Source organism: Candoia aspera, chromosome 8 (assembly GCF_035149785.1).
Source record: "Candoia aspera isolate rCanAsp1 chromosome 8, rCanAsp1.hap2, whole genome shotgun sequence".
In the NCBI taxonomy this organism is placed as follows: Eukaryota; Metazoa; Chordata; class Lepidosauria; order Squamata; family Boidae; genus Candoia; species Candoia aspera.
In genome coordinates, this window is record NC_086160.1 from 34,773,354 (window position 1) to 34,917,532 (window position 144,179).

Here is a 144,179-nt window from a genome sequence, read left to right on the forward strand (position 1 = left end):
AAATATCCCAAATCAATAAGTGCTGCAGAAAACATGTAATGAATTCACTTCAGTGATGCATCTTTGTCCCAGTTTAAATTGACTGGCAGCCCTGCCCCTTTTTGTTTTTTACAGAAATACCTAGTGGCCTTTTGAAAGACCACTATGTACTGTATATAGTCTAATAGTCTTCCAGAATATCAGTATACCAGTTTATATAAGGATTCCATATAATGCTTGAAGGTCACTTTGCAAAGTGTGAGTAAGGTATTACATGCACAGATACCTGTGTGGAAACCAGGCACCTGGTTTCTCCTGCAGCCCCAGCCAAAATGTCTATGGAGAGCAGTGCCTAGTGATCTGAGTTCAAGGGGTGTGAAAGCAGCCTTAACCCATTAATAGGAACTTGACAGATGCCAGCCCCTGACAGTGCCACCATGAAAATCATAAATGAAGTGTCATAGATCATTTGTATGCCAAGACCAGTGTCAGGAAACACTACTTTACAACTGAAGACAAAGGCTACATGTTGAGGACATATCCTCTAAAAATGGTTAGCAATACAGCATTGAATCACAGTTAGTGGGCCATGTGGAACAGCACTAAAATACAAATCTATCAACAAGTAATCTTTAAATGTTATTCTTAAAAGGGCATTTAGTGCAATCCTTCACATGATTGTAGAATCTCTTCCTAGGCAAGTGGGGACTACAGTCCAAATAATTAACGCAGGATGAAATGAGCTTGGTAAATTTCCTATACAAGAGTCAGTTTATTAATGGAGGATTATCAACATATGCTAGGGAAATAGACCTTTGGTCAAAGAGCAGAATATTCTTTGTACAGTAGTTGAATAGAGTTATATTTGGTTGATATTACAGACAGTTCTTGGAGTATTCAGAGCAAAAGACAATAGTTTATAATTTAAAAATTCAGGATCACTTTGTCTCTCTTTTGATAGAGGCACTGTATGAAAATCAATTCAGTTTTCCTAATACAGGCTGAAAGCTGAATTCCAAGCTGCTAAAATGAGTACTTGGCTCTCTTCTTTTAAGAATATTGTACTGTCAATTAACTCAGGACATGCTATCCCAGAATGAAAAATATAATAGACCAGGCAAGTTCAGGCTTGTCCTAGTGGCAATACAAATTTATTGCATGGAATTGTCAGTAAACATCTGGACATGCTTTGATACCGTCTGGAATTACAAAAAACAAAGTCTTGAAGTAAGCAGCCTGAACTATTAGAAACTGAGGCAACTTGGTAAGTGAAGATACAGATTTAAAGACAGTTATAAATAATTTAGTAAAGCATATTATTAATTGTATATTGCAGAAGTTCTTGTACATTAGTAATAGCCAATCTCTTTGGTAGAAGGATTATTTTTAACTTTGTTTTTTTAAAAATATGCAAAACATGCCTAAGAATTCTACCTGAAATGTATATTAAAAGAAAAACCTAGGTAATATTGCTTACTTTTAGAATTTTCTGCCCCATGTCAAAAGAACAGGGCTTATTTGCCAGCAGGCTTATACATTTTATGGTTGGTTTTCTTTCAAATATGAAACCAGAGTTAGTTCAAAGTTTTACATAAGTTATACACATGTATATCAATGTAAGAGACTTCATACCTATGCATAGATTGTAGAAGCTAATCCAGATGGTTCAAATTACCAAACAATGTAAATTGTTGCAGCCCTTAGTGGAACTGTTCTACTCATATGCACACATATAAAAGTAGAACTACATATCTGTATTTCTATTCTACATGTATGGATTATTAATAATATATTAATAGATTATTACAGAGAAACCATACCAAACCTAAACTGTTTCAATGTATTTTAGTATTTTATTAACTTATAACTGTTACTTTAAAGAAACAGGAATAATACATTCCTTTTAAAAAAGTTTTGACAGCTTAGTACTGTTACAGTAACTAGGAGCTGGAGATGTTATATGAATTATTCATTATTAGATTGGAATAAATTGTGGCTGGAATGCACAATGCAAGTATGTATACTTAAATATGATTGCCTTTACTAAAATGCAAATACTGTATATTCTGTAAACAGCTCCAGACTTTTTGGAACACATTCAATTTATTTGTTATAGGTTGCTAGGAACTGGCAGGTGCTTCAGAGTAAGCAGGGGCAAGCATGCCACATTTGTCGATGCCTCCTTAAAGAAACTGTGTCTTTTCTTTGACTCCCACTGTAAAAAAAAAATGTTCCCAGGAAAATACGTGTTAGGGAGACACAGACAGGGTGTGCCAAGGTTCTTGGGAGTGAGTATGCGGTTGATGCCTCATTAACTAAAAAAATCATGTTTTCCTTGAATAGTGCAGTTATTGTACAGGCCCAGGAAAAGATTCAGCTCCTTTAAGGAGGCATCCACAGGTGTGCCCAGGGCCACCTCTATGTGGTAACATAAAACTGAAGCTTTGCACATCCTATAGGTGTCCTTTTTAAAATGTAGGACATATTCCTGAAAACACTGAAAGGTAAATACCGTTTTTACAGTTTCTTTCATGATTAATCCTTAACTGCTCTTAAGATTTCTGGACATCCATATGTTTTCCTTGATACCTACTTTTACTAACTGAAGCCTCTTGGGCATAGAAGCAGCTTCGTCATAGGCTGCCTGCAGTGCCTATCCTTCCAGTTGTTCTTTAGAAATTCTTTTTTGCTCTCCAGAAAAAAATCCAAGTTACCTCAGTCCAAGGTGGTACAGTCAAATTAAAATACCGGATGATGCTGTTACTTTCTTCCATTACTGACAAATAGTATTGTCTTGATTGGTGACTATTCTGTGACAGTCAGCAGGTCACCAGGTAGCAGGAAAAATATCATCAGGTCTGGCAGGAGGGGCATGCTGAGGGTCTTTTCTGGATCACCCTCCCTCCCGAGGTGAGGTTAGCCCCAACCCTTATAGCCTTCCAGAAAGCCTGAAAAAACATAGTTTATTCAACAGGTCTGGGGATCCCCTGGTGGTAGAGAGTCTGCGTGTTGGCTGTATGATGTGTGATACTCTCCTGCTTGTGGTTTTGTTTTCATCTATGTTCACTGTTTTAATTGTTTTTAACTGGTTTTGTAGTAGGTTTTAATGGTAGGTTTTACTGTATGCCACCCAGGGTCACTTTATGTGAGATGGGTGGCCATATTAATCCGACAAATAAATAAAATAAACAAATATTAACCGACCAAGGTGTTGTTGCAGAAATGAGAATCTGACTTCAGAATTCTGACTCCTCTGTCTGGTTTGTCTACTTCTCTTTCCATACCCCATCTGGGCAGCTCTCAAGTTTAAAATAATGTGAATCACTGAAGACATCAGGGCCAAAATAACCCAGAGGGAAGGGAGGCAGGCTTGTCTTGCAGTTTGGGAGAACTGAGAACTTCTGGCTTCTGGAAAAGCACTCTCTTCAAGAGAAAGTGAGGAAGTGATTGAAACTGATAAAAACTGTGTAAATATACCTATACATACACACCTGCTACTTAATCAAACAAAATAGTAGAAGTATTTCCTTTCCTCTATCATATTGGAGGAGACCCAGTTTTGTGTAGTGGTTAAGACATCAGGCTAGAAAGCGGGAGACTGTGAGTTCTAGTCCTGCCATAGGCACAAAGCCAGATCAGTGACCTTGGGCCAGTCATTCTCTCTCAGCCCTAGGAAGGAGGCAATGGCAACCCACTTCTGTAATCTGGCCAAAAAATTGCAGGGACTAATCCAGGTAGTCGCCAGGAGTCAACAATGACTTGAAGGCGCGCTTGTACATGCACACACACAAACTCATGTTGGAATGCATAAAATAAAATTCTAATGGAAACAAATGGCTGTGATGGAAGCTGCCTAGTGCCTCAAAAGAAGGGGGCATGCCTCCCACAATTCTGGAAACACACCTCTGATCCCAGCCACAAGAATGCAAAGGAATACTTCCAATGTAATGGGTGACAAATTCTAACAGATTTTACACATCTTAAGGCTGCTTTTGGATGATGCCAGAACAAGGTACATCCAGTATGCTGGAACATCTAATGATGACCAACATGTTTTATTCAAGGGCCAGGATGAGATAACCACTGTCACAGGAATATCAAGGCTTCACTGTGTTCTGATTAGGTGCAAGGGGGGGGGGGTAGGGCTTCAGCTATAATCCAATTTCTTGGTTTTGGCTTAGAACATTATGTGATCTGTGGTTTCTTTCATCACAGTTAAGCAAATTCCATGAGTACCATGATGTCTGAACTAAGCCGCAGTCTGCTTGTGCTCTGACTTAATGCACTTCAGCATAGCCACATTCTGAAAACGCCATGCAAGTTATGCTTGGGCGAAAGACTTTTTATTTTACAGCGCCACTTTATAATGGGGCCGGTTGGCAGGCAAGTACTCGAGGGGAAAAAAAAGTGCGAACAGGCGTCCAGTAGCTCGCTTGAACTTTGAACGACTTCTCTCTGTCGCCGGTGGTGCCGCCACCGCCTCCTAGGAGGAGCAAACGACACCCAGCGCTGCAACCAGGCGCCCCGGACTGGCCATTACAGGGCTTGCTGGCACGGTCGGACTTAGGCGTCGGCAACCGCCGGTTGTCGCCTGGAAAAAAAAAGGGGGGAGGGGGGGAGATTCCTTCTTTCCCATCCGACCTAGAGACGCAGGGCACGGGAAAAGGAGGAGAGTTTTGTCGGGCCGTCGACTCTAAACGGAGAATATTGGCGGGGGGTGGGAGGTTTGAAAGCGAGACAAGCTTAGGGCTGTGATAAGACCGTAAATGGCTGCGTAAGGAGGAGAGCTGAAGGGAGGCGAATTTGGGGTGGAGCAGAAAACACGGCTGGGGGGGGGGGGCGGGAAAGGCGGTAGGAAAAGGCACCGAGGTACAGGAGTGGCTCGTGAGGGACTCCCGTGCGTTCCGTTGTTTTTCCTCTCCTGTCCTCTCCACGAGCAAAACTTCTGCGGCGTAAAACTGAAACCAGGTGCTCTTGTGCGGTGGTGCAGCAGCTCCTTGGGAGAGGCGAGAAAGAAGCCTGGCGTTTCCTCCCTCTCCAGACCCCTTCCTCTTAGCTCGCGGCTCCGTCGCTTTTCTTTTCCTACCCCAGCCTAGCTTTCTTCCGCCCGCCCCGTTCTGTAAGCGGGAGCGCCGAGGAGGTACGACAGAAACACGTGAAGGCGAGCAGCAAAAAACAAAACAAACGCGGAGTTCCAGCCAGTAGAGGCTTGGCGGCGCGGCTGCCTAGGAACAGGAGAGCGCAAAGCCCAGGAGAAGGTGGCGGTGTCCCTCCCGAAGGGGGCTCCTTTTCCCCACCCCTTTCCTCCGTTCGTCGGGGAGTCTCTTGTCCCCGACGCTGACAGGTGCTCCTCCGAGCCCGCCGCGAGCTCTCTAGCCCCCTTCGCTTCTCCCCCTCCTCCGGTTTCGCGAGGATTGCGGCGCCCTTGGGAAGCTGATTATGCTTTGAACCTTAGGAGAGGAGGAGGGAGAAAACCCTGGAGACAGAGGAAAGAAAGACGGTAGCCGAGGAAAAAGTTTTGGATGGGATTATGTGGAAACTACCCTGCTCTTCTCTGCCGCCCGAGCAGGATCAGTGCTGCTGCTCTCTCCCCAGCGGTGCAGTCTTCGCAGGCTGGTGGAGGTGGTGAGGACGACGACGCGGGAAATACTTGAGCTGTCGGCAAGGACTTGGCGCGTGTGTTGTGCGTTAGAGAGCTTCCACCCCAGCCTACCAAATGCTCCTCTTCGGGATCTCGCTGACACTTGCCCTGGTCAGCCAAAGACCGGGAGTCCACGCCGAATCAAATCTGAGCAGCAAGTTCCAGTTCTCCAGCGCCAAAGAGCAAAACGGTAAGGAGCCTTCTGCGTGGGGTTGTGTGTTTTGTCCTGTCTCGAAAGTACACAAAAGAGTCGGAGCAATCCGTGCTGGGGAAGGAGGAGTCGCTGAGACAGGGAGGATTTTCCTTCTTTTCTGCTTTTGCAGAGCCTCAGGGGCTGGGCTGTTGGTGGAGCTCCTGGGTGATTTTTAAAAGTGCGGCTGGGATTCCACTCGGCGAAATCCCATCCTGTGTCATTCCCGGGCGGGCAGTACTGTAAAGATCTCAGTTGAAACGCGCAACCTGGGAGGGATAATATCGCTCCTTCACCAGAGTGAGCCTTAAAAGATTGAAGCTAAAATGAATGAGACTTGGCAGGTCCGGCTTCACGGTGTGTTTTGTCACTCCAGGAAACTTGTCAGCCTCGTTAACTGAAACAGGAGAGGTAAAAGGGCACCAATTAAGAAGCCAGGAATAGGAAATAGATTCTCTCTCACTCCCCCCCGTTCCCCCTCCCCCCGTTTTCTGAATTTTTGCATGAGGGGGGTTATGATGTGTCTGATCTAATCACCCATTTTGTCGCCTCCGCAAGTTTGGCTCTGTGTCGTGTAGGTTAATGGAGGATGAGTCCTGTTTTCTACATGCTGGAAACAAGCTGATATGCACAGGAACTGTGAATCACTTCAAAAACAGAAGGTTTCAAGTGTACCTGAAATGTTTAGAAAACTCTCAAATTAGGCTCCCCTGGGTTGGGGCTGGGCAGTCTTGGAGAAAGACTCCTTTCATGCAGAGGGCAGTTTCTGGGTGTGTAATTTGCTTAGCCTCCGAATGCCATATGATTTACATTACTTAGATTTTTAAGACTTTTCTCTTTGATCTTCTATTACAAAGTCATTTAAAGGAACACTTTGCAAACAGAAATGTTATATGCCACATGAAACCACACCATGAATAGAGGCTGCCTAAATTTAGGCTGCTAAACACCCTGTTTTCCAGTGGTGGATGCTAATGTAAGGGGAAAAATGTTTTAGTAGTTTCCTTTTGAGCCAGAGAGACGTGATTTCATCTCTACACAAACTAGCCAAACAGGCATAAATAAGAGGCAAAAATAAATAAATATTAAAATTGCAGTAGGAAAAAATGAACAGGGTACTGAATAAAGATCTGCTTTGAACACATTAGCACATTAGAGCCCTGTATTTTCTGAAAAAATACATCTTAATATATACTGTAGGCTGCTCCCCTTGATGGTAGTTTCTGCAACTGAATGCAGCAAGAGAGTTTCATATTATTAGCACATGGCACCTGCAGACATCTAGACACTGTTGGTCAAAAACCAGTTCAGCCCCTAGTAAGGGTGTTGCAGAAGGTCAGGGAAACTGATCCAAAGAATCAGGCATTCACATCTGTATCAATTGGAAATTGACCACAGTAACATTTGTCCTGGACCAGAGGAAGGCACCTATCTTCTGCACCTCATTCATCTGTGTATTTGGGGGGAAGGAAGGTTGTTTGTTTTTGGGGAATGAAGATTTCAGAGTTCCATCAGATGTCTGTTATAAACAAATACTGGAATACATGCCTGAAACTGTAATCCTACTAATTATTCTAGCTGACAGGCTTCCTTTTAAACATTTTTTGTGGAAATGAACTTAGTACCTGGTGCATTCTTGGATTGCACTGTCATTGTCACCCATGTTTTACCCTGGCTTTCACATTTTAGACAAAACAGGGGGCTATTGTTGGTTTAATTTGTAATCTGTAATTCCCTAAGGAATTTACAGAAACTTTCTGAAGGTATATACTTATGCGGTTGTGTCACACACAAATGTCTTCAAAAGAATGCAGAAATAGTCTTCTTGATACACTGTTTTAAAGAACTATTGTGGCCTAAATGCATTGGCAAATATATTAGGGTAGATTTATACAATCACTAAGTCAAAATGGCCACATAATGAGAAGACAGGACACCCTGGAGAAGATGCTGATGCTAGGGAGAGTGGAAGGCAAAAGGAAGAGGGGCCGACCAAGGGCAAGGTGGATGGATGATATTCTAGAGGTGACGGACTCATCCCTGGGGGAGCTGGGGGTGTTGACGACTGTCAGGAAGCTCTGGCGTGGGCTGGTCCATGAAGTCACGAAGAGTCGGAAGCGACTAAACGAATAAACAACAAAAGTCAAAATGTAGTTTTGTTCTTCATAAAACAGCCATTGTGGTTTGTAAATCATGAATAATGGTTTAGTGTGTTGTGTGAACCAGCAGCCAATTGTATGAGTTAGTACAATATACTAATCCAGAGTTAATTTAGCTATAATTTACTAAATCTGATTGCACAGCACATTATAGTATAAATTAACCTCACTGATTTGCTTTAGACTAAGCCACAAATCAGACAACCACTTTTTAATCTACCCAGTTTTAACAAACTGCCAGTCATTAGAATGGTATTACTCTTGGTGGTGATTTTCAGTTGATATGGATTTAATTTTGTTCATGTTCAAATTCTGTTTGTATAAATAAATCGGGGAATGGAATGCAAATGTACCAAAGCTTTTGCAGTATTTTCTTAAATTTTAAGGTAAAGAATGAAAAACAGCAGCAATCCCATTGTCTAATTATACTGTTTGTTAATCAGTTTATGTATCTGCATTGCATATTACTTTTATTACGGTTCTTTTCTTCTTCACCAGGGATGTGCAGTGCTACAGATCCAAGTAGAAAACGTCCTTTGTAGAGGTGTGGACACAGTGTAACTGTTGGCACCTTCTTGAAGAAACTGCATCTTTTCCTGGGCTCACATGGTAGCTATGGAATCTCAGAAAAATATGTATAGGATAAGGAGGTGCTGAGAGTGCCCATGCCCACTCTGAAGTATCTTGCTGGAATTTGCTGGTGCTTCCTTAAGCCCAAATATGTGTTTCCCTGGGAGCATGGGGCTACTGTGTGTCAGGTGTGGCATACATGCCCACATCCCTTCAAAGCCCTTTTTATGCTTTGGATCTGAAGTGCTGCACATCCCTATTTGTCACAGAGGCACAGATTCTAATGTAAAAGTTGAAGGAAAATCATGAAAATCATTCATCCTGGCTGAGCTAGTTTTAACCTGCTATAATTAGAATGATGTTTTCAGTCTGCTGCATACAGTATTAACCATTTTTGTGTGTGAATAAGGAACAGGGTAAACAGCATGAAATTGCCAGTAAAAAGGTGCTCTGCGGGGAGCACATTTGTGTATATAGGCATCATAGTAATGTAAGGCTTGCTTATTTATTTATTTATCTGGGGCCTTCCAGTCCAATTATTTCCTTGTTTACTTGGAAGTACAATCCACTGAGTTTGTGGCATTCATTCTGGAGAACGTATGCCCAGAATAAAGCTATAGAGTCAGATCTTAACCATAGGACTTAATAGTGGATATCCATGGCACATGGAAAGCTGTCAGATCAAACTACTTCACCCAGGTCTTTGCTGAGGGTAATTGAAGTCCCCTTCTGGGTAATGTGGGTTTGCTTTGGCTGTTGAAGTCAAAGCAAACCCATCTTTTGGATTTGCACCATCTTTTGTTCTTTGTTTTTATCATTGTATTATTTTATTGTTCTGTGGGTTTTTAGCGGTGAAATACCATAGTTGCTGGGAGTGGGATGGCAAAGTCAGGAAGAAACTAATCACAGAAATTGTGATACATTAAAGAAATTATTAACCTAAGTAATCAAATGTTTGTAGAAGAGCAGTATGACACTAGAAGAACAATTCCCAAGAGTTTAAGTAGAAACATATTGGCCGGTTTCTGCTTAACAGGAGAATAGAATATACTTACACTGTGGCTCTGTCACACATCTTCTCAGTCTTTTAATAGCCAATTCAGTGAAGTGGTATATTGTGGCTTGGTTATATTAGGATCTGAGGAAGACTGTTTATGACCAAAGACAGTCCAATGGTGTCTGAATAGTGTGTGCCTGTGTGGGGAAGGGTCACTTCCTTTTCATATTAGAATTCAACTTTTGGCAGTAAATATAGATTTATTTGTCTTATGCAGCCAAATTGCCTTAACTTTTCAGGTATGTTTTGTTAAAGTGATTCTTAAAATAATGGCAGAACTTTGATTTCTGTGAGCAAGGAAGATGGATTTTCAGTTGCCTTTTCTAATAGCATTAATTTATTCTGACTTATATAAAGTGTTTTGTTTATTTACAGTTATGATTGTAACTTCTATTCTTAGGATTGTTTTCATTTTGAGAATTTTAAAAGCCTATATTATATTCATGACACTGAGTCAAAGGTTTTCTGGCAATTTTTTTTTAGCTCAAAGACCTTGGTTGTAAGTTTAGGATTGCATAAGAAAAGAAGCTAAGCAGGGCATATTTTAACTTAGCACATGTATATGTCTGATTATTGCAATTCATTAAAGTTGGTTTAAAGTTTACTGTGCTATGTTAGTCTGGTCAATAAGTTGTGGTTAAATAATGGTAGTTGGTGTGAAGTAGAAGCCTTCATTCTAATATGGCAGCAAACAATCTCCTTGTTCGTATCAGTTGAGTTTTCTGCCCTCATTCTGGTGATTTTGGTATTTATATCCAGTTGCGCTTATACCCAACTGCAGCAGGGAAAGTGATTCTGGCAATATTAAGCAAAAATATATTACTTCCATTTTTAGTAGTCTGCTTCTGTCCAAAGATTACTGAAAAGAATCCTAAAAACCCCAAATCAAAAAAATAAAATAAATCAAAAGGCCTCTGGTTGGGAAATTGCGAAGGTATGTTGAAGGAATTCAGTTTAAGTGTATTAATTAATGAATATATCTAGACAGAAATGGCTGTGCTTGTGTCTTTATACTTGAATAAGATATATTACTAGAACAGTCCATGAATATAAATAAAGAAAAAATGTTATTATGCTCCACTTAATGACAACTTTTACACCTCCAGGGGGAGCATGAGATTGGTTGGGGAATGGTAGCTGATTCTTGCATAGAAAACATTAGTGTTGGAGGTCTGAATTTAATTTCAGACCAGAGAAAGATGTCTATACAAGCATTTCTTAAGTATCATATCAATGCATATTTCAGGAAATGTAATGCAGCAAAAATGTAAGGAATGTGACTGTTGAAAGTTGAATGTCAACTGAGAACATTTTTAAGCACTGTAAATGTATATCTTGCCAGCAAATTCAGTGACTCATAGTGGGTGGCAAATTTTTCTGTGTTCATAAAGATAAGTAAATTGTACTTTGAATTATGTCATGTATAGAAAAGGGGTTGATGATACACATCTAGGTTTCTTAATTCTGTGTGTTCTCTCCAGTATTTCTTGTTGCTACATCTATATGATTTCTGCAGGCCAACTACTTTCAGTGGCTGAAATTGAGTTCTGTACTTAGTACTGCAATGAAAAATGTTAAAATTTTTACTAAAATGATATCAGATTTATTACTGTATCAGATTTATTACTGTAACTAAGTATTGGTCACATGAGAAAAAGTAGAATTCATGTCTCTATGAGTTAACTGAGAAATACCTGTTTGGATTTCTAAACAGGTAGTCCTCAGTTAACAACCACTTGTTCAGTGACTGTTCAAAGTTGTGACAATGCTGAACAAATGGCACTTACGACTGGTCCTCGAAGTTTCAGCCATCACAACATCCCCGTGATCACATGATTGCGATCTGGAGACTTGGCAGCTGGCTCACACAATGGTTGCAGCATCCTGTGGTCACTTGATCGCCAATTGCAACCTTCCCTGCTGGCTCCCCACAAACAAAGTCAATGGGGAAGCTGGCAGGGAAAGTTGCAAGTTGCTTCTGCCACTTTTTCTCCCAAGGAGCCCTGCTAAAGAGTATGAAATCCCAGGCAGGAAGTTGCAAGTTGCTGTCACGTGAGATCCACACTTAACAACCCACATTTTCGCTTAATGATGGCAACAGGGACTGCCAGGATTGCTGTCGCTAAACAATGTGGCATTGCACTTTATGACTGTATCACTTAGTGATGGAAATTCCAGTCTCAGTTGCCTATTATACAGGTATACTGACCTCTTGTTCAATGACTGTTCAAAGTTACAATGGTGCTGAAAAAGGAGATTTACAACCGGTCTTTGAAATTGCACCCATCACTGCATCCCTGTGTCACATGATCATGATTCAGGCACTTGGCAACCGGTGGGCATTTACGACGGTAGCAGCATCCTGCGGTCACATGATCCCCATTTGTGACCTTCACAGCTGGCTTCTGACAAACAAAGTCAGTGGGGAAACTGGCAGGAAGTCACAAGTCACAATTATGTGACATCATGCTTAATGACTGCGGGTGATTCGCTGTCAGCCCTCCCAAGTAAACCATACAGGAAACATAGCCAGATGACCTACTTTTACTTTATTGTTAGGCTACATTAACAGAATCTTGCAAGTCTGAAAGTACAAATCTCCTGCCGTCTCTATTTACCGCCTTACAAGTTAGGGTGGGTCCTTTCTAAGTTTCTTTCTCTGCCTGTCACTTGTGGACTCCCCTCTCTTTTATCAAATTGTTCCCTAGGCAGCATCTCTTCCCCCCATCTTCCAAGGTTCTCACATCCATTACATTTGCTTAACGACCACAGCAGAATTGATAGCCTAAGTTGGCGCAGTCACATGACATTTCACTTTACAATTGCATTGCTTAACGATGGCGTTGCTGGTCCCAATTGTGGTCGGTAAGTGAGGACTGCCTCTATTTCATGTATAAGGATGCACTCCAATTAAGGATAAAGTATTATCAGGTAAAAGATATACTAGACTTTACTCTGCTTCCTAAAGAAAAATGGAACATAGGTATTTGCCACAGCAGTGTTCTAGTTAGTTCAAATGTGTTAACTGTCAGTGGTTCTCCAGGGTTGTTGGCAGAAGACATTCTCATCCCTTACTTGGAGACATCGAAAATTGAACATGGGATTTTTATATGAACAAGATGTGCTTTGCTGTTAAGCTATTATTCTTCTACTGTTCAGAAGAAGAATGAGTCACAGTTGATGTTTTGTTGTATGAATGCCATTCTGTTAAAGTGCACGTTCAACAGTCATTGCTTCTCTATAGATTTTTACAAAACAAATACATAAGAAACACTGCTCATATTGTAAGCAATGGTGGCTATTCTGCCCACAACAGTGTTTTATTTACCCATGCAGCTGAAAGGTTTTGAAAAGGATAAATTAAAGGAAGCTAATGAAGAACGATCATGCTGACATGCTAATATGAAAAGTATTAGTCAGTATGTGTACAGGTATTATACACACATAAATACAGAATGTGACGGGTAGCAGAAGCTGAGGCCCCAAGGCTGTTTACAGATCCCGAAAACCCTCTTTGCAGCTACTAGAGCCCTCCCAAAATTGCCAGTGAATCGTAACTTACAGTGTGATAGTATTAAAAAAAATAATTACAAAATATCATTAATTGCACTTCCTTTTAATTAAATTCAAGTTAATATTAAAGTTTGTTTCTTTCCTGATCAGACCTACTTTCTGGAGTGTGGCTCTGGCATATTGTTCAGTGTGACCCTCAGATGTGACCCTTGGTGTGAAAGTATTGCACTTAACATCAGTTGGCGATCAGAAAGTAACATATGGCTGGATTTGCAACAAACTGAATGGTACTGTAAAAAAAAAAAAAGTGATGAAAAGTTAGATTTTGATGTGATTCCCCCCCCCCATACCTTCCTTTTCCTGATTTCCCAGCAGCGGTTCTTCAGTACATTTGAATTGGTTAGATTTGGTGAGTACTACATAAAAACTGACTTGGCAGGCAGAAGTGAGCCAGGATTATCATCCAATTTGGTTACTGCATGTGATTTTTGAACTGGGATTCCAGTTTACATGCACACACATACACACAAAAACAAGTGTTACGAGCTTGATGACTAAGCACCCACTTCTAAATTCCGTGTTACAAATATTAACAGGCTTCCTGGAATTTGTAATCTGTATACTATGCTGTGCAGTTGTATCATAATTAGTTATTTTAATTTTGTGCAACATTGTGTGAGATATGAAAGCATACAGAAAGACAGTCATAATCATTAACCATGATTAATTGCTAGGATCATGGTCTTTAAACTGATATTTGACTGCTAAACTTGAGTAGAAATCCAGTTAAAGAAAATGAGGTAACATCCTCTGTTTCATTTTTTTCTCCATGCCTTCTCTTCTGTCTGTACTGTTTTCATTTCTGAAAGAAATCTGAAGGAATGTAAACTATATTTAAGGTGTTAAAGGTAAAAGGGTAATTTATGGTTTTATGGCAGCTCAGTTTTTTTTAATCTTCATTCATTTTTAAAGCTATACTCAGCTATTTGGGCTTCAGTTGAAATTGATTTACCAGGACCATTTGCAAGATGATACATAGTATAAAATCAAATGTAAAAGTTGCTTTTTTATAGTTTAGCCAAGGAAGGTAACACCTCATTTTTTGGTGTAGAATGGGACAACTCTGATGTGATTCACTGATTTCTTAGATCAGTACTAATCTAATCGAAGGTAAAAGATTGGAGTGTATAAAGTTAGTGTATTGTCTCCTAAATTGGTGTAGATTGCATTCTCAGAGGCTGGAGTCTAGAGAAATCTGGGACGTGTGCCTGGCTGGGGGCAGGGTACCAACTTTTTCCTTCTTGGCAGCCTATTGAGACTAATGGAATGCTGCTCTGGGGGGCTCCCTGACCTTTGGGTAGCTTTAATTGGGGCCAATGAATTCCATTAAAGGGAGAAGCTAAAAAGCTTCCTTATCCACATGCTTCTTTGAAACTTTGCCACACTATTTCAACAGAAAGTAGCATTCATTATACTCTTTATGACACATACTTTGCATGACAATGAGGCACACCAAATATTGCTGTGAGGTTGTAAGGTATTTTCAGTTTGTAAATATTGTTCCAGAAATTTCACCAGTGGTGATGAATTTGCACGAGGCCATTTCCATCAGGAAAAAAGGTAGTTCAATTTGTTTGTGGTTAAGGACCTCATTCAGATGCTCTAAAACATAACAAAGGAAATGGATGGAATAACATCTTTATAGAAAATTATAAAAGTTGCAGGATTATATAAAAAAAAATTGGATCATTTATTAAATCCAAGCTCAAAAGTGTAGTTGAGATATAAACTAAGTATAAGCTCATCTCGATTATATATTATTTATATAATAAAATATAGAATAATTTTCTTCTGGTTAATTTGTTTAAGTAAAAAAGATAAATTTATCACTATGAAATTATAAAATTTAAAAGTGTGATAAAATTTGGTATTGTGACATTAAAATATTAACCTACCTCTCTGAATTACTTGATCTGTTAGTTTCCTTGATTGAATATTGCTTACGCATAGTTTTTAACTACCACTGAGTTTCTGAATTTGGGCTGGAAGTACTCTGGGGAGATAGAGTAAGTTAAATGACAGTTTCATCTTTAATTTGTAATATTAATATTAAAATATACTAGCTACTACCTATCTGAGTAATTCACTACCCTCATGGTTTTCTGTGGTGGAACTAAATGCGGCATACTTGGAACCTCCTCCTTTCTAGTTGTATAAAGTTTAGAAGTTTTTGTTTACAATTTTTTAACCTTCCACAGATTATTTCATCTTATTACAAAGTAGGGAGGTTAAACTTGGCTTGCACAGGTTGCCAGCTTGCTTCCGGTGTTTTTCAAGATGCTGGTTATGACTTTAAAACTCTATATGGACTAGGGTGCTGTTATCCGAGGAGCCGTATATCTCCCATGGTGTCTGTCTGGCCTATTTGAGCTGACAGCATTGGCCTGCTCTGGGATCCTTTGATAAAGCAGTGTCACCTATCAGGATGAAGGAAGCAGGTTTCTCTGTTGTGGTGCCTGCTCTCTAGAATGAGGTTCTGGATTGCTCCCAGCTTGCTGGAGTTCCAGAGAGCCATAAAGACCTGACTGCTCTCCCAGGCCTTGGGCTAGGGTGGTTGGAGCCCCTTGCTGGATGTCAGAGGTGGGTGGGATATGTTTTGGGTTGTCTGTCAGGTTTACCATGTTGTTCTTGTTTGTTTGTTTTTGTTATATCTTTGTCCTTATTAGCTTGCTTATTACATTTTGGGTATTGTGAACCACTCAGAATTGCCTTGGAGTTGAGTGGATACACACACACACACACACACACTGTTGTACTGACCATCTGGTGCCAATACAACAGATAGAACCTGCCTAAGGTGACAGGTTGATTGATCTTGGCATTTAATACTAGAGTCTCTTATATAAGTAATTTTGTGTGGTCTTCGACACTGGATTGCATTTCAGATTGGTTTAAAACTTGATAGCTACTGTGACAATTATGGGGTTGCCCCACCAAGTCATTGGTCTGATGCTTTTAGCTGGTTATAATTTGGATTTGATTTTCTCTACAGTACTGTGCAGGAGAATTGTGGTCCAGAGACACTTAGAAATCTAGTGAGATTCTCCAAGATAATTACGTTTTTGTGAATGCAAGTAAAACCCTTTTCTTTGCAGTTTATTAATATGGTAAGTACAGTATATTACTGATTTCAGATTATAAAAATGAACGGCCCATATCTCTTTAAAGGAGTCATACAGTACATGAGATAATTTCCAGACAAAATATTGTTTGACCCAGAAGATATGCATAATTACATGTTAGTGGCTTATAACCCCTTCCTGAGCAAGGTGCTTGTGATTGTGGAGTAGATGCTGAAACCTTCCTTTCCATTAGGGGAATTGAATACTGTCATAATCACCTTATGGAATGATCTTTGCTGGATGAGGGGCAGAGTGTGCCTATGCAACCCTACTGCTTCTTCCGGACTTCTCAGTAGCTTTCAGTTCCATCAAACAGGCCATTCTTATAAAGAAGATACATGAGTTGGTTTGAATGGTACAGGTTTGTGGCAGTTGGTTTAAAAATGGAAGAGGAGTTTATACTCAACTGCATTGCAAATTGAGCCTTTGGGGTTCTACAAGGTTGCTTTTTTTCTCATATTACTTATATGACATTTCTCAATGAAGGCATTTGGAAATCTAGATTACAATGCCAGGGGTGTGCTGATAACACAAAGTTGCATTTCTGTTTTTCATCAAGTGAAAGAAATGGAAGAGCTTAATCAGTACTTTGCGGATAAACTAAAGCTCAGTATAGGGACAACAGAGGTACTGTTAGTAGGTGTTAATTTAGCATTTTCTAGAAGTGTTTGCAGTGCCTTAAAGGAATCAGTTCATAGCTTGGGCTGCTGGTAAATACGTCTCTGTCAACAGAAGTGTGAGTTTCTCTGTATCCTAGAAGTTCCCTTCCTTAGTTTAATGTGCTGCACCACTCACCCCCTTACCTAGGCAGTAATGCCAAGGTTAAGAAACACATGTCACTATAAATTCTCATGTAGATTACCACAATGCATCGTAAAAATAGCTGTGCTTGGAAGATGGGCTGGATTCAGAAACTTCAGTTAGTTCAAAATAGGGTATGTAGAGCACAAGGTAGTCCTTGTTTAGTGACCACAATTGGGACTGGCAACTTGATAGTTAAGTGAAATGGTCGCTAAGTAAAACTGCAACTGTGCTTACGATCTTACTTCAGCTTTCCTTTACTTTACAGACTTGCAAAGGTTGTAAATGCAAGGATAGGTTGCAAAGTTACTTTTTCATCCCCATAGTAACTTAGTGGCTCCCCAGCTATAGGGAATATTGTCAGCAGAGAGTTCTATTTCGCACCTATTCTGCTATCCTTTTGCAACCAGGCAAGGTATTTAATTTCATGAAGTTCTGCTTAGAGTATTACAAGCAATTTTATTTCTGTTATTTTTAGTCTGTACTGCTTTTAATTGTTATTTTAATGTATCATCCAAAAGTTCCTCCTGTTGGTTAACCAACAAATTTTAGCAATATTATAAAATAAACAGCATTTTATGACATGTGAGCTTGTCCATACCTCTACTTACCCTTTGCCCTGTTAATCCCTTCATTATTGGGTAATAATGTATCTTTACATTATTATTTTATTATATTAAAACTGCAGGGAATAGTCCAGGCAGTTGCCAGGAGTTAAAAACTGACTCAAAGGCACACAAAAAAAGTATCTTTATTTGTGTCTTTCATTAATCATGTAGTATGATTGCCTTACTCTTTGAAACATTATACAATGAAAGTCCATATTTTCGTATATTAGTGAACTAGTTAGGCTGAAGCAATTTGTTTACCTAATGAAGTCTGGCTCAGAGATTAAAAATGTCTAAAACCATGTCCTACTGACATCATCAAGGGTAAACAAGGATATTAGTTGATGGAAAAGTAAACTGACTAAAGGCCTCTATGAGAAGCCTTAAAGGATAAGTTTTAAAAAAAGAAGTGGAGATTTGTAACCGAAAGTGGTTCTGAAAGTAGCTGGAAGTGAGAAATTGGAAAGTCCTGTAGGTATTAGTGTTTTAGGTCTCTTGCTGTATTTGATCAAATAATATTTTAAAGACATTCAAGAATAAGAAGGACATAGTGAGAAATGTCTACGCTTGGTTCCATGTTTGATGTGTGGTGGGAAGAACAAGGATACGTGGATACGTTTTCTAGCTTATAAAGAGAGAAGTGAGATTTTTATTTCACATACAAATAATTAGTGGCTGATAGTGACATGGAATAAAAAGTGCAATGGAGCATATCCACACATCATTAATGAGTAGTTTCCTTAACAGAATTCTCCATTATCTCAACTAAGAAGACCTCATTCTATTCTCCCAGCAATGGAGAGCAAGCACTCTACTTCTAGAAGATTCTGGCCATTATCTCTTTACTGCTTATCCCTCTTAAGAAAGGACTTCCCAACATTTCTCAATTTCTGCAGATGCCTATCTATAGTTGTTTCTTTTCTTACTACAGCTTGCCCCATTTTTTTTTCTTCACTGAGAAACAGACTCAAGAGATTGTCAGAATCCTGAGATCAGAGAATCTGACATTTTGTATTGCCAAACTATCTTTTGCACAGTATGGTTAGAGGTTATATAGAAAAAACAACAAACAGATTCTGGGTGACTGTTAGGTATGACTGATAATGGTACACATTGCACAATTTCTTCAAAATGTGGTTCAGTGCTTTAGAGATAGCTTAAACACCCTGGGATCAAGTGGAGATTGTTTGATTCAATTTGGTCCCTGAATGAGAAACTGATTTGGGGAATCCTCTCAATTATACATAGTCTGAATGTCTATAGCATTTTAGTTTTATTGTAAAGAGATGAAATTTGTAGGAACATGTATCTCCCGTGTATACTGAATACTTTTAGAAAAGCATCTGAGTTTTTTTATTTTATGATGCAATGAAATATGCAATTTTTGCAATTTGCAAATTTTGCAGAATATGCAATTATTAGAAAAAATAACTACAGAAAAATAGACAAGTTGAGAAGTACTTGTGCAAAGAAAAGGGATAGTGGTAGGAGTAATGCAACTTCCTGATTTCAGTAATGCGACTTCCTGATTTCAATAAAGCTGCTTGTAGGAGGACAGGACAGAAATATAATAGATTAATTCATTGATAAAAAATATGATTGTCATTACATTAATCAATTAACTAAGGTAACTCACAAAGAATTAGGCTTTTCCTCATGGTCACTTTAATGTGCATTTGTCCAGCTCTTGAGTTCACATAAAAATATCTCAACATACATGCACTGTCCTGATGGCCAAGCACTGTTCTGCCTCAGTGATGAGACTAGCAAGTGGTATTTTACGATTTTAATGTAGGACAAGGCATCGGTTGGTGGATTCACCTCATTGCATTTCCCTCCCACTTAGCATCACCTGTTGGTGAAAAATACAGCCGCCAATAGCTGTCGTAATATGTGTGGGGAGGGTTTGGACACTGTGAATAGGTGCTTGGAATGGTGGCTTTAGGTTATTGCTACAAAGAATCTCCATGCTGCTGGGGTTAGTCACTTGGGCTATTTATGAATGCAGGCTTGGCAGTTTCCTGAGAGAACACTGCATATGTTTAAAAGAGTGTAGAAAATCCCTAGAGGATTGCTAAACCCATATCCAAAAAATAGCCTAGCTGAAAGGTTGCATGTATAATAGAGTGGTGTAGTGTTGGCAGTGAGTGTCCATAGCTTACAATACCCAATTTGCCCCATGCAGATTCTTGTCCATTTCACCACAACTCTCATACCCTGAATACTGCAAGTAGTAATACTAGTAAAAACCTCTTGTTGCAGAACCCATGGAGCAATGTACTTATTTGCAACAGGAACAAACAGCTGGCAGAATCTGGATCTTGTTTCCAGTTTAAATGAACCAGAGTGCCAGTCCTTTTTTTCTAAAGACAGGTCTAAGCATTCTTTCAAAAGATAACTAAATATGTATATATAAGGAACCTGTTTTAATGTCTGATTGGATGTTACCTAAATGCATCTATGGGAGCTGGCGGCTCAAACCAATATGTTATTCCCAAATGTTGCCCAGTGAACAGAAGGAAGGGGCATGCCCACAATTGCCTAAAACAAGAAGTGTTGGGCAGATCCTGGCCCCTGACTGCATCACCCTCAACATTGTCAACTGGATATGGAAAGACTTGTGTTGGGAGAAGAGGAAAAACATAAGGTTAAACTGGAAAATCTAAAGACAAATTTAAACTAGTTCTTTGATGGGCTGAGGATGAAAAAAATATGATATCATAGATCCTCCCCAAAAAGTTAGAGGCTATATAAATTTAAATAAATAAATAAATGGCATCTTTTTGCTGTTAGTGGAACATGACATGAGCCCATTGGCATACAGTTGTAACTGAAATTATTCAACCCTTATTCAAATGAGGTTGATTGTCAAAATGTACAGACTTTCAGTTGTTTGCAATGAACAAATCAAATAAAAGCAATTGAAATAGCTCAACACAATGAATGCTTCAAGTGGTGTCCCAAAAGTCAACTGAGAATGCAACATATAATGACTTTTCCAGTCGCAAAATTATTCAACCCCCTGAATAGAATCTGTCACAACAGCACACATAGAGTATGCAAAACAGGTGTTGTCTCAAGCACACCTGATGCAACTAATCAAGGGCTTCATTAGTTGCACCAGGTGTGCTTGATCTGGAACACATGAAATACCTGGACTGGCTAGGGGATGGTTGAGTGTCACGTTTGACTGCATGTTAGAAATACAGTCTGGCTACGTCAAAAGAATGGTCCAAAAAGGTAAGAGAAGAGATTATCACCCTTCACAAACAAGGAACAGGATACAAAAAGATAGCGAAGGCACTGAATGTTCCTAGAGACACCGTTGGAAGCATAGTTCGCAAGTGCAAAGCTCAAGGAACAGTGGTTACACTGCCTGGATGGGGCAGAAAAAGGAAGCAGTGGCTGCAACCAGATTTCTGAGAGGGCATGTGGAGAGAAACCCTTGAGTGACTGCAAAAGACCTGCAGCAAGACTTGGTGGCAACAGGCACTGAGGTTTCAGTGAGCACAGTAAGGCATGCACTAAACAGAGAAGGTTTCCATGCCAGAACTCCAAGATGTATACCACTACTGACCCAAAAGAAAAGTCTGCTCCAGTATCCTCAAAATCATATAAATAAGCCACAGAAGTTTTGGGATTCTGTTCTGTGGAGCAATGAAACAAAACTGGAACTTTTTGGCCCAATGGATCAGCGGTATGTCTGAAAGAATGAAGCATAAGCTGAAAGGAACACTCTGCCTACAGTTAAGCATGGTGGTGGCTTGGTGATGCTCTTGGGCTGCTTTGTATCCTCTGGCACTGGAAACCTGCAGTGTGTGGATGGCAAGATGGATTCATTGAAGTATCAGGAAATCCTAGGAGAAAATGCCATGCCGTCTATAAGGAAGCTGAAGCTTGGGCATCATTGGACCTTCCAACAGGACAATGATCCCAAGCATACCTCAAATTCCACTAAGGCTTGGATGCAGAAGAAGTCCTGGAAGATTCTACAGTGGCCATCACAGTCACCTGACTTGAACTCCATAGAAAATCTCTGGTGGGATTTGAAGAAGGCGGTTGCAGCACGCAAACCCAAGAATATTGCTGAACTGGAGGCCATTGCTTATGAGGAATGGGCTAAGATTCCTCAGGAACACTACCAGAAGCTGGTGTCTGGCTATGCATTTCATTTGCAGCAGGTCATAACAGCAAAAGGGTGCTCTACTAAGTACTGAAGATGCTTGCCATGAAGGGGTTGAATAATTCTGAGACTGGAGAAGTCATTATAAGTTGCATTTTCAGTTGACTTTGGGGACACCACTTGAAGCATTTGTTGTGTTGAGCTATTTCAATTGCTTTTGTTTGATTTGTTCATTGCAAACAGCTGAAAGTCTGTACATTTTGACAATCAACCTGAATTGCAATGGGGGTTGAATAATTTTGATTACAACTGTACAACTGTTAAGGATGAGATATTGGAAGCCAATGAAGTGGAATGAATGGTAGAACTAATTTACTTCCATCTGAGATCTTTTCTCCCCAAACCTCCCAAAGCATTTGAAGTCAGTCATAAAATTGTCATTCCTGCCAACCACAGAACATTGAGAATAGTCAGGGAACACAATGAACCAATTAATGCTCTGTCCAGCCAATCATCAGAGCGCAACAGTTATTCAGTCAGTGAGTTGGCTCTTGGCAGACCTGGAGTAATAAACATGGCTTTGCCCTATTCAATGCAAAAGATGCTGTGAAATCTACTAGAGCTCCAAGCGGCAGAAGAAGAGATGAGAAAAGGTTTTTGCAAATGGTAAAACAAGTCTGTGGAGTTTTTTGTCTCAGTTTGCAGCTTGTTATGCACCAGGATGATTTGGATTGTATCTCCCATCATCCTTGTTCATTGTACATGCTGGTTAGGTTGATGGGCTGATAAAAACATCTGGAAGGTATCAGGTTGCTTTCTCTGCTATAAAATACTGAAAATGTAAAGTTTCATGCCTGGCTGAGACTCTTAAGATATTTCTGAAATTGGCTAACATCATTTCAGTTTGCTAACTGTCTAATTCTTGAAAAATGTTTCTGTGGTTGGAGAAAGGGGGTAGAGTTTATGTGCATGTGTGAAATTAAGGGGAAAAAAGTGACGGCAACCATATTCAGAATAAATTTAATTCATTTTTGACACTTTCTTTCTGATAACACTTCTCTAATTTAAAAATGATTTTGGCTGCAGGCATGACAGATTGGGTTTGAATTTCCCAAATTTCCTAATTAATATGGAGATTGCAATTAAATTTCCAACCCTCTGTTATGAAGGCTGTTTTGAGGACACCTGAAGTCTCCTATTCCAGGAATTTCAGAGTTTAATGAAGAAGTCTGTAAAGCTTATTTCTCAGTTCAATGCAGGCCTTGACTGTACAGTAGACTCTCAGTTAACCGACCCATGGGAATTGGTAAAGTAAAGGTAAAGGTTTCCCTTGACGTAAAGTCCAGTTGTGTCATGGGAATTGGTAGATGCTGGATAAATGTAGTTTCTGGTTGCTTGAGAGTTACTGTTAAACCCTAATACCCACTAGATGGCAGCAGAGAGATACAGATTTTTGTGCTGGTTGCTTGAGAGTGCCGGTTGCCTGAGTTCCAGATAACAGAGAGTCTACTGTATTTTGAAATCTGAATTATATAGTGAGAAACTGCTGAGAAACAGCACTTAGTACTTAGCATATTTTTATGCCTACTGCTTAGTGAGTCATAAAGAATGAAATATTGCACTGATCAGATTGAATGAGAGTTTTCAGTTGCTATTTTTTCTCCTTTTCTCATACTTTTTGGTGAGTTGAGGAATAGGTGGTGGAAGAACCTGGAGAAGAGTACTGATTGTTGTAAGATTGGTTGGAGTCCTGATAGATTTTAAGTATTTTCAAACAAAGGGAGTTCATTTACATTTTACTTTTTTCCACACTTATTCTCTCAGCAGCAATATATGAAAATGTTTTGAAGAGTTTATTGTGGTGCACAAGTTAAGTTTCTTCCTTCCAAACATTTTAAACCCATTTTTTAAATTGCTGAAAAACTTAAAAATCTAGTTGGTTCTGTAACAACATCTTCTGGGGAACTGCTCATATATTATGATTTATACCAGTTAATATATTTTAATTATTTATTTACTTGTTCAATTGCTATCTTGCCTTTCCTTCAAGAGCTCAAGGTTGGGAATTACTTGGAAATCATTCTTTCATTCCATTTTATTGTCCATGGATGAACTTTTCTTAGGGATCACGACAAGCCTTTCTGTGCCACTATCATGCTGGTATGACTTGGGAGTTTCTAACTATTTGATATAATATTTAGATAATCTAATCTTTTTATAAGTGATTTTGTGAAATTTTAACTTGAAAGACATTAGAATATAGCTGTATCTAATCAGTAAGAACAATCCCAGTTTTCTTATTTGGGAATTTCAGTTTGCAAATGTTGTCTTTTTTTTCATTTTGAGGCTCACTGGTGGCTATAAAGGTCTTTACTTCTGGAATATCTTCAAGGAAGCCTGAATCAGAGAGGGCACTCTCGCTAGTGTGGCTCACTTTTCTGTTGCCTTTTCTGTTTTCTTAGGTAAAGGTAAAGGTTTCCCTTGACATTAAGTCCAGTCATGTCCGACTCTAGGGGGCGGTGCTCATCTCCGTTTCAAAGCCAAAGAGCTGGCGTTTGTTTGTAGACACTTCCGTGGTCATGTGGCTGGCATGACTAAATGGAATGCCGTTACCTACCTGCCAAAGCGGTACCTATTAATCTACTCACATTTGCATGTTTTCGAACTGCTAGGTTGGCAGGAGCTGGGACTAGCAATGGGAGCTCACCCCGTCACGCGGATTTGAACCGCCGACCTTCTGATCGGCAAGCTCAGCAGCTCAGCAGTTTAACCCACAGCTCCACCGCATCCCTTCTGTTTTCTTAGGATTTCTTTTATTATCTGATCTGTATGTTTAAGATCAATTAGATAATCTCTGTTGTCATTTATTTTAATTCCTGAATTTTAGCTGTGATAGTGCTTTTTGAATTCATTATATTTCTAGTTTTATAATGTGAGAGTGTCTTATTATGACATCTATCTATCTATCTATCTATCTATCTATCTATCTAGGTTCCTAATAATTTCAAGGCTGACTGTATTAGGGTAATGTGGTAGTGGTATTGATTGCTGTTGGGACTAGAATGGACTAAGACAGTTGATGTTGTTTTGTTTTAAGTTGGGGTTCATCCAGACTGCTGCTTTTAATATGCTTTCTCGCAATAGGTGATGTGAACAAAAACGTGTCAACGTAATTTGTTCTGTTATGACAGCTGAGCACTAATTGGCCTCAGTATCAAGGCTAGTGAGTTGTGTTGCCCTTACAGCTTTAATATGACAAATTGTTCGTTTCCTGCTGGCCAATCACTCCCTGTAATGTGCGGCTAAGGAAGGAGGGAAGTTTTTACAGATGGATGGACCCATGGACTAAGCCATCTATCAAACCTTGATCTTTTTAGTAAGTGGGTGTTTCATGGTAAAGCAGAACGAGTGCCCCCTCCAGCTTTTTTGGGAAACCCCTGTCAAACCCAAGATCACCAGCACTAGCTGATCCGTGAGTTTGCTGTTTAGTAAAGCAAGTGACCTTTATTGGGTGACCTCACCCAAATGTATAATTTGCTAGGATGGTAGGGGGCTTCCAGTTAAAGCAGAAGAGGAAACTCTGCTTATTTTGGCAACCTCTTACCCCACCCTGTACATTAGGGAGTTGGATCATTTCCTCCCCATTTCTTTTTCTACCTCTTTGAGCCCCAGCAGCAGGAAGGAGTAGTATGTTCGCTGCCTTGAGTATTTATAAAAATAATAAAGGCAGGATAAAAATTAATTAAAGAAATAAATAAATAAAAGAAATGGAGGGAGGGGTAAAAGAAAAGCATTTCCCTCCCTTCTGTTGCTAATCTGAGGATAAATGCTATGTTGAACAGGCAGTTTATGTGGCAGAGCAGCTTTGGCTGAATCAGAAGGAAATTCTCATAACACGCTTTGAAGCACTGTGCCTAGCAATCTTGTCCAACATTGGTAGACATGGGAGGGACTCTCTATTTCAGGCAGTACTGCTAGGAGGCAAAGACTGTTATGAGGACGTGTTCTTAACTAATGGCTAGTGAAGTTCAAACTGCACTTGGAGGGAAGCATGAATGAGCCATCGTTGAAGTTAACAGGAAAGTTAGTAATATATTTATCTCCATTAAAATCAATGGGAGTTAAGTGGAAGCCACTTAATTGAAGATCTACCTATTTATATAACAAACCAGTTTATTATAACATACTTGATATGGGATAACCTTTTGAAAAGTGTCAAGGTGTTCTATTTTGTCTCTTTGAAATAGTGAGGTCGTAGTGCTTCATTGTTGGTCTTGGACCTAATTCAAAATGACATTTTCAATCTTTAAGGTCCTTATAGTATGAAGAAGGTTATTTGAGGGATCATATGCTTCACAGCGAACCTTCCCAGTTAACTCCCACTTCCGGAACAGAGCACCTCTTGGGCTGAAGCGGTTCAACTGGAATACAATTGCTAGAGTTGCTGTCTGCAATGTTGTTCCTATCTAAGAAGCAATAAAGTGTCTTTTTAATATTTGGAAACATTTACTGTCTGTTTAATTTCAGTTTACTAACAGATAGAATGAGCTGTCTTGATAGTCTTCTAACAACAAAGTGTAAAATTAATATTTTAATATGGAAATGCAGATACAGTTTTTATAATTTTGCTGGTTTTGTGGCCTTAAATATTTTAATGGAAACTTTTATAATGTATGGCTTTATATCAACCAATTCAAATTATAACCTTGATTTTGTTTATTGGGGTAGTGAACATTTCAGGAAAGAAGTACATTCACTTTTGAAGAAGAGGGTATGCCTGGAAATTTGTTTGAATGAAACATAATCTTTTTGTGCTATAGCTTCAGGCAATTCTTAACAGCCTCTTGTCATTCAGGACATTTTAATCTGTTCACAGGCTGTGCATATGATACCCTAAGAGGTTTTAACAACAGGAAGTACAGGCCATTTCATTTGCTATAAAAATAATTCTGAAAAGCAGATTGTCACACATTTAGTTCAGGTTCTTAAATGTTAAAATTATAAAACTTTGTGCAACTCCAAGTTTATTTCATCTTCTGTACTAATAATTACCATTTTTACAGTGCCTAGTGAAAGTTAAAAAAATAAGTTGCAGAAATATAATTTTGTAATTTTACTTAATGAAGTAAGTTATTATCACACACAGACAATAGTGGGTTACTTTAAAGTGAAATAAATATGCATTGGCTGAATTTTAGAATTATGATACTATTTGAAATTATCTTTCCTTTCAGAATAGAACCTACTTCTGTTTGTTTATTTATTCATCTTCTTTTTGTTTGTTTATGTTATTTGTAGAGTTTGCAGTATATGGTTCTTTGCTAGATAGTATTCCAGATATTATAAAGCAGTGCATCTAGTTGAAACTATTAAGCTATTTCAGGCATATAGTTGTGAACTGATTTCTTTCATTCCATTTTATTAGTGCCCATGGGTTAACTTTGCCCTTCATTTTGTACTTGTAATTGAACTACTATAAGAGATTTGTTAAAAATTAACTTTACAACTAGGCAATGACTAGTTGTGTCATCTTTCAGAACAGAGACAAATAAACCTCAATAAAGGGCATTATCCTTTACTGAGGCTTCTTTTGGGGTGTCTCTGTTTTGTGTGCATAGATGAATCTGAATATAATGTAAACAGAATTGAGATGGGTGATTTAAGAACTGCAGCAACACTGCATATTTATCTTCCAAAATTAATTGTAAGAAAATTGAGTAGCGTATATTTGTTAATGGTGATACCTCCTATTACTTAAAAGACTTAGCTAGCAGATCTCTCTTTCCATCCCTGTCGTATGTACAGGGAACCCAGTTATATCAGAACTTTAGTATGTACTATGATGGATCAGGAACTTTGACCTCTACAATACTCACAATATAAATGTTTGAAAATACAGCTATATACCATGCTAATTTATGTAGCCTACTACTTCACAGTTTCTCACTTCCCCAAATCATTGCAGCAGGAGAAAAACAGAAGCTTGCTCAGTTTAGGGCCTGTTCCAGACTCATTCACTCAGGCCTGCAACTAGGGTCTCTGTCACCCGGGGCACAAACATGGATTCTGTGCCCATTTTGGCATCCCTCCCAGCACTCATTTTGGTGCCCCCCCCCAACATGGCTCCCAGGGCACATGTCCCGCTTGCCCTCACCCCCAGTTGTGGCCCTGCATTCACTAAATAAGTAATATTTGAACAATACCTACTGTAAGTTTCATCTCATTAAATAATCTTTTGTATGTTATTTGTGGAAGGCTGTTGTTAGAACTACATGCTATATAGCAACAGTACCAGTTTCCTGCTTATCACTGATAAATCATTCATCTATCTAGTAAGAAAGTTGTATACGTCACTACTTGTGTAAGAAACTGTTAAGTAGTAAAGAAGAAACTGCAGTTGTGATGCATGTCAGCTACAGGAAATGCAGACATCATTGTTAATGCAAAATCTAGTTGCAGGATAGATAGGAAGTTGAAATCAGTGCAGTGCCAAATCAGCCATTACTTTGATTGCTTTGCAAAAGTTGAAAAAAATATCCCAGGATGATGATGTTGTTTTTAAGATTATTTAATTTAGATGAGTTGAATGGAAAAAAATGTTACATATATAACAAAGAATCATTCTGGTGGGCTTGTTCCATTGACAGTCATGATTAGATACAATCCAGTATCTCTTAAAATCTCTTGAAAACAGATCAGGAAAATGTAAGAATAAGGTAAATAAGGTAAATAAGCTATTATAAAAGGTTGCTGGGAGAGAAAACCATAGTGGCTGGAGTTTCATAAAGCTCTATATCAGGAAAAGTGGAATTGATTCATTTTTAACAGTTCTTTTTTAATTCAACCAGAACTTCCTACAGCTAGTAAAATGTAGGCTAATAAAGAAAATAAAAAAGGAAAAGTACAATTGAAGTACATGCCTAACATTTTATTTATGTATTATGTCATTTTAATATTTTATCTATTTACCAAGTGTGCCCTTCATGAACAAGGAAATGGTTCATTAAGAGCATTTTACTATGATTATCTGTTAGAAGCTGTTTAGAGATCCAGCAAAATATGAATTAAAGGCACTTGGGAAGGTTGCTTTTGGAACCAAAGAGTTTCCTCTTCTGAAACTTATTTAGTTGATTTATACACTGCTCTAGCAAGAATGCAAGATGGTTAACAAAACTTCAAAAACATAGACTATAAAAAATTCAAAAGCATAAATTAATTTTAAATGCAAAATCAATTAACAATTTTTCAGTTGATTTTTGCAGTGCTTTTTACTGAACAACTTGCTTTCATGATAGAAGTTCCCAGACTTATATATTTGTCCTTATTTATGTGCAATTTATATGCATTTCTATAATACTTACTTCAGTAGAATGATTTCTATTGGCATTTGTAACACTAATGCAAATATAATTAAAATGTACAGCAGTTTCACTTTGCAGTTGAAAACAAAGTGAAGTGGTTGTGTGAGCACATGCACATGGGGATATCAGGAATGGCTTTTAAAGAAGTCATGCAGATATTACTCATTAGGGAAGAAGTACTTTGTCCATGCTCTCAGGTGTTGCTCTATTGATTTTGCAGTTGGTTTTAGTTCCTTTTATCACTTTTTTTAATCCATTCAATCCTGTCTGATTCTCGGAGAGTGTCTGGACAAATCCCTGAAGTTTTCTTGGCAGGTTTTTCAGAAGTGATTTGCCATTGCCTCCATCCTAGGGCTGAGAGAATGTGACTGGCCTAAGGTCACCCAGCTGGCTTTATGCCTAAAGGGGGACTAGGAGTCATGGTCTTCATTTCTAGCCTGATGCCTTAACCACTACAGCAAACTGGCTCTCACTTATCACTGGTGAATATAGTTTATTTTTTTAAAAATGATATCTTGATAAGAATGAAAATGCAATGTTATATGCCAATGTTCTATTATATGGTAGTATCTACCTAAATTACATTACGAAGCTAGTCCTTTGGTATTTGGCTCATAACTATTTACTAGTTGTACTTAATCATTTATATTGTATATCTTGAAAGTATTATTAAAATAATAAATCACCCACATTTTTTCAGATAAAGCTATACAGTACAAGAATCTGTTGCTAGGAAGAAAGGAATCCTTGCTTGAACCTGTTATAAGTTGCTGGATCTGGGGATAGAAGAGCCCTGTGGAAGCTAAATGTTTAGTCTTCATAATATTTATGATAAAATTTTAATTTGCCTTTAATTCCATTCTAGTTCATTTTGACAGTTTTGAAAATATGGAGGAATTAGTACGATTTCTCTTATTAGTCTGAAGTTAGCGGGCAACTGGGTTCTGAAATCCTGCCTCTGTGAAAGGTGAACAAGTAATCCATCTATTATCTGAACTGCCAAGTGGGGAAGGCCTTTTCTAGTGTCTCTTTCTTGTGTGTCTTTTAGAAAAAGCTGATTTTAGGTTTATGGTATTGTTGCAATTTGATCACAAGATATTTCTTACTTAGTTTTGGTTTTGGCTATATTTAATATGTAAAATAGAAAAGTATTTTGCAAATCCTTTGCATAAAATGGTGCATGACTCTCATCCCCTTAGTGCCTTTAGGCAGCTTACAAATGAATATTTGATGTTTATCATCTTTACTTGCCCCATCTCTGAAACTTTTCAAAACTATTATTAGAAATAGGACTACAGTATGGGACAAACAGGAATTTCTGCAAGAAATAAATATGTATATTCTTGGGCTTGAGGAACTTGATCCATAATACAGTTTGTGTTGGTTAAATAAGTAGTTAATTAGTCATGCATAAAGAAGTTACACAGTTGATTTCTCTGTATTGGTTACTCTCCTTTAAAAACTAATATGAATATGTTTGCTTGCCCAATATTTTGACTTATTTCCTCTCAAATCTTCCCCTTTATGCACAAAAAGCTTGTAATGTAAAAACTAGATACACAAGCTGTAAGGGAAACAACTGTGTGCCTGCAGCAATTAACCTCAAAGCTAAAATACCAAGTCTTTGCTAGATGGTGCACAGCACTGTACGATATCCTTGTGCTAGAAATGGTTCGGTCCAAATTTCTGAGATCTCTGCTTCAAGTTTCTTGCTTTGTTCTAACTTCTCTGGTTAGAGTCTGGAGGCATCTATGTTGAGGTCCATCTGAGGCTCTGCTGGTTAAAGTACTGGCTCAACAAAGCAATGGGAGTAACTTGCTAGTCCAATTTCTATGGATAAACTGGTATGATTCTTGTGGAAGAAACAGTTAACATCTATCTAGTCTATTGTGGGCATTCTCCTACTTATGCTGGGCTTAGAATTTTTGACCTTGATGTACAAAGGGATAGATTAACATCTCATATCACTGCTACCATGAACTTATGTATCTTCCTCTCACTATACCTAAATACTTTTACTGTATACTTGTACCCTCACATAGTAGGTCATTCACACTTGCACGCTTAGACAGGTTGAGCTCAATAGTAGTGACTGGCAGATTTAATAATATTACCTATCCAGAGTGCTTATGGATATGTTCAGAGACTGAAATTGAAACAGTTGTACATGTGTTTTTAAATGTCCTCTAACCCCTGCTGGTGAAATTAAGATTACCTGGAGAGATCCCAACAGGCACTTGTGTGCTTCCTTTAAATGACAAAACAGCAAAATCTCTAGGGAGGTGGTCCAAATTTTGTGCCATAGCAATGGCAATCAGAAATACTTAGGTCAAAGCTATAAATGACTCCATCATTCCTTATCTTGTTGAAACATAAGACAAAATGTTTAACTTCTGCTGTGCTTAGGCTTGTATCCTTGATATATATTTTTTATATTAATATTGTTTTCTTCTTTTTTGGTGCATGACTTTAAGTTCTTTAATAAATTAAAATGAAAAAAATAAGTCAACTTATTTATTGGATAATGTTTCAGAATATTTGCTTAAGGCCCTCATTAAATGATTCTAAAATCTTTTTAGTGGGTACGACTGGAACTGGTCGTAGCCAGTACCCAGTCATGAGTTTACCTAGATCAGATTTTGAAAAATTAAACTTCGTTGTGAAGATATCTACTTTGATTAAGATACTTTCTAAACAAGAATTAAGCTAAACAAAAGCAAAATCAGAATATTACATCAAAGCTAAAGTCAGAAAGATCTGTAGTAACCTTTGTGGTCTTCCCTACTGTTTTAAAAGGAAAAGTTGGAAACAGTGAGAAACTTGGCAGACTCAGTTAATTGTTTGTTTTCACTAATTTAGCTAACTCGTTCAAGTTAGCAGGGTTAATTCTTCTTACATCCCATTTTATAGTACTAATTACTGGTGATGTGGAGATAGATGTCTTATGTTTCAACAAGATAAGGAATGATGGAGTCATTTATAGCTTTGACTACTAAGATTTTACAACATGATCAAATACAGCTTCAGGAAATAGCACTTCAGATAATTTATTTATATACTTTTATTTAAAGTATATTTGTATACTTTCTACACTAGGCATGTGAAATTGTAGAAAGCTTTAAAGATCCTCCCTGGATAGTAGCAACATGTTGCAATAGGTATTGTAATTCTTTGGTGATTTTATGAATCAGACCTTATGGTTAGTGTTATCTAAACAAGTCTAAATGTGGAAGCAAATATTTACCAGTTAGAATTAGTCAAGAGGTTATCATTGTCTTTTTCTTTGGAATTGTATTTCAACATGCAATTAAAAAATGAAGGCCACAGAAATGGAAAATATGTGTGCCAATACGAAATAATGCTTTTCCTCTTAAAATATTTTCCTAGGCTCCTTAAACTATAGTTAGGTTCATACTTTTCAGTTTAATTTGGTCTGATGTCCATGCAAAGGAGGAACAGGTGATACTGATAACTTATAAAGAGTCCCATCTTAATGTGCATGCTTTACATTTCTTATATCTTAGATTTTTGTCTACTGTACTTGATGATAATGTATCTCAAAATCAGCTTGCTTTCCTATAAAGTATCATGTTCTACTCCATAGGAAAAAAAATAATTGTATCTATTTTGCAGGATAGATGGATTGTTTAAAATTATGAATAAAACCATATAGGAAAGCAAAAGGTTTTATTGGGCAGATTTGAGGGACTGCTATTCATATAGCAGTGTGAAGTAGCAGTATTTATTAATTTGCTATGTTGATTAGAATAAGCTGTTTAATGTTGTCAGAGTATAAGCAAGAGATGGCTCTGCCAGACCAGGAATTCTGGAAGTGGTAATCCACACTTTACACTGCATCAACATGATAAAGCAGAAATAGAGAAATATATTCAATTATATAAATTAACTTAAACATCTGTCTGTCTATATTTTGGTACCACTGAGGATACATTGCTTAGGTGAAATTTGTTTATGATTTATGTAAAGTTGTAACTTGCAGAGCTGTATTTGATTTTATCCATCTGGGTTTGTCCTCTAGTAAAGCAGTATCCAGCAGAATGAATTCTTCCAACCCTGCCCCCCAACCCCCCAGTTCGTAAATTTGGTTGGAGATTTAAGAGATACTTTGAAGTGGGTTTAGTATTCAGAATGGAATACAGGAGGCAGAAAAGCAAGATAAATTTTATTTACTCAAATGGAGGTCATGCAATGTTGGATTTAATTATTTTTTTAGGTATGGCACATGTGTTTATATACTACCTGTTTATTCTGCCTTTTTATCCCATTGTACATACCAAAATGGGAATGTATAATAGTAATCAGAAAGCAGCGGCACCAAAACCAAACAGCAACAAACAGAAAACCTTGTCTCATCAGGATTAACCAATAGTGTAGTGAAAAGTTTATTTAAAAAGAAAATTGTTCACTTACGGGAAGAACACTGATAAGGGGCAAAATGACTTAATCTTTTAGGGACAAGGAGTTCCACATATACCATTATCTCAGTGGACTCAGTGGATTATCTTTGGGAAGTTTTAAAAGTTTAGCTTGAAAGGAACACTTAGAATGACTTCTCAGTTCCTTTTTGTAGAAAGGAATGAAATATCTCAGTTAACCTTAGTTTCTTAGGACTTAACCATACTGCTAAGTTCCCCCAGTGTCAGTATGATCCATCAACCATTTTTGGATGGGAGGAATGGATGTTGTTCCCTGAATCCACCCACCACAAAATACCTGACTTCCAGGTATATTTTCCTGCTGCATTTTCAAAATATTACATGTAGACCTCTGGTTAGAATCATTTGTTTAGCAACTGTTCAAATTTACAACAGTGCTGAACGAGTGGTACTTACGACCCGTCCTTGAAGTTCCAGTTGTTATGGCACCCCAAATTGTGATTTGGGAGCTTGGCAACCATCTTGCACTTACGAAGGTTGCAGCATTCCACAGTCACATGATTATCATCTGCGACTGACCTTGCCAGGTTCCCACAAGCAAAGTCAGTGGGGAAGCCAGCAGGGAAGGTTGCAAGTTGCTCCTCCCGCTTTTCTCCTGAGGAGCTCCACTGCGGGCTCTTGTACTCTGTAACACCTCCCTGCTTGCCTGTATTCCATAGCATGAACGCCCACAGCAGCCCCTTACCTGCCCATATCACCCACCAGCACGCCTGCACTCCCTAGTGCTTGCCCACAGCACCCCCACCCTCTTGCGGCACCCTCCCCCCACACACTCCTTGCCTGGGACTTCTGCTTCTTCCCACTGAACCACCCATGCGGTCCTAGGGTTGTGACTGCAACCAGGAATGGCAGGATTGCTGTCCCTAAGCGATGAGGTCACGTAACTTTGTGCTTTACGACCGCACCTCTTAGCGATGGAAATTCTGGTCCCAATTGCCACCATAACCCAAGGACTACCTGTACTTCCTGCTTTCGTTGTTTCAAGCACTGCCATCTGTTTGACCAGTGATACATCTCTTTTTTCTAGGCTAACTTCTCCACTATGACTGGCCAGTTCACAGATGCAGGAACACTCTCTCAATTAATTCAGTGGTTGCCATGCCTCTAATAACGTCTGGAGTACCTTTATTTATTTACTTAGCAAATTTATATTGCTGCCCATCTCACAAAACATGACTCTGGGCAGCATACGATGCAAAAAAACCAAAACAATGAAAACCATAAAACATTCAAACAGAAATGAAAACATGAAACATAAAACCCCAAGAGAGCGAGAGCCCAGCATCACTTGACATTACACAGCCACCTTGCCGGCTCCCCATGGGACCCCCAGGTTGATGGAAAAAACCACCATTTTAAGGTCTTTCTAGAGGGCAAGCAGGGATGGGGCCAATCCCACCTCAGGGGGAATGATGTTCCAGGGAGTGGGGGTCCGCCAGATGGAACTCCTTAGCAGGCGGAGCCGCAGCATACCCCTCCTGCTCAACCTGTTGGGATGGATAGGTGTAACCGGAAAGAGGCAGTCCCTCCTTTGAAAGCAATACTGCAGTAGTAGGATGTTGCTAGTTCAAAACTATCAAAAACATTTCTAATTACTTTTTTATTTCCCTGGGGTACCTACTTTTCCAATTTTTTTCCTTTTAAATAAGTTGACTAGTACACCATTTCATTTCTCTCATAACATGTATATGTGTGTGTGTCTGTGGTATGTGCGCATATGTTCAACAAGACCCGTCCAGAAGAAGGGAAGCAATTGGCAGTTAGAAAAGCATAGCAGCAAAGGAATTATCCAATGGGAAGACATGGTAGCCTGCAATTAGAACTCCGTATTTGCAAGCTGTTGCCAATCCATTCAACAGGGTTTTCTTAAAGCAGATTAGAGCCAAACCAGCCTAGGTGTAGAGCAGAAGCAGCTTAATCATACTGTATGCCTGTAGTAAGGAACAAGGCAGCCTGGAAAATTAATTCAGGTTCCTATATTTTTCTTTAGACTGAGCATTACAAGAGGTGGGAGCTTATTGAAATTTCATCTAATATAAATAGTGATACAATGGTAAAATATTTTATACTGTACATATTATAATTTGCTGAGTTCTTTGAAGATTCTCTTATTCATAGCTGTTCTCATATGTTTGGAGAACCCTTGCAGTTTATTTCTGTGCAAAACTGTGTTTCCCAACGTTAGGATGATAATTTATCAAGTGAGCACATAATAAACAGGCAACTGGGTGGGCATGTTTTGTTTTTTTCCCACTGCTTGAGCCTCAGGGTACTGGAGCGAATGTGTCTCATGACACAATGATTTCAGTGTCAGGCAGGAGCTGGAACTATTCTTTAGGATCACAGAGGAATTTAAAAGCAGTAAACTGGTGTTCTTATTTGCTTAGATTTACGTCTTACCTTCCCTGCAAAAGATCAAGGTGGTTTACATAGAGATTTCCTTTTATTTTATCCCAACATCAGGTAAATTGGGCTGAGAGAGAATACATGGCCCAAAGTCACCCGCTAAGCTTCTGTGGCATTATATGGCCTTGAACTCCAGTTTCTCTGGCTCTGATCCAAAGCATTAACCACTGTACCACATTAGCTCTCCAGTCCACAGGCTTCCCCAAACTTAATGTATTCATTTAGCATTTTTTAGAAAACATTGCAAATATAGATTCAGAGCTTTTGCCATCTTTTGTTAATTTGTTGGAAAGCAGTACAGTTGTTCAGAATTGTAGACCGTTCTGGCTTTATTTTTGACTCATCTCTTCTGCCTGTCACATATCAACAATTTGTTCTCTTCTCCCCCACACCAGAGACCTACCACATGCAGTCCAAATTTTGGCCTCCCCTAAGCAACAATGACTGAATGTTCCTTAAGTGACTTATTTAATCTCTGCAATAAATCAGAAATTCTCTAGATAAACATTTACTGCTGAGTGCAGTTGGTTTTCTAAGTCTATCTAGGGCTTGTATTCTCTCCAATAATTCAGATAATGTGTCTTCTGTGATGTTCCTTTTTCCAGCAGTGTTGCCTTATCACAGTTTCTGTGATAATTGGAATTGGTTATATTCCTTTGTCTTAATATAGGCAAGTAACAAAATACTACATTCCTGCTCTGTGTCCAAGCTAGAGAGTTACCTAGTTGATAGCTGTAGCTGTGCTCCAAAGAAAAGAAATACAACTAATTAATCAACATATTAAATAGTAATTAATTCTTTGTGTGCCATTGAATCCTTTCAGCTATGAAAATATGTAACCAAACAAAATTTTAAGTAATAAAGCATGTGTTTCTATACTATATTGTGGGTGTTATCTTTTGATTCTATAAATCATGGATTACTTGAATATTGCAGCTAATTTTTGCTTTCCTTTTGAGTGACTGTTTCCTTTTTCTTGTCCAGATGGTTCTTCAAACATTTCAGGATAGGCTTTTACTGTGGAGAAGCAAGTTTAGAATCTGGTGACAAATGTGAATTTAGCCATAATGCAGTGAAGTAAACGTTACAGAGTTAACCGTTCTCTTTGTTATAACTCTATAATATTGTTGTGAGGTGAAGAGTTTATTTTACTTAAATTATTTATATGGCCACCCAACTCACAACAGTGTTTCTGGGAAGTGTACAAGGATTAAAACACAAACCACAACATATAACCCATGCTGCCCAAGGTTAAAACAATAACCCCAAACACTGAAATGCACAATGACAACAGGAGAACCCACCTAAGCTTCTGGCCCAAATGCCTAGGGAAATGACCAGGTTTTTAGCACCTTGTGAGAGTTTAACAGGGTTTGGACTACCTGGCTGTCTAGAAGAATGCTGTTCTACAGGACAGGTGCTGCCAAGGAGAAGGCACAGCTTTGGGGTCCAGCCAGATGATACTGTAATGAAAAGGACCCAGAGCATGCCCTCTTTGCTAGATCTGGTGGGCTGAGCATAGACAATAGAAGAAAGGCAATCTTGCAAATAGCCTGGCCCTAGGCCACATAGGCTTTTATAGGACATAGCCAGCACCTTGAATTGTACCTGGAAGCTTACTGGAAGCCAGTGCAGCTCATGGAACAACAGTGTTATATGAGCGCAGTCAGAAGTGCCCAAAACTAATCCTGGACCAGCTGCAGTTTCCCAGTGGTCTTCAAAGGCAGCCTCATGTAGGGCACATTACACTATTCCAAATGGGAAGAGACTAAGACTTGGGTCATCATGAGCAAGGCCTCCCAGTTCAGGCAGCAAGAGAAGCAATATGCTGTATGCAGTGTTGTTCCTTGAAAGGAAAGTAGAATATAAACTGGATTTTTTTAAAAAATAGACAACATTTTTCTGTCACTGCTTTCTAGGTGGATGTAGCTACAAGTACACAGCCAAGAGACTGAGAGAGAATTAGGTAAAGTTACATTAATTTATTCAATAAAGTTAATTTAGCTGGATGTATAATCATGAAATGTGAATCATATTTAGATGAATCTTCTTCGTAAAAGTTGTACCCAGTAAAATATGTTATAAGGAAAAAGGACAATGAAAAGAGTCAACTTGACCGGTTTTATCTTAATGAAAAGGATAAGCTACATTGGGCATAGGTAATGGCGTGGTTCACCGAATAACTTGTGAACATTGTCTCTAACTTGAAAGTGTTTGTTTATTTTCTCTTTTTGAAAGCAATGACAAAGTTAAACAAGTACAGTTCTTTTATAACTACGTATTACAGCTGAAATTACTGGCCAAAATCTTTTTCTAAGAGTGTAGCTATGAGTTATGGTGATACTAAAAAATGTGCAGGTCAAGAGCTGCTTGTCTTAAGTATGACTCATGTCAGCAGAAATGTAAATAGAGGATGAGAAATATAATCATCTAAAAATACAAGAGCAAATGAAATGGGGACATTTAAAAATTAGCAATTATGGATATTACTGTGGGCTCACAAATGCTTTTCTTAATTCATTTCTATAAGCTACATTTCTTCCATTAAACTACTGGGAATTGAAGGTCAGTAGCATCTGGAAAGCTCTAAGTTGTTCTCCCCTAAATATCAAGATCAATATGTGCACCATAAGTACAGGGTGTATATAAAGTATTACAAAACATTGGTTTGAATACTCTTCATGCATCAAATCAGTATGGGGAAAGCAATTTTGTTCTTTTCTTTCTTATAGTGTGCTCCATATATACAAGTTGTTCTCTTTTAATGTGTGCTTATGATTGCTTTCATTTAATAATATAACTTTTTTTAAGGATATGTTTGGAAGTTGTTTTATTATGCTTTAAAAGATTTTTTAGTAGCTCTGGTAACATTTTAATTAATAAATAATGTGAGGGCATGTTAGTCTAAGGTGTCTTACCAATATACAGTACCTATGTTTGTTTTATTTCTGTTGGTTTTGCCTGTATGTAAACAATATTAATTCTTGGTAGATAAGGTGTAACTATTTTTTTTTTAATTTTGAGAATTGTGTATATTTGCAGAGCAGTGGTCTGTTTGTTTGTTTGTTTATTTCAAATTTATATCACAGCCCATCTCTCCCGAAAAGGGGACTCTGGGCGGTCTGTCCATTTATTATATAGAGAAGGAGTTAAATAATATGCTATTTCCCTAGAGGGGTGTTGCCAAAGACCTTATTCATTCTTGATACTTTTCAGGTTAAAATTTGGGTCAGATGATTCCATAGGTTATGTTTACTAGGGTGAGTTAACTAATGAAGTAATCACTTGTCTAGAGGTATATAGCAAGTGTCTGAAACTTGCCAATATGTATTTAATAGCATATACTACATCTTTATTTATTCAAATTTGTTATAGCTGCCCAACTGCAACAGACTCTGCAACAGACTCTTGATTAAAGAGAATGAATTTGTTTCAGGCAAGGCATAAATTAATGTTCTGTAGGATTACTTTAAACCAAAATGAAAATGGCTCTTCAGTAGTACAGTCCTCTCTGCATTTCCCATCGTTGCTGCGAATGTAGTTCTTAGCATGGTTCAGAGATGCCAATTGTTTATGGATTTTGGGCACAATTAGAATATTGACTGCACACTTTGAAGTTGTCATAAAATGGCTGCTGGGGCACGTAATCATTTACACTGTATCAATTTAACAGAATGTGACTTTCTACACAGTGTGGGTTGTCATTATTCCTTCCTATTCTGGCTTGCCTGTACTTAAACAGAACTGATTTTGTAGTATAAATATGGGAAAATATTATCCAGAAGGGTGATTGTTAATCTTGAATAGTCTAAATGCATGTAGGGAGAGTACACTTCAGATATACATGTAAGATGATTATAAAACTTTATCATGCATGAATACAATCCATTCTGGCAATTTGTACTTTATGAGTGTAAGTATAGCCTCTGTGTGTGTGTGTGTGTGTGCGCGCGCGCAAGTAGTTTTGAGTCAGTCTTGACTCCTGGCAACTGCCTGGACAAGTCCATTCAGTTTTCTTGGCAAGATTTCAGAAGTGGTTTGCCAACTTCCAGAGGAAGAAATGGTGGACTGAAGACGGCTCTGCGAAAGGCTACAAAAATGATACGGAAAACTGTGCTACACTGGACATATAAAATAAACCAGTTGATGTTTTAATAATTAAAAGGGACTTACAAACAATAAACCAAGAGAGTGACTTGGATATTTTTTCTATATTGAACTTATAAAAGAGATTTGTTAAATCTTTGAATAATATATTGACAAGGTCTAAAGAACCTCTCTGAACAAAGAGAGGATGGGAGATCATTCACAAGTGCTCCAGACAGTTGCTTCTTGTGAGGAGCCCACAAGACAGTTATCTCCAGCGGGTTTTGAGCACTGGAAGGTGAGGGAATAGCCATCTTGCCCAAACCATGGTTGGCTCCTTTAAAAGGACACTTACTTCCTTTTCTAATCACATTTGGAAATTGCTTATTAACTATATTTTAGCTATTAGGATCCTTTGGATCAACAAGTCTGAAAACACCGGGTAAGTCTGCTTTCAATCCTTAATGAAAGAAAAATTTAATTACAAGCATAAGAACTTTAAAAAAATGGATTAAATAGCAAAAAAAAAAAAAATTAAAACTTTGGTTTTAGAAAGTTGTAGACAGATTAAATGTCCAGATAAATTTGAAATAAGATTTTGGAATTAATTATAAAGAATCCTTCCCAGGGGAAAGTCAAATTGTTTTGAATTAAAAAAAAAACATAATAAGACAAGATTTTGAAAATTGACACTAGAGGGAACTAAAGATTTCAATTAAAGGAGAAGAACACATAAACTTGACTAACACAGAACAGTGCAAATATTCTAACTCTGGAAATATTGAAGGATACTTTTGAAAACTGGAGTCAGAAGTTAATATTAACAATGTCAACAACGATACCTGACTGTATGGTTAGACTGTGTTTAAAAGATGTTATGGAAGAGGAACAAGTTTTACCTGACAAGACAGAGATTGAGTTGAAAGTGGATTTGATAATGATATGGAAAAATATGTTACACTGGATATACAAAATAAACCAGTTGATGTTTTAATAATTAAAAGGGACATACAAACAATAAACCAGGAGAGTGACCTGGATAATTTTTCTATATTGGACTTACAAAAGAGATTTGTTAAAACTTTGAATAATATATTGACAAGGTCTAAAGAAGAAATGAAAATAAATCAAGTTCTACAACATTATTTGAATGAACTAAAGATTAAGATTGTTATAAGTAAAAGGAAAGAATATAAAGTTGGTTTATTTGATCAAGATTAAAATAGATATGTTATTTCTGATAATCCTTTATGGACTTTGGCTGACACCAGGACTGAAATGATGATGCTTTATGGATTTGTTTATAGATAAGAGATGGGATATGGGAAGATGAGATCATTTGTTGTAATTTAAGAGGAGGTGAAAAGTTACTAAAATGGTTTATACTTGTGACAAAGGTTGGAAGTCATTTCTTTACATATTTATTTTCTTTTTCTTTACTACATTCTTACTTTTCTTTCTTTTCTTTTTTCTTATTCTTATACTTTTTTTCTTTTCTCTTTGCACCTTTTACTCTTTCTATTTTTCTATCTTCCTTTTAGTTGGTATTAGTGTTTACTATTGTAATTATAATCTTTAATAAAATTACTTGGAAAAAAAAAGTGCTTTGCCATTGCCTCCTTCCTAGGGCTGAGAGAGAGTGACCAGCCCAAAGTCACCCAACTGGCTTCATACCTAAGGCGAGACTAGAACTCACAGTCTCCTGGTTTCTAGCCTGGTGCCTTATGCACACATAGACACACACATAACCTTTATTCAGTGATGGCTAATTTCAGTTGATAATGTGGTTGTTTATTTTGCTGTACTCATTTCATTTGGCACATGCATGTGAATATTGACATGGGGTGGTGGGGGCACCAAGACCAGTTTGTTTAGGTGAAACCTGGAATCAAGAGAAGTATGGATTTTGCTTGTTGCCACTTAATGAACTGTTGAGATTAGAAGTAACATTCCAATTAATTTATCTTTTGAATATTCACTTAAAAAATAAATATAAAGCAAAGTTTAACTAAACATATGATTCTGCAAGGTAGAATAACCCAGTCAACTTCAGTGGCTGCCATTCCAATTTTATCTAACTGCAGCTCGAAATTTTTGAAACTCCCCTTCAAAACGTACTCCCTTTTTCAGCTGGAAAGATGTCACATTTTGCAAGTTCTAAATATACCAACATTCAACTATACCAAGAGACTCAATCCCATTTAAAAAAATACTTGCTAACCTTTAGCTTTTATTGATCACATATTAACTAATATTCTTGAATAGTAACCAGTGGTCAGTCTAACAACTGAATGCTTGGCTAGTAGCTGTAACAGTACCGGTAATAATGTAAGGAAATTGTACAGTTTGAGTCATAGTTGGGCTTTAAAAGAACAATAGTTTGGATTTTCCCATTGTTCATGTCCATGGATGTAATATATGCATGTGTTATACTGATCATTGTGTTTAACCACTAATTGGATTTCAGGAAATAAAATGTAAGTGAAACTGTTTGAAGAACTCTTGTTTTATCATGTGTTTAATGGGGCATGGTTACCGAAACTAAATGGCTTAGCCATAATGTTTTGTCTAACTTGCAGAGTGGTTTCTGGTTCATTATAAAGTAACCCAAGACATTGTAATTTCCTGTTGTTCATTTTGTTTATCTTGATCACATTAATTTACTTTTTGTATTCTCTGTTACAAAATTTTAGCATATGAATAGAACAAAAGCAGTGCCTTTTGCAGTGCTGTGAATCTGCTTTATTGTAGATGTAGAAGGGCCAGCAGTATTTATTATTTCATAGATACAGGCACACTTTTTACATCTGTCCACTCAACAGAGTAGACTAAGAAACACTTTGTTGACTGGACCAATGTACGAAGAATGTTTCTTATTTGCTTTTCAGTGAAGGCTTATTTGTAAAGTGTATTATTATAATCCACATATGTGGTTATTTGGACTAGCCTGAAAGGTATTCTCTAAGACATCTTTCATTTGAAACTTATATTACAAATGAAGAACTAACAGAAATGTAAGAAAACATTGTAAACAAGAAAATTACATTATATTGCCAAAGTAAAATGATGGTAAGATATTGATTGAAAAGTTGATAGAAAGCTGTTACCCTGCATAGATGCTTAGACATTTGAAGATATTTACCATTGTAAAATACATTTGCTAAATGTTGCACTTAGAGTAACTTACCCTTAGATTGAAATACTGTATTTGTACAGCTTGTGCAATGATTGAAACATTTTAAATGGAAATCATATTCCAGCTGCCAGCATGTGATAAATGTGTTTACAGTAGTTCCAGGCACTGTGTCTTCTTGATGACAACAGCTGCAAGCTGCCCTTCTTATCTAAGCTGACAATGTGCAGCCTGTCTATCATTTTCTCAGTTGGTATAATTCCATCATGTTTTATCCAACCATTGTGAAAGATGGATGGCAGCAACAGGTTTTTTTTTAAATGAAGAAAAAGAGTTAATATGAAGTAGTTGGGTCATGTAACACTAAATAAGAACCACCACCACCACAACAGTTTTGTAATATCTTAAACATGTCCTTTAAGATGCTATGCAATTGTGTGCAATTTTGCTACAAATTAACATTGCTGCTTAGCCTTAGCAAGTTGTGTGAATTCAACCAGTGGCATAGTATGCTCTATAAGCTGAATTGTGTTTTTTTTCAGTAATCTATTGGTCAGCAATATTTTGAGGTTTTGAGCATGTTCTTACTAAATGACTTGGAAAGGAACTAAAGTAATTCCAATTCTTGCAAGATTGGTAAATCTTGTGATACTTTGGTGACTTTATCCTGAAAAGACCCTTTAAGATCATACAGTGGGTTTTGACAGTCTTACAAAATGTGAATGACAATGCTCAAATTTGTGAAAACTGTCAAGATAAGTGAATTTTTGAGATTTTGAAATAGTATAAGCTTTCACTAGTAAATATGTGTCTACATGTATGTAGACAGAGGCATCTTTTTTAGAGATGTCATCACCTCCTAGCCCAGTTTTTCTGATTCCTGCAATAAACCATGGCTTAGCAGAACAGTCATAATTTCATTTGGAGAAGATGGTAGATACTTGGAAATGGGGGTGGGGGGGAAGAGAGATGGAAAGAAAAGAAATGGCCTAAGTCACCTTTATTCATAACGTTTTTGTCTAATTTAGGATTTGTATTTTTGTCCATAGAATGTAAAGGTGAGCTGATGAACAAGTATATTAATATGCTAATTTCAACATGAAGATCTACTCTAAGAGGAATCTTTCTATTATTTTTGCCCTGTATTTCTGAAGCATACTTAATTAGGTGGTGTTTCTGCTACTATTTGAGTTTCTTGAAAGAAATTGCTTGTTCTGTGAACTATATTAGGCAGGGGAAAAGTCAAACTGAGTTTAAACTCCCAAAATGGATATGAAAACTTCTTTACTCTGACAGTTGTAGGCCACAGGCCAATATGCAGACCTTATATTGTAGTTAACAGTTTTCCTGTAATATAAATACTGCATGTTAGAAAATTGCACAAGTTTTTTCTAGTAGTACTTAATTCCAACTTTAAAGGGTTTCATTAAATATCCTTTTCAAGTAGTATTTCATGAGTTCAGTAGACTTAACTGAATATAATGGAAATTATATTGGTTTTTCTTTCTATAAAAGAAAAACATACAAACTTTTGAAAACAATAGTATGAATAAATGGATACTGTTAAAGATTAAAAGACTATTGCTGGAGTCTAGCAGGAGTGATGTTCATTTCTTGAGCCATGGACCAACATTGTCATAAAATTAAAAAGTGATCGTGTCATGAGTGGATGAGTAAAATTTTCAATATACAAGATGCAAAAGCCACATGCCCACTTTTTCAATGGGCGGGGAATTATTAAACAGACACAAAGGAAAAGAGTAAAACCTTTCTTCCCCCCTTTTCTTTCTATTTCTTTGTCTGCTGCTATTTTCATCATGTTGGTGCAAATTCAGTCAGGCTTAGTAGAAGGTAGTTCCCAATTTTTTTTTCAGTGGGCCAGGAAGATCTGAATGCAAGGAGGCTGCTTTAACTTTAGCAGCATATTTCTTCTTTTAATTTGTTCTACTTCCAGTGTTTTTATCTCATTTGGATCAGTGAAAGAACAGAATAGATGATAGATAAATAGATAGATTGATAGTGTCAGCATCAGCCTAGCATATGCACTTCTGTCTGGATACCCCTATGATTTGGAACATACTTGAGAACACAGAGACTTTGGATTGTATCCCCATCCACCAGTGAATTGGAGTTTTCATTATTATTCTTGAACATAACTTAAAGTATATTGAAGCCCATATCAGAGAGCATTGTTAAACTTCGAATGTGTGATTTGATTAAGATTTGATTGAAGAGAAGATAAAGGTCAAGGTGTAAAGGTGAACAAATATACCTCAACTTGTCAGGAAGATAATGAATTATTAGATCAGATATAGAAAGTGCCTGCAGAGGAAGAACAAGAATGATATCCAAAATTGAAGGAAGCCAGGCAAAAATGATGGAGAGAAAAAGGAACAGAAAAAACCTAGAATTTCCAGAAACACTGTTCTTCTTTAAAGCTTCAGAATAGATTTCAGACTGCAGAGCCTTCTCATAGATTATGTTTCTGGACCCTGGTTGAAGATAACTCAGTAGGCTCTTCAAAGATAAGGATTCTTGCCTGTGTCCTGAACAGGAAAAAGAAGCAATGTATAATGGTGATCAGAGAGTCCCTGCTGAGAGGAACCAACACAGCAGTCTGTTGGCTGCATAGTCTGTCAAGAGAAGTGTGCTTCCCCAAACTCATTAAGCCCAGTAACAAATACCCCTTTCTTCTAATTCACATGGGAACAATGACTCAGCCAGAGACAAACTGGAATATACTGCAAAGGAGCATGAAGCACCAGGAAGGAGGGTAAGCGGCTAGGAACATAGATGTTATCTCCTTTACTCCTTCCTGTTGAACATAGATGTTATCTCCTTTACTCCTCCTCCTTTACTCCTTCCTGGCCCCGGAAGAGAGAGAAATTAGAGGTGAACAGGTCCTGGAGATGGGGTCAGTGGGGATAATTTGAATTCTTGGGTATCCCAATAAGTCTCCAAGAAGGAGAGACTTGTAGCCATAGGTGAGCTTCATCTCATGAAACTGGGGAAGAATGTGTTTGAAAAATCCCTTGCAACTTGATCTGATGGGCTTTATAATGAATCCTGTGGGGAAAGGAGAAGAAAGCCCAGAAAATAGTGTACTACCATACAGGGACTAAAGCCATAAGAAATAGACAGGATGTGAAGTTTTATATGATCCAAAGTTTCCATATACAAAAATGCACAGAGTTTCAAGAACAACAAACAACTAGAAGCCTTAATGCAAGAAGATAAATATGATTTAGTAGACATTACTAAAATCTGGAAGGATAAAACTCATGAGCGGAGTGCAAAGATTGAATGGGACAATTTACTCAGAAGGAATAATGCAATAAGAAGTGATGTAGAACTGTACATGAAAGAGCTGTACACTTGTATTGAGATCCATGAATTTGAGCATGAGAGTCCACCTGCAAGCATTTGGATAAGAGAAAAAAAAGGGAAGATTTAGAGAAGTAGTAGACCGAAAACCTCAAGTCAAAGGGAGCAAAAGAGGGTTGAGAACTTATATAAAACAAGATATCGTTGCACACCATTACAGTGAGGAAGGATAAAGAGGCATAGCTTAGGGAACTGTATGCATAAGGACACTACTAAGAATTAAAAGGGGCACGGGCAAGAAATGGAAATGATGAAATAACCAAGAAAGCATATCAGGAAGTAGCTGATTACTGCAGAAAGAACAAACTTGGTCTACATGACCTCCAAGATCCCTTCTAACGTTAGATGCTATGGTTCTGTAACTCTATCAAAGCGGATTCACAAATTGAAGTGGGAACCTGCTTCAAAATAGCTAATTGAATAGGATACCTCAGAAGTCCTTCCAAAACCCTGTGAAACATACCAGAGATTTAGGGGTGTTTCTGCTCTTAATGGGATTTTTACAGAGAATTTGTAATACAAATACATTTAAAAAATAAAAAAATAAAAAATGTTACAGTGTAAAAAGACAATATAAACAAACAATAATTCAGTGCAACCAAGGGTCCTAATTATCCTGTTAGACTATGCACCAGACCGATTGTCAATAAAAACTCTTTATTAAATAACTATTTACAATCAAATTGTCCTTGAAATATGAAGACTAGATGAACCAAGGTTAACTGGCATGGCAAGGCATCAAAGAGGATCTTCCACTGAAGACAAGACTAGATTCAACTGGAATACAATAGCTGGAGACAACAGTTCTCAAACTGGAACAATACTGGAACAGCACAGATACTAGGAACTGGCTCACTTGACCTGGAAGCAGGACTACGAGCAGCAGACAGGGATGCACTGAAGACTTGAAGCAGGACTCAAACTCGGAGCAAGGCTAGACTTGACTGAGGTCTCTGGACTAGGTTGTATTTTATGACACGGAGGCTATAAAACAAGGCTTGGAACTTGAGCTAGACTGGACTTGGCTGGAAGCCCCAGACTAGGGGGAATTCTCTGGACTGAGGTATTGGAGCAAGGCTTGGAACTTGAAACTAGGCTGGACTCGGCTGGAAGCCCGGACTAGACTGGACTCTCTGGACGGGAGACTTGGAACAAAGCTCGGAACCTGGACTGGACTAGACTGGACTCAGCTGGGAGGACCGTGTGTGCCATGGACCCAAATCCTGAACAAGGTAGGTGGAAATCTCCGAAACTTGCTGGAGTTTGTGAAGCGCAGCTGCAGTGATCTGCGATCAAACGGTGGCATGGAAAACTCCCAACGTGGCTGCGCCACTGAGGAGAACACAAGCTTTCGAGGCTTGAAACACAATGCAGATTACTGGGCTTGGGTGATGATAATTCCTCACGTGCAGCAGACACGAAATTCCCTTCTTCTGGCTGGAAGTTGGGCTCTGGTTCCTCCTCAACTACAGACGCCACTTCTGATGCTTCTGATTCTTCTTCTGAAGCTGCAGGCTTAGAGGATCGGCTGCAGGCTTAGTAGATCTCTGGCAGCCCGCTTTCGGCATGGCTGCTTTTTGGCCCAATCTTTGGTGCGCTTGGAGTCTCCTGTAGCCAATCGGGCTGCCTTCTCCTTCACACGTTTTTCAGCCTGTCTCTGGCGCACGCTGATTGGCATATTCAATTCCTCCTCCGAATCTCGCCCAATCAGTGTTGCGACTTCTTCCTGCTCTACTGAGTCATGCTGGAGTTTTGTTTCTCTGATTCCAGCCCGATAAGTTTCCAATTTCTCCTCTGACTCAGAAAGTGAAACTAATTCTGAGTCAGAGGCAAGCTTGGTTCTGACACTAATAAACCATACCACATCTCATCACAATGCATCTCATTACTAACATCCTGGCTCTAGCACCTGAGATCTTCAAGGCTTTCCTGAAAACTAACAGAGTTGGGCCATCTGAATCTCAGGGGGATATTTTTCCACAGGGCAGGCATGACAACAGAGAAGGCATGACCCCTGGGGACCAGGGGATGACACTATTTCACACAAGGGACCCAGAGCATATAACTGGTCAGGATCAGGTGGGGCAGTCCGGAGACAACAGCAAGCCATTTTTAATTGTTTTGAAACCTGCCCAGAAGGGATGAAGATTGGCTTTGTGTCTACTCAGCCTGGGACCCTACTGAGGCCAATTATGAGGGAGTCCTTCAGAACAGGACCAAGCTTCCCAACCAGTTATTTTCCTTCTAACACCCCAGAAAGCACAGTGATTAAAGACAGCAAAACATGGTGTTATGACACCTCAGAAAAACAAATAGAAAAGGTTAAGAACTAATGTTCCAACACAGTTTTTTTTTAAGTTGAAACTTTTAAATATTTGAATAGGATACCTTTTATGTTGATTGAGACAGTTTCTGGTATAGGACCTTCTAGACAGCAGAGTATGGAGGCTGTTGTTCCTTCTTCAATGTTTTCTCTCACCTCTAAAATACGTATAGATGGATATTTAAACAATGTATTGCAATAACCCCACCAAAGGTATATTATACTGAAATGTTGTAGGAAGTTTCCTGGAAGATCTACTGTCCTATTCCATTCTGTCATAAAGGCATTTTGAAGTTTATTTATCATAGGGTGTGCAGTGTGTGCACAAATCTTGTGTTTGGACTGAATCTCAAAATGGCTTAAATCAAATTACCACTGAGTCTTGAATCATAGAGATGAATCAGATCATGCTCTTTTTTAATCTCTAATGTCCAAACTGAATCAAGGCTTTATGCAGGCCTGTTATTTAGTGCATTCCTGATTGTTAACATTTGTACTGTTAGTTGAATCCTGTACTGTCGAAATGTTTTGGACTTTATTCAAGATGGTCAATGGCAAGAATTCATATCTGGGAAATACGCAGATTTTAGTATCAACATCTGGATGTTCAGAAAGCCTATATGACACTCAGCTGATATTCTGCCATAGGATACAGATGGCTTATAGTTGATTATAGACAATGACTGTTAAGCTAATTGGAGCCACCATGGTTTGTGGCTATGACTTCAACAAGTCCTGTGCTATGTTAATTAACTCACATAAGTTAAATAAGCAATCATTATTTTGGAAGGGTCTTTCTATTGCTTTTTCTTTCTACCTCTGCCAGTACGGGAAAACTGGTGGCAGGATTGATTTTAGGAGAGCAGTTCATGGCACACAGTGTTATTGCAGCAAATGACCAGTCATGTTTGAAAGCCGGAAAGACAATGTTATTAAAATTCACAATTACCTGCTGCAGGATACAGATACATTTGCCTAACTCATAATTATTACATGTATTTGAATCAAATGTATTTTTGCATAAATTATTCTGCAAACTGAATGTAAAATGAGGTTCTGTAATGTTCAGTTTTAAATTAAGACTATATTTGTTTTATATATGGGTAGTCATGCCGGCCACATGACCATGGAAGTGTCTACGGACAAACACCGTCTCTTCGGCTTTGAAACGGAGATGAGCACCGCCCCCTAGAGTCGGACACGACTGGACTTCATGTCAAGGGAAACCTTTACCTTTACTAGTGTCTTAGAGCAAATAAATAATCTTAAAGGAGATATTAAACAAAATTCAATACAGTTTAATTTTGTAACACAGAATTATATGAAGAAAACTTTTAACCTGTATTAGATAACTCAGAGAACTGTTCTACATTAAAACATGAAAATTCCTTAGAAGATTATTTTTAGATGATTTAGCTAGATAAGCTTTTTGCATCTAAAGGTATCTCCTTTAGCTCAGCTGCACTAGACCCTCGCCAGGTGGAGTGCAGCTGTAAATGAATGTAAACAATTTTATCTGCAAAAAAACTCACAAATGTGTCACAGCAGCTTTCAGGAATGCCTTTACTCTGGCTTTTCTCAACAAGGGAATGATTGACCTTGAACGGAGCTCAAGGCACACTTTGCCACACTTATCACTACAGCGAACTCACAAAGATGGGCACTTAACAGTGCAATCATGTTCACTCTTCATTTTCCACCATCAGTGCTGTCTGGTATGTCTTCATATACTTTGTTTCTCGGCTGGGTTCTGTGGGAAGTAAGAGGCTTTTGGGGGGTTTCACCCAACACTGTCGAAGACCAGCAATATGCTCAGCAGAAATGCTCACAAGATGACTGGAGAACTCCCAACTGCCATCAGAAGAACTAGGATATCCATTCAGAATGGTGAAATGTTTTTAATCCATTGCCACTGAGGAAGTGCATTGAGTCAGTGATAGTATTTTCAGTCATGTTGGCAGATGTTAAAATTCACTTATCTGGTTCTCCTTGTGAGCTTGTTTAATAATTATGACTATACCAAGAGTGACATTTTTTTAATCTGCTGTACCTTCTACAAAGCAGTCTTAAGTTTTATATCTAGCAAAAGAAGCCTTAGAAAAATCTCTGAAGATAACTATCTCTAATCCTATAATGACAAAAGCAGTCAATGGCCTCAGTCATGCCAAATTGGAGATGAAGTATTTTAGAAATACTTGAATTTTAATATGCTTCTTTATCTTCTGTATACAACTTGAATTTTTAATTTTGCTTCAATTAAGCAGATAAAAAATGTTAGCTGTTCCAGGAGCCAGCTATGTGATCTTCATGTGCACCACTGGATTTCCAAAAGGCATCTGTAACTACCAAATATTAAAAACAAGCATTACTGAATTCTAGCCTATGCTGAACTTAAGGAATTCAAACTATAGCCATAGTAATTGTCATTTAACAATTTTGAATGTTACAGTGACAAATTTGAACTAAGTGGTTGCATTTCTTCCTTCATAAAGCAGATTCAGCTGAGCCAAAAATCTGACTAAAGTGCATATGCATATTAGTGTACTAATATATTTACACAGAACTTGTATGTCATTTTTAATGTGACCTAATTATCAGTTTGATTCAAATTTACCATATATAGGATTCAGTGCTCTCTTGCTGAGGAGTACACTTGAAATTTAGAACAGATACTTGTCAGTTTTTGCAGCTGTGTTTTATATGACATCTGGAATGCATCCAGAGTACCAGCTGTAGTGTAAATGGAATAAACGAAAACTATAGCAGATGAGAGGGATTCCAGTAAGTTGTGTCATCAAACTTAACAGAGCTAGTCTAAACATTCAGGTATTGATAGGGAGGTAGCTTTGAAGACTAGAACTATTATTTTTAAAAATTATTTATTGTTTCAATAACAACTGCAAGACAAGTCATCTTCTTCCATGCATTCCTTGAGTTCTGTTTTGTTCAGGTCAGCCTATAATTTGAAACACTTGGAGATGTAAGGTGCCCTAGAATTCTCTAGATATTTATTTAATTTGTGACTTTGCCATTCAAAGAGGTATTAATATTTGGTTTTAATTGTACCTGTTTCTCCCAGAGGCCCCATAGCAGATTCTTTTTGAATAGTCAAAAATAAACAATAAGTGATAGAAATAAATATTCAAGAGAAATTGTAAGAGGAGCACTTGAATGGAGAAGTCAGTAATGAAAGTAATTGTTATTTTATAGGAATTCAGTAAACAGAAAAAAGTGTCATATGGGACCCCAGTATAAGGACTTTTTGATTCAAAATTCCAATACTGAGTAGTCCTTGTCCTGGATTACATCTCACACTCTGGTGCAAAATAGATTGGAGCCTTCTATGAAGAAATTAGTATGTGGAGAGATTCATAGGGCAAAGGCATTTTGAAATACTCTGTACTCAAATATGTGGGACAACTTTCCTTAGGTTGTGTTCTCCAGCTATATTGATATATTCCTACATGAGCTAAGGTAGATGTTATACTTCAACACCTCTGGATGGTATGAAGTTTAAGAAGGCTAATCTTGTAAAGTTAATGAAAATGTTCCTATTACTGAGCTTTTAAACCAGCCACTGACATATTAGGATGTGGCAAATATGAATCTTATTTTTCTGTACAGTACTTCAAACTGCCATATATAGTACCATTAACCAAGAGTCTTCATCAAGAGAAAAGAGTAATGCTCTGCTCTCATATAATGGTTCCAACTAAAATCAGTGCTGTTTATAAGAAAACTGGTATTTTCTACTGTGGGTGGGACTTAAAGACAGAGATGTCAATTATGTCAACAACTGACAGTTGCCCAAGTTCAAAGCCTCAAAGCAAAAGGCAAAAAAATAATTAAATTGTGTGAAAGGTGGAAAAAAGAAGCACAGGAATTAAAAAAAATAGTGGGTATATGCAGTAATTTAGCATTATGAGCAACTACCTGTACTATTATCAACCCATTCTTTACTATTTATTAATGATGATATTATGAAAGACTGCTAAATACTTAACTGTAGTCAAGGTATACTGTGCCTGTGGCATCCCTGATCTGTTAAAAGGAAAGCTGACAGATTTGTAATTTCCCAGATCTGCTTTCTAGATAGAAGAAGTTGTTATGAGAGAGAATAGGAATTTGTTGGGCTTATGACTCTTGGCAGTTACATTTCCACCCAGTGTCTCCCATTGTCACTATTGCTTGCCTGTGACAGTTTAGTTAACTGACACCTGTCTAGGTAGCCTGCAATAAACTCCCACAATGATACCACTTTTGTTTTTCTCGCTTAAGCCTTGCTTTTCATAATCCTCCAATTTAGTTTAAGAAGTTTGTTTGTATATTGTGTGCGTATACATAACTATCACAATTTTTAAAGGCTGCTTTTTTCCTGTGCTCCAATTTATGCTGCAGACAGAATATATTTGACAAAAACACTTCATATTTCTTTCTGACAGCTATGCTTTGATGTACAGACAGTACCTTTCTTAATGTGACATACCAAATCATCATCCCTCCTTGAAGTCTCATGTTATAAACAGCTGCTATATGTTTTAATTCCTTTTCCCCTTCATTACTGTGATATTGTATGTGTGTGTGTCTGTGTGTCTTTAAGTACATATACAACTTTATAATTGTTTAAGATCTGTTCTTAAATGTTTTGAAATGCTCAGAATTCTTTCATGCTGTGCCACCATGGATTATGTAAACAGAAGTAAAATACAAATGTCTATTAGATGCATGTGTTGCTACTGGGCTAGTTCATACTTGCTATCTCATCCTGATTCTCATAAAGATGAAGTGTTGCATTTTGCAGCTGAGTTGATGGTTATGGCTTAGATTTCATGTATAATTCCCTTGTTTGCTTCAATTTTATATACAGTTGTAATCGAAATTATTCAACCCCCATTGCAAATCAGGTTGATTGTCAAAATGTACAGACTTTCAGCTGTTTGCAATGAACAAATCAAACAAAAGCAATTGAAATAGCTCAACACAACAAATGCTTCAAATGGTATCCCCAAAGTCAACTGAAAATGCAACTTATAATGACTTCTCCAGTCTCAAAATTATTCAACCCCTTCATGGCAAGCATCTTCAGTACTTAGTAGAGCACCCTTTTGCTGTTATGACCTGCTGCAAATGAGATGCATAGCCAGACACCAGCTTCTGGCAGTGTTCCTGAGGAATCGTAGCCCATTCCTCATGAGCAATGTCCTCCAGTTCAATAATATTCTTGGGTTTGCGTGCTGCAACCGCCTTCTTCAAATCCCACCAGAGATTTTCTATGGAGTTCAAGTCAGGTGACTGTGATGGCCACTGTAGAATCTTCCAGGACTTCTTCTGCATCCAAGCCTTAGTGGAATTTGAGGTATGCTTGGAATCATTGTCCTGTTGGAAGGTCCAATGACGCCCAAGCTTCAGCTTCCTTACAGATGGCATGACATTTTGTCCTAGGATTTCCTGATACTTCAATGAATGCATCTTGCCATCCACACACTGCAGGTTTCCAGTGCCAGAGGATACAAAGCAGCCCCAGATCATCACCAAGCCACCACTATGCTTAACTGTAGGCAAAGTGTTCTTTTCAGCATACTAAACACAGAAGGTTTCCATGCTATAACTCCAAGATGTACACCACTACTGACCCAAAAGCACAAGAAAAGTCGGGTCCAATATGCTCCAAATCATATAAATAAGCCACAGAAGTTTTGGGATTCTGTTCTGTGGAGCGATGAAACAAAACTGGAACTTTTCGGCCTGATGGATCAGCGGTATGTCTGGAGGAAGAAGAATGAAGCATACTCTGAAGAGAACACTCTGCCTACAGTTAAGCGTGGTGGTGGCTCGGTGATGAAAATATGATAAAGAAATAAAATCAATCAATCAAATTAAAATAGGATAGATGATAGATCCATTAGAGGACATCAGTGTGGCCAAGTACCAACCAAATAGCTTCAAGAGTTTCACTGCAATAACTTTTTTTTTTTTTTAAGACAGAGTGAGTTAGAAGGATAAGGAAAGGAAAAGAGACTGTTTTAAAAGCTTTTACCAAATATATCACTCTGATCATGTCCTTTCTAGACTGTTATGCTTATTGGCAACTCTTTGTCAGTAGCAGAAGCCCCACTACACAACTGAACCAGTTCAACCATGTCCTTATATAGAAGAAAAGTTCAACTATTTTTGGGACTCTGCAAAGCTAGGAAGTAGTGGAAAGTTTATTGATTGACCTTTGACTCTCTTCAAAACAACTTAAGATACCTGATTTGGTTAGACATCAAAGATGTCATCTGAAGATTCATTTTGAAGGTGTGATTCAAAAGGTGATTTGATCAAAGGAAAGTAGTGATAACTCTTTCTTCCCACATTGCAGCTCTGATGAAAATATCCCTGTCTCCAGTCTAAAATTGAGTTGCACCCTTGGGTAAAATTAGTGGGCTTTTTTGTTGTTGTTCAGGAGGCCTGTTGCTTTTCATAGAGAGCAAATACCTATTGATCAGGAAAACTGTTTTCTGACTGTTACATAGATAACAAATGTCCCAAACTGACATGGTCCTCACTCTGTCAGCTTCTCAATCTCTACTCTTTAAAAAGTAGATGTGTAAAATATATTCATGGACTTCATGTATTATTTAGATTGGTTCTCTGTTGCTTTGTTTAATGTTTGATCAGGCATGTGCACAGACATAAACATGTATAAAATTCTAACTTAACAAAAAAATCAACATTGTTTAACAGGAAAGAATGTTGAGAATCTTGGACCAAGACAGCCAAATTCTTTGAAAAATCTTAGAAACAGCATAAGGGTTTATTTCTTACAGGCATTCTCAGCATATATATTATAAAACCTTGATTTAATTGTTCATTTATTTATTTACTGAATTTATATAGCCACCCATCTCACATTTGTGACTCTGGGTGGCACAAACAATTAAAGGAACAAAGAAACCAAACATTCAAAATAATTAATAAAACAAAGCCATTGAAAATACAGTTAAAACAGTTAAAACTATAATAACAAAAAAACAGGGGAGAATGCATTTTGAACTTACATACACTGCAACCATTTGATGGCCTCCACACTTCCATGGGATCCCCAGGCCTAATGGCAGAACCAAGTTTTAAGGACCTTCCAGAAGGCCAACAGGTGCCCTGGGCAGAGGGGTGGGGGGGATGATGTTTCAAAGCAACATCATGTGCCACAGCAAAAAAGGCTCTCCTCTTGGGTCCCACCAAATGACACTCCTTGGCCAATAGGACCTGCAACATGCTCTTTCTGCTGGGCCTCATGGGACAGATGGATGTAACCAGGGAGAGGCGGTTCCTTAGATAACCTGGCCCCATGTGTTTGGGTTTTTTTAGGAAAAAAAATTGAGGAAAGCCAGAAAATAAAAGTGATAGCACTTTTTAAAAAATCACACATTTTAAACTCATTTGGTTAAATTCAGTATTTGGAATCAGATTACAAGTAGTTTGCTTTTTTGTTGTTTCTACTAACAAATTATCTATCCCAACTGAAGGGAGCCTTAAAAATGAGCTTCCTGTAAATTAAATACACATGCACACATATGCACATATATACACATACCTACAGTATAGACATGCTTAAATACGTCCAGTGACAGCTATTGTTAGTGGTTAGTTTCAGGATCACACTGAACTATACATTTCTAGACTGTATAGATACACTATGCATTGTAAGTACATCAGAAAACTGTGCACATCTGTATGAGGTTTTATGTCTCTTTATCCAGTTAGTTTCAGTAAAATCTCTTGATCTCTTAAGCCACAATTTCCCATGATATCTAGATTGGAAAAAACTTGCCAAGAACTGTTTTTCAGTTTGGGGGATACTCGGAGAAACTGCGGCCAAACCAAGACTTGATTCAGGATTTTGGTGACAAATTGAATATCATGAATGTAGTCCCTGTCTCTGTAATTCCAGTTTTTAAAAATGTTTAATCACCCTTCATTTAAGAAAGCCATGGTGAAAAAATCTGATGTGACAAAATTTTTGGCAGAAATCTTATTAAACACCAAATATAATGTTGTTTCAGTACATTTCTGTAATTCACTAAAGTCTGGATCAACTAAATCAAATCACTGTTACAAAAGGTTAATTTTTCCAAAGCAAATACAGAAAACTTGAATTTCTTGGAAGGAGAAAAATCTTAAACGTTTAGTGGTAAGATAAACAGTATGAGGTTGGATGGGATATAATAAAATAAATTTAGGGTGGATCCCAGCAAGATGCAGATAGTGTTTGTTCAGAAGTCTTCAACTCCCAGAACTCTTCCATTTTTATCTCTGGATGGTATGGCATTGCCCTAAAAAGCAGGTCTGCAACTTGTGGTTTCTGCTAAAACAGTAGGTGGAGCCATGGCCAAAAGGACTCTTGCCTAGCTTTGGTTGGGGCATCACTTACGACTTTTGCTAGATCAGGAGGCTCAGGCGGCAGTAACTCATGACCTTATCATGCTTGAACTACTGCAATTCACTCTACATGGGGTGGCCCTTGAGGGCAATTTGGAAGCTGCAACTGATCAGAATGCAGCGGGTTGTCTGCTGACCAGTCAATTCCAGTACAGTGGAATAACACCAGTCTTGCAGAAATTATATCAATTACTAGTAGGCTTCTGGGCCAACTCAAGGTGTGAATTATCACCTATAAAGCTCTTTCTTTCTCAGGTCCTTTGGGACTTTGTGACCTTCTTGTCCACTCTGCATGTTCTGAAGTAGCAGGTTGAGAAGCCCTCCCTTGCAAAAAATCAAGGGGGAGGAGGTCAGGAGGCAGGCTTTCTTGTTGGCAGTACCATTATTTTGGAACTACCTTGCCAACAAGGTTAAGATGACCCCCTTCCCTGTTTTGTTTTGTTTTTTCAGAAAGCAGTCAATACATGTTTTTTCAGTAGACCTTCAGAGTCAGACCTTCTACTGGAGGATGCAATATAATTGGAAGCAGCCCACCCAGGAAGGAAGGGTTTTATTTAGTTCAGAGGCTGCATGATATATTTTATTTTGTTAGTTTTAACATTTTAGAAAAGTTTATTTTTGGTTTATTTTTATTTTTTTATTTTAGTTAGATATGCATTTATAATGCAGTAAGATGCCAGGAATCCTCAGATCTCTTCTGGTTGCTGGAGAGGTTTGTGTGTGTGTGTGTGTGTGTGTGTGTGTGTGTGATGTGTAAATTACCTCCCTCCTAGCACTTGAAATGCTGCTAAAATAGTACTGACTTACTTGATAGAAGGCCTGGGCTATTCCAGAATACTTTCTTGCCCTGCAGTGGTAAAAGCAGCCATCAGATAAAATAGCTAAGATTAAAATATGAATGGAGAGTCTTAATGCAGTGCAGTATATTTAGTATCAAAAGCCAGCAGTAACCCTAATCAATTTAGCTTAATAAAAGTCAGCTCAGACACATAGGTTTTCAAAGATTTTTTGTCCTGTGACTGATACACCCCTTGCAGTCCTTGGAGGAGTTTTCCATTGAGAGGAAAGTCAAGACTCCTTTGAATCAAGCTCAACTCCTGATGATTACATGTACTATAATATAGGATTTTATTGCCATCTTCTGGATTTTTTCCTCCTGACTTCCCAGTCTGCCCCACAGTCCTGAGATTTTTTTTATCATCTTCCATTCAAGTGCTAAAGAGGTCTGATCCTGCTTTAGCTTTTTTGAGGTCACCTAATTATGCAATGGCTTGTCATGTCTAAATTATAATATTTAGACATGTTTCTTAAGATAATTCCAAACAACTCTTTTGAAAGAATTCATTGAAGAATTTGTGGTATGGCATGGCAATCTACCAGTCAAAGAACTAAATTAGAATACTACTAGACACATCAAAGAAGGACTTTAGAATTGAATTATATTTAATGTAGCTTGATTGTACAGTTCATTGATTATTCTTTTGTGTCTGTGTCTGTGTATTTCCTTTCTAGGAGTACAAGAGCCACAACATGAGAAGATTATTACTGTGTCTGCTAACGGAAGTATTCACAGCCCAAAGTTTCCTCATACTTATCCCCGCAACACAGTACTTGTGTGGCGATTAGTTGCAGTTGAAGAGAATATGTTGATACAACTTACTTTTGATGAAAGGTTTGGGCTTGAGGACCCAGAAGATGATATATGCAAGTAAGTATCAATTGCTATATTTGCATATGCTTAATAAAAATTATAGACAATGTGTCACACACTATATAGCTTATAAACTTTTAACAATTTAAGCACAGAAGTTTCATGATAAAGCTTTAAGTAAAGAATGTCTACTGATATATGGGAACCCACTGAAATATTGGTGTAGCTTTCAGAAAAGCTGAAAACTTCTCTATTACAGGAATGTATATTGACTGAGTGGATATATAACAGTGCCTAGTATCATGCTAAGGACAAATTATAGAAAAATATATTTTTAATGTAACATAAAAATGTAAAAATATACTGTATTTTAGATAGGTCAACAGTGTGGTTCTTCTTACTTTAATTCTGTTGCACTGTAAATGGAGTTTGCTGAGAAAGGTCAATCTTTCCAAAGCAAATACATAAAACTTGAATTTCATGGGAAGAGAAACATCTTAAAAGCTTTGTGATACGATAAACAGTGTGAAAAAAGCAGTGCCATTTAATACAATCATTTGCTGGTTACCAAAAATTGCCACACAAGACAGCATTCACTCTTTTCATAATATAACAAATATTACATATATTCCCATTTTCAAGCTAATTTAACATAGTTATAACAGTTTTATAAAGTCTCATTTACATGGTGCTGTTTTAGTATAGCACTCTAAATTACATTGAACCAAATTGTCATAAGAATCATATTACTGAAGTGCTCTATTGCATAAGCATGATCACTTGAATTCCTGGAGTATGTTTTGAATATTTATTTTCTTAAGAATTAACTTGGCACAGTATTAAAGGATTTTAATTCCATTCATCCAAATTGTATATTCTACCAAACAGAAAAAATGTTGCAGATATTTTGGATTAGATATTCAGTTTATTTTGAGTGATGGTAAGCCACTTGACTAAGTGAGTGTTTTATAATAAACTTAAATACAGTCATTAGAAATTGGTTTTATGGTATATACCTCACAATAACCCTTTATCAGACATAGGTGTCATTCAGCTGATAAATTCCATAAGTCTTGGAAATTTGTTCAGAAATACATATTAGGTGAATTAGCTTGTTTTTGCTACTACTGTATCCTTTGTTATAGCTAGCGCATTTAAAATGTAGCAGTTTTGATTGAGTCACAATAGCGCAATACGTCTTGATTACTGCTTCTTCATATTGTCCATTTCTTGATCGCTGCATATTCCCATAGTACACTTCTTACCTGGTCATCCCCTTTTTACTATTTATTTATTTATCTTGAGTTGGACACCACCTGACTCCTGTTGACTCTGGGCAGCTCATAGCAGAATAACAAACAGCAGAATACAGTCCAGATAAAATAAACAACTTACAAGATGGCAAATCAACACCATTGATCAACACCATGGTCTGTCTTAACATTTAAAGCTATAATTCTTTGCTGTGTGTACTATATTATATACAAATAAGTCACACGCAGCTCACTGAGACTATTTTCAGCAGACATGTATAAGCTTGAACTGCATGACTGAGATTGTTTAACATTGTTTATAATATCTCCATACAATTCCTTACATTTACTGTTTTAAAAAGCTATGTATGTAGGTCATGAGAGGAATGAAGTAGAATTGCTGTATTCCTTATAGCCTGTTTTAGTCTGCGTAGTTACTGTTGTACTATAACATAAAAAAATACAGGGGACTTTCAAGCTCTTTTGGCAGGAGAAATTAGCCTTGTCTGAGCTTTGGTTTCTATATCTTGGTCTGACAGCATATATACTGATGATGCCTAAGGGAAGGTTTCTTAGTATTTTTTCAGTCTCCTGTGTCTAATGCATATCAATGATAATTTGTTTGTGTTTCTTGGAGAATGTGTCAAGGAAGGAATTAAATATGGCAGAGGAATTTTCCAGCCACAATCCAGTTACTTTAGATAAGTGTGCAATTTAAATTATATTACTGTTTTTTTTTCTTTACAAAAATGATTGTCCTAAAAAAATAACTTCCCTGGATCCAGACTTATGGAACAAATACAGCCCAGGCACAAATACCCCTTCTTGGGGCAAGGTGTTGAAAAAAATACTATCTGTACAGCTGTAGAACTCTCAAAGAAAATCAGTTTTCTTGACAAATTCAGTCTAGGTTCAGGCCTGGAGTCCAAGTCTGTTGGTGCCGTGTCATTCAGAGCTTCTGAACTGTATTTATAAATTGGGCATAGAAGTACTATTTGCTGTTTCTACTCCTTTTTACAAGATAATTCCAGAGGATATTATTGGGTGACCCTGTCTTGGTACCCCACAATCCCCTTAAGAGCTCTAGAAAGATTTGTTTTTCCCCAATCCCTTTAAGATGTGTATAAAGCTACTGAGGGTGGTAATGAAGATTTTGGGGGTGAATCAGGAGACGCTGTGCATGCAATAATAAGTTGGATGAATAAATTCAGATTGAATCCAGACAAGACTTATGTCTTACGAATTTTCCTCTTGTAAAGTCTCAGAAGGAGTAAATGCATACTTTAAATGTGTTCTTAAGAGTCATTATCAGTTAGAAGTATATGTTCTTAGCAACTAGATATACCTATTGCCAGGTTTGGATGGCTTGATGCCTATGCTCTTTCCTTCAGGGCAGTAGAATAACCACTGTTGTCCAGGATTAGGAACTTCATATTTAGTTATTGTAATGAGTTCTATGTGAGGCTTCCTTTGTATCTTGTCTGGAAAATCCAACTATAATGAGTTGTATGTATTGCCTAGGTTGCTGACTGGAGTACCTGTACCTGGCCATGTACTCATCACAGCTGTGCTGCAGCAACTGCACCAGCTATCAGCTAGCTCCTGGGCCAGATTCTAAGTTTTCTAATTGGCACATAAGGTTCTAAACACCTAGAAACCAGGGTATCTATTAGATACCTGTTAGAAATCTGCTCAAACACTAAAATCATCCAGGGAGGACCTAATATACTTACAACGAATTGCTTATTGTCGCATTGGGATCTACCTATCATGGACAAGCCTCGCAAGTAGCTTTTGACCTCAGGAATAGTCTCCCCTCTGATACTCAAAGATACCTACTGAAGATTCATCTTTATGACTAGACCTGTACAGAAAAAAATATCTTAGAGAGATTTTTATTTTAAATTATGTATTTTCCTTCTATCCATTTTAATGAATATGTTTTATATTAACTCTGCTAACATCCTTTTTAAATTAAACATATTGTAAAATATTTTGAAATATTTTACAAGAAGCAGCAATATTTTTAATAAATAAAGACTTTTTTCCATATGCTATTCAACTTCTTTTTTCAATGATTACTTTGTTAACATTGAAATCTGGAAGGTGAAGTTAGACAAATGTTCATAGTAATTTCTTCCTCTAATTGCTTCACATTCTTCTAAAATTCAGTTTTCACTAATAGAATATAGTAAAAAATGCATAGAAAAATGGAGTAAGTGTATGTAATTGAGTCTGGATACAGCACAAGAGGATTACCCCAAACAAACCCTTTCTGTGTAATGTACTGAAAATCATACTGTGATCTGCTGCGGTAGATGATTATATTATATATATTACAGAATTATGTGATGGTGCTGTGAAGGATGAGCATCAAGTAGGTGAACAGGACTTCTTTCTTCCTGTTGCAATTCAAGGAGACAGTACAGATGAATTTAAGAAATTATTTCAGAAGGTCTAGAATTTTTTTTCTTTGATGCTACTTCAACGGCTATTTTGTAATACTTAGCCAATTTCACAAATTTGTGAAATAAAATCAAAGGTGGATGATTGGTCCAGTGAATGACATCTTTATCCACAGGAAAGAGTTTGACATCTTTGTAGAATGGAAATTTCTATTTTATTATTTTTAAAACTTAAAATTATGACAAAACATCACCATAGATCAGTTTGATCAGTTTCCCAAAACAAAATATAAAATCAATCATATTGCAGTCATTTAAATAAACAAAACTTTTTCTGCAGGCTTTAATGTTTGCCTTCTAGTAGTGTTTCTTTTTCAGAAACATTATTGGAAGTCAGTAATTAGAACTTTCAATGTTACCTTTTGGGGTTTGTTATAATATTCCAAATAAATATTAAAGAATTGAGTTTACTGGAAATCTTATTGATGTCTAATATATACACTGAATGTTGGAAAAAAACTTTATTTGTTAGTTTGGGATTGCGTTTCTTTTATGTTTATGAAGAAACTAGCAACTTTGTACATTTTTCAACTAACAGTCAAGCAGCATGTTCATTTCATTGTTGCTCTGCTATAAATGCTTTTGTAGTATACAAACAGGAGAGTTCTATAGTGATATAGAAGGAAACAAAGGTCAGGCCACAGTTGAGAACTAAAAACCATCAGAATGTGGTCTAAAATTGTTCTGTTGCTGAATGTAAGGTATAGGTGGGGACTGACAAAGTTTTTCATTTTGTTCTGTACTTGCCAAAAGAAATCTCATTAGGAAGTGTTTGCTTGACTGATCAATGGAACTTGGGCACAGAGGAAGCTCAATCACCATTTCTAGAGCCAGAACTCTAGGGAAGATAGAGAATTATATTATTATATTTGAGAGAATTCCTTTTTGCCTGAATATACCTCTTTGGATTAACGTACACTTAGGAAGTTAAATAATAAACTTTCTTTTGACGTGTTTTGAATAAATGAGTTCTGGAATAATGACTGCAGCAACACCTTGCAATGTAATCTGGAATTCATTTTGGCTTACGGACTTTAACAATTCTCTAGCCTGTGCTCCACCATGTGGCTTAGATCTTGTGGCTCATTGGGTGAATATGAGTATCTGGATCTTAGAAGTGATCGGTGCCTCTTTAAAAGAGGGGGATTTCTGAAGTGCCTTTAAGGAGATGATACATCCATTTTAAGGAGACTTTCTTGTCCCGAAGACCATCACCCTGTCTTCAGTCTTCCCTTTCTAGAGAAGGGTGCTCAGAAGGTGGTGGGCTTCCACTATAGATAATCTAGACCCCTTGCAGTCAGAGTTCAGTTTCAGACAAGGGACAGAAACAGCACTGCTCACTCTGATGGATAACTTCCATTGGTACCTGGATGGATGGATTGTGCCCTTTTTGATCCTACTTGTTCTCTTGGCAGCATTTTATATCATTAAGTATAGTATTTCTCCAGATCATTTGTGAGGGTGGAGAACAGGGGAACTATTTTACAGTGATGCCACTCTTCCTAACCTGGAAGAAACAGTTAGGGGAAGGTATTTTCCTCCCAATGAGATCACTGGAAGAAATTATCCCTGTTTACTCCAGGCTGAGCCAGAGATTCTATAGAAATCTTATCTCAGTGCCTGGAAGCTGTGAGTGTCATGAGTAAGGATGGCGAGCAGGGGGCTCCCATCCAGACTGTTAAGCGCATGCGTAGCACTGAGGAATTGGTCAGCCATTCAAAGAGACACAGATCGGGACCGCCTTAACCTTTGGGGTTTATATGTCTGGGTTTTCCCACGCTTCTTCAGTTTGTTAGGATTCCTGTTATGTACTAGCAATAAACATTAGAGACCAGTTCCTTGTCTCAGCGTGTTTCCTGGCTGTTAGGACAGTGAGGACCTTGATAGGATGAAACAAGTCAAAACAAGACAAAGTTGCTATTTGCTGAGAAGCCATCTGGTTCTGTTTGCTTTAGTTTGTAACTCTGAATATGTTGAGTCCTCCACAATTATGACTAATGCTGGATTTCTGTGATGGTATATGGGAATGACCTTGGGAAACAGGAGGAAGACTGCTGCCTTGGTTGCAGTTCCTCCCGTTTCCCAAGATTATTCCTACATATCATCACAGTTTGTTGCTGGAGGTCATGGCAGGAGATCTTTGCATGGCTTCAGTTGGTGCATTATTTGTTGGTCCTAACTGGAGTAGGAAGCCCTGGAAATGATAATTCATGGCCTCATCAGCCCGAAACTAGATAGCTTTACATGGGGCTTCCTATGAAAACTACTGAGAAACTGAAGTTTTGCAGTTGGTGCAAAAGGAGAGCTACTACATTGACTTCAAATAGGTTTTGGGATACAATGAAAAACTGTTTTTATACTTTAAAGAGCTACTTGATTTGTCTCCTAGATGCCTTTAGGACCATTTCCTGCAGGTACATCTGATCTATTCTTTGGGCTTATTCTAAATGGGGAAAGTTAGTGATTCCCACATATAGGAGGTAAAAATGGGTGGGGGGGGTTCTTTTGTGTTCGCCTGTTTGCCCATCAAATGATCCATTATAGTACCATAGCTCTAGAGCAATGGAATCTAAGATATTTTCAAAGAGAAAGGCATTATTATCAACAAAATAAAGTTACACAGAGCACAGTAATATTGAGTAGAAAAGAAGAAAAAAACTTAGTGTTGAATATTCTGAATAAACTGTATTGGGAAAAAGAACAGATCAGTTTGCTTCCATTTTCTCCAGCTCTAAAAAGTTACTTTAGAGATTTTCATCAATTCCTTTTTTTAATAAACTAAAATTATCAGAAATGTTTCTGGGATTGCTTTTCTGCTTTGAACAGTAGTATAAATATTTCAGAAAGAACTGTGTAACAGCAAAAATATTGCTTTCTCTTTGAAGTACATACTTAGGCAGTGGAAAATTATTTGCTGTTAAATTCATCAAGCAAGTACTATGAAGTGATGAGTTATGATAAACATAATAAATAGACTAAACATTGGGATATCTGAAGGTTCACTTAGCAAAGAATTATAAAAAACATATGAGCTATGCCTTTCATGTTGAATATATCAGAACATCTAAGCATCTCAACAGGATCTTAAATTAGAAAGCTGTATTTTACTCTTTTCTTTTTAACTGTAGATAGGGATTACCTATTTATTTATACTACTTTTCCAAGGTGTGGCATCTTTTACATTCACCAAAACATGACTTTCAGAAGTCCCTATTATGGCTTGTCTCTTAACATTGTGAATCAACCACAGCTGAAGGCGACATGCTTTTCAGAGAAAGGATGAGGGAACTAGTATATGTTCGGGGTTTACTAAGTATGCAGTGAAGTATTTGTGGCTGCTAAGTGAGTGAGATGGGTTTTACCCCACTTCCTCTTACAAAAATAAAATACGAGGCTGTACCTAAACTTCTTTGCATTATGAAGGCAAGAAGGTTATATCATGTTCTCCTATGACTTTTTAAAAAATTAGTAAGACTGTGAACCATAAAGCTTGATTTAAAAGATAGATAAGTGATGTTGTTGGGAGATAGGAAACATTAATAGCTTGCCACCATGGCAAGTGCTCCATCTGGATTTGTTCTGGGAAAAGAGACATAGACAACAAAGAAGAAGTAACGGTATGAATTTCTTCTAAACTCTAGAGTTTCTAAAATCAGAATGTAATGTCCAGAGGGATAATGGTTTACATGCATGGCCCCAGCTTGCTTGCTTGCTTGCTTGCTTGCTGATAGATGATAGATAGATAGATAGATAGATAGATAGATAGATAGATAGATAGATAGATAGATAGATAGATCTCCCAAAAATCTACAGGTAAAATTTGGTGGGAAATCATTGATTTCTGGTGGTAGGATTTTTCATCTTTTTCATTACCTTAAGGGTAAACATTGAAAGCCCTTTATACTGTATATCGCCCTCCCAGAAAGAAAGGAAGAAAGAAAGAAAGAAAAGAAAAGAAAAGAGAAAGAAGTTTCTAGATGCAAAGGTTTATCTGCTCTAACTTAAAAGAACAAAGAAATATATTATTATACAAATTCCCAGAAGCTAGAATCCATTTGTTAGATGCATTATCCAGATCTACTGGTAAATATAAATACATACTTGTTTGCAGGAGAAAAGTAAACTCTGATGTCAAAAAGTAGTAATTGGGTTGCTGCTGATAGATAGATAGATAGATAGATAGATAGATAAATGTTATTTATTAGATTTATAACCCACCTTTTCTACAGGAGCTCAAGGTGGTAGATAAAGAAGTTCCTCTGTCAATTTTTCCCACAACACTGAAATGTAGTTTGGGTCGAACAGTGATTTTTTTCAGTGAATTTTCCTGGAAGAGAATGGATCTGAACTTAGATCTTCCCATTCTTAGCCCAACATCTTAACCTATATGCTATAAATGTCACTGAAAACATTAATATGCATGCTATGTATTTCAGAAACAGAAGGAAACAAACAAACCTTTCAGCTGAATTCAAAACAGAAGAAAACGTTCCTTTAGAGGTGCTGTTTTAATTCTGTAGTGCTCTCCCTGGTTACCTTCTAAAGTTCTTTGGCTAGAAAATAGCCACTGTATAATCAAGAATAAAATGACCTTAGAGGCTGCAGTGTTCTCAATTAAATTTGAATACTACTATTTATGATAACAAATATGTTATCCTTAGCAAGGTTATTAGATTAATAACCTGCAAATCTCTTGCCTTCACTTGCCTTCTTCAGCTTGATATAAGAAATGTATAAAAGAATCGGAACTTGATAATTCCCCCTTTCTACTGAATTTGTAGTCTATAGCTTGTATATGTTTGCAAGATTTACTTTCATTTAGTGTATGTATACCCCTGTATATTTCTTAATACATTAACTACTGCTATCTAGAATTCAGAAAGGGCTTAAAGTTACTGGCTGGCAGTCAAGCTGGCAACTAGCTTTTCTCTGGCCGGTAAAATTTACCAACACTTTGATTTCTGGTTCTGATGGATCGTTTGCTGAAGGAATATTTTCTCTCACACTGGTCCTCACTTCTCTTCAGCATTCCTGCCCTTATGACATGTTCCACTTCAGGAGGGTCTTTTCAGACCAATATCCCAGGATCAAAAACTTAGCAGTATAACACTGCCCATTCCATGTTAGGATTATCAACCATTTGTGTGCTTTCCTAAACAATGAATCTTCAATAGCTGGAGCTGTCTAGATACATCTTAGTTGCCAGTCATTATACACATGCATTAAGTTATCTCCCAGTCTTTATTCCCAGAGTTTATCTGGTAATTTAAGGCCCCATCTTTAATGCCAGCCCAATAGCCCTTCCTTATTTTTTGAAAATTATTTTCTTACGGGAAACTAAACTACAGTATGTTCTTATTCTCCAGTTCTGTTTATCAGCAGACTAGCCCAACGTGTTTGTTATTCTGTATGGATACATGAACAGCTAGACAGAAGCTATGGCAGAATGCAGGCTATCATATAGAAAAATTGCCACCACACACAAACACATTTTAGAATGGCTGAGGAAGACCTTTTTTGCCTAGGCCTTTCATAAATATCAGTTCCATCTTTTAGTGGCTCCAGAGTTTGCCATTTGCTTGCTCCAAAGTACAGTTTGTAGTTTGTACGGACTTAAGATCTGTGCTGAAAATGGACCTTAGTGGCCTATTGAGGGGCTGCTGATGGCTGGGTGTAGATGTTTGCTTCCCTCCCTAGGGTGAGAGGTAGATAGAGGCAATAGTGACTTCCTATTTTACCAGATGATACGGTTTTGTAAACATGGTTCAGGCTTCTTGGTATCCAGTGAAAGTGGGGGGAAGGTGAAAGTGTGGTTGTAGCGTGTGAGTAGCTGAACCAGCTATTAGGTTGGTTGTGGCAGCAGGATGTGAGTTGGGGCCCTTTGTTTTGGGGGGAGGACATGCTTAGGAGGGCTAACGTGTCAAGGGTAGGGATAGGCAGTAACATCATATTCTTGATGGGTAGGAGGAAATGTGGGAAATGGGTGGGGTGCTCTTGGGAACACAGTCTCCATGCGTTATAACAATTCTGCATTCCAGCCCCCTGCATTCAATGCCTGATCATCAGAACCTCAATGTCTAGCTGTTGCTTACTGAATGCCAAGTTAGTCTGTAACAAGGCCTTCAAGGTAGGCCAGGCCAGCAAGAACTACTGGAATTGTACTTGATCGTTGCAGGGATAATAGCAGAATCCTGAAAGCCTGCCAGAGTTTCTCTCTCTCTCCCCTGTTATCCCAAAGAGAAGCAAAGTGGGGCAGTCTTTCTCCCTCTGTCCCATCAAGGCTTATGTGACTGCCCTTGCATCCCTTCTTCAAGGTTATGTCTTCTACATTCCCTCTTCCACGATATTATAGTGGCTGAGACAGCTGACCTCCTCCCAAGGCTGATAGCGTCAGGGGAGTTTAATCTGGGCATGTGATCATAAACAGCTTGGAAGTTCATGGCATTCATGGACTTGATTCTGATTATTGTGGGCCCAACTCACAGAAGTGGTCACAGACAGTGGTGATGTGAACTGCATTTTGAGTATGTTACGATCATCCTTGTCATTGTCAGTTCCTTTTCTGTTAGCCTTGGAGTTCTCTGCAAACAACAATATTGTTCCAATAAGCTTCACAATACATTTCTCCACCTGGAAGAATGTTGCCTGTGAGTCTCTGGAAGGCTGTGGATGTTCCATTTCACGGTAGAGGCCTGGTACAGCAAGGGCTGTTTTCTTTTGGGAGGTGTTTTTGAGAAGTATTTGCCAGTAGTTCTTTCTTACATTTATAATAAGACTTTTCTGACGATGTGGCTGCTTTAATACTGTGAGGAAGAGTGCTTATTTCATGCCAACATACTTCGTTAAGCAACCCTTTCAAATATTTTGTAAAGCCCTCACTGTTATATAATCCTAAAAAAATGCTTGACTTTATGCAGTGAATGGAACAAATCCAAAACCCTCAACAGAATATTCTAAGTAGATAGAATTAATATTAAATGCTTCCCATTTAATCACATAATTTCTATAGTTTTATGAAGCAGTACTTTAACAATGGCACGGTTAAAATGGTCAACTATAAATAGCTTCTTAGACATGCAGATGTAAAATATTGCAGCATATCATTAATATATTTAGAAGCCTGGAAAAAGATTTTTTGCAGAAAAAAAATCAGCACTGAATTGACTGTAGCAAGGGAATAGACATGAAACTACCCAACCCCAAGTTTGTCTGCTATAGAACCACGTTGTTAATGACTATTTTGTGTTGATGTTTGATGACTGCAAGATCATCCAAATGAGCATAATACATTTTACTGGTTTTAAATAAAGTCTGAAAGGAGAATTTTGGGAAAAGCCGTTAACCCAAATAAGTCTTCCAATGAAAAATCAAAACACTAGCTCAACTATATGGCATCAAATTAGGCAACTAAAATAACCCCTCCCAAAATACAGTTTCCCAGAAAAACTAAACTGTCAAGTTCAGCCATAAAACATTTAGAAGGCCAAGGAATGCTGATAGGCTGGGAAAAGATATTAGAAGGCGAAGTGAAGTCTGGAAAACAAGGACAGTCTGAGATAAAGTAGAAATTATATTCATTAAATGTTTCCTTTTTGTTCTTTCAAATGCCTTTTGTCTTTGTAATACTACCCCATTACCTCATAATTGTGCCGTAATTGCCTCACTGACCTCACTAGATGGATGATGAGCTATCTCCAGTCAAATACATTGCTGCTGTCCCCCATCATATGTACACTCTAATTTGCCTAAGTCCAAAAAGGGCTGTATTTCTCCCTTCTTGAGACCTGTATTTGTCTCCAGCGCTGATCAGTAAACCAATTTATGCTTCAAGAGAGGTGTTCTGATCTCCAGTTTAAATGAACTAAAAAATTATCCTAAAGTCCTATGAGTGCAAAAGCTGATGTATTGTTTTGATGCATAATTTTATTCATTGCCCTCTCAAATTATTAAAGTCATGTTTACTGGTAGTATTTTAATGAATTTTAATAGTGGACTGTGCCCCAATGACATGCATATTATAAATATAAATATTTTTTGTTGTTGTTGGTTTGTTCTCTATATTTGTGTGTTTCTAATCTGGAAGAAAATACTGTTATGCAGGCATGCAGCTTAATAGTTAATTACACATTTTATAAAGGAAGTAAAAGCTATCATAAGAATATCATAAGATATTCTTTGAAAAAAGAATGAAGACATTAGATTATGTTTTTGCCTGAGGAAAAGATTATGGAGTAACATATTGCACCTTTCAGATCCTGAAGATGATGCCAGAGAATGATTACTTTACCCATGGATAAGTACTAAAAGCTATTAACACTTAAAATATGCGGTATAGATTATGTTAATGATGAAATGAGGTGTCCCAATTACAAGAATGGTTTAATGATAGAATAAGATAACATTATAACATTTTTGTTCATGATCAGTCAGTCTCAGATATTTGTCAGGACATTTTAGTCTTCCTATAGGGTATAGGAATAGGAGATTTTATTTTATAATTTGGAAGAGGATTTCCCAAAGAACTTACAAGAATTCTTTCCCTCTTTCAAATTATATGAATTAATCAAACTCTGATTAGGAATGTGAAGTGTAGTTTCCTGGGAACTCATCTGTCTACAAAAATCCCACATCACTTATGATCTGTAGTAAAGGTAAAGGTTTCCCTTGACATTAAGTCCGGTCATGTCCGACTCTAGGGGGCGGTGCTTATCTCCATTTCAAAGCCGAAGAGCCGGCGTTTGTTCGTAGACACTTCCGTGGTCATGTGGCTGGCATGACTAAATGGAACGCCATTACCTGCCTGCCAAAGCGGTACCTATTAATCTACTCACATTGGCATGTTTTCGAACTGCTAGGTTGGCAGGAGCTGGGACTAGCAACGGGAGCTCAAGCGGATTTGAACTGCCGACCTTCCGATCGGCAAGCTCAGCAGCTCAGCGGTTTAACCCACAGCACCACCAATGGAAATCTTAAGATACTTCTTAAGAGTGGTCGATTCTTGAATTAGATTTTACATGACTGGAAACAGAAATTCATAAGTTATGTTAAGCACAGAAAGGTTCTTAAAAGGAAACTATTAAAATCTACAAGAGAAGAGCATCGAAACTGCTTTTGCTTACATAGGCCTGTTTGTGGAACTTGGCCCCAAGGCTGTCTTCCTTCAGAAAAGCAGCAACTAAGATACATCTGCTTCAACTGAGTTCATTCTTTTTTTTCATTAGCTTTCATTATTTTATTTTTATTTCTGTTTTATATTCTGTGCTTTTCATTTTTGTTAGTACTGAATGGAAAAATGCTTCCATTTTTAGGAGGGTTATCTCCAGGCAAACTCCTAACTACAATATTTATGTCACTTTTGATATTTATAAGGTTGCTATTTACAGCTGTTTGTTCTGCTTATAAAGTCAAGGACAGGTCTACAATTGAAGAGATTGAGGTAGCTGATTTGGCTTGTCATAAAAGAACAGCAACTAATTTAGGTAACTTAGCATTTTATATTTTTACTGCCAGAAGGGGAAGGGAGGTTCTACTTTAGGATCAGAATAATTTAACCCATCTGCATACTTTGTATCTTGATTTAAGCACTGGTGGCATACTGTTACTTGAATGTAAACCACTTAGTTATGTATTAAATTATTTGGCTAACTGATTTCACAAGTGTGCTTCTTGTTTGGAAAGTTACATTACATAAGATTGGTGACCTAATTTTTCCCCCCATACCATCATTTCGTGCTGTCTAGAAAACATTTTATTTTTCATGAAATACCTCACTTGTATGTTCTGTGTCGAACAGACTGTTGGAATGAAGTAAAGTAGTTTGTAGTATCAAAATATTTGGTAAATGAGCCTAATCCAAATGTATTGCTTCTAAAATTGTTTCATGTTAGTGCTGTTGGCTCTGTTTCTAATAGGGTTATTTTTCCTTGCTGTAATTTTAGATCTTGTTTCTGTCAGGAGATTCTGGGAACAATTAATGTTGAAGGAGCATTTTCTGTGTTCTTTACAGGGAGTATGAGAAAGGGACATAAAAACCAGACTCTTTACTCCTGACCTTATGCATTTTGATTGTACAACACAGACCAGAGATTTGATCAAAGCATCCAGATACTTCTGTATGGCTTTATAAATAGTGGTCAGGAATTAAAGCTAACAAGCACATAGAAAATTCCATAATAAATTAATGCTATATATTGATTAGAACTGTTATATTAGCACAAGTACAATAGTTCCAATAAATATATAACATTAGTTTTCCTGTTCTTAGAAAGCTAAATGTTATTAGATTTTCTTACCAGCTTCAGAAACAGCTAATTTGACTGTTTTCTAAAGAGCAATCTCTCTCCTAAAAGGATCTATTTCTTTGGTTTTCCCTTCTTTTCTTAGTAGTTTAAATGTCCATCTCATCAAATGATAATACATTTGGTAATATAATGATGTTGCTGTTTTACTAATTTTATATATGGTTTGTTGTTGTTTATTCATTTAGTCGCTTCCGACTCTTCGTGACTTCATGGACCAGCCCACGCCAGAGCTTCCTGTCGGTCGTCAACACCCCCAGCTCCCCCAGGGATGAGTCCGTCACCTCTAGAATATCATCCATCCACCTTGCCCTTGGTCGGCCCCTCTTCCTTTTGCCCTCCACTCTCCCTAGCATCAGCATCTTCTCCAGGGTGTCCTGTCTTCTCATTATGTGGCCAAAGTATTTCAGTTTTGCCTTTAATATCATTCCCTCAAGTGAGCAGTCTGGCTTTATTTCCTGGAGGATGGACTGGTTTGATCTTCTGGCAGTCCAAGGCACTCTCAGAATTTTCCTCCAACACCAAAGTTCCAAAGCATCGATCTTCCTTCTCTCAGCCTTCCTTATGGTCCAGTTCTCGCAGCCATATGTTACTACGGGGAACACCATTGCTTTTACTATGCGGCCCTTTGTTGTCAGTGTGATGTCTCTGCTCTTAACTATTTTATTGAGATTTGTCATTGCTCTTCCCCCAAGGATTAAGCGTCTTCTGATTTCCTGACTGCAGTCAGCATCTGCAGTAATCTTCGCACCTAGAAATACAAAGTCTTTCACTGCTTCTACATTTTGTCCCTTTATTTGCTAGTTATCAATGAAGCTGGTTGCCATAATCTTGGTTTTTTTCAGGTAAAGCTGCAAGCCAGCTTTTGCACTTTCTTCTTTCACCTTCATCATAAAGCTCCTCAGTTCCTCTTCGCTTTCAGCCATCTAAGTGGTATCATCTGAATATCTGAGATTGTTAATGTTTCTTCCAGCGATTTTAACTCCAGCCTTGGATTCCTCAAGCCCAGCTTGTTGCATGATGTGTTCTGCGTACAGATTGAATAGGTAGGGTGAGAGTATACAGCCCTGCCGTACTCCTTTCCCAATCTTAAACCAGTCCGTTGTTCCGTGGTCTGTTCTTACTGTTGCTACTTGGTTGTTATACAGATTCTTCAGGAGGCAGACAAGATGACTTGGTATCCCCATACCACTAAGAACTTGCCACAGTTTGTTATGGTCCACACAGTCAAAGGCTTTAGAATAGTCATTAAAACAGAAATAGATGTTTTTCTGAAACTCCCTGGCTTTTTCCATTATCCTGCGGATATTGGCAATTTGGTCCCTAGTTCCTCTGCCTTTTCTAAACCCAGCTTGTACAGCTGGAAATTCTCGCTCCATGAACTGCTGAAGTCTACCTTGCAGGATCTTGAGCATTACCTTACTGGCATGTGAAATGAGTGCCACTGTTCGATAGTTTGAACATTCTTTAGTGTTTCCCTTTTTTGGTATGGGAATATAAGTTGATTTTTTCCAATCTGATGGCCATTCTTGTGTTTTCCAAATTTGCTGGCATATAGCATGCATTACCTTGACAGCATCATCTTGCAAGATTTTGAACAGTTCAGCTGGGATGCCGTCGTCTCCTGCTGCCTTGTTATTAGCAATGCTTCTTAAGGCCCATTCAACCTCACTCTTCAGGATGTCTGGCTCTAGCTCACTGACCACACCGTCAAAGCTATCCCCGATATTGTTATCCTTCCTATACAGATCTTCCGTATATTCCTGCCACCTTTTCTTGATCTCTTCTTCTTCTGTTAGGTCCTCGCCATCTTTGTTTTTGATCATACCCATTTTGGCCTGGAATTTACCTCCAATGTTTCTAATTTTCTGGAAGAGGTCTCCTGTCCTTCCTATTCTCTTGTCTTCTTCCACTTCCGTGCATTGCTTGTTTAAAAATAATTCCTTATCTCTTCTGGCTAACCTCTGGAATTCTGCATTTAATTGGGCATATCTCCCCCTATCACTGTTGCCTTTTGCTTGCCTTCTTTCTTGGGCTACTTCTAGTGTCTCAGCAGACAGCCATTTTGCCTTCTTGGTTTTCTCTTTCTTTGGGATGTATTTTGTTGCCGCCTCCTGAACAATGTTGCAAACTTCTGTCCAGAGTTCTTCCGGGACCCTATCTACTAAGTCCAGTCCCTTAAATCTATTCTTCACCTCCACTGCATATTCCTTAGGATATTAGTGAGCTCTTATCTAGCTGGTCTGTGGGTCTTCCCTAATCTCTTTAGTTTAATCCTAAATTGTGCAAGAAGAAGTTCGTGATCTGAACTACAGTCAGCTCCAGGTCTTTTTTTTACCGACTGTATAGATGTCCGCCACCTTTGGCTGCAAAGGATGTAGTCAATCTGATTTCAGTGTTGTCCATCTGGGGAAGTCCATGTATAAAGCCGTCTCTTAGGTTGTTGGAAGAGAGTGTTTGTTATGCAGAGTGTGTTTTCTTTGCAAAATTCTATCAGCCTATGTCCTGCTTCGTTTTGTTCTCCCAGGCCATGCTTACCTGTAATTCCAGGTGTCATTTGACTGCCCACCTTAGCATTCCAGTCTCCTGTGATGAAAATAACGTCACTTTTAGGCGTGTTGTCCAGTAGGTGCTGCAGATCCTCATAGAACTGCTCTACTTCAGCTTCTTCAGCATCTGTGGTTGGGGCGTATATTTGGATCACTGTGATGTTAGATGGCTTGCCCTGAATTCGAATTGAGATCATTCTATCGTTTTTTGGATTGTATCCCAGCACTGCTTTAGCCACTTGACTATTAATTATGAAGGCTACTCCATTTCTTCTGTGGTCCTGTTGTCCACAGTAGTAGATCTGGTTGTCATTTGATGTGAAGTGGCCCATTCCAGTCCATTTCGTTTCACTGATGCCCAAAATGTCTATCTTTAATCTTGACATCTCACCAATCACCACATCCAATTTGCCCTGGGTCATAGATCTTACATACCAGGTTCCAATGGTGTGTTGATTCTTAGAACATCAGATTCGCCGTTCACCACCAGCACCGTCGGCCGCTAGCTGCGTCATCACGTCTGGGGCTAATTGAACTCATCCTCTGTTCCTCCCCAGTAGCATTTTGACCATCTCCCAAGCTGGGGGTCTCATCTTCCGATGGTGTACCGACATATCTCTGGCTGTACTGATCCATTTATTTTTCACGGCAAGAATACTGGGGTGGGTTTCCATTCCCTTCCCCAGGGATCGCATTTATTCTGACCTGTCTGTCATGACCTTCCCGTCTTGGGTGGCCCTTCACGGTTTAGCTCATGGCATCATTGAGGTGCTCAAGCTCCAGCACCACAACAAGGTAACGATCCTTTGCTGAAGTTTATATATGGTACACTGAGTATAATTGTATATCATAAAAATACACTGAATCTCATTTTAATGAACTTATTGTGAAGGTGTGTCCATTATTGAGGAAGGTTTATTCAGCTGGAGAGTATAGCTTTATTGGGGATTTACTGTATATCCTTTGCAAGATGATGTCATCATGCATGCGTTACATGCTAAATCTTTTGCATCAATGTACTTAATTTGCATGATGTCATCAAGAATGATTAATGCCATTTGTGTCAGTTAATGTCAGTTGCATGCACGTAAGTGACGTAATTTGCTATTGTGAGCCACCCAGAATTATTTAAGATGGGTGGCCATACAAATCTTTTAACTAAATAGATAAATGATGAAAATTCATGCAGATGATGTAAATCTCAGACAAAAATGTATCTGCTGCAAATCAAGGTCTGGTAAAATGAGGTTTGACTGTAACTTAACCCTCTTATGGTAATCAAGCCTAAATACAGTTTAATGGGAAAAATATTTGCTTCTGGTGGGTCTTTTTACAACCAAAATTGGTTGTAAAGTTTTACAACCAAAAGAACAGTCCTTCCAAAAACTGATTCAAGACCAGAATATACTGTAAATGTGTGTCATCAAAACTGTAGATCATTCAGCACTGTCTTCCCCTATCTGCACTGTAGAGCAAAAAAACAAAAAAAGTTTTTTGATGCCAAATGACTGATGATGGTGGATGCTCATGCATCCTATACTTCCTTGAAGAGTACTATCTCAGTTGGACTTATTTCTGAGTGGACACAATTACAGAGAATTATATGTTGTGTCCATATCAATTGGCTTAACCCAAACATCCTGACATGGATATCAATGTATAGTAGTAGTACCATGTCTGTACGTCTGACAATTTATTTCTTTCTTCCCTGTCCTCTTCCTATGTTCAGTTCAGGAGAATACTGCATACATCAGATGAAGTGGAAACAGTTTGTATATGTGGATGCTTAATAAAAAACATGTGTTTTGTATAGGTGCCATAGTACCCTCTTGTTTGTGCTACCACAGTCTAATAAAACTGTTCTTTTGTAAATAATTTCCCTTTGCTAGACTGATAGAAGGAATCTGCCATCCCTGTACTGATTGTGTTTATTAATGATATCTCTACATTAAAAATGCCTGAGGCAACTCAAAATAAAAACACCGAATTCCAGATCTTTGTAGTAGCTGTCTTATGTGCGTTTTACATCTAATTAGAACCTCAACTAATCAAAGTCTTAAATATATGCTTTCCTCCTGATATTTTCTTCATTTAGGTGGGGGCATCTGAGCATCTTCTTTCATATCTCCTTATAGAAAGAGGTGGCAAAATGACAGTTGTAACAGTTGAGGGAATAGAAAATCAACCACAAGAGGGAGAAGGAGAATTTAAACAGTTCTGTTTTCTTCTTAGGGCAAAAAAATTCTTTGGTCACACTTATTGTTGGATGTTTCTAATATTTTGAGGTATGTGTATTTTATTTTTATGAAGTGAATATTTTAAGAAAGGGGTATTTTGTTCTGTTTCTTGAATAATTAGAAATACCTACCAGGAAACCATTTACTTCTCTTGGGAGTATTAACTGCAGTGATTGTAACATCTTTATTCCATTGGTTTTTCAGTATATAAAATTGGGAATCAAATATTTTCATTGGGAGTGAGAAATTTAGTATTAATGTGCTTTTTGTGCTTGATAATCAGCTGAGTATCAGTTTGTACACAGAACTAACCATACAGAACCATTTTTGTATTCAAAAAGTTTTACGTTGGTCTCTGAATTTCTGGACATGGTCCCTGGAATTTAGAGACCCTTTGTCAATTGATTGGTTGATTATGTGCCATCAAGTTGTTGTCAACTCTTAGTGACAGCATAGATAGATTTTTTTTCATTGCAATCTGTCCCTAACCTGGTCTTCCAGGTCTTCCAATGGTGCAGTCATCACCACTGTAACTGAGTCAGTCCACTTTGCTGCTGGTCATCCTTTCTTCCTCTTTTCTTTCACCTTTCCAAGCATTAGAGCCTTCTCCAGAGAGCTAGGTCTTTGTATAATGTGTCAGAAGTAGGATAATTTAAGCCTGGTAATTTGTTCCTCTGAGTTGATTTGTTTGATGATCTATTAGTTTGTTTTCTCGGATGTCCACGATATTCTCAAATCTTCTCCAACACCAAAGTTCAAAAGTATCAATATACTTGTTACCTTCAGAGTCCAACTTTCACTTCCATAGAGTGTCACAGGGAATACCATTGCTTGCGTTCTGATTTTGTAGGTGTAAACAAATAATTTGAATATTTTTTCCAAGGCCTTCATGGCTGCTCTACCAAGTGATAGTTCGTAGAGTATTTCTTGACTGCTTGGTATTGATAGTTGAATCCAAAAGGCAGATGATGTCCACCACTTTGATAGCTTCATTGTCAATTATAAGGCTGGTGGTTATACCTGTTGTCATTAGTTTGGTCTCTTTGTTTAATTTTAGTCCCATTTTTTCTGTGCTGTTTGACTTTTATTATTAGAGCTTGTAGAGCTTTGCATTTTTGGCTATCAGATTAGTATCATTAACATAGCACAGGTTATTAATGTTTTTTTCCTCCATCGTGAATCATTTTATATTTTCTATCCATGTGGTTTTCTTGGTAAAAATACAGGAATGGTTTACCATTGCTTTCTCCTGCGTAGTATTAATTGATTCCTTTGCCACTGTCACTAAAGCGATCATCTGCCTCCATCATTTTCCTATATCGTGCTGCCCTGTCTGTTTCCTTTAGCTGGACAGCTGGGATGACTTTCATGCTTTGGGTGACCCTGCTGGGAATATATACCCTCGGCATGCACTCCTGACATATCCCTCCCAGGAGCACATATACCTCACCACTATGAGGCAGCGCAGCAGGACTTGAGGGGGCTTTGTCAATTACTAAAGACAATATAGAAGTTAAATGGACCAATATCAAAATTGCATACACCCCATATAATTTTAAATGGGCACATTGGCTTTCAGTATTTCAGGTTTTTCTTTCTTTCTGTTGCTGATGTATCCACTAACAGATTTTATATTTTTGTGGCAAATTTCCAAAATCAAAGCTTGGATGCCTTCTATAGGAATAATTTCTCTACTTAAGATTAAGTCTTGATAGTTAGCATTAGGTAATTTTAAGCTAAAATAGAATTTCAGAAGGTTTGTAGACTTTTTTTCAGTGTTAATAATATATTCCAAATTTTTAAAATAATTTTAAAACAGTATCATAAATATTTATTTCTGAATTCTATCTGTATAAGACAAGATAGATAGACAGACAGACAGACAGACAGATGTCCCATTGAATTGTATTGGGCTTACTGTAAAATAAGGTTCAATGGGCTTACAGTCTGTCTTTATTTATTTATTTGGCATATTTATCATACCGCCCATCTCACATACAGTGACATAAAGCATTGTATACTATTTAATAAGATGTTTATAAGAAAATATATTTACTGGGTTTTGGGGATTTTGGGAGTGTGGTGGTAAGGGTTTAAAAACATTGAAACATTCTTGTAGCTTTCATACCACTGACAAAAATTCATTTTCTAATGTGATCTGCCTCTGTAGAAACTATTTTTGAAAAAGTAATCCTTGTAAGCTTACAGGAAATTAAAAATTAATTAGATCAAGATAATATCAGTCTAATTCTCTATTATGTAATTCTTTTTTAATATACTTTCAAAGTTAATAGTGATAATTATATTAAATTAATAGAACTCACACATCAAAAACTACTAGCTTGTTATCTGTTATTCAACAGTTGTATTCATGTATCCATGATGTACTCTCACCTACAACATGGAAACACCCCAAATATTACAGAATCTTAGGTTTTTTAGTATCTTTCACAATAGCTCTCAGTCAACATGTGTATAAGAACTGATATTGTGACCTGCTTCTAATTTAGCATTATTCATGTACGTTTAATGGCTAACACTCTAACTTTACTCAGTCTTTGTGTTTCCAGTGATAAATATTGTGGTAGAACTGTTATTATGAATCTGCTGTGTGCCAAGATAGCTTTTTTATTTCCCTTGCCATTCTAAGTTGGACACAGGAAACCTGGAAAGCAAAAGCTGAGTGAATAGATTGGAATTGGTTGGAGAAGAGACAAAATTGTTCAAGGCTACTTTACTTGATTAAATGCTATATGGAGATAGTGGGCATTGAAAATAACATATGCAATCAGAGAGATGCTGAATGCAAGGTTAATATTTACTATCTTAAATAATAGTTAATCATTAATCCTAAAATTTCTTTACTGGTTTTAAGACAGATAAATCATGTGAAACAAAGTTTTTTTCTGTTTTTTTCCATTTATTCAAGCAAAATATGAAAAATCTAATCAAATGCCAAGTGTAAAAATACACTAGCGATGGGCTCATAATTTCAAACAAACCAGCATGTATTCTTGGGGTTAAACAAAGAAGGACCAGTTTGAACTAGTGGTTCAAAGAAAGTTAAACAAAGAAGGAGCCACCAGACTAGAAACCAGGAGACTGTTAGTCCCACTTTAGGCATGAAAGCCGGCTGGGTGACCTTGGGCCAGTCACTCTGTTTCAGCCCAACCCACCTCACAGGCTTGTTGTTGTGGGGAAAATAGGAGGAGAAAGGAGTACTTGGTATGTTCCCTGCCTTGAGTTATTTATAAAAATAATCAAGGCAGGATAAAAAAATCTTTTAAAAAAAGGACTAAATAATAGTCAAAATAGTTTCAGTGGCCAACATATTGTAGCAACTGGTAATCAGATTTCGATATAAAAGTCTTGCCTTACAAAGAATTTTTTAAAAAACGTTTAGATTAGGGGAGAGGGAGAAAAGGTGTTCTTTAAATATTTTTTCTTGGCTGTATGTCAGTGATTGCATTTGTCACCTCTTCCTGTTCTTAATCTTCTGTTTTTTGTAATTGTTCAATACAATTATTTTTCCTCTTGTTTAATTTTTTTAAATAGCTAATAAATATCTTTTAAATAACTCAGACAACTGGTATCTTCTAGTAATGTGGAAAAAAATCAGTTGCTTGTAACTTATGGTGGGAAGAAATGAGTTACTTGTCCATATGGAACATTCTGAGATCAGATCTCACATGGCTTAATCAGACAGATTGAAATGGAGGATTAAAGAAACCCAGTTCCTTCTTTTCACTCATGAAAACATGATCTGTGCATTTAATTTTACTCATAATTTTCAGTTGGACTCTGTGAAGAAAGCATTTAGAACAGCCCAGTGTCTGGCTCCTGGAGCAGTGTAATTTCTATCTGAGGATATTTGTCTCCTCCTCTCTCATGGTGATGCTGCTTTTGACTGATTAGTTTATAATTATTACCAAGTTTATTTCTGTTCTCTCATCACTTCTTTGAAACAAGGATTAATACAGATGTAGAAAGCTGAAGCTGTATAAGAAAATTCCAGAATAAAATCCTTGCTCTGTAGCTTCTGTTATAGCACCTTCAGATGTGTGATTTTTCCATGGGAGTGGAGTTGGGGTGAAAAACAGTTAAATTCCATATAACTGTTGCTGCAATCCTTAAAATTTTCCGAGTCCTGTACTGTAACTCCAAAGATTTATTTAATGTTGTGTCTAGTTTAGTTTAACTCAGAAAGTATTTTCCATACATTGTATTAAGAGGAATACTGGTTTTTGGACACTGAAGAATGGTTACTATGGATAGATCTAGCATGTAGAAAGAACTCAGTGTAGAGGACACTTGAACTATGTCCAATTCTGGATGCAGTACCACTGATAAAAGTAAATCTATTACTAAGTTCATTTCCTCTCATAATTAAATGGAACAGTTCATCTACTTGAAAACATTAAAAGAAAAAATCTATTTCTATAATTCTATTAAGCAGTTAAGAGCATATTTATTCTGTAAAAATGCCCAAATGCTGTAGAACTCTAATAAGAAAAAAATAGAGTTGGAAAGTTGCCACTCTGACTTCCTCACTACATGTTTTCATTGCTCTTATTTGATGTAGTTGAGATATTTTACATTCTGGAAGCCAAATTTACTGCAATAGACCCACCCTCCATTTTTAAATTTTATTATGCCAATAGGCATTGTGTCTACAAAAACAGGCTTGTTTTTTGGAAAGCATGAAAGAAAATAAGTAATCTTTAAGTCCCTAAGGATGTCTGAGAAGAGATGTGGTCGTTATAAGCTGCTTTAAGTATCAAGTATGCCCTGTATCATATTGCTGAGAGAAACCTACATTTCATTGGACAATAAAAGCAGGCTTAGTAAAGCCCTTTAAATGCTGATTTGGACAGTGCAATACAATACCTGTGATTCTATTACAGGGATTACAGTGATCACCTGGAGACATGGGGTTCTGGTTGTCAGTGATTGTTTCACTTCATGTGTCAAGTATTATATCTCTTTTCAACATTTCAAGAATTTCATTGATGTGTGTGTTTGATCTCCACATGCTACTTTAAAAAGTATATGTAGACAATCAGAACTGTTTAATTAGTAAGTAAAATACACAGTATTACAAACAAAAGATAAAAAATAAATATGAAAAGGATTTGGACTCAAGAGACTAAGAGCAATCACCCAGGAGTAGGGTTTGTGTATTCCTTTGATTTAAACAAATGACTTTGAAATACATTTTGGGATTGATGTAGATAATCTACAGCAGTATTAATAATTTCAAATAAATGGTTTTATTTTTAACTGTAAGCAGGCCCTTATCTACCTATTTTGTTTGTCGATTGAACGATGGCTTGTATCTCAATTCCTGCTTTGTGAATGTGAGTTAACATTTATGGACCAGAACGTTTGTATTTTCCCTTAGCAGCATTGCGAATTCTGCTTAAGATTGGAGCAGATTCTTACTCATTGAAGAATGGAAAGCAAGTGTTAAAGCAAGGAAAGTAAAGAATTATGAAGTATTAACAAAAATTAAATTGCAGGTTCACTAATTTCTGGTATTTCCCAAAACCACAAGAAGAAGCTAGAAGGAGGTTTTCAGATAGAATGTATGACCATCTCTTGGGGCTGGGAGAAAGGGGTAGTGGATTTCTACACTGAGCAAGATGTTAACATAGGTAACTTATAAGGTCCTTTCCAAATCATGCATTCTGTGATCCTAACCTTTTGGTGTTTGTTGGAGACAAAACAAGTTATTTCTGTTCTTCCATAAATTCTCAAGGAGATTACACTGGCAAAGAGGATATATGCATACATATACCCAGTTCTACTGCAGGCGCAGTGGGAGGTGACCAGGTAATTGGGTAGTGAAAACATCAAGAGTATGGAAATTTAGGTAATTGGTAACATGAACAATTCCAGAAAATACGTTGTTTTCCAAAAAACAGCATTCAGGAAATAAGTATATTAAAAGGAAAGTCCATATAAAATATGTCTAAAGAAAATATTGTACATAAATCCATTTGAAAATTTTAATTATAAATATGTATGTCTTGAGATAGTACGTACATTTTCATGTAATGTCTTTTTAAAAACATGAACTAATGCCAAATAAAATAGAATGAACTGAAGGCTGAGGTGGGAAGGAAAAATTGTGAGAAAAAGTATAATTGACAGAATTATTTACCTGAGATTTTGAGAAGGCAGCCTTTTAGGTATTCATGTTTTAAATGGCAGAAACATAAACCAGTGCAAATAAAATCAAATAGATTAGTTTGTTCTGATGATCAGTTCGTGGCAGGAACTTGGAAGCAGCATTTTAATGTTTTGCTTTGAAATTATGTTTTTTTAAACCATTGTAAATTGCATATTGTATCTATTTTCTACTGTATATATGGGCCGTAAATGGTATGTGATTTCCCATTCATAACATCAGAGCTGAGTTTGAGAATATTTAGTTTAAAAAGAAAAATACAGTTATTTTGGTGATTGAGTGTTTTAATAAATATTGTATATGCATTATATATAGTAAATATATTACAGAGCATTATTAATTATGGCCCTACTACAGATTTTACAGATATATTACATAGAGGCTTTGAATATATTTTTATTTGACTATTATCAGATAACTTTAATAAGGTTTTAAATCCCTATTGGATCACAATACTACTCCATATAAGTCTAATTCTTATACATGTGACATTAATTTGATGGATGTATGACAATGCTAAAATCCTTGTCCAACAAGAATATACTTTTTTCAGTTCCCCATTGTACTTGTTGTCAACTGGATTATTTTTGAGCTTCTAAATCCATAGTTGAATGGATTAATAGATGAAATATAGATACTATTGCCATATCATATCATTCCCTAGTAATGTTATCAATGACTGCTCAAAAAAGCCATCCCTTATTTCTAAGCAATATTTAAATGTATCTTTACTGAAGGATCCAGTTAGGAATTTTGTCAGAAGACCTGATAAACAGATGGGGACCTAATTCAGCAAGTAACATGTTTCACATATCTGGGGGTGGCAGAATTAGAAAGTTATTGATACTCTGATACTCAGGCAGGGTCTTGGCTCCAGTTTTAGCAATGAGTCCAGTATATCTACTGTGACATCATATTTGGACGATACTGAGACAGTGGTATAATTTTAACCCTTATTCACATAACCAATTTTCATTCTGTGAGAAACCCACTTTGAAAATTGCATATATTTTTTTAATTAATGTGCAAATAGGATCATTAATACTTTGGTTTCTTGCCAAATAAGTTTTAAAACATTAGTGCAAGAGGAATCAAGATGCCTGAAATTGTGAAATGGCAGTATTTTCAGTTAAAGCATCTCTTGATTTCAGATTTTTCTCCAGATACATTAGTTGCATCTAAAAGCCCTGTATTATTGTCAGAACTGGAATGCATTTAAGATTAAGTCTACAGTGTTATTTGAACATGCAGGCAATGAATATTGTGAAAGCATGTTCAAATAGCATGTTTGTTATTTGTAACATCTCTGAATTAAACAGTTGGTTTATTAATGTATTAACCAATGAATGATAAAGAACCTTAAAGATATTAAGTATGATACTGAGACTAGTTCAACAAACACTTTTTTTTTTCTCGTCTGTGGATATTCTGGAAAATGTTTTAAAATGGTTTGGCTGTCAATCTCATTATGCTGAATAAAATGGTAAGGGTGCATGTACATATATAATATGAGCTATTGCTACTTCTTGATTCAATAGTCATAGGACTGTTAGAAAGTTCATTACAGCTTAAGATATGAATGTGCATTTGAATTGTGTACGAAAACCTTGGAATTTATCACTGATTAAAGCATTATGGATTTACTGAGCAGCAAAAAGGACTACTTTTCAATGTGTTTATATATGTTTTTGTTACTTCCTTTTTCCTTTTATTGTTTTTGTGGTTTTGTTTGTTTAAAATACTTTGCTATTTATATACTTGTATACAAATAGGTTTTGTCTTTATCACTTTCTCTTATTCATAATTCTCTTATTCATAAATATTCCTGTGTTCATATAACAATGATTAAATGGTATGTGTACATATATGTATTTTGCTGTAGGTATGACTTCGTAGAAGTTGAAGAGCCTAGTGATGGCACTATCTTAGGGCGGTGGTGTGGTTCTGCTACTGTTCCAGGCAAACAGATCTCTGAAGGAAACCAGATCAGGATAAGATTTGTTTCTGATGAATATTTTCCTTCTGAACCTGGATTCTGTATTCATTATAACCTTCTCACAACAGTAAGTAGCATATTTCTATCTTCTGATTCTCAAAGCATAATGATAAAAGATTAAAGATTAATGCAATAAGTGGAATCATAGAATTGGAAAGGCCACTGAGTCCAACCTCTGGCTCTCTGCAGGAATCCAGTGTAAAGCATCCCTGACAAAAGTCAGTACAAATCATCCTCATTTAGCGGCTGATTCAGACAGCAACCGTTCAGTTAAAATGGTGATAAAAAAGTAACTTTGCGACCAGTCCTTACATTCACAACCTTTGCAGGTCTATAAAGCAAAGGAAAGCTGAAGGAAGATCATAAGCACAGTTTCACCTAGCGACTACTTCGCTTAACAATGAAGTTGCCAGTCCCAGTTGTGGCTGCTAAACGAGGACTTTGAAGTAATCCCTCAAAGGAGAGCTAAAATATGAAGTGTAATTTGATCAGAGGTAAAGGAGCCTGATTACTTTTTTTTTTACTGCACTTCTACAGTATATATACCACTGAAGTACAAATGGATGGCATTGGAAACTACTTAAAAAGAAAATGGTAACTGGAAAAGTATTAAATATTTCTTCCATGTTTAATTTTCTTCTACTCCTGATTGATTAACATAGGATAGATTTTATATCTATTCTGTATCTTAATTAACCAGATATCTTTTTGGAAATTAAATACTTGTTTTCTCAGAAGTTGTGATTCAAGTCATGAAAGTGGGAAGGCATAGTTTTATAAGTTGATTCAAAATTATGCATTTTGGATTTATTTGCAATAGAGGTAGTCATCACTTAATGACCCTAATTGGGACCAGCAACTCCATCACTAAGTGAAGCGGTCATTAACAGAAATATCACGTGACCGCCCTGCATAGTGGCAGCAGTTCCAGCAGGTTTTAATTCTAAGAGCGTAAGGGAGAACATTTTTTTAAAGCAAAAATAGCCCACATTTAAATATTATTAATTTACTGAAAAGAATGGCAGTGATAAATTACGCAAAAATTGGATTGTTTGCCTGTTTTAGCACTTGACCGGGTAGTTCTACATATTAATGCAGAGTAGCTTCTCAATAATGAGATATTCTGTATATGCTTTTCTGTGATCATAATGTCACAGAATATAAACACATATTACATTTTACTTTAATATAAACTCAAATGCCTAAATTTTACATATTGGAATATACTGTAAGTTAAGGTTTTGACTTCAGTCAAAATGTTTTTAAAAACCACTTCTGCAGAGATAAAACTTTTTTTTTTACAATGGCCTTATATGTACATTTTCTTTAATTGGTTTTAAATCATGAAAAATCCCTCCATACTCATATTTTTCAAGAAGAAGCAAAACTGGATGCACTAGCAGAGAGAAAGGTGGTAAGCATGAAATAAAACAGTGCAGGATTATATTTATTATTGGAGGCCACACACGGTGGAGAACCATCCTTAAATGTCTTTCAGAAGTGGTTGTGTTTTAATTCTGTAATGTTGTTAATTTGTCTAAACCATTTTATGTTAAGTGTAGGAAAGGTAGTCGTAAGTTAGAATATACTTTGCCTCAATAAAGTAAAGTACCAAAGCTTTATTTATTAAAAGAAATGTGTTCATTTGTAAAAAAATATTTTTGTTTTTACCTATATGCAAGTACAATACATATATAGTTATCTGTTTAAATCCAAACCAGAAGAGGTTTGATACATCTGTATACAGTAATATTGTAAAAAAAATGGCACATACCTTAAATCATATCCAGTTATCAGGTTATTGTATTTCAGATATATAGCATTGGATCATTAGAATATATTGTTTTCAATTCTACAAATATTTTTGCATGCCCATGTATTTCATCTTCAAAAAAAGTTGTCATTCTGAACATCATAAAGGCATTTTTTTAATGTTAAAGTTCTTTGGTTATGCAAGAAGGGAAGTCATTTGGCAAAAATTATGTTAAGAAAGTCTATCTCAAATCTGGTCAATACTGATCTGGTTTACATAGTAACTATATACTATATAAACAAACCTAATAAAAGATTCCAATTTGAGTCTGGGTAATATTCCTTCTAGTGGCTTGTTTAGTTTCAATTATGTCATTTACAACTTGGCATAGAACATCTAGTGTAGTAGAGTCTATTGTTACTTGTCGGGGAGCTGGTGAATGGGATACTTGATGCCTTAGGTGCCATTAAGGAATGCATGACTGATTGCCAAAGGAGTTATTAATTATTCAGGGCACTGAGAACAAAGCTACAACAGTTAAGGCTGAATGTGGGGGTGACTATATTCCCCTGTCTGTCTTGGCACCTGGTAGTATGTCATTTGTCATTCAAGATCATGCCAAAACTTCTTTACAAAAAACTCTGTTTAGCCTTTTTCATGGAAGCTGAGATGGGAGGTGGAAATCCAAGAAGCTTCTGAATGACCACACTAATTTGAAATGTGTTTTGTCAGATAATTTCAGTGTTCTGTATGTACCAGGGACTCACTCAATGAGACAATAATTTTGTAGTGGTTAATTATTATTGGCTTAACAATCGTTTCTCAACTTGAGGCAACTGCATAAAATAAAACTGCTTACTTTTATCACAGCCAAGTAGTTGTAGAACATCAAACTACTTTCCAAACTTTAAAAATACTAGCATTATAATTCTCAGTAAGTAGGCACAAGAATTTTGCTGAGCACTTGATTAGTTCATAGAATGCCTAATGGATTAATGCATTGGTATTGTACAAATGTTAGAATTATATTGAATTAGAGTTTTAGTTTAGATAATTTATGGGGTTCTTTTTAGGAACCATGGTCAATTTAGAGGAATTAGAATGGGCCCTAAATAAATGTATTGGCTGCTTTCTTTTGACCCCAGGCTGCTTCTATTAAACCAGAGACAAACTATCCTGAGTTACCTACAATATTATGTCAATGAAAGCAGGTTCCTTTAGTCACACTTCCTATTTGGGTTACAATTAATTTTAACTAGAGAATTAAATTACTGATGGTCCAGCTATATAACATTATTATTATTATTATTATTATTATTATTATTATTATTATTATTTACTTTAAAAATGGATTTTTAGACATCTTTCTCTTGGATATGATGGGAATCAGTCCATATTACCACAAAGGGTAAGTGATATTGTGAAATGACCTTACAGTTGTTACTGTCCACTGTAAGGCAAATAAGCTATATACAAGTTTAACCTTCTTATATTGTATGTTAGCAAAATATTTAATTGGTCTATTCGGTAGTATAGCTAGATTACAAGTTTTCTTTTGCATGAGTTTTGCAGATAGGAAGTTATTGTCAAAAAACACATTTGGTAAATTTCTACATAGAATAGCTACTGGTCTGTTGTGCAAATATTAATTAGTTGGCTACTGAGACAACTGTTTACAAAGTTTTACTTTTCTAGGGAGCGAATAACATGAAAAGAAAAATAAAATATGAATGATATGTTCCTGTATGGTACCCATGTGTGTATCTATTAGAAGGTCTCAATCTTTGACTCCATATGAACTAAATTTCTAAAAAGAGTAGCACACATCCCTCACTCAAGCATTAATGCTGCAATGTAATTAGAATTGGGCTGGATCTCTTTCAGGGCCTGTGCAACTCCATGCTCCTTAAGGTCCTGGGCAAAGCAAATCCTTTGGGAGAACTTCCTTGTTTCATCTTAGCCTGAACAATAGATTTCCACCCTGCAAAGATAAATTGACCAAGACCTGATATATTGATATTCAAGTAGTCCTTGGTTATTACAGCAATTGGGAGATGAATTGCCATTGCTAAGCAATGTGATTGTAAAGGGCAATGTCACGTGACTGCGCTGCTTAGCAATGGCAATTTCAACACCCCCAGTTGCCATAGTTAAGCAAGGATGTCACATGGTTGCCATTTATGACCTGCCAGCTTCCCCATTGTCTTTGCTTGTCGGAAACTGGCAAAGAAGGCCGCAAATGGCAGCCACATGACCACAGGATGCTGTGACAGCCGAAACTCCTAGGACTGGTCATAGGCCCCTTCATTCAGTGCCATCACAAGTTTGAATGGTCACTGAACAAGTGGTCATTAAGTGAGGGCCACCTATATTTTGGGCTGTCAATTCCAGCTTTAATTACGTGTGGCCTTAATAAAATTCTGGTAGAACTCAAACAGAGGGTCTGGATTTAGTTATTCAGACAGATAGGGCAAAAGTCTCCCATCTCTAATATAATAGAATTGCCCTAATCTCCTGGACTTTCCGTAACTATTTTTTGAGATCATGCATGCTTATCATTTTCCCATAAGAAAATTGTATTTGTATATGTTCAAATACAGAGGTTGAATCTGTGTTCCATGTTCTATTAAAATGTCTGTTCTACACACAATGATAATTCAAACTTATAACCCTAATTATTGCAAAATTTATTTCCCTCATTAGGAGGAAGTCATTCCTTTCTTTTAAGTGACCAATTTCTAAATGCATCAAGATCAGTGACAACTTTTTTTATCTGTAGCTTCAGGTGATAAAATTTGGCTAGTGCCTTCCTCACACCATTTATTGTTTTTGGCTTCTTTGTAATTTATGTATATGGATTTTTTAACTGCTGCATATTTTTTTAATGTTTATTGGTTTGCTCTTGGACCACAAATTAATAAATAATATGAAAATAACAATATGCTTGATGAATTTTCAGTAATAATGTAGGAAAGAGCAAAGTGTTCAGCCGTATCTGACTGTATTTGCCTAAATGAGCTAAACGTTCTGTAATTGCTAAAAGAACCTTCGGAAATAGGAAATTCCTGGCATATTAACACTGTAGATTGCCTCCAAGGCAAATGTCTGGCCACAGAAAGATTAATCCTTAGGTATTGCTAAGGCTGGTAAGAGAAACTCTTTTGTTTCTCCAGAGCTATTACAGCAATATTTTAATATGTACCTGCTCTGTTTTTATACTGTGGGAACGGCAATAGTATACAAAAGGACAATGATCTGATTTGTCACTTGCTCACAGTTCTCAAATACTCACTTCACCCGATACCCAGCTAAAAGAACCCAGACATTTTCTTAATAGCAAACTTCTTCCCTCAAATCGTCTTATATAGTCTTCCAATTAATGTCATTAATCTGAATAAATAAGCAGATTTGAGTTATTTTTATCATTCTCATCTGAGGTTTGTTTAATAAAAATGTTGGATAATTCTAAAAAATTATGAAGATTTTAAAGATCAAAAAATAATATCTTTACTTGGTACAAAAAATATACAACTTGGTGCCTGGTGAAGTTCTAAGGATGGTATTATTTTTTTCTCCAAATGACCTCCTGATAAGGCAGGAATACTATTACTGAATGCTCTCCCATCTAAAGTGTTTTTCTTTTGTCTTTCTTTTTCTTCCTTTTCTTTTTGGAAATGTAAATTAATGAACACTTAAGTGGCCTAGAAATATCTGTGGGCAAATATTTATGGCATATTAAAACCTAATAGTTTATACTGTTTCTTTAAATCAGTGGGTCAAAATGCAGCTGATCTGTCCTTTTGAAGCTTCTTATCAATAACTACAAACACAGTTTTGACAATCAGCAAACATATCAGTTGCAGAAAGGCAAATTATTTTGGCTAAATTGCACAACAGACATAAGACACCTAGAGACATGGGTACATTTCGTATTTATTGGTATTGCTTTCTCTGTTTCTCTAATCTACTTGAAGGAGCCTAAAATTTATTTTTCATGTAATTCTTTAGGTTCAAATTCTAATAGCTTCTGATGTCAGATGTTTATTCTTGAGACTAAATTATTGAAGCATCCCTGTAAATGTGACTCACTTTTCGTTCACCTACTTTTAGAAACTGTTATCAGTTTGGAATTACCAAATCCTTCATTAAAGAAAGAGATACACAGAAGTTGAGGAAGCGAGATGTTTTCAAAATCTTTAGTGAATCATTATTAGGAAGATAACTTCATTAAAGCTTGGCTTGTGAGCTGGTCCATTAACAAATGTGAAAATGAAATAATCACTCCTGACTGCTGTTTTACATACCATTAAAAACATGTCTGAAGTTTCATTTTTTGTTACTCATGCATAATGCATTAGAAGCCATTATTTCTTTAACATGTTTCTATTTCTTCAATATTTTCCTTTTCACTAAAATAAAACAAAAAATAATTAATATTAAAAAGGTAAAGGTTTCCCTTGACGTAAAGTCCAGTCGTGTCCGACTCTAGCGGGTGGTGCTCATCTCCGTTTCTAAGCCTTAGAGCCGGCGTTGTCCCTAGGGACACTTCCGGGTCATGTGGCCAGCATGACTCACGGAACGCCGTTACCTTCCCACCGAAGCAGTACCTATTGATCTACTCACATTTGCATGTTTTCGAACTGCTAGGTGAGCAGGAGCTGGGATTAACAATGGGAGCTCACCCGCTGCGCGGTTTCGAACCGTCGACCTTCCGATCGACAGCTCAGCGGTTTAACCCGCAGCGCCACCGTGCCCCTAATTAATATTAGGGACATAATAATTTGGACCCTACAATATAATTAATCTGTTAATTTGTCATTGTACATATCCTAGATAATCACGCTTCATCTTTATGAGAACTTGTTCTTAAAACTAGATTTTTTTGCTAATTTTTTTTTAAAAAATTGGTAGTATTTTTAAAATATTTTTTCACCCTTTTTAAAAACGTTATGTTCCCAAAATATCTTAAAGTTACGTTTGATATGCCAATAAAACTGGATCAACACTGTATCTATCATATTCTGCCAGGCATTAGTAATTGAATTGGTTCAATTCCAAATAATTTTTCCTTCTTTGGAACTAGTTGCAACATTGGTGATGTGCTCAAGGATTCCTAGTATATCAAGGATTAATTTAATTTCCATAGTATCAGTATTCTGGTTTACTGCAATACGATTCAATTATCTTTAATTATGAACTGACAGTAATGGAATTATTATTTATGAACTGATTTATTAATGGCAATCCATATCAAGAGAGTTTGAAAATCTACTTTAATCAAAAAGCCCTTGTTGGTATTCATTTCTAAATTGTTTTTAGTCTCTTAAAAACTTTGGCAAATAGAAGACTGGGACAGAGCACAACTTGCTTCCTGACTTAGTCATTCTTTTGTTCAAAATGCTGATATGCAATTTACTCATCTCACAGATGCCATTTAGTGTAGTGTCCAAATGGTAAATTATTTGTTCTTTAGTGTAATGCTTCTGGAATTGGGATCCTATCAGATTTGTAGACTTCCACTTCACAGAATTCTTAGCAACAGTCCATTTGAGAAGAACCTTTCTGATGTCCACACACTGGCAGGTTGAGGAATGCCATGCAAAGTATCTGCAAAGAGTGTTTGTGAACAGTGCAAGGATATTGTTAGTCAAAGAAAGCTGGGTTCCACAACAAAACACATCATCATCATCATCATCATCATCATCATCTGCCATTAAGTCGGCGTCAACTCTTAGCAACCACATTGATTTTCTCTAGAACAGTCTGTCCCTAACCTTGTCCCCAGTCTTGTCCCCCACCTTGTCCTTCTGTCCCCAACCTTGTCCCTTCATTGCCACTGTAACTGAGTCCTTGCAGCTGATCATCCTTCTCTTTCCTTCCAACTTTCCTAGTAGTAGAGCTTTTTCCAGAGAGCTAGGTCTTTGCATAATGTGTCCAAAGTAAGATAATTTGTGCCTAGAGTGAGATCTCTGGGTGGATTAATTCAGTGATCCATTGGTTTGTTTTCTTGGTACTGTTTTCACAGTATTTTCAGAAGTCTTCTCCAATACAAGCATTCAAAAGCATCAATACTCTTCTTACTCTGCTTTTTCAAAGTCCAACTTTTGTTTTCACAGAGTATCACAGGGATACCATGGCTTGCATGATTCTGCTCTTTGTAGGTATAGATGCATCTGAATATCTTTCCCAAAACAAATGCATACATACTTGTAGTTACAAATTTGAATATTACTTTCTAATAACAAAATGCAATATTTTATGTTCTAATATGCCCTAAATTACTTCAGCATCTTTTCCATATAGAAAATAAGTAGCAAACTTTAAGAACCATTGACTGTTGCTGGAATGTTGCCTGCAGCAGATCCAACCAACCAGCAACATTTGGTTTCCAGCCCTTAAGTTAAACTAAAATACTCATTTTTCAGCTTGAAAGCAGCGCTCTAGGATTTGGAAGTTTGATTTTAGCTAACTACTTTCAACATTCAGCTAACTGCATTCGGAGAAAAAGATAAGAACAAACCCTTTAGTTAAAAGAAAACTATGCAAAGAGTAAACAAACAGATTCTGCAGGACAATTGTAGGGTAGATGTTCTGTGCTTTATTGTAACTAAGCCTATAACTAGCCTAAATATATGTAACTAAAATAATATCTCAGTCTTCTTCTGTTTATTCCTACCTCTGGATACTCTTCTGCATCATTCTGAATTGTAAACTCCTCAAGCAGGAATTGTGCCTTTGACTTCACAAAGCAAAGTGCACATTTCTGTATTATTTAAATAAATTAAATGGAACTAGTTCACAAATAAATTGTGAACAAATAAATTGTAAACACAGATTAGAGCTTTGAAACATCTATGGTGGATTTTGAACAGAAAACAGAGTGAGTGAAATTGTCCTCAAGTGAGCAGTAAACCATCTCAATTCCTCTATTTTATATTGGCTTGTGAAATTAGAAGACAGTCTTACATGGATGAAAATTATGGCTGTCTCTTGTAGCTACAAACTAGAGTTGTATTATTTTTTGTATAGGCTATATATATATATATATATGTAAAAGTGGAATAGAAATTTACTCAACTGATTTGTTGCATGCCTCATCATAGTACAAAACTGTATTCTGTTCTTCAAGCATCAACAAAATTTCCTTATTCAATTAAGAGAAAGAAAAAAAGCTAATTCTATCACTGCAAATCTTAGCTTTTTTTCTCTCTCCCAACTGAATATTGGCATAAGGAAATTTTGTTAATGCCATCAAATACTCAGAGGTTAATAGAAATAATAAGGCAGTTGCTTAGTTACTAAAACTGTATTTATGTTCTCTTACTCTGTGGCACTAAAGGAAGGTTCCAATAAATTAACTGTAATTTTAAGTATGTTACTGAAAAGTAAGTCTGATTTAGCTGTCTGAGACTTCTCTTAAATGTATAAGATTATATATAGATTAAGATTAGATCTTACACCATTAACATTTGGGAGTGAAATGGCCAAATTTTGGTCAGGTGATTTCAGTCCATTTTTGCAATGTGGTGGTTGTGACGGGGAAATCTCTAGAATAACAATATACAAGAGAAATGAAGGCTGTATGAGCTTTCAAATTAAGTCAGTGACTTGTAAGCATTAAATTAAAACGGTCATAGGAATGCCTACACAGTGATTCCTGCCACCTTTCTCTACCTCAAAAGCTGTAACCTACTGTGGGGGGGGGAGGGCTATGGCAGACAATTTCTAAGGGGTTTGGGGTTTTTTTTCCCCCCTACCAAGAATTTACAAGAGGAAACTGATGTATCATTTCTCTTGGTAAACCCCAGGGGGAAAAATTCTTTTTCTAGCCACAGGCACAAATAATCATCCTCTCCTGGTGTCAGTACAGAACTGAATCAAATCTTTATTACAGCCATACGGCTAGCAGTCAGTAAGAATCAAAACAGGTTTGATAAAACTAAAAAGAAGGAAAATTAATACAAATAATCCAGAACTGAAGAGGGGGATAGTACATATTGACACACACAATCAGAGAACGTAGAAGGATGTATTTAAACAATGGTCAGATAGGGGAAGGAATTCATGCTCTCTGCCAGGAAATTTCTTCAGGATAGGATAAATAAAGTTTGTCCAAGAGAACAGTGAAAAAAACATGTTGGTCAAGGACTCCATTGAGCTGTTCCCATATGGACACAGGCATTGAAGAAGGGGTATATTTTTGCAGCACCCCAGCAAGATAGCAGAAGGCAATGCATTCAGCCTGGCCAAAGTGAAGACCTGGCAAAATTTCAGGACTGTGATAGATAAGAAGTTGGGCTATCCCATTTGGAAAATGCCCACATGCTGCCAAGCTGCGAACGAGACTTAAATTGATACAAAAAATGCCAAATACGTTGTTTAAGAATGCTTCCGGAATTATCAGTGTCTAGTGGACAAAGGTTCTCCAACAAGAGTCCTAGGGAGTGAAGTTTCCCAATAACTCTTTTTATCCAGGTTGACTTAAATTGTTTTCTAAGAACCAATGAGGCCAGACCCACAGGGAAAAAACCAAAGGTTAAAAAGATGATACCAGGCTTTAACTTCCAAAGAGACTAAACCTGTCTCTAAACAAAATATGGTATTTGAAATGCATCTTGCAAACTGCAAAATAGCTCTAAGATACTTAGATTTAATGGGACGTCAAGGTTTTTGAAAGTACAAACTTAGTCACCATAGACAAGCTGAAAGATTACCTTGGCTATAAAGACATTGCAAGCTGCAAGGATAAGATGGTCTCCTTTCAAGTGGAAAATCTCAGGATAGCTGAGGAGTTATGTAAAGCAACACTTCCCAGGTATGAAAAATCTTTTCTCCAGAAAACTGAAGCTGAAATAGCACTTCAAGATATTTATAAGTGTACCTCTGCTTTAGAGCATTCCCATTGATTTGGCAATTATGAATTTTATAATAATTTTGTGTAAATATTTTCTGATAATTTATTGCTAGTTTTTTCCTCTAAACAAAAGAGGTCAGAGTTAACAATGCCCTTCTGATTCCCACCTAGGAGACAGTCAGGATCACCTTGTTTACATATACAAGAGCTAGAATTTGTATTAGCCTGCTAATATAGAGGAATGATGATTAGGGACAGAGATCTGGATTATTAAACTGATAGTCACGTTTAAATAGAGAACAAGTTAGAATCACCCCTGCTGAGGGAGTGACAGCTCCAGAGATATTTCCCCAGAGGGAACATGTGATTTTTAAAGTAGTGTTGGAATGGAGGACTGAATGAGCACTCTTTTCTCTATTGAGCATCCCCTTAGTTTTTCTCACAACTTCTCCCCTGGAATTAAATCAAAAGTAGATTTAAAATTGATGATGGCTGTGAAAGGTGAGCCTCAGGGCCAGGAATATTTCTGTGCTAAGTGGTGGAGAACCAAACAATGCTTGAAAATGTATTGGTCCCTTTGAAACTTAACCCGCTCTTCAGCAAGGATGTTTTCACTTTCAATCTAGTCCGGTACCTTTAAATAGAGATAATTAGCATAAGTTTGGTGATTACATTTAGCAAGTTGATAGTATATAATTGGCACTGGCAAGGTCCAATCTTTTTCCTATTTCAAATAGGGAAATGTGCTGAGCTTTTAATACTGGGCAGCCAAAATTAGAGCCCACCCATGATGGAATATGAGGGCGACCTTGGGGAACAGAGGGAAGAGATGCTGCCTAGGGAATAATCAGATAAAAGGAAAGAGAGTACAAGGGAGGGCAATGGTCTAAAGAAGAAACGTAGGAAAGACCTGCCCTGACCACTCAAGGGATAAATAGGGAGGGCGGGAGATTTGTACTTTTCAGAGTTGCAAGATTGGTTTACCTAGAAGAGCTGATGACAAACAGGAAACACATCTAGATGAACTAATTCTACTTATTGGAGAATTGTAATGTACATTCTGTGACATTAACAGAATCTTGAAAGTCTGAAAATACAACTCCTGCCATACCTAATTATTGCTTGAGTGGTCAGGGCGGGTCTTTCTCAAGTTTCTTCTTTAGACCATCACCCTCTCTCGGACCCCGTCCCTTTTATCTGATCATTCCCTAGGGAATGATCAGATAAAAAAAAAATTAAAATCTGTATTTTAAATTTTTTTTAATCTGTATTTAATCCAGAAAGTTTTTCAAAATGGTTTGTAATCAGCCAGTGATGTTTATCTTTCAGATAGGCAAGAGAATATTACTGCATACAGGACATGATATTCAGTATCGCAGGATGATAAATGTATAAAATAGAGGTTTAGCATTAATTATACAGTATATCAGTTTGGTGAAATGGAAACTCCATGTGCAGTAGCAATGTAATATTGAATGCCAGATGTCACACTAACGCTACAGTCTTTTCCAACCTTGGAACCTAGAAGTACTACAATACCTATTATCCTAATTATTCATGTAATCTAGTAGCAACTATCACATTGGAAAAATCTAATCCAAATGTGTTATGTTATCCACTGTAAAAAACAAGAAGCTAGCATACTGATACTTCTGGTTTGTGTCCAGCCACAAATTGAACTAAGTAGTAGTTTCAAGACAAAATGCAATTAATTACATTCATTGCAAATAAATTTGGAATTTACTTTTTATATGCAAAGTAATGTTTTTAGATAGAATCATTAGAATATGAAAATGCCAAAAGATACTTTAGTTTGTTTTCTTTTTATTTATTCCCTTGAATAGTTTTCTGTGTTGCAAAAATATACAGGAATTAGCTGTAATCATATATTTATATAGTATGTCTTTTAGAGGGATATGTCATATTAGTCTTTTTCAATTTTATATTTCAATGCACATTTTTTCCAGCAACTGCTGCATCCTTCCTGTGATATGTGGTAATACCATACCACGGTGGGAATAAGCAAAATACACAGTTCACAAGCAGGCTGCTGTATGAAATCTGAGAAAGCAAACTTGTTCTCAAACTCCAGCACATTGTGGTTAGCCACTTACTTTGGTTTAACTTTGATAAGGTTTCCTGTATTTTGATGTATATGAGTAAATTTAAAAAAGCCTTGGAAGACATGCATCCTTTAATTATGACTGACCAGTTCTTTCTTACTAAAGTCACTCATGTGTAGACTGTGATACTAAGAGGGTATGTTGAATGGTCTGTTCTTATGTCTCAAATGTGCCATGTCAAATAATTCTTACCTGAAAAGTCTTATGCTTCACTCTTTTTTTCTCTTTTTAAAAAAGTATTCTTGAGTTAGTTGAAGCTGAAACTAAGGAATCACTATCATAATGGAACAATCTACAAAGTACTGTAGTACATAAACCTCTTTACTTTAATATTATTCTCTGAAACTAAATAAGATGCATTCTTAAAAAGCAAATGCTAATTTTGCTTCATGAATTTTTCATACAAAAGCCTCATTACTAAATACAAAACTGAATGCTTTATTATCTTGGGTTCTCCAAATCCACTAGTGTGGTAAAAATAGAATTAAAACAATTATCAGGGGAAATAAGCCCATTAAAACTGTAATAGAAGTTTGTGAAAATGGAATTTGGAAGCCAGAGGTGGACTTCAGGCAGGTTTTTGTTGTAAAGAAAACTCAGACTAATTTTAGCCTTCCATCTGTTTTCTACATAATATATGGAAAGATACATTTAAATACATAAAAAGTATTGCAGAATAGGACTATGAAAAAATAATATATATTTCAAATGTAGCCTGCAAAAATTATTCATCAGTTTGTTTTATTAATTAGACTTTTAATTATTGCTGATTACTATAGCTTGATTTGCAACTCAAAGCAAAATGATGATTAAAATATCACAAGGTTTTTAAAATATTTGCTGCTGCTTTTAACACTGTACTGTAGTCAAGGCAAACATTTCCATTTATTGTTGGTCAGATTGTTAGCTGACATATTCCCAATATAATGCTCAGTTGTGGTTGGTCCTTATTGTCCTGTATTGATATGAATTCGCAAATTATTGTCTTTATACATGCCTTTGCACATAGGCAGCTTGTACAGAATTCTAGTTTATACTGACTTTATGAGGCTGAGGTCAGTTTCTTAACTGGATTTACTGAACTTTGCTTACTGAACTTTGTTCATATAGTTGCAACATGATTCTGGGTTTCAAATTGCCTGTAAATACTACTTTCATACACAGTGATGTGCATGACCAAGATTTTCTTTTAATGGGGAAAAGGCATATTTTAAGACTTGATATTGATACCAATTTCAATTGATATTTTTAAATCATTTTAAAAATGGTATTTTTAAAAATCATCCTTAGTGTTTGGAATAATTTGAATGTAACAGTAACTTGTTAGGATAGATTTTATAGGTCACAAATCCCTGCTGTTTGAAATTGTAACAGATGGTATTCCTTGTTTGTTCTTCTTTTTTGCCAATCCCAGAATGAACATACAGTTTCCTTAAAAATGCTACAAAAGTATATGGATGTACACACACGATGTTGCCTACAAAATTCATTATACACTGCTAGAGGACATTAATCTATTTCCACAGTGAATTTAAAATTTTCCTGGGTCAGCTTTTCCATCTGAAGGTGGAGTGGATAAATGGTGCAATATTAAATAAATTCTCCCGTATATATGCTTCTCTCTCATTCCTGGAAGTTCCGCAATATTGCCTTAATTTTTTTTATAATGTACCTTAGTAGATAATGTTTTGAGAGCACTGAATGTGGGTAGTACCTTTGCCATTGGCATTAATTGAGGAGTCTTTTTCACCGTCTCATGACGTTCATATTTTATTTATTCCTATGCAAATGTACAGAACTAAGCCTGCTGAAGACATGTGCAAAGTGAAAAAGGATCTTATCAGTTTCAAACCAGCTGTGTGTGTGTGTGTGTGTGTGTGTGTGTGCTAGCGCGCATATATAAATATTTTGGTCTATGAATTTCTAAGATTTATGCATAAATCTTTTAGAAATTCATAGACCAAAATATTTTGCTCTTGTTGCTAAGACACAAAAAGTATATTTGCATTCTCAGTGAAAACTGGATTAGTGAAAAACCCATGACTGAGAGACTTTAAAAATTATACTGGCAAGGAAAGAACTAATGGCCACATACTTACTGGAAGGTAATATTGCAATTAACAAGTTATCAGGTATTAATAACAAGAATAGAAAATCTGGGTTTTTTTATAAAGTATAAAAAGTTGCCTGATTATGATTTACTGTAATACTGAACTATGGCTAAATGCTACAAGGATAGATTCTAGCTTTTTGTTTTCATGCATATATTGAGATCAGAAGTATTTCTTTCTTACTCAGTTAATTCCAGCTTAGCATTAGAATCAGACAAACAGTCTTAACGATTTATTGAAACCAATCAACTTCATTTCCGATAGATAACATTGGTCTCCTTAGAAAAATAAAGTTAAGTCTAATTTTAGTTTCATGGGTCAGACATTAACACTGAATTGTAATCAGTTAGACTGGAAATAAAAGCTTTAGACTTCTTCAGAGTCCTATGGAAGGATCAGGGATATAAATAAGGTTCATCAGTATTTAATTACATACCTTGTGTAATTAGTATTTGCAGCTTCTATTGTTGAAAAATATTTTAATGATAAAAGGCTTGAAGGCAAAATACCTAGACATATCTTTATGAATTCAGCCCTATAGTCCAATCCATTTTTGCTTATAACCAAGATTTATCTGAAGCCCCCGAAATATGAATGCTAATTTTTCTGATTTGCTTCCGTCTTTTTTATCTCTACCATTTCGAATGTGATTAAATTCTCAGTTTGTAGAACTTCGTACTGAGAATCTCTTTAGATTTACCCTTCTGGAAAATTTAATGCTAGCACTTATTAAAATGCTGATTGGCTTCAGTATGGGAGAACTAGTTGTGAAACATTTATTTGTGCTTGCATATATGCACGCATGCCATTTAACTACTACCGCAATCCTCATGGACTCTAGGCAGTTTACAGATTTGAAAACAGTAAGAATAAAAATACATGTTAAAACTTCAATGACGAAAATATAATAAGTATATCCAATAATAAAAATATATACATCACACACACACACACACACACAAACACGGCTCTGCAGTAAGTCCCAAAGGCCTCTGGAAAAGCAAAACATTCCATAGTAAACACTGAGTTCCTTTAGGAATCAAAGGTAGTTATTTGACAGGGTTAAATCTTTTGAGTTGTGCTCAGCTCTCGCTCACTGCATTCATGCATGTTTGGGGAAACATTACAGAGGTAGTTTGCCATAGCCACCTTCTGTAATGGATCTGTGATTTTTCAATCCAGCCAATAGCCCTGGAGTTTCCAGGTAGTCACCACACCTAACGCTAATCAGGGCTGACTTTGCTTAGCTTTCAAGATCAACCAAATTCATACTGAAATACAGTATAAATAATTATGTATAGATTGGGGAACATATATTCAGTACTCATATGATTCTGGTGAAGAACTTTTCATGTGGGGGGGTGGTTAGGTTATTGAAACTAATTAATGAAATACTGATTTTTTTACCTAATTTTTTGATGCTTGTATTTATTTCATGTTCTATGTTTATTTTTTATCTCTTTCATCTTATTATTACTGTCTTCTTTTCATCTTTCTTTTCCTTTTCTCAAATATACTTACAGTAATAGATATATATATATATTTAAAATATTGCTATATATTAAGACAGAGGTAGACCATTCATGGCACATGGGCCAGTGTTGAACTCTGAACCCCATTTTGAAGACCTGGAATTCTCTACAATCTGATAACAAACCACTGAGTTACAGTGGCCAATCTTAGTTTTTGTTTTCCAAAGGAACTAAAGGTAATGGCCGTGTGGAATTCAAAATTTAATTCCTGAGTCTGTCTGGAGAAATTTGAAGTATTTTCTACTCCTTAGAGGTTCCCCCCCAAAACAGTGTGCTTACACTTCCACATATAGGTGGTGTGATTGTGACCACACACCCATGAATATAGGAGGATCTGAATTAGAGATAGGAGGACTGTTAAAGCTGAAGTTTCAAGACAGTGTGATTGTCTTATATTTGACTGTTGCATAAATGGGTTGATGAATGATGTCCCTGCCTTATCTTTTGACTTTTCATTAAAGGCTTCTTGTTGTTTATTCGTTTAGTCGCTTCCGACTCTTCGTGACTTCATGGACCAGCCCACGCCAGAGCTTCCTGTCGGTCGTCAACATCCCCAGCTCCCCCAGGGATGAGTCCATCACCTCTAGAATATCATCCATCCACCTTGCCCTTGATCGGCCCCTCTTCCTTTTGCCTTCCACTCTCCCTAGCATCAGCATCTTCTCCAGGGTGTCCTGTCTTCTCATTATGTGGCCAAAGTATTTCAGTTTTGCCTTTAATACCATTCCCTCAAGTGAGCAGTCTGGCTTTATTTCCTGGAGGATGGACTGGTTTGATCTTCTTGCAGTCCAAGGCACTCTCAGAATTTTCCTCCAACACCACAGTTCAAAAGCATAAATCGTCCTTCTCTCAGCCTTCCTCATGGTCCAGCTCTCGCAGCCATATGTTACTACGGGGAACACCATTGCTTTAACGATGCGGACATTTGTTGTCAGTGTGATGTCTCTGCTCTTAACTATTTTATCGAGATTTGTCATTGCTCTTCTCCCAAGGATTAAGCGTCTTCTGATTTCCTGACTGCAGTCAGCATCTGCAGTAATCTTCGCACCTAGGAATACAAAGTCTTTCACTGCTTCTACATTTTCTCCCTCTATTTGCCAGTTATCAATCAAGCTGGTTGCCATAATCTTGGTTTTTTTGAGGTTTAGCTGCAAACCAGCTTTTGCACTTTCTTCTTTCACCTTCATCATAAGGCTCCTCAGTTCCTCTTCGCTTTCAGCCATCAAAGTATCATCTGCATATCTGAGATTGTTAATGTTTCTTCCAGAGATTTTAACTCCAGCCTTGGATTCCTCAAGGCCAGCTTGTCGCATGATGTGTTCTGCATACAAGTTGAATAGGTAGGGTGAGAGTATACAGCCCTGCCGTACTCCTTTCCCAATCTTAAACCAGTCCGTTGTTCCGTGGTCTGTTCTTAGTGTTGCTACTTGGTCGTTATACAGATTCTTCAGGAGGCAGACAAGATGATTTGGTATCCCCATACCACTAAGAACTTGCCACAATTTGTTATGGTCCACACAGTCAAAGCCTTTAGAATAATCAATAAAACAGAAATAGATGTTTTTCTGAAACTCCCTGGCTTTTTCCATTATCCAGCGGATATTGGCAATTTGGTCCCTAGTTCCTCTGCCTTTTCTAAAGCCAGCTTGTACATCTGGCAATTCTCGCTCCATGAACTGCTGAAGTCTACCTTGCAGGATCTTGAGCATTACCTTACTGGCATGTGAAATGAGTGCCACTGTTCAATAGTTTGAACATTCTTTAGTGTTTCCCTTTTTTGGTATGGGGATATAAGTTGATTTTTTCCGATCTGATGGCCATTCTTGTGTTTTCCAAATTTGCTGGCATATAGCATGCATTACCTTGAGAGCATCATCTTGCAAGATTTTGAACAGTTCAGCTGGGATGCCGTCGTCTCCTGCTGCCTTGTTATTAGCAATGCTTCTTAAGGCCCACTCAACCTCACTCTTCAGGATGTCTGGCTCTAGCTCACTGACCACACCGTCAAAGCTATCCCCAATATTGTTATCCTTCCTATACAGGTCTTCTGTATATTCTTGCCACCTTTTCTTGATCTCTTCTTCTTCTGTTAGGTCCTTGCCATCTTTGTTTTTGATCATACCCATTTTTGCCTGGAATTTACCTCCACTGTTTCTAATTTTCTGGAAGAGGTCTCTTGTCCTTCCTATTCTATTGTCTTCTTCCACTTCTGCACATTGCTTGTTTAAAAATAATTCCTTGTATCTTCTGGCTAACCTCTGGAATTTTGCATTTAATTGGGCATATCTCCCCCTATCACTGTTGCCTTTTGCTTGCCTTCTTTCTTGGGCTACTTCTAGTGTCTCAGCAGACAGCCATTTTGCCTTCTTGGTTTTCTCTTTCTTTGGGATGTATTTTGTTGCCGCCTCCTGAACAATGCTGCCAACTTCTGTCCAGAGTTCTTCCGGGACCCTATCTACTAAGTCCAGTCCCTTAAATCTATTCTTCACCTCCACTGCATATTCCTTAGGAATATTAGTGAGCTCATATCTAGCTGATCTGTGGGTCTTCCCTAATCTCTTTAGTCTGATCCTAAATTGTGCAAGAAGAAGTTCGTGATCTGAACTACAGTCAGCTCCAGGCCTTGTTTTTACCGACTGTACAGATGTCCGCCACCTTTGGCTGCAAAGGATGTAATCAATCTGATTTCGGTGTTGTCCATCTGGTGAAGTCCATGTATAAAGCCGTCTCTTAGGTTGTTGGAAGAGAGTGTTTGTTATGCAGAGTGAATTGTCTTGGCAAAATTCTATCAGCCTATGTCCTGCTTCATTTTGTTCTCCCAGGCCATACTTACCTGTAATTCCAGGTGTCATTTGACTGCCCACCTTAGCATTCCAGTCTCCCGTGATGAAAATAACATCTCTTTTAGGTGTGTTGTCCAGTAGGTGCTGCAGATCCTCATAGAACTGCTCTACTTCAGCTTCTTCAGCATTTGTGGTTGGGGCGTATATTTGGATCACTGTGATGTTAGATGGCTTGCCCTGAATTCGAATTGAGATCATTCTATCGTTTTTTGGGTTGTATCCAAGCACTGCTTTAGCCACTTTACTATTAATTATGAAGGCTACTCCATTTCTTCTGTGGTCCTCTTGTCCACAGTAGTAGATCTGGTGGTCATTTGATGTGAAGTGGCCCATTCCAGTCCATTTCAGTTCACTGACGCCCAAAATGTCTATCTTTATTCTTGACATCTCACCAATAACCACATCCAATTTGCCCTGGCTCATAGATCTTACATTCCAGGTTTCAATGGTGTGTTGATCCTTAGAACATCGGATTCACCGTTCACCACCAGCACCGTCGGCCACTAGCCGTCCTTTCGGCTTTGAGCTAGCTGCGTCATCACGTCTGGGGCTAGTTGAGCTCATCCTCTGTTCCTCCCCAGTAGCATTTTGACCATCTTCCGGCCTGGGGGTATCATCTTCCGATGGTATACCAACATATCTCTGGTTGTACTGATCCATTTAGTTTTCACGGCAAGAATACTGGGGTGGGTTGCCATTACCTTCCCCAGGGATCGCATTTAGTCTGACCTCTCTGTCATGACCTTCCCGTCTTGGGTGGCCCTTCACGGTTTAGCTCATGGCATCATTGAGGTGCTCAAGCTCCAGCACCACGACAAGGTAACGATCCTTTGCTGAAGTGAAGGCTTCTAATGATATAAAATTTCTTAGTTTTGAAGACTTCCATGTATTCAAGGCAATCTTTATTTTAGTATTTGTGTTCTTTCACAAGGCTTTCAGAGTATAGGTTTCATTACTTTCAGTGAAAGCTCAAAGGTCCTGCAGGAAAAAGGTTTGCTGTGCACTGAACCCAGCTATATTTTTATAGCTTCAAATGTATGCAGGAAAATATTATATAAATAGCAGAACAGGAAATTCCACTTGATCCGACACTAATTGTCATTTTTGGCTTCACTATAAGGCAGTTGTTAACTTAGCATATTTACCTATGGGTTAGTTGCTATCCTAATCACACATAGTATTATGGCTGACATAAATTACTTAGAGCTATCTAATACTAATACTAATACATGACATGAAAAGTAAAATGGAAGTATAGTCTTTTTTTAACCATTGCTTTCCCCAGTTCCCCAATATAGGATGTCAATATTAATTACTGTTTTACTTTCAGACTTTCTAACTCCTGTCACTGTTTTTGTCTCTTTTCTCACCATAACAAACTGGATTTTTTTTTCTTCCAGTGAGCCTCCCACCATAACTTCAATATGTCTCTCCTTGATTGTCATATTTGGATTTTTCTCTTTGAAGTTACAAGTGACATTTGGGGGGAAAAATGAATAGGTCCAACCTGTCGTGTTGTTTGGAATTCTACTATCATGCTACATAATTGATTTTAACCAGAAAACCTGGCAGTTTCTCTTATTGTCCACTCATGACTGATACAATGCTATCTCCAGAAAGTGTTTATAATTCTCCTGATACTCTTTTACTTCTGAAATATTCTCATACATTTCTGAAATCAAGGCTGCATTGTCTGCCATAATAGGCAGGATTTTCCATTTCCAATCTCCACTTAATAAGTTTCTGCCCATCATTCAGTTGTTGGCCGCCATTCTATGCATTCTAGAAGCATAAGATTTCAGCTTTAAAACTTACCACTATACCTGGAGTTCTTAATGTAACAGTAGATAAAAAACACTAGATGAGATTTGCATTGCCTTTGGAGGTGAGAGTAGGAAGTCTTTAATTTCTGAATGACATACAGAACAGCCAGTTTCAGGTTTTTTATTAATAATCGCTAAATAAATGTGAAGCAATTTATTTTCTGTTTTTTGCTTTTATAGTATTTTGCAGTTACAAATATCTTAATACATGGTCTGTAACTACAGTCATTATATAGCGATTATGATTTATTTTCTCTCCCTGCAGCCTCACACGGAATCTGTCAGTCCAACGGTGTTACCACCCTCAGCTTTACCATTAGAATTGCTAAACAATGCTGTTGCTGCATTTAGTACCGTAGAAGAACTTATCAGGTACCTTGAGCCTGACAGATGGCAGTTAGATTTGGAAGACCTGTACAAACCAACATGGCACCTTCTCGGAAAAGCATACATTCACAGCAGAAAATCGAGAGGTAACATTCCTAATTCTTTTTCTTGTCCCCTTTATTGAGCATCTAAAGCTCTTGAAAAAGCTTGCCAAATCAAGCACTTTTGAAATCATGAATTGATTGCACATGTATGTAAAGTGATTATTTTCACGCTGTTTACTGCTTTCAGAATGTAGAGTAAGACTATCTGGAAATACATTATTGTTTTGCAGTTGGCCATTTCCTAAATTGTAATCTGGGATAATAAAGGTTAAATGAACTTATTTACCAGCCCAGGAGATAACTAAGTGTGTTTTAGTGTCAGCACGCTTGGGGATCTCAGGGAAATGGAGAATTCATAAGATGGCTTCACTGTACATAATATCAAGATGCTCTCTCCTAGTCTTTTAAATTAATGTTAATGTTTTTATTATGATATAATTTTAAATGCTTTTATGGTCTGTTTTTATTGTACACCACCCACAGTCATGTACATAAGATGGGCAGCTATATAACTGTGATAAATAAAAGAAATATGTTTATCCTCATTTCAAGGATTCGTGAAGGTCACTACATGTTCAGTGCTCAATCACTACAATTGATAGTGATTGTCATGGTGACCCATACCTTTTAATGTTAGTACTTTAGCCAGGACAAAAAAGGACTGAAGTATTTTAGAAGTGCAAAGTCCCTGTTTGTTCAAACTGCCAGCTTATAGATTTCTATCCTGACATTCCTTGTCTAACCTGTTTTGCTACTGACTTCTTTGTGTGTTTTAGGATTTCATAAACCCATGGAGTTTACATGTTTTAAGCCACATTTTGCACTTTAAGATTCTGTGGCCCTTACCCAGAAATTAAGCCATAAAAATCAATAGAGTAGAAGCTGAGTGGAAGCTGCTGTGGACTATGGGCTTCTAAGTCTGATCCAACTTTTTATACTCTTAAACATAATTTAAAAACAAGAGTATTTTTCTGACTAGTAAAAGAACCTTTCTAAGGGATGGAACATGAGGCACAGCTGCATTGACCCTTGAGGGCAGATTTGTTCCACTGTTTTCTCCATTTTATTGAGCACAAGATTCATGTCATTCAAGACATTAGGCAAGTACACTGTTGAATCAGTAGGGCAGATTTCATGTTAAAACCTGTCCCTTATCTGCATGCTGCGCCGTAAAAATATTTCCTTTTGGTTGCCTTTTAAATTTGCTTTATATGCTGGGATACTGCTGCAGACTTACAGTGAAGACCTGTGAATGTCTGCTTAGAAATAGCTCTCACTCTGTTCCCAAAGGCTTATTTTCTGGTGTGAATATAAAAATGCAGATTTATTTATTTGTTTGTTTTTCAAATTTTTATCACTGCCCAATTCCCCCAAAATGGGCGACTTTGGGGTGGTTTACAATAAAAAGCCTGAATGCATTTAATAATTATAGTAAGTGAAACAGGCAACACATAAAAAGTTAAATAGTCCTGTGGAGAAATAATTGTATTCAAATGAAATTTAGAATCCCAATTCTAAATCCCAATTCTAAATTCTAATTCTTAGAATTACCAGGAACCTACTTAAATGAGAAATAAGCAAATATTTCTGAGCCCAGTTGTAGATGTTTGATCAGATGTCTAAAACACAGTATAAAGAAATAGCTGTCATCTTAATTACAGTTGTTTTCTAATTTCTGCAGTGAAACGCTGGTGTTCTTGAGCATATTTTTTAAAAAATACATGTGTGATGTCTTTCTAAATTGCTTTTTGTTGAATATGACTGTTTCAGATGCGTGTATCTATTTGTGTGGGGGGAGACTTTGCATTCTTGCCAAATGAAGCATTGGCATTCCATTCTAAAAACCACTCTGACGAAATAATGATTTTCCCATCAACAACTTCCAAAGCAAAACAATACTGAAATCTTTAAAAAGTATTTGAATAAGACACTAAAGTAGAATTGCCATTGAATAAACATATCACAGAATTGTGACAGACATCTTAAAGGACCACCATCAGACTGCATTACCAAGTCTGTAATGTAATAGCCTAAAGCAGAAAACATTCCCCATTGAGATGACATGGTATTCACTATTGACATGCAGAACTATTATAGAAATGAAAAATTCAGGGTTTTTTTTAATTGTGTGGTACCTTTTAAAAAATCACACTGAAAGGCTTAGTCCCTGAGGCTTAAAAGTACTGATAATTTCTTAGAAAGTACAACTTCAATGTCAAATGTAATATTGAAAGTTATTTGGTATATAACTTCTTAGCAATTCTTGTTTAAGCAATATAAAACAGACTGAATAGTAGTTTCTGATAAGAGTGTGTACTTAAAATGGTTGTGTCTTCATTGTAAATACTTAAGATTTTGATGAATATTATTGCCCTGCAATAGTATCTATAACAATCCAACTTTTCAAATAATTGTTAAAATTAATTCCGTTCATTAAAAAAATAGAAGGAAATACTAATGTTTTTATTCCAGTTTGATAAAAAAGCAGCTATCTGATTTTCTTTGAAATACTATAAATGCATTATATAATACAGAGATAAATAATTATGTACGTTGTGAAAGGCTCCAGGTTAATCTCTTGCATGCTTACAAGTTAGGATGTCTGGAATTTGGTCATATTTCAACAACTTAGAAGGATATGGCCAAATTAAATGGGTGTATCATCTCTTGGAATATATTTTAGAAGAAAATATAACTGTTCTTAATATTTCATAGTTAAAAAGCCATGTCTTTTATTTTCCTATTTGTGGATGATAGTAAAGCTCAAATATTTTCACCAAGGTGACCCTAGGAATTTATCAGTGCCTGTTTTCATCTTTAACTACCTCTTTTAATGTGGGAAGTGATTCTTGCCCTTTGCTGTAAGGTGAAAACAGAATTTGTACTGAGTACTTTGATAGCCTCATTGAAATTCAACTGCATGCAGATACACAGAAAATTTGAATATCAAAAAAGCAACTCATTTCATTGATACAAAAATTTATTATAGGTAGTATCTTGCATGGCATCCAAAGCAGTAGTGTGTCCCCATATTGGACTTTTGAATAGCAATTCTAATTACCTCCCTCCCAAACCCTTTCTGTTTGAGTTAATTCCAAAATTTTAAATACTGCAGCATGGCCACCAAATTTATCCTTATTAAAGTTGTTATGTATTCCACTTGAAGAGTAGAATTTGTAGTCTTCAAAGTTTGTGAGAAGCATTTTTATTTGAACCCACCTAGTATGAGCATTTCCCTATTTGGGTTGGAATTGGTTTTCAGGTAATAGTTCTGAATCATAAAGTTACATTGCCATTACAAACAAGCCTCTGGTTTTGTTTTGTTTTGTTTTGGTTTTTTTGAGTTATTTGACTAGCATGTCAAATTTGATAAATGGATGAGAGCCAGTTCAAAGGGTTTTAAAATTTTCTCAAAATAATAGATTTTTCAATTGAGTTCCATTCATAGATCTATTTTACCTTTTCTCTGGTTAAGTAAACATTTTAAACACTGATACACACAGCTAGTATTATGTCCTGCAAATTCTTAAAAGCATATTATGGGTAAGACACATAACAGAAATAAAGGAAGGATAAAGGATTTTTTTCACTTCAAAGACCTGTTGTTCAAGCACTTTGTGAAACGGCTGGTCACTTTCCCAGGTTAAGTACAGTGCTGCATAAAAATATACAGGTATATTGCAGTATAATACATTTTGATGAAGCATAAAATCTAATTTGCTAATACAGATATTTTAAAATACTGTAGAATCAGTAACAGGATCAAACTTGGAGGTTATTGTCATTTAATAAATTTATATTCCTAAAAAATCTAATTTAAAAAATAGAAATGAATTAGGGCACATAATGACCAAAGCCACATAGAATCATGAGATTAAAACAGACATCTCTGTTACCTTGTCCTTTACCAGCAGCAAAGCACTCATATTCTACTGAGCCAAGGACCAGTTTTCTTCAGGAACCCACATTTTAATACATGTTTTGAAACCTGATGTGCAGTTAAAATCTACAAACTTGTATATTTCCTTCTTGTAGGCTTAAGTTAGTGGAACCGAAGTCCAACATATATGGAGGGCATAAGATTAGGCCATCTAAGGAAAGGAAAGGGAAAAGAAAAAGGAACGTTCTTTCTTGACTGGCCATCAGTAATCTTGAAGTTCCTTCTTCCCAGTATAATACCTATCCACATAAACTTCAGAAGGTAAAGGCCCCAGACATATTAATTTTATTGGGTAGGTTCTTAACTCAGAAAAATGTTATAACTGTGTAAGTTATATTTATTGAAATTCACTAGTTTCACTAAGCCATAGGAAAGCCTGTTGGCATGGTAGGTGTCTGTTAAAAAATATTTGCATAGTTCTTGTTTCTGTATTATTTTTCTGAAAGAATTTGATGAACAAATTACAATAAATATTGGCTTCAAAATTGTTCAGTTGTAGATTTGAACCTTCTGAAGGAGGAAGTAAGAATGTATAGCTGTACTCCACGCAACTTCTCAGTGTCAGTACGGGAGGAATTAAAACGAACAGACACCATTTTTTGGCCACTTTGTCTGCTGGTTAAACGCTGCGGTGGAAATTGTGCCTGTTGTCAACATTCTTGCAGTGAATGCCAATGTGTCCCTACCAAAATCACCAAAAAATATCATGAGGTATAGTATTTTTTTTTTTAAATGGGGCCAAGGAAAACTGTAGTAATAGATGAAGATTAGCAAACTGTCATATTCAGATGGAAATATCTGAGATTTCATCTTACAAATAGTTTTTGAGATAGTTTTTCTTGTCTAGCGGACAAGCTGTGTACACAGGGGCACTTTAAGAAGAAGTCCTTTATCCTTCTAACCACTGTTGCTACCAGCTGCTAGTTTGCTAGAGAAATAATAGGTGAATAACAAGTAGAAGCAACTACAGTCCTCATCTGTGTTATTCACATGTGCATCTTCAGGTCAAGGATTTGATGGATCTTGATTTCTGTTCCCCAAGCTAGGATAAGCTTTTGCTTGTAGTTTATTTCAATATTAAATACTAATTGGAAACTCCAATTTATGAGGTTTAGAACTTTTCAGATGTTATATTGATTTATATTTACAAGTGTTGGAACAAAGAAGCAGAAGCCTGTTTTTGATATAGCTTTCATAAATATTTAGTAAACTATTTTATGGGCCAAGATATATTGGACCATACACAAATCATAAAGTTGCAGGATGAATGTGTACCTGTCAGATATTGATTTCTAATCACAGGAATAGATTTTACTTAATGATTTGCTTATTTTAATGGCATTTAAAATAACAGTTGAACTGTTCCCTTGCAGGTCCTGCAGCTGAAGCCCAGAAGTGGTGTAAGAGGATTGCATAAATCTCTGACAGATGTACCTTTGGATCATCATGAGGAGTGTAACTGTGTGTGTAAAGGGAATACAGAAGGATAAAAGGAACTTCTTTCTTTTACAACACATTGAATTAGTGGCTTATTCTGTTCTGGGGCTTGTGCATTAATCTCCTTCTGTAATCTCAGCTGTTTCCTTTGAGAATCTTCAGTGTTCAAGATTGATGGTTCTGGGGAGATGAAGAGACAAGAAATGAAACTGGGATTATGTATGCAATGTAACAGCACATGAAAGCCCACTAAAACTATGAGCAGAAGGCATTAATGAGGATTTTTTTCCTCCACCTTGATTTAACTATATAAGATCATCTCTCTCGCTCATCCTGAATTTTAAAAGATTTAAGTTTAGAAATGCTCAAAGCTTGAACTCTTCTAGTAGGCTTCCCTCTGCAGGCCAGTTACTTCTGGCTTACCATTCTAAACATCTGGAATATCACTTCACTTATTGCAATATCTCCTACACATCCTAAATGAAAGTGTTAATTGCTTACAAACTGTTATTCTATTCATAAAGTTAAACTTTATTTTTCACTTATACATGTGAAAAAGACTGGACACTTTTCCATGGTTTTTTTTCCCCCAGTCAGATTCCTGTCGTTTAGCAAAAGTGCATGGTCAGTATATATGAGCAAGGAGGAAAAGATTGAAACCAATGAAGTATCTTTATTCCTCCCACTAGTGCCTTCAAGTATTTTTTTGTTTGTTTATATTTTTATTGTGTACATTTTTATACTCTCTTTTTGATGGCATAACAATTTGCTTTTCTAATCTTGTTAAATATATCTATTTTTTACCAAAGGTATTTAATTTCCTTTGTATTTACAACCTAGAAAAATTGTATTTTAGTTCTGTAAGACCTTGGAGTCAGCGTTACAGGAAGAGGATAGAAAGAATTACTGGTTGTATAAGACAACAAAAGTAGTGGTGCATGTGCACATAGAGAGATAAAACAGATGAAAATATCATTCTGACTTTACAGTTGTATGTAAGTAGATCCATGATGCTGGGATAAGAAAAAGGAATATAATAGCTGTTTTAACCCTTTTTATAATCTAGTGCCTTGAACTAGAGAGAATGTCTGTGAGCATAGAAGCAGGCTTCAGCATGCATAAATAAGAAAATAAATACCATTTTTTGGATCAGAGATCACTGGCATAAATCTGATAAGGATCAGCATACTCATCAGAGGATAGCTGTCAGCAGACGCTGCACTGGCTTGAATAGGTTGCATTATCTTCACCTGTCCATCTACATTTTGGCAGAATCACTTCTGAAGAAATAAAGTTCTTATATGTGACCTGCGATAGATTGGGAAACAGGTTGTCTTCATGAAAAAAAATCATGAATCCTACTGATAACAGTGTGATCTTGCCACCAAATTTTATAATGGGTTTATTAAAAATGTGCACATATTTATTGCTACAGGTATAAGGGTTTTTAATATTATCATTGACAGTTGCTTCTTCATAAGTACAGTGGGCTTCCAGTATTTTAATGATGTAGAGTATAATTTTTGAAATGTGGTTTTATGTACAGTCTATATATAAACCAGTACATTTATCCCCTTCTTTGCCAAGAAGGAAAGAAGCAGTAAAATATTTTGCTTGTAAAATACTTTTAAATTGTCTAGTGTGGTTTTGTGTGTGTCTGTGTTTCTTTTTACTGTTTGGATCTATGTAATTCACAAAATAACTAATTATTGGGACAGAAAGAACTCACTATCCATATCTATCCATGGAAGGTAGTTTCCATTTAATTACAAAAAAGTATGTTTTTTTTCCCCTGTGGCTTATGCTATCTAGCAATCTAATCTGTTCTATTTCAGTTATTAAAGAAAATATATGAACAGCTGCATGCAAATATTTAGGCACTTCTGGTTAAGCTGTATGTTTCATTGAATCCCTAAATGAACAGAAGTTGACAGAACCTCAGCAAAAGATAAACATGACACCTTTCTGCAAATTTTGATGCATACTATATACAGTTGTTTTCAGATTCGCAATAATAAAATAATAAAAAATATATTAATAAATTTAATAATAAATTTGACAGGTGCAGAAGCTTGAACCCTTTCAGTCAGTACTTTGTAATACCTCCTTTGACAGAAATAAGTGTCCCAAGTTTTCTGTGGTCAGCTAAGTGTCTATTAGAATTTTTTCTCACTCTTCCTTGCCAAACCTTTCTAGCTCGGAAATATTCTTAGGTTTCCTTGTATGGCATGTATGCGTGAGACCTTCCCACAAATTTTCAATTAAACTTAAATCTGAGGATTGTGAAGACCCTTCCAAAACTTTTAGCTTTCTAAGAAATCTTCTAGATGCTGAACACCGCATCAGTCCATAAAGCACTTCATTCCAAAACGTTTCAGGCTTATCAATGTTTTACTTTGCTTACTTTAGATAATGACCTTTGGTACTGGGTGAGGCAAAAGTTTTTATCCTCCTAATCTCTCTCCCAGGTGGATCATTGTTGTATAAGCAACATTGTACTGTTCTAGATAGCTACGGTTTCTTAACAGTCTTTCTCACAGTTGAAATTGTTAGCTGGAAGCCAGAATTTGTTAACCTCTGATACTGCATTCGCCTTGTTAATTGTACAGTTACTACCTTCTTTGGGCCTTACTTACAATATTACAATAAAAAAGCCCACATTAAATCAGCTGAGTGTCCAAACTTCTGTTCTTACCAATGTATTCACTGTTTTCTTATTCTGAATCTATAAACAACTACCTATAAATAGTATGTATTTAAATGTACAGAAAAAAATGTGTTTAGCTTTGCATTGTGTACTGTGCTGCTCCTCGCTTTTGGGTTTTCATTGAGATGTAAGATTTAACTAGGGTATCTAAATGTTTGCATGCAGTTATGCTGGCTTATGGAATGGTACACAAGAAAGGCCCATTTCAGTCCAGGGTACATAAAGTGGCATGTGTATCCTGCTGCCATCACGTGTCGCCCACCCTTAGCAGACAAGTCAAAAATTTTGCCATACTTTCTTCCATTTGCCATGTGTTGGAGGAAGGCTAAGGAAAGAAGTGAGTGTCTTAAGCCCTGCAGAGGAGGATTAAGGGGAAAAATGAATGTCCTAAGAGCTTTAAAACCCCTGAAATTGCTCAAAAATACATCATAGCCCTACCCACTTTTAGAATGTGGAAGTGCAAGGCCTGTTTTTGCAACTGAGCTAATGGGAATTGCAAACTTTCAACTATTGAGACCTCTTCCCACCCTGGAAAAACAAAATGTTTGATTGGTGACTTAAATTTTCATAAAGATGTTTAATGTCAAATTTGCATAAAAGTTCAGGATTTTTTTCATTATACAGTAAAATAATATGACAGACCCACATTACTTAATAGTGATCAAGTTGAGCTCAACTCCTGGTGATTTGATGGACAGGTTTTCATGACAACATGGTTGTGATTTGTCATTGTGTTTTGACTTCCTTGTCTGTCATACACTTTTTAAATTTCCTGATGGTCCCCTTCTAAGTACTAACAAAGCCTAGTCCTGCCAACTTTTGAACCATAAGAAAGTCATCCAGCTGCTATCACTTACTGAATTATTTTATTGTTTAACAGACTGTTATTGATAAAGCCAGTTGGGTGCAGTGGTTAAGGCACCAGGCTAGAAACCAGAAGACCATGAGTTCTAGTCCCACCTTAGGCATGAAGTCAGATGGGTGACTTTGGGCCAGTCACTCTCTCTCAGACCTAGGAAGCAGGCAACGGCAAGCCATTTCTGAAAACCTTGCCAAGAAAACTCGACTAGTCCAGGCAGTTGCCAGGAGTCAAAAACTGACTTGAAGACACACACACACAAAATATTCAGTAAAATTACATTTTTTTCCAGAAAGAGAAGCACTTTGGTCATATATCTCCTCCAAAATATATGCAGTAAATCTTAATGTCTTTATAAGCTTAATACCCAACAGAAGCCAGTTTAAGTTGTACTGTAATCAGTTTTTCTTCCACTCTTACAGTACCTCTTATTTATTTGATACGTATAGTTGTCTCATCATCACATTTAAATTTTCATTCTTTTGCTCCCAAATGTAGGCACTTAGTTTATTTTAAACAAAGATGTATTGGATCTAAAGTTTCTTGGTGCTGATTATACAACTTGAATAATATCTGTCCAGTCAGGATTTCTTACAGCCTATCCTCTCTTCGGCCACAGAATGCAGGTAGATCCCATTATTCTTTAAAAAATTCTGAAGAATATGGGAGGCCTTATAAGAGAGTAAGAGATGTGTCATGAGAGTCCAGATTTTCAGGAAATGTTCAGACATGCAGCACACAACAGAATACTTCTGAACCCCCACCCCACCCCACATCCCCTTATTTGAATTTAAGCAACCACAGAAACATTCTTCAGCAATTCAAATCTCTCTAGGTCAAAGTGGTTTAAATGCCTTAGCCAGTGGCCAGGCTAAGGCAATTAAACCACTCTGCTTGTTTCTCCCACTGATCCACCTTCCTGCAGCTTTTATGATAAGCTTATGTAACCCAAAGCTGCTGCTTTTGATAAAGTCTACCTACTTATATGCACAGTTATTTATATAACCCCTCTGCCTTCTTAGAGCTGAGTAGTGGCATTAATCATGCACAGCTGGCAGTCTCTTAGGCTGGCAGGATGTTATCATTCTTCTGCAGAACATGATCACTTAAAGCAGTACAATCTCTTCCCTTCTGGATCAGGACCCACAGTAGATAGTCTCTCCATATACCTTTGGTGGTCTTATCCTGGTCCACCCTTAAAACACTTCAGTAATCTTGGGCCACTGTGGAACAGGTGAACTTTCAGCAGCTCCAAAACTGCTTAATCTGATACGGTTCATCAGCTATCCTTTCTCCCCACTACAAGTCTTAGCTAACTCTTCTCGCCAACTTATCAGCCCATATTAGCTTCCTATTACTTCTTTTCAGAATAGCTGTTACAAAGTATAAAAACTCTTACATCTTTCCAGGTTAGTTTATCATGGCACTAGAGCAGAATATTTCTCTGGTTGCTCATGTGCCAAGATGACAATATTCAGCTGCCGCATTATGTCACAATATAAAAAAAAAAAAGTGTCAGAAGCTTTTCATCTTTGCATATTTGGATCCTATTCAATATTTCTAGATACCTGGCATATCTGTCAATATTATTTATGTGCTTTTTGAAAAAATATATGCTTTTAAAAAAATGAAATAAAGGTGAGGCTGGGATATCCTACTTGTTACCACCCTAAGCGCCAACTTTTCAGCATGAAACAGTTGCAGTCTGTATGCAAGCCGACTTTTCTAAAAATACTGCTATGCTATTCTATTACTTGCTGGTAAAACTGCTAAAATATTATTTTACTTCCCAGAGGGTAACCATATTAATTTCTTGTGGTAATAAATAAATAAACTTGAAGAATTTTTAAGGCTAACTTTATCAAATAAAGTTTCACAGATCACAGTCCATTGGATGGATGAATCATTGTGGTCATGACTCAAAATCTGTATGTCTGTCTACAACTGTAGTTTATCAGAATTTAGCATTCACTCAGTTAAGAAATCTAGATGCACATACTGGTAATAACAACTGAGACTGAAAAGTGGTTTTAAGGAAAAATAAGAAGTGCTATTGCCAAATGACGTGGTCTTTTGGGATTAGGATTTATTCTTTCTGCATTTGTTGTTCCAGTAGCCCATGATCAATAATTTAAATTATTCTAATGTTCAAAAGGGAGAGTTCTATTATGAATTATTTGGATTTCAACAAATACATTTATAACAAAATTGCAAGTGATGCTTAGCAGTGTATACTTCATGTTCTATATGTGTTTTTGATAAAGTTCTTTTGACTGCCCTAGTTTGACTGTAAAAAGGCAAACTATATTCCAAAATGGCTTCTAAAATCACTTCTACAAATATTAGGCTCATCTATACATCCTGGTAGCTATGACACAAAGTTGCCCCACTAACACTTTGAGGACAAGATACGTTTCAGTAAATATGTAGGTGAACAGAAGCTGACATCACTTCTAGATAGTACAAAGTTAAAACACAAAGTTCTGCAAATTTGAATACGTAGTTATTATTTATGTGCAAGTGTCCTCACAATGAAGGTGTCCTTTTACATTTTCTGTTACAACTATGGAGATACGTATATGAACCTTTCCTAATTGTTCAGGTTATTGAAAGAAATAATGATACTACTTGAACTTCATTTTGTGAAAGAGGAAAAGTTGCTCTTGTTAAGAGTTTCAACAGTTCAATTTCTATGCAGAAATATAATAGTTGAAGACATACTATATAGTTTGAATATTTTTTTTTAAATAATAAACTTTGAGTGTTTAGTTGCCTTTAGTTCGTGATTTCATAGCTGCTGAACTTTCTTCAGTTTTATTTGCAATGTTTTTCTGATATTTGTATTGGCATGGTTAACTCTAGAGTTACAACTTGCAGTTAAGAATATGAGTATGGAACTCCACTTGATAGCAAGGAGCTGTGTCTAGAAAAGTAAGTTTATGTGACATCACATCTTTCATTTTCAAGCAGGCACAATGATTATATTAGAAAGTTTCAATTGCACATTGGTATATAGACAGTATATGATCAATCTTGACTTGCAGTTGAGTTGTTACACTCTCTCCTTTTTTACTGATCCCACTAGCATAAGCACAACTGTGATATAGTTTACTGAAATCTGACATTAATTTTTCTTAAAATTAAATGAAAGTACTTAATATACTTCAGCAAAGGATCGTTACCTTGTCGTGGTGCTGGAGCTTGAGCACCTCAATGATGCCATGAGCTAAACCGTGAAGGGCCACCCAAGACGGGAAGGTCATGACAGAGAGGTCAGACTAAATGCGATCCCTGGGGAAGGGAATGGCAACCCACCCCAGTATTCTTGCCGTGAAAACTAAATGGATCAGTACAACCAGAGATATGTCGGTATACCATTGGGAGATGAGACCCCCAGGTCGGAAGATGGTCAAAATGCTACTGGGGAGGAACAGAGGATGAGTTCAACTAGCCCCAGATGTGATGACGCAGCTAGCTCAAAGCCGAAAGGACGGTTAGCAGCCGACGGTGCTGGTGGTGAACGGAGAATCTGATGTTCTAAGGATCAACACGCCATTGGAACCTGGAATGTAAGATCTATGACCCAGGGCAAATTGGATGTGGTGATTGGTGAGATGTCAAGATTCAAGATAGACATTTTGGGCATCAGCGAACTGAAATGGACTGGAATGGGCCACTTCACATCAAATGACCAGCAGATCTACTACTGTGGACAAGAGAACCAGAGAAGAAATGGAGTAGCCTTCATAATTAATAGTAAAGTGGCTAAAGCAGTGCTTGGATACAACCCAAAAAAAGGATAGAATGATCTCAATTCGAATTCAGGGCAAGCCATCTAACATCACAGTGATCCAAATATACGGCCCAACCACAGATGCTGAAGAAGCTGAGGTAGAGCAGTTCTATGAGGATCTGCAGCACCTACTGGACAACACGCCTAAAAGAGATGTTATTTTCATCACGGGAGACTGGAATGCTAAGGTGGGCAGTCAAATGACACCTGGAATTACAGGTAAGCATGGCCTGGGAGAACAAAACGAAGCAGGACATAGGCTGATAGAAATTTGCCAAGACAACTCACTCTGCATAACGAACACTCTCTTCCAACAACCTAAGAGATAGCTTTATACATGGACTTCACCAGATGGACAACACCGAAATCAGATTGACTACATCCTTTGCAGCCAAAGGTGGCGGTCATCTATACAGTCAGTAAAAACAAGACCTGGAGCTGATTGTAGTTCCGATCACGAACTTCTTCTTGCACAATTTAAGATCAGACTAAAGAGATTAGGGAAGACCCACAGATCAGCTAGATATGAGCTCACTAATATCCCTCAGGAATATGCACTGGAGGGAAAGAATCGATTTAAGGGACTGGACTTAGTAGATAGGGTCCCGGAAGAACTCTGGACAGAAGTTCGCAGAATTGTTCAGGAGGCAGCAACAAAATATATCCCAAAGAAAGAGAAAACCAAGAAGGCAAAGTGGCTGTCTGCTGAGACACTAGAAGTAGCCCAAGAAAGAAGGAAAGCAAAAGGCAACAGTGATAGGGGGAGATATGCCCAATTAAATGCAAAATTCCAGAGGTTAGCCAGAAGAGATAAGGAATTATTTTTAACCAAGCAATGTGCGGAAGTGGAAGAAGACAATAGAATAGGAAGGACAAGAGACCTCTTCCAGAAAATTAGAAACATTGGAGGTAAATTCCAGGCAAAAATGGGTATGATCAAAAACAAAGATGGCAAGGACCTAACAGAAGAGATCAAGAAAAGGTGGCAAGAATATACAGAATATCTGTATAGGAAGGATAATAATATCGGGGATAGCTTTGACGGTGTGGTCAGTGAGCTAGAGCCAGACATCCTGAAGAGTGAGGTTGAGTGGGCCTTAAGAAGCATTGCTAATAACAAGGCAGCAGGAGACGACGGCATCCCAGCTGAACTGTTCAAAATCTTGCAAGATGATGCTGTCGAGGTAATGCATGCTATATGCCAGCAAATTTGGAAAACACAGGAATGGCCATGAGATTGGAAAAAATCAACTTATATCCCCATACCAAAAAAAGGGAACCACTAAAGAATGTTCAAACTATCGAACAGTGGCACTCATTGCACATGCCAGTAAGGTAATGCTCAAGATCCTGCAAGGTAGACTTCAGCAATTCATGGAGCGAGAATTGCCAGATGTAGAGGCTGGCTTTAGAAAAGGCAGAGGAACTAGGGACCAAATTGCCAATATCCACTGGATAATGGAAAAAGCCAGGGAGTTTCAGAAAAACATCTATTTCTGTTTTAATGACTATTCTAAAGCCTTTGACTGTGTGGACCATAACAAATTGTGGCAAGTTCTTAGTGGTATGGGGATACCAAGTCATCTTGTCTGCCTCCTGAAGAATCTGTATAATGACCAAATAGCATAAGGAAGGCTGAGAGAAGGAAGATCGATGGTTTTGAACTGTGGTGTTGGAGGAAAATTCTGAAAGTGCCTTGGACTGCCAGAAGATCAAACCAGTCCATCCTCCAGGAAATAAAGCCAGAATGCTCACTTGAGGGAATGATATTCAAGGCAAAACTGAAATACTTTGGCCACACAATGAGAAGACAGGACACCCTGGAGAAGATGCTGATGCTAGGAAGAGTGGAGGGCAAAAGGAAGAGGGGCCGACCAAGGGCAAGGTGGATGGATGATATTCTAGAGGTGACGGACTTGTCCCTGGGGGAGCTGGGGGTGTTGACGACCGACAGAAAGCTCTGGCGTGGGCTGGTCCATGAAGTCACGAAGAGTCGGAAGCGACTGAATGAATAAACAACAAAACTTAATGTAAGCTGTGTTTTCAAGATATTATATATACAGATTTATGGATCTGTGATCCCTTGAAAATGCAGTGGTCACAGTGAAAAATGCTAAATTGTTGTTTAAGCTCTCACATTTTATATATTCCAATATTGCTAAATGGCACTACCTATTCCATTCAGGAAGATTCTGGGAAGGGAGGGGGAGTAGTTCCATAAAAACAACGGCAAATAAACTCTCTTGTGAGAATGCATCCCACCTCACCAGTTAAAGATTAAACCACGCTTCTAGGAGATATCAAACTATGGAGTACATTTTAAAAGGACCAATAAAACATCTGCAATTGCCAGCAACATGCAGCAATAATTTTCCACTATCACTACTGTAAGAAATCCTCCCAAAATAGACAAAATTATATCTTCAAATTCATTGCTTATAAAATTAATTGAGAGTTAATGTTGGAAAACTGTTTTACACTTAATTTTTTTCTGGAATACATATATCATTTTGTATATATAAGATAGCTGGATACTAAAAATAGGATTTGATAATTTAACTATCAGTGAGGTAAACTATAATAATAAAAAACTCAGACTCTGTTGTTGAAGACAGATAATCTTGTGACCTCCAGATATCTTGGGGTAAAGTTCTTTGTTAGCCATGTTGCCCATGGCTAACAGAAACTGAAGTACAAAACCATTTGGAGACTACCAGGGTTTGTTCAGATTACAACAGGAATCATTATCTTAAGCATATACATTTTGAGTCTTGTAATGATTTAATAGTGAAGCTTGAACAGCAGAAACCCACCTGTATTATCATGGCTATAAATGATATAATTCTTACCACACTGGTCCCTTCTAAGCTTTAAATCAAGGTTACTGAAGCAAATCCATAAATCCAAAAAACACTAACTCAGATATTTAGGCATTTGTTTTACCTGTTAGACCTCAGGTACATGGAAAGCATTACTTGTTTTATAATATTAAAATGGTTCTAAGGCAAGGTTATACAGTTAAATGCCTCCAGTAAGCATGTGCATACTGGATTTGCTGTCAATTAATTTTTGGTAACAGAAAATAAATAAATAAATTTATTTCTAGAGCACATTACAGTAGTCTATATGGGAGATGACCAGGGCATGAGTGACCATTCGAAGGGCCTCTTGCTCCAGGAAGGGGCGTAACTGGCGCACAACACGAAGTTGCGCAAAGGCCCTTCTGGCCATGACTGCCACCTGCTCTTTGAGCAGGAGTCATGAGTCCAAGAGGACCCCCAAGTTACACACTGGATCTGTCTGGGGCAGTGCCACCCCATCCAAGACTAAAGATGGCAAATTCCTTGGAGCAGAGGGGCTGTTAACCCACAGCCACTCCATCTTACCAGGGTTCAGCTGAAGCCTGTTGTTCCCCATCCAGGCCCCCACAGCCCCCAGGCACCTGGAGAGGGCAGTCACAGCATCACTTACTTCCCCCGGGATGGAGATATATAACTGAGTATCATCAGCATATTGATGATACCTCATCCTGTGGAGACGGATGATCTCACCCAGTGGTTTCATGTAGATGTTAAAAAGGAGAGCCCTGTGGCACCCCACAAAGGAGGGGCCATGAGCCTGATCTTTCCTCCCCTATTAACACCAACTGGGACCAGCCCTGGAGGAAGGAGGTGAACCAGCGTAAGACTACGCCACTCACCCCCAACTCCCTGAGCCGACCCAAAAGGATACCATTGTCGATGGTATCGAAGGCCACTGAGAGGTCAAGAACAGCAAGGATGGATGCACTGCCTCAGGGCTCGCTCCTGAGCCACACAGCTACTCAAAAGTAGCTCCAACAGGACCGGGCTGCTGCTCTGGTGCTCTGCTGCTCGTTGCGCCGCCAGGCTGCTCGTTGTGCTGCCAGGCTGGACAGGAGGAAAAGCTCCAGCAAAGGCAGGGAGCTCCCACCTCCAACGAGTTAGGAGTGGCTGCTATCAAGCCACAGTCCAAAGGGGCCAACCAGGGTTCCTTGCCACCTGCCACTGCTCATCGCCGCCGCTGCTCTGTCCAGTAGGGTTCCCCCACTCTCACCACCCACACATCAGGTATGGGGGTCAAGCTCTCCAAACTCCCCCAATACTCTAGCCCGAGGCCAAAGTTGGGGATAGAGGATCTAAAAACTTAAAAATAAATGGGAGTCTCCTGCCCTAGTGAGGCGTCTGACGTCTGATCGCCATCTTGGATTTCAGTTTGGAACACTCTTCCCCAGGAAGTGAGGCTAGCCTCCTCTCTTTTGGACTTCAGGAAATGATTGAAGACCTGGCTTTGTCACCATGCCTGGAGTGGGGAGAGGAAGAACCACTCTTGGGGTTGGTTGGCTTCCTAGTCCTGCTGAGGCCAATCTTGCTCCCCTCTGGGTGGTATTAGATCTCCCATTACTCGGATCTCATTACATTTTATATTTATTTATTGATATATATATTTGTAGATTAATGATATTATTACGATTTTATTAATTTTAAACTGTTTTATCGTGAACCGCCCAGAGTCCCCCGTATGAGGGAGATGGGCGGTGATAAAAATATGATTGATTGATAAATAAATAAATAAATCTCACAGTCTGATATGGAGGATTTCTGCCATCACTGGAAGGATATGTTTTGTTTTTTGTACCTTTGAGTAAGTGTTGACTCCTGGCAACTGCCTGGACAAGTCCTGGCAGTTTTCTTGACAAGATTTCAGAAGTGGTTTGCCATTGCCTGCTTCCTAACCTGAGAGACAGTGACTGGCCCAAGCTCACCCAGCTGGCTTCATTCCTAAGGCAGGACTAGAACTCATAGTCTCCCAGTTTCTAGCCTGATGCCTTAATCACTACACCAAACTGGCTCTTGGAAGGATATGACTGTACCGTTTTGGGGCTACAGTCTTGACCAGGAGAAGTTCAAAATGGATTGTTACCTGAAATGTAATACTGTGTTGTTCAAATATTGTTAAATACTGTTACTGATAGTGATGTACATCCTGTAGATACATAGGTAGGCCTTAGACATGTTGATCTACATAATTAGATTTCTTTGATCAGGTGATTAAAGTCTGTATCCTTGACTTACATCATCTCTGAGAAACCTTTTAAATCCCCCATCAGATTATTTCCACTGCTTTAGATTTATTGTTTATGATAAAAGATTGAGATATACTGCATAATAGCATTTGAAAGGACACAGAGCATTTTTTAATAGTGTCAGGTGGATCTTGGAGGAAAAAATGGTCATGGGAAAATAGGAAAGAAAGAAGAGTGAAAGATGAGTGAAACAAGATCGAAGAAAAACTCTGATTTTACATTTTACTGTATGAAAAAGTATAGAAGATAAGAATCATCTCCCCAAAGAATTAATGGCAAGTATACATAATGAAAGAGGATGTGGAAGCTGGATGGAACAGAGCGTAAAAAAAATGTGTTAGAGGCACAAAAGTATGTGGAGTAATACTAATGGAACATATGAAAAAGGATGCTTGGTGAAATTATGAAGGAAGCTATGCAGGAGAAAAAAAATGTATGCATGAATGTATGTATATGAGAGCCAGCCTGGAGCTGTGGTTAAGGCACTAGGCTAGAAACCAGGAAACTGTGAGTTCTAGTCCTGCCTTAGGCATGAAGCCAGCTGGGTGACTTTGGGCCAGTCACTCTCTCTCAGCCGTAGAAAGAAGCAATTGCAAACCATTTCTGAAATCTTGCCAAGAAAACTTCAAGGACTTGTCCAGGCAGTCTCCAGGAGTCACCAATGACTTGAAGGCACTAAAAAAAAAGTATGTATATATGGTTTAGCATTTGTTGATCTACTGGATCTACATGTAAGGCAAAACACTAACTGGTCTACACATGGATAATTATCATCATCATAAAATATTTTTGTTTCATTTTGTATCTTTTGAAACCATTTACAAAGTATAAAAATAATGTAAAATCATTTACAGTGTAAGAGATAAAAGAAGAAAACAAGCAAAAGCAATCATATACGGAGGCCTGGAAAAAGACACTGTAGAATAGTCTGAGGAATTGCAAGGGAAAGAACATGTCACATTGATGGTGCCACCTCACAAAGAAATCACCTACCAGTGATTAAAAGATGGCATTCAATGCTCCAAGAACACAAAGCCCCCTTTGGATAATCTCAGATGTTGCCAGGTCTGAAAGGCAAAGGTGACTCATCTGATATCCAGATTCAAGTTATATCAAGCTAAGTCTTGAGCCTAGCTCCAGGGTCACTGGCAGCCAGTCCATTTGCTTCAGAAGTATAATATGTATATGGCTGTGTGCCTGCTGCAACTGTAACCTGACTGTTACATGGATATTTAGCTCCAAAGAGATTGCACAGTTGTTAAAAAAAATCAAGCACACATTTACTTTTATCAATTTACATACCTATCCACAGTTTGCTGAGCTCAACCTGGGTTGTTTGGGAAGGCAGCTACCTTATATGAGTGGAGGGTCCAGTCAATGGAGTTTTCCAACAGAGATCTATGTATATAGTTTGTTCCTTTATCCTTTTCCAGCAGCATCCACCACACGTTCTTTTGGACCTCAGCCTTAGCTGACCTGTTAGGTTGCTGAGTCAAATGTGACTTGCTACATGGCAGTTAACTGTTAACATTCTCATGCCTGGTTACTGTTCTCTGGTCTCTGTCAGATGTGATCTTGATGAATTGCTTCCAAGTTTCATGCATCAGTGCACCATCTTAGACTCTATCCAGCTGTAGACTCTGTTCTTCAATTCCCAGGTGGTGATAAAGTTGTTTCCTTTTCACATTCCACATGCCTATTTAACTGTTTTTGGTACCATGTTGCTTGCTGCCTCCCAAAGTTCAGGAAAATGTAAAATGAAATTACTTCAGCCAAAATTATAAGATTGTGAGGTTTGAGTCTGAGTCAGACTCCAAAAACAAAACTTATCCTGGACAGTCTGAGGAAACTGAAACTTATCCTGTAGGAATCGGGGAAACAGATACCCAAAATGACTCAGCAGAGTGGGAGAAAGTGCAAGCGCTGAATGAGCAAAATCCAGAGGAAGATTTGGAACCGCCAATCAGTGCACAAGACTGGAAAGCTGAGAAGCACACGAATCAGAAGGCAGCCCGATTGGCTGCAAAAGAGAAAAGGTGTGGAAAGGAACACGTTAAAAGGCAAGTGCACCTTGAGCAAACTGCCAGAGACAACCGATCCTTTGAGCTCGTTTCAGCGGATGAGTCCTCCCTGGAGTCAGAAGCCTCATCTGTAGCCATTGTGGAATCAGAGCCAGCTTCTTCTAACATGGGACTGCTTCCTTCACAAGTTGTTCCAAGCGAGTCCAGCCTCGCCGGTCCATTGGATCTCAGCCTAGCTTTCAGCTCCCAGCCTAGCCACGTCGCTTCAGCCAAGTGCAATCCTGTCTTTGGCATCAAACCTCATTGTGCAGATCCAGTCAAGTCCAGCCAGAGTTCCAGCTCCAGGTCTTGTCTTGCAACTCCAGTCCAGCCCAGCCTTGCTTCCAGTTCCCAGTCTAGGCTCACTGCTTCAGTCACATCCAGTCCTGCCTCTGAGACCAAGTCTGGTCTTGCCGTTCCAGTCCAGCCTATCTCCAAGTCCAGTTCCTTGCCTCACTCTTCCGTTCCAGTCAAGTCCTGCCTTGTTTTCAGATACAAGCGTTGCCTCACTGCCACAGTCCAGCCTAGTATCACTCCCAGTTCCATCTTTTGCCTTGCTGCTTCGGTCGAGTCCCGTAGCACCTCCAGAAATAAATCCTGCCTTGCAGATTCAGTCCAGCCTAGCCCAGCCTCTGTGCCAAGATCAAGCCCAGCATCTCCAGTCTCCTTCTTGCCACGCGCATTTGCCTCCCTGGGTCTTGCTGCTTCATTGAGGGGTCTAGCCAAGTTCTGCCTAGCCACATTGCCTTAGTCTTCATCGGATCCTGATCTTGCAGTCTTGCCTAGTTTTCCTCCTCTGCCTGGGTGGACCTGATCAATTGTGTTGCTACTTATTGAGGACTTTATTATTGTAAATAGTTGATTTAAATAAAAGAGTTTTAAGTAATCCTGCCTGGCCGTCTTGTAGTCTGAACAGGACAAAGATTGATCACCACATACTTCACCAGCTTGCAGTGCTTGACCAAATGCAAGGAGTCCATTACTATAATCAAAACATGAGGGTAACAATTGATGAATAACAGTAAGTAGGTACAGTAGATATCCCAAATGAAGCTGATGATACACTCCTGGCCACAGAAGTCAGTTATGCCTTCCAAGACAGTGATGCTTCTAAGAACATCCCCAAACTATATATCTCTTTTTTCTGAGTCATATTAAGAAAAAATAAGATTCCAGATACTCTACCACTTACAATCTCTCTGTCTTGCTTGGATTCATTTACCCATTAGTTATTTTGATAAAGTAGTTCAGAACATATACACCCTATCCTAATTGAAATAGGAGAGACATAGGATGAGCGTCAGCAGAATGTTGATAATATCCATCTAATGATGTTTGCCCCATCAGCTTCAATATATGTTAAATACAAGTAAACTGGAAGGTGCATGGTTGGGCTGGTGGATGGGTGGGGAATCAATGACATCAAAATATGAGGCATGACCAGGCAACCAAAGTCCTACCACGTATGTAAAAAATAAAAAAATATTCAGGGTGGCCCTGAAAAATCTAATATTAAAACTGTAAAGACTGCTGTGACAGATTTCCAATGCACTCAAAGGATAAAATCACATATCTTCATACTGTCTTGATTGTTGCTTTTGAAACAGATTATACTGAAATGTCCAGTGCAAAATGTGGGGTCTAATTTCAGGTGGTAAAGGTGACTGCTTGAAGATAAAGTCAAGACTGCTACATTATGTGCAACTTCCACAGCTATGTTGCATGCAGTTAAGTTAGCCTAAAAACAACATTTACATGGATTTGCACTCTACCTTGCCTCTGTCACAAAGGGGTATATGCCCAGAATTTTTTGCAGCTTTAAAAAGATAAAATTTATGTTTTCTATTGCACAGGGACTCTCATTTTACTCTACCTTGAAAGCAGAAATTCTATTCTGATTTATAGTATATTTTATTTTTTTAATAGACTATTTCTCTATTGCCTTTCTGAAAGCTGTCCAGGCATGATGAACAAGAATTAAAAATCACAATTGCATAACTGCAATTGACATATTTTTAAAGTAGCCATATCCTCCTTAATGTCTTTTAGCACTGCCACACTATGTCAGTGATCCCAAAACCCACATTCTTTTCCTTTTAGTTCATTATGTAGCTGGATTTTTGAGAGGAGAAAACTATTTTGAAGGCAGTTTCCATAATTCATAATGCTAATCTCAAAAGTGGGAAGACACTGTCAACATCTTTCCTTGAAACTTTATTACAAACATATATTATAAATCAACATTTCTGTCCTAGGATGTTGCTCCGGGGCAAGACTTAACTACTCAAGAAATTGGAATGATTGGAATGTAATGTCTGCTTTTAATGAAAGCTAAATTACTAGGAACAATACTAGCCTTTTGAAATAGAATTCTAGAGTTTACTTTTCTTGGTAATAAATTCAAACACGTTGACCTAGGAAGTTGGTGACCTCTTCAACCAATCAAGTCAAGCCTTGGAGAAGCTGGAATAGATAAAACAAAACTTGTGGAGAATATGTATTGCTACTTTGTCTTAAATTGCAGGTGAACAGTCTGAGTGTTTTTATGTACAAATGTGTAAACATTAAAAGGAAAATTAAGGCTGAAGGTAAAGAATTTAGATTTAGTAAGATTCCTATCTTCTAACATTTGATTAATGGGTGACAATAATTCAAATCCAAGTTAGTTCATATAGGTATTTATAGCTCCTAATTCACAAATTATATTGTCTGATCTGAATAATATCTCATTCCAAAACCTATGGATCACCTCACCTAGTGAATTCTTACAGATGTTAAATGGGAGGGGTGAGAGAATTGAACCCTGCAGGACCCCAAAACTCAGAGCTGAGATTTTCACCCCTCCCAATGCTGATACCTGGTACTGCCCCTCAGGTAGGAGCAAAACATTGTATCACAGTCCCCTGACCTCCAATCCATATACTCAGTCCATGACTGATAGTATCAAAAGCCTCTGAAAGGTCTATAAGGACCAGAAATGGTGTGCTCTATCCCTCCAGGTCATCTACACAGCCAATTCCACTTACATTCCATGATTAGATATGAATAATATGGATGTAACTAATCCACTTCCTCAAGAGAGGTGTATAGCTGACAACACACCACTTTCTCAAGAACCTTCTCAAGAAAGGGAAGGTTGGAGACTGGGCAATAGTTGTGTAATACTGTCAGGTCCTGGGATATTTTCTTAAAGATGAAGTTCACAACTGCCTTTTTCAACTCTGGTGGGAACATCCTGTCTTCCAAAGAATCATTGACAATTCTGAGTTCCTCAAAGAAGATGAGAGACATGAATCAAGCCCACAAGTTGCAGAAGTCTTACTAGAGAACACTGTCTCCACTTTCTCAGAATCCACAAATTGAAAATAATCCCAGATAATATTGCAGGGTGTTGCTCTAGGCACTTCATCATATTCTGCTCATGAAAAGGCAAGGTACAGTAAATCTAAGTGGTTTTATCAGCAAAGTTTTGTGCTAACTGATTGCACAACCTGGCAATAGTTCTTCCCAATCAACTTTACAAAATAGGTTCTAGTCCTGCCTTAGGCATGAAAGTCATTGAGTGACTTGGGGCCAGTCACTTTCCCAAGCCTAGGAAGAAGGCAATGGCAAACCACTTCTGAAATCTTGCCAAGAAAACTGCAGGGACTAGTCTAGGCAGTTGCCAAGGATCGGACGCAATTGAATGGCAAAAGAACAAACAACAACCTTTAAACAAGGTCACTGGATGACAATACTCTGATGCAATAAAAGTGGAGAGGTAAAAGCACTACTCTACTCTTATCACGGCATAGGCTCAAGAATGGGTTTGTACTTATGCTTGGTCATATTCACTCTTTGTTTTCCTATAGTGGTGCTCTAGCTTTCTCTTTCATTACTTAATCTCCTGGAGGGTTTCTGTAAACCAGTAAGTTCTCTGGGATCAGCTAACAGCAAAACGCCCTTGGGACAATCACATTGAAATCCTGGCCCCCTCCCTAATCCAAGTGGTAACAGATCTTCAGGAGGACAGCTTACCGGATTGCTGAAAATCAAGATACAGATTTTGTATTTATTACTTTTTACATTTGCTACCAAGAACTGTTTAGCAAGAGTGGTTCAGATGCCCATTGAACAGCACTGGAATCTAACTTTTGCAATATGAAGGCCAGCAATTCCTACACCCATACCCTTGCCCTTTGAATGCCCATAATTATTTCATGAGTGTATATGTCCTATTGTGCTTGGTCAAAATACATTTTTTCCATCTTCTGATAGACCTGCCTTTACTCTCCCAAATTCCACAATTTCTTGTGTTGTTTTTATCTTTCTTTCCTGAACTTTCAACTTTGTCTTTGAATTCTGTTTTCAGTATATTATTGGCACATTCTGTTCTTCACATTTAGTTCCTATTTATCTGTACTACATTCATGTGTCATACTCATAAGGACTTCTCTTGTCAGCTCACACTAAATGAATATTTGTGTCAGGTTTTATTTAAAAATGCATATACTACTAATTCTCAACTTAAAAGGATATTACAGCAGTTTTATTGAAAGCAATTGAGAGCTCAATGAGAATCCAAAGGATGGTACTCACTTCGTTTCTCTTCCAGCAGAAGTTGCCCCACAAGCCAACCAAAGCTGTATCCTTGATAAATCCATGGATGAATCCTGATGGAAATAGACAGGAAAAAAAAATCTCCATAGGCAAAAAGACAGAATAAATTGAATACTGTTGGATAAAAATTGGAAGAAAGAATGCTAAATATGCCACTTTGAGCATCTGGAAGAAAAATGGGATATAAATCAAATAAATAGAGCATTTTCCCCCTTACCTATTAATACCCAAAGCAGGTCGGAGAGCCTACCAGCATTTGATTATATTCACTCCAATGTCGTTCACTATATTTTAGATATCTTTAGACATGCTTCATTGCCTTCAACTCAAGTGTGTACTAAACACAGGTGTCAGTGTGCATAAGGGACAAGGGGAACAAATAACATGACATGCACAGTGCCATTATTACACAAATGCCATGTGATGTATTTGTAGGAGACACTAGGAGATAACAGATAAGAGCAGGATTTGAGTGATGTCACTGTGCACGTTGTCATGTTGGCATCGTTGTGGTACTTGATAAGAAATATTGCAACAACTTTGCTAAACAGGAGAGGCCATTCAAGAGCAATTATGTAAGCTTCCTGGATTATCTTTTCTTTCATCAGGGCTACAGCAGTCACCAACTAAACTGGCTGCAACATTCACAGAGTCCTCTGGAATCCTTTGACATTTCTCAGCCTTGAAAGGCAGGCAGTCCTAATAGGTTTGCTATTCTGGCTAATAGGATTTGTAATGTTTTCCTTAGGAATGATCACATTAATTTGCTTATTTATTTATTTATTGCATTTATGTGGCTGCTGAACTTGAACAATGTGATTCTGGGCAGTGAACAAAAAAATACAGCAACAAGAAGATAAACAATATCAGCTATACCTACCATATTTGCTTTCTACAGATCATCTTAAATTACATTTTCCAACTACTAGTAAAAGAAATCGATAGTTTATAAACAATTTTATCATCCTTATTCATTAACCAAGCTATACCAAACGACACCTCGTCCAGTTTTTTATTAGGCCACTTCATATGTCAAAACATTTCAAAATAACAATTTGGCAAGAATAATACATGCTACAACTTAACCTTACAAGAAACTGTATTGATATTAATATCCTACCATAATTATAATGGCTCAAAAGAAAAGCCTAAATAATATTGCAATAGGTTCTTTTTGGTTAACTTGGTCCTTTCCAACACAGTGAACTTCAAAGTCCATAATTCAAGCCAAGACATATATCAGGCCTCAGATTATTCCTCAATGTTAGTATGTCACCAATTAACTTGTTTTTATCTGTAACGATAATGTGGGAAGAGTCAGGACTCCACTTCTGACCCCAGGGCCTCCCCAGGACCTATGCTACCTTCATCCATCAAGTATAGAAAGGAGATACTCTCCCAGTCTGGTATGGATATACTTTGTGAACTTGATTATACTCGGTTAAGTGCATGCATTCCCCAAAAGATACCATTCCACAGAAATCTAGAGGACAAAACAAGGAAGACATAAAAGTGCAATTGGTCTGCCTTTATTTTTTGCATAAGATAGCATATATAAGGGATATCTTATTTAAAAAGAAAGAAAGAAAAACACCAATTATTATTTTCATGTTCAGAAGTAAAACAGAAGGGATATATTTCAGATTAACGTGGGTTTTACCTTAGAAGTGCACTCTCTGTTGTGTAGCCAAAGATGGTAGAACCATTGTATAAACAGTTTTATATCAAAGGAACCATGCTGTGTGATATGCCCATGAATAACAAAAGGTATAACTAGAAAGCTGATAATAAATGGGTGTCTGAAATTCATTTAAAAAAATACAAAGTCTAGACTTCAAAACTATGTGTGTACTGAAGCAGGTTATTAAAGGCCACAGAGCTTCAATCAAAACGAATGTTGGCAGTTGCTTCCAAAGCTTTCTAAAAATACTGTCCTCAACATTTTTGATAGCAGGAAGGGCTTTGCATCTGCTGAAGAAATATAACTGCATATAACAGTCAACACACTTTAGTTTTGTATAACTCAAAACCAAACTTGGCTCATAAAAAGTCGTTTAATGGAGCTTGCCTTATTATATATGTTTTGTTTTAAACAATTTCCTAAATGATATCCAGGCAACAAATGGGCAGATAAAACCCGGTGTCTGAAAAATTCTGTGCAGAATATGTGTATGTGCTACTTGAGTATGATGAAATACATTGGAAAATTACAAAATACAAACCTTTCCAATCTGCAAAATAATTTAGGATAAAGTTAACAGGACATCAACTTCATAATACATTGTATAAGGTGGTTTTAGTTGTTGGATGTAGTTTTCTGGAATAATTACATTTTACGGATTTTTAAAGCTGTGTTTTCTAAAATGTATATGTGTCTATCAACAACTGCATTCTCATGCAATTATCTTTCATAGGCCTCATGGTAGACAGACCAGAATCAAAGTGTTGGTGTAACTAGAAAGAAAAAAGATTAATGACTCCCGCTGTCTAATCCAGTGTTTTTCAACTTTGGCAACTTTAAGATATGTGGACTTCAACTCTCAGAATTTCCCAGCCAGAATTCCCCAGTTTGTTTTCTCTTGCTGCTGCCTTCTATGTCTCCCAAGGATCTCTCCTTCAGTTTATGGGAAAAAAGAAAATAATTTTTATTTCAGCTGATCACTTTCAGAAGGTTTTTGTAATTAGATCCAGTACTACTATAGCCTCTATAGTCAGTTTAGGCCAATGGCCACAAAATGTCTATTTCCAAATTTGAAAATGAAGAAATAGGAATAAATGACGAGCAATATTAACAAAATGAAAAAAACTATATTTGTTTTTAAAAGTATGCAAAAATAAAATGTTGCATGCAAATTGTTTCCAGTGAAAAAAAGAAATGTTTTGACATGGCCTATAGACTTTCAGGAATATTACATTTACTGGGAGTGTTGTAACTGGGCCATTTTGATATTAGAGCACTTACAATAAGATCAGAACAATGTCCAAATAATTTTGGTGACATACAAACAACCAGTGAGGAGCTAAAAACAATGTTTCCATTTCAAAGTGAGTTATTTCAAGGTTTAGAATCCATTATTTTTGCACACCTAATATTTGTGATTTATTATATTTGTTAATGTTGTTTGACATCACATATTTATGTTCTTCTATGTTTACTATATACCAACCAACATAAAATACTTCATACAATTGTCCAGCTGTCCTCTTTATGGAAGCTGAAATCCCAGGGATTCAGAGGGACCTATCACGTGGAAATATGGTATATGCCATAAAGTGTTACAGCTTAATTATTTCTTTTTGTTGTTGTTTATTCGTTTAGTCGCTTCCGACTCTTCGTGACTTCATGGACCAGCCCATGCCAGAGCTTCCTGTCGGTCGTCAACACCCCCAGCTCCCCCAGGGACGAATCCGTCACCTCTAGGATATCATCCATCCACCTTGCCCTTGGGCGGCCCCTCTTCCTTTTGCCCTCCACTCTCCCTAGCATCAGCATCTTCTCCAGGGTGTCCTGTCTTCTGATTATATGGCCAAAGTATTTCAGTTTTGCCTTTAATAACGTTCCCTCAAGTGAGCAGTCTGGCTTTATTTCCTGGAGGATGGACTGGTTTGATCTTCTTGCAGTCCAAGGCACTCTCAGAATTTTCCTCCAACACCACAGTTCCAAAGCATCGATCTTCCTTCTCTCAGCCTTCTTTATGGTCCAGCTCTCGCAGCCATATGTTACTACGGGGAACACCATTGCTTTAACTATGCGGACCTTTGTTGTCAGTGTGATGTCTCTGCTCTTAACTATTTTATCGAGATTTGTCATTGCTCTTCTCCCAAGGATTAAGCGTCTTCTGATTTCCTGACTGCAGTCACCATCTGCAGTAATCTTTGCACCTAGAAATACAAAGTCTTTCACTGCTTCTACATTTTCTCCCTCTATTTGCCAGTTATCAATCAAGCTGGTTGCCATAATCTTGGTTTTTTTCAGGTTTAGCTGCAAGCCAGCTTTTGCACTTTCTTCTTTCACCTTCATCATAAGGCTCCTCAGTTCCTCTTCGCTTTCAGCCATCAAAGTGGTATCATCTGCATATCTGAGATTGTTAATGTTTCTTCCAGAGATTTTAACTCCAGCCTTGGATTCCTCAAGCCCAGCATGTCGCATGATGTGTTCTGCATACAAGTTGAATAGGTAGGGTGAGAGTATACAGCCCTGCCGTACTCCTTTCCCAATCTTAAACCAGTCCGTTGTTCCGTGGTCTCTTCTTACTGTTGCTACTTGGTCATTATACAGATTCTTCAGGAGGCAGACAAGATTACTTGGTATCCCCATACCACTAAGAACTTGCCACAATTTGTTATGGTCCACACAGTCAAAGGCTTTAGAATAGTCAATAAAACAGAAATAGATGTTTTTCTGAAACTCCCTGGCTTTTTCCATTATCCAGTGGATATTGGCAATTTGGTCCCTAGTTCCTCTGCCTTTTCTAAACCCAGCTTGTACAGCTGGAAATTCTCGCTCCATGAGTTGCTAAAGTCTACCTTGCAGGATCTTGAGCATTACCTTACTGGCATGTGAGATGAGTGCCACTGTTCGATAGTTTGAACATTCTTTAGTGTTTCCCTTTTTTGGTATGGGGATATAAGTTGATTTTTTCCAATCTGATGGCCATTCTTGTGTTTTCCAAATTTGTTGGCATATAGCATGCATTACCTTGAGAGCATCATCTTGCAAGATTTTGAACAGTTCAGCTGGGATGCCATCATCTCCTGCTGCCTTGTTATTAGCAATGCTTCTTAAGGCCCACTCAACCTCACTCTTCAGGATGTCTGGCTCTAGCTCACTGACCACACCGTCAAAGCTATCCCCGGTATTGTTATCCTTCCTATACAGGTCTTCCGTATATTCTTGCCACCTTTTCTTGATCTCTTCTTCTTCTGTTAGGTCCTTGCCATCTTTGTTTTTGATCATACCCATTTTTGCCTGGAATTTACCTCCAATGTTCCTAATTTTCTGGAAGAGGTCTCTTGTCCTTCCTATTCTATTGCCTTCTTCCACTTCCGCACATTGCTTGTTTAAAAATAATTCCTTATCTCTTCTGGCTAACCTCTGGAATTTTGCATTTAATTGGGCATATCTCCCCCTACCACTGTTGCCTTTTGCTTGCCTTCTTTCTTGGGCTACTTCTAGTGTCTCAGCAGACAGCCATTTTGCCTTCTTGGTTTTCTCTTTCTTTGGGATGTATTTTGTTGCCGCCTCTTGAACAATGTTGCGGACTTCTGTCCAGAGTTCTTCCGGGACCCTATCTACTAAGTCCAGTCCCTTAAATCTGTTCTTCACCTCCACTGCATATTCCTTAGGAATATTAGTGAGCTCATATCTAGCTGATCTGTGGGTCTTCCCTAATCTCTTTAGTCTGATCCTAAATTGTGCAAGAAGAAGTTCGTGATCGGAACTACAGTCAGCTCCAGGCCTTGTTTTTACCAACTGTACAGATGTCTGCCACCTTTGGCTGCAAAGGATGTAGTCAATCTGGTTTTGGTGTTGTCCATATGGGGAAGTCCATGTATAAAGCCGTCTCTTAGGTTCCTGGAAGAGGGTGTTTGTTATGCACATTGAGTTGTCTTGGCAAATTTCTATCAGCCTATGTCCTGCTTTGTTTTGTTCACCCAGGCCATGCTTACCTGTGATTCCAGGTGTCATTTGACTGCCCACCTTAGCATTCCAGTCTCCCGTGATGAAAATAACATCTCTTTTAAGTGTGTTGTCCAGTAGGTGCTGCAGATCCTCATAGAACTGCTCTACCTCAGCTTCTTCACCATCTGTGGTTGGGCTATATATTTGGATCACTGTGATGTGAGATGGCTTGCCCTGAATTCGAATTGAGATCATTCTGTCATTTTTTGGATTGTATCCAAGCACTGCTTTAGCCACTTTACTATTAATTATGAAGGCTACTCCATTTCTTCTGTGGTCCTCTTGTCCACAGTAGTAGACCTGGTGGTCATTTGATGTGAAGTGGCCCATTCCAGTCCATTTCAGTTCACTGATGCCCAAAATGTCTATCTTGAATCTTGACATCTCACCAATAACCACATCCAATTTGCCCTGGCTCATAGATCTTACATTCCAGGTTCCAATGGTGTGTTGATCCTTAGAACATCAGATTCGCCGTTCACCACCAGCACCATCGGCCGCTAGCCATGCTTTCGGCTTTGAGCTAGCTGCGTCATCATGTCTGGGGCTAGTTGAACTCATCCTCTGTTCCTCCCCAGTAGCATTTTGACCATCTTCTGACCTGGGGGTCTCATCTTCCAATGGTATACCGACATATCTCTGGTTTTACTGATCCATTTAGTTTTCACGGCAAGAATACTGGGGTGGGTTGCCATTACCTTCCCCAGGGATTGCATTTAGTCTGACCTCTCTGTCACGACCTTCCCGTCTTGGGTCGCCCTTCACGGTTTAGCTCATGGCATCATTGAGGTGCTCAAGCTCCAGCACCACGACAAGGTAACGATCCTTTGCTGAAGTTATTTATTTTAAAGAAAGAATAATCACAGTTTCCAGTCCGTGGGGATCTTTAGAATAAGGTCTTTGACTAGTTTTACTGAAATGTTAGAAGATAACTAAAAATAACACTCCCAATTTTCTTGCCTCAATCAGTGTTGGTAGATTTGGGGTAGGGTAGTTGGGGGTAGAATGAGATCATAAAGCTTTTATAGGATAGGAAGGCTTACCACTGGCAGTAGGTGGCAGGAAGGGCAGTTCTTAATTTTCAATTGTTTTTCTTTCTAAACCCTACTGCCACAGCAGTTGTAGAATATTACTCAATAAGTACTAGCTACTTGCTAGCATTTTTTAGACTCACAATTCCAGTGAAATTTATTGTGCCATTGAAAATTAAAAACGAAAAAGAAAACTAAAGACTGCTGTTGATGGTAGCAAAATCTCCAATTCTGGAGCATGAACAGTATGTATCTAAATTATTGTTTTCATAAGAAAAACTAAAATAAGATTTCTACACATGAAGGCATAACTTCACCAGAGACCTCATAGTCAGAAATACATTTATTCTTATTTATAAGGATAAAAATTTTATTGGGTCAATGACCAAAATTTTATTGGGGTCTGTCCTGTGTCAACTGCCCAAAGTATATTTTTTGTATTTTTTACCTTTCCCCTTTTCCCCTTCACAGAATTTCCTCCCTTGCAGAAGGGAAGGATTGCTTAAACAAGCTACAGTATCTCTTCAGGGCAGCACTTCCCTAAAAGGTGCTAGCCCCAGGTTAATTAGCACCCTTGGCCAGCTTGTGCTGCTATCTGAAATTGACAAAGACTCTAATCAGTTTCACCCTAAAAGCTTTCTTAAGGGGCTCCAGGCTTGCAGCCGCCAGCATACTAAGCAAGCAGCCAGTGCCAAGGCATTCCTTTTAATGGGTGTTGCCCCATCATGTACTCTAAGGCATTCCCTTTAATGTGTATTCCCCCATTGTATACTTGCTGACTTTCTTGTAATCTCTTCCTCTTCAATGAATGTAAATACAAAACATTAATTTTCCCTCGATAATTATCCCAGAGCCAAAGTGAGGATTCCAAAGGGTGGGGAGTGGGGAAAAAGGGCTATAAGATTCACCCCTTTTTCCCAGCTTCCTTGTGATTCAAGTTCCAGAACATGAACCTTCCCTGCTGTTTGGGGTTGTATCGTCCTGATGCTGTAAGTATTTTGGTACATTTCTTAATAAACCTTTGTTAAGATGTACCACCAACCTGGTGTCTTCTTTGGTGTTCTCTTTCTTTGGTTTCTGACCTGCAAATCCTAAATTAAATGTTGACACACAGATGAACGGAGACAGGGTCTATGACATAGTAACATTCAGTAATGTAAAACTGGCTTCATGTACAGTATATAGGTAAGCACAAATCATAAAATTAACTGGACATATCAATCAGTTATGCATAACAAAGTTTAGGGATTGTGATTTGGTTTAGATATCTATCAGATCTATGAAGAGTGAAGGAGCTAGTCAGAGCCAGTTTGGTCTAGTGGTTAAGGCAATGGGCTAGAAACCAGGAAACTGTGAGTTCTAGTCCCGCCTTAGGCATGAAAGCCGGCTGGGTGACCTTGGGCCAGTCCCTCTCTCTCAGCCCAACTCACCTCACAGGGTTGCTGTTGTGGGGAAAATAGGAGGAGGAAGTTCGCTGCCTTGAGTTATTTATAAAAATAATAAAGGGAGGATATAAAATAAATAAACATATTTTTGGGATTTGATGCCAGATCTAATTAGAAAGGAATATTCTTAATCTGCTGCCTCAAAGCTGCTATTGCACATTTCTGCCTAAGTGTGTTGAATTAAGGAAAATCCAAGGAGCTCTATTTTTTTGTCTATCACTTTGGTACAGGATGAGACAAAAGACATTATCGAATCCAAGGAGTCAAACCTACAGAAGCAAAATATTTATTAGCCCAGTATGTAAAAATGTGTAACTAAGCATTGTCTCAATCCTACTTCATGGTGAAGAATTGTGTTTGAGATACAACAAGGAGCTTGGAATATGTTCCTAAGAAATTTAGCCTGAATTCTTTCTAAAAGAATGAAGAAATTACATTGTTATAGTTATAGTTATACAGAAAAGAGAGAACCAGATTAACCCACTAAACTACAAAATGCATTTCATTCTTGATTTCTAAAAGAGTAACAGACAAAAGGGATTAACACAGACCTTGTGCAAAATAATTATTGATTCCCTTTAAATGATTGGTAGAAAGCTGTGAATTCTGACTCAGGCAAAGTAAGGATATATAGTGTGTGTGTGAAATTTGGTACCAAATTTGTTTTCCTAGATTTAAAAAAAAAATATGGAGGTGTTTTTTCTTCTTTGCTTTATTATTAAAAAGGATTTAAGATCATCCATTTAACAGATGATCTTAAAAGTTCAGAAACTTGAAACAAATTATATGGAAAATGCTGTACAGCTTCTGATTCAGCCAATGAAGTTAATGGGAAATTCAATACCTCAATAGTATTAACTGTTGTAGTTACAGCTGCTGCTGCTGCTGCTGCCCACATGAAGCAATCTTTCCCAGGGGCAATGATCAAAGCAACTGGCACTATGTAACATGGTATGGGACTCTAACAATTTTACAGATTGTCCTGAATGGAAATGTGGGTGATAGAACCTGCAGGTGTTCCCAAGAAGAGGCCCTAGGATCAAAACCTTTAAGAGATGCTGGATTAAATTTCAAATTAGTCACTTCACAAAAGAAGCTGTTTCATTTACACCTTTTTGCATCCTACCATGGATATCTATAATTCAGATTTTTTTTCCAGTGATGTCTCTATGGAATGTTATTTTCTGTTTGATGTCAGAGATGCCAAGTATCATTTCTCATTTGATTATATTTTTGAAGCAGTTTGAGGAACTTTAAATAACTCAAGCTTCAATGCAGCAGCAACAGCAACAACTAATTGATAAATAGCTCTTTAAGAACAGATTTGCATGGTATACTGTAGATTAGGAAAATACTTCATTGAAGTATTGCTGATTCATGTCCCATTCCCTTTACTTGAAATTATAAATTACTTGAAATTATGTGCCATGGATACTGTAGATATTTTCCACACAGTTTTATTATATAATTAATGTAATGTTTTTTAAAAAAATACTTTGTACAATCTTCAAATTTTCTTTCAAGTTTGTACTTCTGAGGCAGCAGGCATTTGTTCTCAATCTCTCTCTCTCTCTCTCTCTCAATGTTTAGATCAACTATTTGCAGAATGGATGGTCAAAATTCGCTTAAATTTGCTAGAACAAATTTGGTAGAACAAAGTTACCTGAAAAAATATGTTATCTGTAGCTGTCCTTTTAAAAAGGTACAATCATTATAGAATACAACAACTGGAATATGAAGGGAAGCCAGGCATTCAGCATAAATGAAGGTGGAAACAACTTGGAATAGGCAGCTATTCCAGGCAGCTAAAGAAACAACTTTACAGAGCTGTTCCTGAAGACAACTTTGGAGGTAAATCTTACAGAACTCAAGAGCTAAATGTTTACAAAAGATAGGCATTTCAATTATTTAACATGCATTCTGTGCTTCTGTAGTCACATCAGCTATCTTAAGTTTTCATAACTGGGAGATTAGTATATGGCCTGCTAGTAAGAGGGGCAGTTTTTAACAATCTCGTATGTAATAATGTATACAGTGTGTCCTAAAGACTAAATCAGATATTCTTGAAATCAAAAGGCTTACTGAAGGAATATATCATACATGCATCACACTAGGAAAAGGCAAGCATTTTAAAAATGCTCAGATAGATGGACATAGACAATCAGGCACAATATTCCACTGATACCATTAAACTAATTCTCATCAGTTAACTGATTAATCCCTATGAGGGAAACTTATATGAGTAGTCAGTTTTTGTTTGATTTATCAATTGCATGAACACCCTTTAGTCCAAAATCCTTATAAAGAGAGAAAACAGATTAATGCTGAGGCTGTAAAAACAATTTTAATACAATATTATAAACCTATATAATACTTTAGAAGTTTGAATCACTGTGTATATAATCCAATAATGCTTAGTTATAATCTATAAGATAAATCAGTATAATTATGACCCATATTGCAAATGAGAAGACTGAAACTGGAAGACATAGGTTTGCTTAAGACTTACTATTGGGTCCATGGAAATAGTTTAATTTGAACCAGACCTCCTGATTTGCAACTTAAAACTTTTATTTTAACTGACAGTAGTCACCCTTTGCTCCTGGATGCCCTGCTGTTTTTACCATCTTATACTTCATATATTTTTATACCCATATATACCATATATCTTCGTATTGAGATCATTAACAATGTTCTTAGAAGCACCCACTTCTCAGAATTATTCTCAGAAAACTTGAGAGTATGACATTTTAAATAAAATCCAAAATAGAATCCATTTTAAATAAAATCCAACGTTGTCCAATTAATTCAGAAAGCGTTCAAAAGATGCCATACAAATTAGTCAGAAGCCAAGCTGTATTCAGAATTGTAAATGTTTGTAATTCCTGAAGTGCTAAAATACAAACATTATTAATAAATCCAACTGAAATAAATGGGCATCAAATGGAAAAGCAATAAACCAGAACCTAATGGACTAAGAGAAATATTTTGATGCCTAATTTAGAAATGTCAAGAACTAACATTCCATATATATGCTTAATGTTAACATCACAAATAGAGTAAATGCTTACATGATACAATTCATGAGTTTCCAAATCTGCAACATTAACACTAAAAAAAAAAAAAATCTGCAGAGGAGCTGCTTGTGTGTAGATGTTTGCAGAAGGCATCGCAGAGCAGGGTGGGCCTGCATTCTCTTTACTTTTCAAGGAAGTAGAATGAATATCTGCAGTGCAGAAACTCTCTGCTAAACTGCAACATAAAATTTAGTTGAAACAATCATTGCATCTACAGAACTCATTCAAAATCTGTCCATAAACAAATAAAGCAAATCAACTTTCCCCCACCACCACCATTTTATGCAACATCTGTCCAAACTATTGTTGCACCCAAATTACTTTTTGAAATTTGCAGAGAAAACTGAATGGACAATATCTCCACAGTTCTCCAGAGAAGAAGAAATTTTCCAATAATTTGTCAATGGCAGTATGCCCTTTTATTAATGATGACAGCAACACAGCTACTGGGAGGAATTCTGCTATGATACCTTCCTTTCCAACTTAACTGAAGTACGGGAATCCTGGGAGGCTGCAGCCCACTGGAAAAATGTTTCTACAATGAAAGACAGGACATCAGCACATATAGTATGTTTTGGCCACCTTGTAGCTAAATAAGTGAAAAACACCACATTCTCTTTTCTTTTGAACAAATTTTAAAGCCATTTTTTGTCCATCATACTGAAAGGTTTTTTAAAAAAAATACAGGAGAAATCTCTGCACACCATTATTCAGATTTACTCTTTCAGATGCAAGCTGCTTATTTTGGTCCTGAAATATTTGTCCTTCTGGGATTGTTTTATAGCAGTTATAATAAGAACCATGAGAAAATTTTACTCTGCCCTCTTTTAGATCTGCTGGAACATGGATTAGTCTGGAAACTCCCTTTAGGGACTCGGACTGGTCCCTGCAGGTGGTCCCTCCTTTCATCAACACAAGTCATACTTTAGAAATGCATACAA

At 37.3% G+C, this 144,179-nt stretch overlaps 1 protein-coding gene across 1 annotated transcript; it reads left to right on the forward strand.

Moving 5' to 3' along the window:
* Positions 1 to 4,855: 4,855 nt before the first annotated feature.
* PDGFC (platelet derived growth factor C) lies at positions 4,856 to 114,504 on the forward strand. The gene is made up of 6 exons (XM_063309878.1): positions 4,856 to 5,810; positions 58,907 to 59,102; positions 85,920 to 86,100; positions 107,338 to 107,545; positions 111,937 to 112,154; positions 112,817 to 114,504. The coding sequence occupies exons 1-6, from the start codon at positions 5,696 to 5,698 to the stop codon at positions 112,931 to 112,933; spliced, it is 1,035 nt and encodes a 344-aa protein (XP_063165948.1). The 5' UTR covers positions 4,856 to 5,695; the 3' UTR covers positions 112,934 to 114,504.
* Positions 114,505 to 144,179: the final 29,675 nt, after the last annotated feature.

Excerpts from the sequence above, each read along its gene's own strand:
- PDGFC (XM_063309878.1), top strand. The coding sequence starts at position 5,696 with ATGCTCCTCTTCGGGATCTCGCTGACACTTGCCCTGGTCAGCCAAAGA. Across the intron at positions 5,811-58,906 it reads CAGCGCCAAAGAGCAAAACG|GAGTACAAGAGCCACAACAT; the intron begins GTAAGGAGCCTT and ends TTTCCTTTCTAG. Across the intron at positions 107,546-111,936 it reads TCACAGCAGAAAATCGAGAG|TTGTAGATTTGAACCTTCTG; the intron begins GTAACATTCCTA and ends AAAATTGTTCAG.